The 144,179-nt window shown below is 45.5% G+C and overlaps 3 protein-coding genes and 1 non-coding gene across 5 annotated transcripts in view; 2 read left to right on the forward strand and 2 right to left on the reverse strand.

Moving 5' to 3' along the window:
• nek3 (NIMA related kinase 3) overlaps nucleotides 1-4,272 on the reverse strand; it is a 9,746-nt gene extending 5,474 nt beyond the window's left edge. The window contains exons 1-8 of the mRNA XM_056283916.1: nucleotides 3,990-4,272; nucleotides 3,617-3,710; nucleotides 3,415-3,512; nucleotides 3,212-3,295; nucleotides 2,413-2,480; nucleotides 2,192-2,278; nucleotides 289-343; nucleotides 1-34 (exon numbers count right to left, since the gene is read on the reverse strand). The exon at nucleotides 1-34 is cut by the window's left edge and continues 167 nt beyond it. Of these exons, the coding sequence (XP_056139891.1) occupies nucleotides 1-34; nucleotides 289-343; nucleotides 2,192-2,278; nucleotides 2,413-2,480; nucleotides 3,212-3,295; nucleotides 3,415-3,512; nucleotides 3,617-3,710; nucleotides 3,990-4,106 (637 nt within the window). The 5' untranslated portion in view covers nucleotides 4,107-4,272. The remainder of the gene's footprint in view (nucleotides 35-288; nucleotides 344-2,191; nucleotides 2,279-2,412; nucleotides 2,481-3,211; nucleotides 3,296-3,414; nucleotides 3,513-3,616; nucleotides 3,711-3,989) is intronic.
• Nucleotides 4,273-4,970: 698 nt separating this feature from the next.
• trnak-uuu (transfer RNA lysine (anticodon UUU)) lies at nucleotides 4,971-5,043 on the forward strand. The gene has a single exon. It is a non-coding gene; the product is annotated as a tRNA-Lys (tRNA).
• Nucleotides 5,044-22,469: 17,426 nt separating this feature from the next.
• On the reverse strand, nucleotides 22,470-75,520 carry LOC130115884 (LHFPL tetraspan subfamily member 6 protein). Of its 2 annotated transcripts, none has more exons than XM_056283739.1 (4): nucleotides 75,396-75,520; nucleotides 73,449-73,985; nucleotides 26,626-26,724; nucleotides 22,470-23,296 (listed from the first exon to the last, which is right to left on the reverse strand). In XM_056283739.1, exons 2-4 carry the CDS (start codon nucleotides 73,831-73,833, stop codon nucleotides 23,178-23,180), a joined length of 603 nt encoding a protein of 200 aa, XP_056139714.1. In that variant the 5' UTR covers nucleotides 73,834-73,985; nucleotides 75,396-75,520; the 3' UTR covers nucleotides 22,470-23,177. The 2 variants fall into 2 exon arrangements, with proteins under 2 accessions (XP_056139714.1, XP_056139713.1); XM_056283738.1 differs by lacking the exon at nucleotides 75,396-75,520 and adding an exon at nucleotides 74,642-74,915.
• Nucleotides 75,521-75,569: 49 nt separating this feature from the next.
• cog6 (component of oligomeric golgi complex 6) lies at nucleotides 75,570-109,259 on the forward strand. Its single transcript, XM_056283441.1, has 19 exons — nucleotides 75,570-76,012; nucleotides 76,258-76,401; nucleotides 78,473-78,544; nucleotides 78,809-78,867; nucleotides 86,059-86,170; nucleotides 86,357-86,439; nucleotides 86,751-86,821; nucleotides 91,097-91,190; nucleotides 92,169-92,297; nucleotides 93,226-93,317; nucleotides 97,012-97,076; nucleotides 97,710-97,801; nucleotides 97,913-98,030; nucleotides 99,687-99,818; nucleotides 100,252-100,419; nucleotides 100,974-101,081; nucleotides 105,077-105,130; nucleotides 105,958-106,037; nucleotides 108,186-109,259. The coding sequence occupies exons 1-19, from the start codon at nucleotides 75,695-75,697 to the stop codon at nucleotides 108,331-108,333; spliced, it is 2,139 nt and encodes a 712-aa protein (XP_056139416.1). The 5' UTR covers nucleotides 75,570-75,694; the 3' UTR covers nucleotides 108,334-109,259.
• The last annotated feature ends 34,920 nt before the right edge of the window (nucleotides 109,260-144,179 follow it).

Below are 144,179 nucleotides of genomic sequence, written 5' to 3' on the forward strand. Positions count from 1 at the left end.
TGAGAATCAGACTCTTCCAGCTCAATGCCTGGAACTGGAGAAAGGAGTGAATGGACTTGGGTAAGGACCTCTGAAAACATGAACCCCACTGCAACATCCAAGCCACTAATCTACACAGCAGTTAATTCAACTCAGCTGAAGATACTGGCCCTCTGTCTTTTCACAACAACGGCCTTGCAGTATCTCTTGCTGTGCAGTAGGATGTCAGCACAAGTGTAGTGTACAACGGCACATTGACAATATCTGAAAAGAGGCCCACAGTCAGTATGGAGAGTGGAGGGGCTGTACCGGGTGGTGCAGGGTGCAGAGCTCGTAGAGGACACAGCCGAGAGACCACACATCACTGTAGCACAAAGCAAATAGATGAGCGTTATTCATTCACACCAGACATTCGTCATATTTTGGCCCAATCAAAAAGCCTCTTACAGGTCCCATGAAATTAAACATGTATTTTCTTGTTACTTGTTACCTCTTTTATCTGCACTTTACTTACATTTATTTAACACTGTTCAAAAAAGCCACCAAAAACCTTTTGTGTTATTTTTGTGTTTATAAGAACAATGTTTTTCTCTTCTTGACATGCACAACATTTTTTTTTAGTTGCGTCACTCTGAACTTTGTGGGCAGCACACACTCACACAAATGACCAGCGAATGGGAGCGAGACTGAGACAAGACAAGTGATCTTCTGCAAAACAGAAACAAGCCAACAGCATATCGATGTCCACATTCTTCTAAATCTGCCTGGTTATTATTGGCTGCTAGTCAAACCCCCCCCCCCCCCGCCCTCACAAAATCCCATCCCATCCCTGTTGAATTTGGATATACATCAAATCGCTGAAATCCGTTTCTGGGACCTTTAAAGGGACTATGCGTGATTTCTGTCAAAGTGCTGACCTCTATTGTGGAGCAATGTGAATAACAACTGCAAATCCAGATCGACAAGACAGGCAGATAGAACAGCAGCAGAAACTCAACACAGCTGATGATATCTGCCCTTTTTAAATGCCTTCACTGAATATGAAAGCCGCTGTATTCAACATTGTGTTCTTACAATGAATTTGTTCTCTGCATTTAACCCATCCTATTGTATAGAAGCAGTGGGCAGCAGCAGCGCCCTGGGACCAACTCCAGTTCTCCTTTCCATTGCCTTGCTCAGGGGCACAGACAGGAGTATTAACCCTAACATGCATGTCTTTTTGATGGTGGAAGGAAACCGGAGCATCCACAGGAAACCATTGCAGACAAAGGGAGAACATGACCTGGGACGGCCTGGGATTCAAACCCGGGACCTTCTTGCTGTGAGGCAACAGGGCTAACCACTAGGCCACTGTGCCCCTTGAATATTGTCAGTATGCTGCCATCGTTGGATAGTAAACACACTAGACACTGAGGATGTGTGAGCCAAGTGTTTGGGGAGCTGTCGGGGCCTACAAACAGCAACACACCCAGCCTGCCCGGCTCCTGCGTTTTTAAACGCACAAATCAGGGAACAGGGGTGTCCGGGTAGCGTAGCGGTCTATTCCGTTGCCTACCAACATGAGGATCCCGGTTCAAATCCCACTGTTGCCTCTGGCTTGGTTCGGGCATCCCTACAGATACATTTGGCTTTGTCTGTGGGTGGGAAGCTGGATATGTGTCCTGGTTGCTGCACTAACGCCTCCTCTGGTTGGTCGGGGTGCCTGTTCAGGGGGGAGGGGGAACTGGGAGGAATAGCGTAATCCTCCCATGCACTACGTCCCCCTGGCGAAACTCCTCACTGTCAGGTGAAAAGAAGCGGCTGGCGACTCCACATGTATCAGAGGAGGCATGTGGTAGTCTGCAGCCCTCCCCGGATCGGCAGAGGGGGTGGAGCAGCGACCGGGACGGCTTGGAAGAGTGGGATGATTGGCCGCATACAATTGGGGAGAAAAAAAATGGGGGGGGGGGGAATCCACAAAAAAAAGAAGAAAGAAATCAGGGAATATGGTGGTGCCATGAGTCATTTACTTTATTTCAATCACAACAGCTCAGCAGACCCTGATGAAATCTGGAAATTATATCATGCCATAGGAATGCCTAAATATTACACATTACCACTGAAGACAGGACTGAGTCCATCATCTTTATTCATGCAGATGTTGTAATATGTTCATAATAAATACCAACAAAATGCAGCAACTAATAAATGAGCCAAGGTGACAGGATCATACCTTTTGTTATTGTATGGTTTGTTGTCCCAGATCTCTGGAGAAACATAATACGGTGTCCCAACATATGCACAAGCATAAGCCTTTGGGCTACAAAAGAGAAGGTCACAGCTGAAAACATGACAAGATATGACTGAAATGTACCAAAACTATAGCAACTCCATATTTTTAAATTGTTTCTAAGAGAACAAGTATGTATAAATTGCTCCTTTGCTGTTGTTTACCTATTGAGAATACACGCTGAGCCAAAATCACCGAGCTTGATTGTCCCATTATCTGTCAGGAAAATGTTCTAGGCAAGGAAATGAGAGAGAAATGATTGCCAAACTTGGGAGATAAAAAAGCAGTCAACCACAGGACACTGATGATGTAGTGTTCATCAGTCCGATGTCACAATTTTATCTCGATCAGCAATTTCCTCATTGTTTATTTTGTTGCACAGAGCTCATGCTGATGAGATTTCACTGGCATGCAGTCAAGCAAATTTATCAAGTCATTACCGTTCCAATTGAGGGGAGGATATGATGTACAAAAAACCTTTTCACAAGAAAATCTTTTCACGAGTTAAAAATGTGTTTGTTTCTATTAATGATCGATCATAAATGTAATCCATTATTATTATTATTATTATCTATCCATTATCCAAACCACTTATCCTGCTCTCAGGGTCAAGGGGATGCTGGAGCCTATCCCAGCAGTCATTGGGCGGCAGGCGGGGAGACACCCTGGACAGGCCACCAGTCCATCACACGGGCCCCCCCCAACACACACACACACACACACACACACACACACACACACACACACACACATTCATACCTAGGGGCAATTTAGTATGGTCGATTCACCTGACCTACATGTCTTTGGACTGTGGGAGGAGTCATGGTGTTATTATTATTAAGAAATCATTACAATGCCAGCTGGAAACACAAATCTAGGAATTCCCCCCCCCCATCGAACAGTTTTTACAATGTAAACCAAAAAACACGTAGTATGTGGTTAAAAAATGACGTCTTAGACTACCTTGGACTTGAGATCTCTGTGCAAAACTCGTTGGTCGTGGATGTGCTTTGTTCCTGCACACATTTCAGCGAACCATTTCAAGATCTAGAGATTCAAGAGACCAGTCTTAAAAGAAACAAAGTCTATCGATTACAAAAGGAAGTAACAAGTGATGTAGACGCTTATTTGAACTGCCAGAATAGTTTAAAAACATCAAGGCCTACGTCATCGACCGAGAACAGGCTGGTTTTCTGCTGCTGAATCCTTTGGAGCAGGTCACCCCCACTGCAGTATTCCATGACAATACAAAGAAGGCTGTCGGCTGGACAAACACAAACACACGGTAATGATTACATCATATCATATCATGGCCAATCCAAATGTCAAATCCTAAATTTTCCAAGGGTTTACATAAGTTGTGAATACCTTCAAACGCCTCCTTAAAGGCAACAATATTAGGATGCTTCATCCTGGACAGCAGGACGGCTTCGTTCCTTGATTTCTCCAATTCGGAATGATTCTGTAAAATGAACTCTTGATTTATGAAATCCTAAACAATGCCAGGGACCCTGATAGTTGCTATGAAGACAGACAGCTGCAAGGGGGAACCAGTGGCTTTAACATTCTGTTGGGTTGCGGTCCTACCAAGTGTTACTACGCATGCGTGGGGTTAGAGTCAGGGCACTGACCTATGGCACTAAAAACAGACATTTCGACAGGGTCGGACAAATGGTCCGGTTCAAACCATGTCACTACTGTTGATGAACATGTGGTACTTCGTCCTTGTTTGCACACCTACCTTGGGGAGCTGTATTTCTTTGAGGACATAATGCTGCCGAGCGTCTTTACACCGGACTAACAACGCCCGACCAAAAGACCCCTCACCAATGATTTTCTGAACTGAATAGCCCTCCATCGTTCTCTGTCCGAGCTTTAAGAAGAGACGCTAAATGCAATCCACCCTTGATGGCGTCAGTGGGCGGACGTTACTGGCCTACGGAACGTATATAGTTTAGAGATAGTTCAGTTCATATTTGGACCTTATTGTTATCTGCACGTCGACTGGTCGCAGAGATGCAACACTGAGCCGCAACGCGGGTCCGCACGGCTGATCGTTACTTCCTTATTATTGTATGACGTAGCATAACGTAACGTTACGCGTAAACCTACCAGTAGGTGGCAGTAGAGTATAACCCTATATTACACAGGCGCGTACGTTACTGCAGCGTTCGTTTATAAAAAGTCATGACGAAATTAAGCGGAGGTCCACCAGCGGAGGCAACTGGGTTGCAATTTGCACTTTTCATACAAGACACAGGATTTCAGAACAGGACATCTGTTTGAACACTTCGGTAAAATAATAAACATACTCTCCAGTCACGAAGTCCCGTATGTGTGGGGTGGCGGCAATGCTGCACCTATGGGATTAACTCGTTCGTCCTGGTTAACTGTAAACTTCGTTTGAAGTTGCTTATTTTTACCACACGAGAAACTGCCGTTTATTGATCTATGCACGACAGTCTTGTCTTTCATCACAACATCAACCAAGTCTGGTTTGGGTGTCGTATTTTGTTTGTAAACCATGGGACATCAACCAAGTCTGGTTTGGGTGTCGTATTTTGTTTGTAAACCATGGGACATCAACCAAGTCTGGTGTGTCGTATCCTGCTTGTAAACCTCGAAGTTGCAAGTACATCTAATAATTTCACAGACAACCCGATTGGACGGTAAACCGGCAAAATAGTTGTCAATATGCTATTTTTGGACAAAGCTAGGCAGAGCCCGGATAGCTCAGTCGGTAGAGCATCAGACTTTTAATCTGAGGGTCCAGGGTTCAAGTCCCTGTTCGGGCGACATAGCTTTAGTTAAGTTGTAGCTTAGCCTTGCTAGGAATGTAGGTACATTCACACTGAAGTGTTCTGCTGTTATTGCTCCTGTAAACTACTAATAAGACCCGTTAGCCCCTACCTAACGGGTCTCACCCTTTAGCCGAGCGGTGAGTGATGTCGCCTTGTGGTGCAGTACACCTCGTATCGAATTCCGCACCGGGCAAGAAAATAACCGGTTACACTACGAACACATAACCGCCGTTTCAGGGCGTGTCTTGTAAATCTTCTTTCGATCAACGGGTGTCCGCGTCCAGTGTCTTGGATTCATTAAAACCTGTGGAGTTTTACAATTTTTTCTGCCGTGGTCGTTTGAGTAGTTCCAAACAAAATGGCGATTGTTGTCGGCTGTTACGGTGACAACACACGTCAGTGGGGATGTAAACGTTCTACTCCACTGCTCGTTTGGTCGTCACTGTAAAACCTCACCTCGGCGAGTAGGTGACTTCAAAAAAAATAAGAGTCGACTTGTTGCAATCTGCGACTTAACAATAAAAAAAGGAGTCAGCGACTTGCTGCAAGTGGTTTTATACAGGAGTTTATACGGACGCTACAACGGTCACAGCTGCAATGGCAGCAGTTCTAATAAAAATGGCCGCCGCTCGGACTCGCCTGCCATGCTGCTTAGAATGGGAATGTCCGTTCTGCTCATTCAGTTTCTATGGGAATAACAGAAGTTTAATATTTTCATTAGCGTGGCGGTCTATTCTGTTGCCTACCAACATGGGGATCGCCAGTTCGAATCCCCATGTTACCTCCGGTTTGGTTGGGCGTCCTTACAGACACAATTGGCTGTGTCTGCGGGTGGGAAGCCAGATGTTGGTGTGTGTCCTGGTTGCCGCACTAGCACCTCCTCTGATCGGTCGGGGCGCCTGTTTTTTTTTTGGGGGGGTATTGTATTTAGAAATCACGTCAGGACACAGCGCTGTCGCTCGACACAACCGCTACGTTGCATTCTTTATTTAGACTGACACAGCATCACAGGCAGACCCGATCAAACAACCCAGAGCTCGCAGGCATCACCAATCGATCCCAGCACAATAGAACAGCACCAAATCAAATGCAGCACTGTCGATGTGTGCAGACATAACATTCCCCCCCCCCCCGGCAGGATTTCAAACATGAAAGGTTGACACAAAGTCCTCTAGGTGGCCAGGGCGTAAACGTGTGCGAACAGGTCGCAGGGCGGCCTGAGGCTGGGCAGGCCGAGGTCGGGAGGTAGAAGGCAGGGGAAGCTGAGGCCCAGGAATGTCTGGGGCCCGTGTAGGAGCTGCATGAAGCCCCGGGGCGTCTCGCCATGCTGAGGGAATGGCTAAGGTTGTGTCACCAGCTGTGTGTGGCGGAGCTGACACCTTCCGTAGATGACTGGAGTGCCACCGAGTGCCATCGCTGAGGAGGTAAGTGGCTGGGCCCAGCTGACGGGTGACTTGGAGAGGAGAGGACCAGTATGAAGCCATTTTATTGTCCCTGTGGGGCCTGCGGACCCTGACCCAGTCTGACACATTGATGTCTGGCACCCTGGTTCGTTTTGACTGGTCAAACCGTTGCTTCATCCGCGTCAGCTGACGAGTGACTGAGGCTCTGACCCCAGAGGGAGGTGCCTGGGGTGTGGAGGGGCGGAGCCTGTCAAGGGGCAGCACAGTTCCCGGCCTAGCATGAGAGAGGCTGGGGAGACGCCTGTGGTCGAGTGCTGTGTGGCCCGATAGTGCAGCAGAGTGTGACGGATGGCCTGCGTGAAAGAGCACCCTTGGGCCATGTGTGCTCTGAGGCCGTTCTTCAGTGACTGGTGAAAACGTTCAACGCCGCCATTGGCCTGGGGGTGGTGGTACGCAGTGCGTATATGACGGATGCCCTTGCTTTCGAGATAAGCAGTGAACTCAGCAGAGACCAGCTGAGGGCCGTTGTCAGTGGTGAAGGTCTTTGGGAGGCCCCAGCGAGAGAAAAGAGAGTCCAAGAAGTCGATGATGATCTGTGAGGTCACAGTGCCGGAAGTGGTGAGTTCCGGCCATTTTGAGTGTAGATCGTAGGCGACCACCATGAAGCGTTGGTGGTGGGGAACTCCATGGATCTCACCACAAATGTCCAACTGCAGGTGTTCCCAGGGCTGAGAGGGCCAGGCGAGAGGTTGCAGGGGTGGGGGAGCCTGGTGGCCAGTCTTGCCACTCACAAGGCAGGCAGAACAGTCCTTCACCAGAGCCTCAATATCTCTGTCTATCCACGGCCACCACACCAGGTCTCGGCAGTGCTGTTTCAGTTTCACAATGCCCAGGTGGCCTTCATGCGCCATATTCAAACACGTGCACGGAGAGCAGCTGGGACCACTGTGCAAAACCCACATGCCACGCAGGTGTCGTTCCAGCAGGAGAGCTCCTGTCTGACTCGGGCGAACGCAGCCAGCTCCTCTGGGACCTTGTGAGGCCAGCCGTTCTGGATGTAGGTGCGGAGCTGGGAGAGGACAGGGTCCTGTTCGGAGGCTGCCCTCAGCTCCTGCAGAGAGACAGTGGCCTGGAGGGGTGTGTCCACAAAGGTGGAGCTGGAGATGTCGAAGTGAGCCAACACTGGTGGTGAAGTCAGTTGAGTCTTGAGATCACGCACAGCGTCACTGCATGCCTTTGACCACACCCATGGCTCGTCCTTACGCAGCAGCTGGTGCAGGGGGGCTGTGGTCGCAGAGTACTGGGGAAGAAACCTCAGGTAGTAACTTGTCATACCCAGGAAGGAGGCGACCTGGGCAGCCGAGCTGGGCTCAGGGATGGCCTGAATGGTGTCCACGTTGGATTGTAGTGGAGTTACACCGCTCGCTGACAGCCGGAACCCCACGAACTCGATGGCTGGCACAGAGAGGACACAATTCTCAGCATTGAGAGTTAGCTTGTGCTTGGACAGGGCTGCGAAGACCATGTTGAGGCGCTTGTCGTGGATTTCACTGGTGGGCCCGTGTACCACTATATCGTCCAGATAAATGGCCACGCCCAGTATGCCAGCCACGGAGACCATGATTTTCTGGAAGCAGCTAGGGGCGGAGCTGAGACCGAAAGGCATCCTGGTGTAGCGAAACACTCCTGCATGTGTCACAAAGGCTGTGAGGTTTTGGCTGCTGGGGCACCTGTAAGTACCCCTGTCTGAGGTCGAGTTTGGAGAACACCTCAGAGCCATAGAACTGAGCAGTGAGTTCTTCTGAGGTGGGCAGTGGATACTTATCAGGGACCACTGCCTTATTTACTGCACGTAGATCGACGCAGACACGCAGGCCCCCGACTTCTTCTTAGCCACCACGAGGTTTGAGACCCAAGGTGACGCGTCCACCGGTTCAATGATGCCAGCTTCCAGCAGTTGTTGCAGCTCGGCGGAGACCCCATCACGGAGAGCCAGCGGGATGCGGCGCAGTGGTTGGATGACAGATTTCACAGCAGGGTTGAGGAGAGGTTGATGGGCGAAGGCGGAGAGGCAGCCCAGCCCCATAAACAGCGATGGCCACTTCTGCTGCCAAGATGTGGCAACAGTCAGGGTTGCTGCCGCCCTTGTGTCTAAGAGGGAGAACCCCAGAGCGGAGAACAGGTCCAGGCCCATCAGGTTGGCCCCACGGCGTGTCACATGAAAAACTGTATTGGGCACCAGCTTGGTTCCATAGCGGACAGTCACTTGGAGAGAGCCAACCAGATCGATTTTGGAGTCACCATACCCACAGAGGACAGCTGAGGGTGCGGACAGTGGCAGTGAACCGAAAAATTGACTGTAGGTATCAACATTCAGGAGAGACACACCTGCATCGGTGTCCAACAGCAGGGGGATGCACACATCATTAATGTTGACTGTGCATGATTTGAATGACACTGGCCCAGAGCTCACCTTGTGAATGACGGCGGTTGAAGACTGGGGGGTGTGGCCCTCTGACCCAGCCGGGGAAGATCGACAGACGTTGGCAAAGTGTTTGTGCTTACCGCAGCTACGGCATGTCTGGCCACGGGCAGGGCAGTTCTGAGCCCTTGAAACATGAGACCGAGACCCACAGTTACCACAGGACTGTTGAGGGCGGGGCCGAGAACGCCGTCGTTGCAGTTGCAAGACGTCCCCAGTGGAGTCGGCGCCCGCCTCGCTCTGGTTGGGTTGCGTCCCGAGGGGCAGCCGTGAGTAGAGGGAGGAGTCGTTGGCAGCTTGACTGGAGGTGGCCACTTGCTGTGTATTTAGCATAGCAGCACACTCAGCTGCTCTCTCAACCCGTAGTGCGATGGTAATTGCTCTGGACAGCAGCAGATCGTCTTTTTCCAGCAGGAGAGTCTCACGCACCTTTGCGTTGTTGGTGTGTTCGATCAGCTGGTCGCGAACCATCTCGTCCTGAAGCGCGCCAAACTTGCATGAGCTAGCTAGCCCTCGCAAATTAGCTACGTACTGCCGCACAGACTCGCCAGGCAGTTGGTGTCGCTGACGGAATATAAATCGCCGAAGGAGGGCACTCTGTGGAGCAGCGAAATGGGTGCTCATAAGTCCCACAGCTTCGTCAAAGTTTGTGACGTTCCCCAGAGTCCCGAGCACACGATGACCCTCTGCTCCCAAGCAGTGTAGCAACAGAGCCGTCTTCCTAGCCTGGCTCACGTCGTCGAGCCCTGAGGCGATGATGTAATTTTCAAAACTATGTAGCCAGCGAGTCCATGGTACCGGAGGCTCGCCAGGTAATGCCAGGAAGGGGGCAGGTGGTGGGAGAGAGATATCAGCCATCCTCATCGCCAATATTGTATTTAGAAATCATGTCAGGACACAGCGCTGTCGCTCGACACAACCTCTCCGTGGCATTCTTTATTTAGACTGACACAGCATCACAGGCAGACCCGATCATACAACCCAGAGCCCGCAGGCATCACCAATCGATCCCAGCACAATAGAACAGCACCAAATCAAATGCAGCACTGTCGATGTGTGCAGACATAACAGGGGGACTGGGGGGAATAGCGTGATCCTCCCACGCGCTACGCCCCCTGTAATGTTCTGTGCCCTCTGGCTATGTTAACTTATAACATTAATAAAGCAAGGACGACTTCTCTCGTGCTGGGTGTTTATTCACCGACCGGATTCCGACTGACGTTGTTACGTACATCACGTGACTTTGTTGTGGCGCTACGGAAAGCCGTAAGGGACATTAGCAAATCAAATATTACTAGCAAACATTACATCTCCCTTTTTCTGAAAAGTGCTGCTTTCTCTGCAGAGATACAGACCACGTTGAGCACGTTTACAAGCGAGTACAATCTTAATAAGAAAGAATCTGAAAGTGGAACTCATATAACTGGACTGCAACAAAGTAGTGTAAAACATTTCCTTCACTGTCTAAATGTGACACCGTAATAACATTTCATCTTTTTTTTTCATTTCATTACTGGTAACTGCAAACAGCAGGTAGGTACACAAGGTAAGTGAACGCTGTAAATATTTCTTTTCAAAACATAGCAGGTATAGTACAGGTTGGTGTAAAATTCTCTCTTTTTTTAACATTCATAAGTCAAGGATTTGTCTTGGTTTGATCGTGCGACCTGACCTCGTGGTGTAACCAGGCTGTGTGTCTGGTTGTCGCTGATTGTTCGTGTCTGGAGGTTCAGCATGCTCTTGCTGATGGGCTTGTGTGTTGTTGTTAGCGCTGGTAACAGTCTGCTGTGAAGTGTGTGTGTGTGTAGTGTGAGTGTTCACTCTGCTTTGTCGCAGGTGTTGACGGTTGCGTTGGTAGATCTGACCTTCTTTGGTTTGGATGTGGTAGCTCCTGTCTGTGTTCGCTGGTCTTTCCACAGTTGCAGGTCTCCAGGATCCATCCTCCTGCCGGAAGCGGATTGGTGTGCCTGCGGGCAGGTGGGGCAGAGGTTTGGCTGTTCGGTTGTAGTATGCCTGCTGGCGCTGTTGACATACCTCTCTCCTTTTGTGAACATCCTCCTGACTGGCGATCTGTGGCTGCAGGCGTTTTGCTGTTGATGGGAGAATGGACCGCAGCCTCCGACTCATCAGTAGCTGTGCTGGTGATTTCAGGTTGTCCACCGGTGTGTTGCGATACTCCAGCAAGCTCATGTAGGGGTCTTTGTTCTCAGCTTTGGCTTTGTCCTGGATGCGTTTGGCCGTCTGGACAGTCTTCTCGGAGAGGCCGTTGCTCTGTGGGTAGTGGGGGCTTGTGGTGGTGTGTGAGAAACCCCATGTCTGTGAGAAGTAGCACGGACCGTTGTCGCTGATGATAGTCTCGGGGATTCCGTGTCGAGCCATTGCTGCTTTCAGCTTCATGATGACGGCAGATGAGGTGCAGCTGTAAAGTCTCTCTAGCTCGAAGAATCTGTAGTAGTAGTCCACAGTGACTATGAAGTCCTGTGAGTTCCATGTGAATAGGTCTGTGCCTATCACTTGCCACGGCCGCTCGGGTATGGCGTGTGACATCATTGGTTCCTTTGCATTTGCGCTGCGCCGTTCTTGGCATATGCTGCAGTCTGCTACCGCATCCTCGATCTGTTTCCCCATGCCAGGCCAGAACAGTAAGTCTCTTGCTCGGCATTTGCTTTTTTCCACGCCGAGGTGGCCGGCATGGATGCGCTGTATCATGTCCTTGCGAAGCTTTTGGGGGACAATGATTCTCTCACCTTTGAACAGGATACCGTCCATTTCTGAGATTTCTGCTCTGTGGTTCCAGTATTCCTGGATGCTGGGCGGGCACTTTTTCTTTGTGTCTGGCCAGCCAGTGAGTGTGGCTCGTCTGAGTGCGGTGAGCTGTGGATCTTGCGCTGTTTCCTGCTTGATTTCTGTGAGTCTTGTGTCGCTCACAGGGATGTTGCTGAGGACTGTGTGCACTTGGGCCTCCATCCCTTCCTGTAGGTCACTGTCGTGGTGTTCTATTGACTTGCGTGACAGTGTGTCGGCCACCGGTATGTCCTTACCGGGGCGGTGGATGATTTGGATGTCGTATTTTTGGAGCGTCAGGATCATCTATTGCAGCCGGGGTGGTGCTGCTGCCAGTGGCTTTTTTAGTATTGCCTCCAGAGGCTTGTGGTCTGACTCCACAATCACTTTTCGTCCGTACATGTACTCGTGGAACCTCTTGCAGCCGAAGACCACAGCGTAGAGCTCCTTCTCTATCTGTGCATAGTTTTCTTCAGTGCTGTTGAGTGACTTGGACGCATAGGCAATTGGTTTGCCATCTTGGAGCATGACAGCCCCAAGGCCACTTTTGGATGCATCCACTTGGAGTCGCAGCTCTTTCTGCGGGTTGAAATATGAGAGTACTGGACCTGGGTGCTGTGTAATGAGATTCTTCATCTCCTGGAACGCCTTGTCATGGACTGCATCCCACACAAACTCACTGTCCTGTTTCAGAAGCTGTCTGAGGGGTGAGTTTATCTGTGAGAGGTGTGGAGCGAATCTGGCGAGGTAGTTGATCATGCCGAGGACTGTCTCCAGCTCTGCTTTGTTCTGTGGGGGTTGCATGTCCTTGACCGCCTTCACCTTGTGTGGGTCTGGTTTGATGCCTTCGTGTGAGAGCGTGTGGCCGAAGTAGCGTACCTCGGACACGCATATGTGACACTTGTCGGGGTTGAGCCTCACCCCTCGCTCCCTTGTGCGCTTCAGCATCGCTCTGAGACGCTGGTCATGTTCCTCTTTAGTCTTGCCGAACACTAGTATGTCGTCCACTATGGCCGTCACACCGTCCAATCCTTCATATGTTTCATCCACGCATCTCTGGAACTCGTCTTGAGCGGACACGATTCCGAATGGCAGTCTGAGGAAACGATACCTGCCAAACACTGTGTTAAATGTCATCAACATTGAGGATTCAGTGCTCAGTTTGATGGCCCAATAGCCTGACCGCACGTCTAACACGCTAAAGTACTCAGCTCCAGCGAGCTTTGTGGTGGCGTCCTCCAGCGTGGGGAGGGGGTAGTGAGGTCGTTGTATCACTTTGTTAAGAGCTCTGGGGTCTAAACACACTCTAAGTTTGCCTGTCTTTGGCTTCTCAACAATGACGAGTGCGTTCACCCGTTCTGTGGGTTCTGTTACCTTACAGATTATGCCGCCTTTCTCCATGCTGTCAAGCTCGTCCCTCAGTTTGCTGCGTAGGGCGATGGGGATTCTGCGTGGCGGGCAGACGACCGGCGTTGCATCTGGTGTGACGCGGAAGGTGCACTCGCCTGGGAACTCTCCTATTCCCTGGAAAACATCTGCATACTCATCCATTATGCTCTGTGATGTGACATTGTTTTCCTCGCTCACAGCCATCACTATTTTTACCAAGTTTAGGTCACGGCACGTTTTCATTGCCATGACTGGTGGGGCGTTTGTGTCAATGACGTAAAAGTCCAGCATCATTGCATTGTCTCTGTACTTACATTTGAGTTTGCATGTGCCTTTCACGCTCAGCGCGCCTCCTCCATATTCAGTGAGTCTGTGTATTGCTGGTTTCAGTGTCACATTTTTGAACAGCGCCTGGAACAGGTTGGTGGGAATAGTATTGGCCTGTGCCCCAGTGTCTAGTTTAAACTTTACCTTCTGTGGAGGTGTGCCAATTCCAACCTCTACGTAAGCCTGCTCGTTGCTTTTTCCGTTGTTCTCTATTGAGATGCAGTCTATGTACAGCTCTGTCTGTTCTCCCACAGCGGTGCTCTCCACTGTAATGTTGTCGAAGTACAGTTCTTCCTGCTCTCTGTCAGTGGTGTACTCTTCTGGGTTCTCTCCGACGGCATGTACTGTGCCGCGGTAGTACTTTGTCTGTCCCTGGGAGCTAGACTTGCATACTCTAGCAAAATGATTGAGCTTCTTGCCTTTAATGCATTGTTTACCCTTAGCTGGGCAAGTGGCTTTAGCGCCGTGTAGCCCTCCACAATAGCTACACGCCCTGGCGGCGGTGCTAACGTTACCCTCCCTTTGTCTGAAGTTAGCGTTAGCTGCTTTGGGTGCGTTCGGTTTGTAAGTCTTTCTGCCTATTGCGTGCACCGTTTCATGCGTGCTGCCCTGGCCCATAGACTTTAGCTGTTGCTTTGCTAGCTCGTGTGAGCGGGCTACATCTATGGCTTTTTCTAGCGTTAGCTCAGCTCCCTGGCTAAGTAGCTTTCCTCTCACTCTGGGTGAGTTGGTGGCAAACACGATGCGGTCCCTGACCATCTCGTCGGTATTTGGGTAGCCACAGTCTTCGGCTAGGAGCTTTAGCTCAGTTACAAATTGTTGGAAGGATTCACTCTCTCCCTGCATCTTTTCATGAAATTTATATCTGGCATAAATCGGGTTTGCTTTGGGGGTGATGTACTCAGTGTACTTATCGTAGTACGTTTCTAGCTTCTTGGCCTGTTCTCCGCTGAGTGTCCAAGTGTTGTGCACATCGCGCCCTTTTTCCCCTATCCAGAGCAGGAGGTAGCTGCATTTCTCCTCTTCGTTCTTCCCGCGCAGGGGGCCCTTGAACATTAGCTCCGTTGTTTGTCGAAATCGTCTCCATGCTTCAGGTAAATTCGCCGATTCCCAGTCCATCCGTGGAGCTGGAACGCCGTACGAATCCATATTGGGTATTTAAACTCCGCTACTCTGACACCATGTAATGATCTGTGCCCTCTGGCTATGTTAACTTATAACATTAATAAAGCAAGGACGACTTCTCTCGTGCTGGGTGTTTATTCACCGACCGGATTCCCACTGACGTTGTTACGTACATCACGTGACTTTGTTGTGGCGCTACGGAAAGCCGTAAGGGACATTAGCCAATCAAATATTACTAGCAAATATTACACCCCCCTGGCGAAGCTCCTCACTGTCAGGTGAAAAGAAGCGGCTGGTGACTCCACATGTATGGGAGGAGGCATGTGGTAGTCTGCAGCCTTCCCCGGATCGGCAGAGGGGGTGGAGTAATTGGCCGGATACAATTGGGGAGAAAAAGGGGGAAACAATAATAATAATAATAATAATAATAATAATAATACATTATTTTCATTGTATCCCCTTCTGGTTCTATCTGGAGTAGCCATTTCCCTGCCTTTTTTTATCACTTACCAAGAAGTAGGACTTGACACAACCGTAGGCTACTTAGGTGATTTGTCATGTATTGTAAAGGGATCACACATAGGAGTGTTTACCTGTATACCCGTCGAGCTGCTAAGGTCTGATTTCTACAGGTGGTTTGTTGAATGGAGGGCATGACTGCTTCAGAGGCCTCAACAGTCAATTCTTGAATCCCACAGTCACCCATTAAGAAAATATCTACTACTACTACCACTACTTTCGGCTGTTCCCGTTAAGGGTCGCCACAGTGGATCGTCCGTTTCCATCCCTTCCTGTCCTCTGCGTCTTCCTCTGTCACACCAGCCACCTGCATGTCCTCCCTCGCCACATCCATAAACCTCCTCTTTGGCCTTCCTCTTTTCCTCTTCCCTGGCAGCTCCATATTCAGCATCCTTCTCCCAATATACCCAGCATCTCTCCACCACACGTCCAAACCATCTCCATCTTGCCTCTCGCTTTGTCTCCAGACCGTCCAACCTGAGCTGTCCCTCTAATATACTCGTTCCTAATCCTGTCCTTCTTCTTCACTCCCAATGAAAATCTTAGCATCTTCAACTCCGCCACCTTCAGCTCCACCTCCTGTCTTTTCGTCAGTACCACTGTCTCCAGACCACATAACATAGCTGGTCTCACAACCATCTTGTAAACCTTCCCTTTAAGTCTTGCTGGTACCCTTCTGTCCCAAATCACTCCTGATACGCTTCTCCACCCACTCCACCCTGCCTGCACTCTCTTCTTCACCTCTTTCCTGCACTCCCCGTTACTTTGTACAGTTGACCCCAAGAATTTAAACTCATATGCCTTCGTCACCTCTACTCCTTGCATCCTGACCATTCCACTGCCCTCCCTCTCATTCATGCATATATATATTCCGTCTTGCTCCTACTGACTTTCATTCCTCTTCTCTTTAGTGCATATCTCCACCTCTTCAGGCTGTCCTCCACCTGCAACCTATCTCACTACAGATCACAATGTCATCCGCAAACATCATCGTCCACAGAGACTCCTGCCTGATCTTGTCCCTCAACCTGTCCATCACCATTGCAAACAAGAAAGGGCTCAGAGCCGATCCTTGATGTATTCCCACCTCCACCTTTAACCCATCTGTCTTTCCAGCCACACGCCTCACCACTGTCACACTTCCCTCATACATATCCTGCACCACTCCTATATACAGTGGTGCTTGAAAGTTGGTTAATCCTTTAGAATTTTCTATATTTCTGCGTACACCAGATACTGAAAGCAAAGGTCCACATACCTTTGCCACTCATAGATATGTAATATTGGATCATTTTCCTTAATAGATAAACGACCGATTATATTTTTGTCTCATTTGTTTAATTGGGTTCTCTTTATCTATTGTTAGGACTTGTGTGAAAATCTGATGATGTTTTAGGTCATATTTATGCAGAAATATAGAAAATTCTAAAGGGTTCACCAACTTTCAAGCACTACTGTACTTCTCCACAAGGATCATGAAAATATATTTACTTAAAATGTACAAAAATAACAGTTCACAAAATCATCCCATATCAAGGCATTTTAAATTACAGGCATTATATTGAACAGAGGGGGAAAAAAACAGAAAAATTATAAACTTTTTTTTCTGAATATCCCATTTCCTTACCACAGTTGGAACACTAGTCACTGACAGCACCATATCAAATGTCTGCTTAAAGTCAGACAGTAGTCTGAGAGAAAAATACAGACTGCTTTGTGCATCCTGTAATGTACTTTTTGCTGGTTTTCCGGAAAGGGGGGGAAAAAAACAACAACAAAAAAACACCAAGAGACTTCAGCTCATTCAAAACTGCAGCTCAGCTATTAACCAGAACCAAGAGGAGAAAACACATTTGTCCAGTTTTAGCTGCTCTGCACCGGCTTCCTGTAACATTTTCAGATTCAGACAACTTCATTTATCCCAGAAGGGCAATTCAGTTCCACAATCTACCCAGACCATACACAAACTCACAGACAAGTGGCAATCAGAGACAACAGACAGATCAACAGTATGTCAGAGACAACAGGACAGATCAGTACATGGGCAAGAGATGCACACTGTCATCCTCATGTGGCCTTGCATGCAGACTCACTCGAGGACCAGGCGAAGAATAAAAATTCACATATGATAAAACAATAGAATAAATAAATAAATGAAGCATTCTAAGATGCATTGCACGTTACATTCCACCACTTCATTTAGTGAACGTACAGGCCCACAAGCCATGTGAAAAACAAACAAGGTATAAACCAACCATTGTGGTTTAAAACAATATAAAGCATTTATTTAAAATGACTACTCTCGGCATTTAACAGCCTGACAATGAAGGACCTAGAATAGCGGTTTGTCTTCCTAGGGGGCGCTTTATAGCGCCGGCCTGACGGCGTTACAATGAATTCACTGGACAGGACGTGGTCAGATTGGCTAACAATTCCACATTTAGAGTTGATTTTAAGGTCCTCCTCCTCATATACAAAGCCCTTGTTAACCATTTGCCTTCGAGAACACTGCGATCATCTGCTGCTGGTTTAGTGGAGGTTTCCAGCAACAGCCGAAAGAAAATCAGGGATTGCTGCCTTTGTTCATTGTGCCCCAAAATTAAGGAACACACTACCTATAGATATCAGGGAAGCCAGCTTGCTGAATACTTTAAAAAGAAAGCTAAAAACTTATCTCTTCACTTTAGCCTTTAACTAGCTATGCCTTTCCCCATACAGGCCTGCACTGTGCTTCACACTTATGCACTGCTGCACTTCTTTTAAAATGTTGTATTTTGGTTGATTTTATGCATTCTATGTGTTCTTTATAACTTTGTTTATTTTTTATTATCATTATTATCCAGTGGGTTTTATTTTTCATCTTATGTGATCCGTGTTATGCTACGTCTTTTTTTCATGTGAAGCACTCGGTGCATGAAATTTCTTACCGTAAAGCACTTTGAGCTACAGATGACCTTCGTCATCAAAAGCTGACAATCTACAATAGAGGATGCCTCAACGGTCAGCCTGAAATCCTTGTGATTGGCGATTCTATCTCCAGGTTCGTCAGTCTCCCTTGAGGGATAGCATACTGTTGTTACTCCAGATGTAAAGTTTCCACTATCTCTATACACATCCCAGCAATACGTGATCACCATCCAACTGTCCATACTGTTATCGTGCATGTTGGAACCAATGATGTCATATTAAGGCAATCATTAAAGCTACAGTCTTGACTTTGAGTTCCTCACCTTGACTTTAGAGAGCCTGGGCAAAAACTGTATCCTGTTGGGCCCCGTTCCATCCCTATGTAAGGGCTGAGAGTGCTTTAGCTGCCTCTTCAGTCTGGACTGCTGGTTAATGAATTTCTGTGCTGCTACAGGCCATGGTTTCCTTAACAACTCTGACTCATGCAGGGCATAGGAGGGATTTTTACAAAAAAAAGACGGTATTCACTCAAACAGTGGGGGAGTTAAGCAACTGACATCTAACCTCATTTGTTGTATGGCTTTTTCCGCCTGACGTTTAGCTGCATGCAGAGATCGTGTGTCAAACTCTATCTATCATGTGTCCCTCTAGCTCTCTCTTTTCCACAATACAGCCCTTTATTTCTCTGGCTCAGCCTGGTCCTCTTCCAGTCCATCCAATCTCTCTTATAGTTAACAATAGACCACTAAAACGTGTCAAACACTGTCAGTCTGCTCTTAATACAAACAACCTTTCTCAGGTCTCCATCAAGAGTTCCCTCTCAGTCAAGCCCTTCACTCCAATAGTGTTTGTATTGTGTAACATAAGATCTCTGTTAAACAAGACTTTTATTCTTAACAATCTCATTCTATCTCGCAATCTGGATTTATTACTTTTAACTGAGACCTGGCTTAAACCTGGGCACTACTGCCCTCTTAATAGAGCTCTGTCCTCCCCAGACCATCAGTCTCCCTAGGCTCACTGGTCATGGTGGGAGTATTGCAGTTAGTTGTCTTTAAGAATAATTTTATCTGTAACCATATTACAAGGGGTACACTGAACTGCTTTGAATTAGTTTTTTTTAATTGATTATGAAATCCCAGTATGTTGCTTGGTTGTCTACTGACCACCCAAACCCTGAACTGTTAACTTCAGTGGCTCTCAAATATGATACTTATTATGGCTGGAGATTTTAATGTGCACATTGAAAACCTCTCAGAGTCTCTTGCAACTAACTTTATAAATATTACTAACTCTTTTAACCTTGTTGAACATGTTTCCGGCTCCACACACGAACATGGTCACACTCTTGAGCTTGTTTTTACCCTTGCTCTGACTTTGAACTCTCCGTCTATGTTTGATTTTGTCTCTGACCACAAATGCATTGTTATTGACATCATGCTTCAGTCTTCTGCTCAACCGCAGAAGTGCGCAGTACACCCTTGCTTCTTCAATGCCCACTCTGCAGCTACTTTTTCATCCTGATTCTTTGATTCTTACACCCCCCCCTCCACCTGACTCCTCCAATGTTAATGATCTTGTAACCAGTTCAATGATCAGTGTGCTTCTCTGCTGGATACGACATCTCCCTATACCACCAAGTCGTTTTTCCCCATCTAATTCTTACTGCTGGATTAATGACAAGATTCATCATCTGAAAAGAGAAGTCAGAAGAGTGGAGCATAATTGGAAGAAATCCAAACTCAGGGCCATCTCCACCTGAAAGAATTGCTATCCATGCTCAATCAAAACATCGAAGAGGTGAGGGTTGTCTACTTTGCATGCCTAATTAGTGACAGTAGACACAATCTGAGGTTACTGTTTAAAACCACTGACCAGCTTATAAACCCTGCCCATCCTGCAGTATCTGCCTCCTTCCCCAGTAGACTGTGAATTTTTTTTATCTTTCTTTGTTGACAAAATCAACAGTTGATCAAATTTTAACAATGATACTATTTCCTCTGATTAATCGGTCTACTATCCTACTCTTGTCTGATTTCTTCCCGATCTCTCTGCACGATCTCATTGGCACTGTATCCCATATGCACCTGCCCTCTTATCCTTTAGATGTAATCCCCCCCAAATACCTTATAGTGGTCCTGCTGACCCTGGGCCCTAGCCTGCTCTCTATTATTAAGCTTTCCTTCACCTCTGACTGTGTTCTTGATGGTTTTAAGATGGTGAATGTCCAACCTATTAAAAAAAAAAACTGCCCTTGATCCAAACCAACCAAATAACCTCAGACCTATTTCGGAACTATCATTCATCTCCAAAATTCTTGCAGAAAATGTTGCACAGCAGCTCCTTGAGGTCATTGAAGGACAGTATTTTCAATAAATTCCAATCTGGCTTTCGCCATTAACATAGTGCAGAAACAGCACTACTAAGATGGACAAATGACATCCTCATGTGAGCTGACAATGGTGAACATTCTAGCCTGGTCCTGCTTGACTTAACTGCTGCTTTTGATACTATTGATTGATCACTCTATCTTGGTTGGGCGTTTAAATATGTGTGTTGGTATCTGGGGCTCTGCCCTCAATTGGCTCTCATCCTATCTGTCTAACAGGATGTTTCAGGTTGTCATACATAGACAATTTTGTGTCCTCAACTGCCCCTATACTCTGTGGAGATCAGCAGGATTCAATCCTTGGTCCCATCCTTTTCTCACTTTACGTGTTATCTCTAGGTAATCTGGTTAGCCAGTTCAGTTGCATCTCTCACCACTACGCTGATGACATGCAGTTGTATTTTTCAGGTAAGCCAAACAATATCAGCAATATTGGTGCCTTCATGACTGCCTGGCTGCTATTAAGGAATGGATGTCACTAAATTTTCTTCAGCTCAATTCAGACAAAACCAAGGTTCTCCTTATTGGTCCTAATAAGTTTGTCTTGGAGGTGAAACCCTGTATCGGCCCTCTGGCCACCATTGTTAAACCCTCCTGAAGAAATCTGGGTGTAATCTTTGACTAAAATTTGAACTGTGACCCACACAAACAAGTGGGTGCAAACCTGTTTTTTCCAACTCCGGAAGATGGCAAAAATCAAAACAATGCCATCAACCAGAGAACTATTAATCCATACCCTAATTTTTTTCCCGCCTTGACAACTGTAATGCTTTTTTTTTCCCTGTCTCAGCCTGGCAGCCCTGTCCCGCCTTCAATTCATGCAAAATGCTGCAGCTCGGCTACTAATCAATGCCAATCGTAGATCCCATATCACATCAATCCACACAACCCTTCACTGCCTCCCCATAATGTAGAGTAGATTTCAACATACTGCTTATCACATAAAAGGCCTTACATGATCTTGCCCCTTTACGCATTTCTGAACTTTTGTATCCTTACTCCACCTCTAAGCCACTCAGATCTTCTGACCAGGGTCTCTTATTTATAACCCGGTCACTCTGCAAATCCAGTGGCTACTGTGCTTTTGCCGTCAGGGCCCCATCCCTCTGGAACAGTCTACCCCCCTCTGTTAGATCAGCCGAGTCTTTAAATTGTTTAAAAAAACTTCTCAAAACCCATCTTTACTGATTTGCCTTCCCTGTAAAGAGGCTGTAATTTATACTTCATATAACTATATGTATGTTGTTTATTTTCCTGTATCTGTATATTGTGCAGCATGTATTATTATCCTGTCAGTCTGGCGTAAAGCTCTTGAGGTTAGGGGAAGATCCCTCCAACTTAACCCCAATGTGTCAGCCTGGGCTGATGAGGCATCTGGTTGACACTGTGTAGCAGTAGTTGGCGATATCAATCAGCACAGCAGATCAGAGAGAGTGAGCGAGCAGAATACAGAGAAACCATACTGACTTATTAAACAGCGCAAGTACTGAGAGAGTGATTTCTCAAGCGTGGTGTGGTGTGGCGGGGGCGTGAAGCATTGTGAGAAAGTGGGTCTCGTGCTAATGAGTGCTACATGCACCCCAGAACAGTGGCATTTACATTTTTTGAACACTTGGGCTTGAACACATCAATATAACATGGTTAATCAAAGGAGGTGGGGGGGGGGGGGGGGGACACAACTTGCTAAAAATAGCAAAACGCCCGGTTGGCTCAATGGCCGGATATAGCTCATGTCTTTGATGGAGCACGTATTATTCATAGAATGCAGGTTGAGGAGACGCGAGATACTCGCGACGTTAAGCTGACGGATGCATGCGTACTCTGCATTTCAGCTTGCGACCGCCTTGCAGGGATCAGCTGGAAGACTCTTCTTTGAAGCTGCGCAACCTGATCAAAGGCAAATAATGTGGCTCAAGGTCAAGGGATTTTCCTCATCAATACAGGGAAAAGTTAAATTGGCAGCACTGCCCCTCCCCATTCTCTGCCCTGATGGAAACAGCATTCCCACATGTACTCACCACCAACCGGATCAAGAGGTCATGGGAAAAGCTTTTTTTAGGAATGCGAGCGGAAAGAAGTATGCAATGCAGAATTTTGATAAACATTTATTTACAAAACAAAAATAATGTCAAAGAATTTTTTTTTTTTAGTGTGAATACAAAACATGGGCTAATATGATAAAATACATTATCAGACACAACGTATATCTCAAGAATATGTTAAATTAGCTATGATTAAACATTTGGAGTCTGAACAGGCTGTGTTTAAAGAAGCAGGCATCCAGAGTTGGATTGCTTTATATATTAGAGGTTATTGCATTTCAGTCTGTGTTTTTTAAGGCAAGGATGAGCCAAGAAAAAGATTCAGAAACACTTCACATAACAACGGAGCAACAATACTTTTGTCTTTGTCACAGGGTGCACTATCACAAAAAAATATCAACAAAGAAGCGAAGACAGAAAAGAGCACTCTTTTTTTGTACAAAAAAAAAGAAGAAAGAGATACATAACAATTATACAAACAGAATTGGTCCGTACATTTATTTATTTATTTACTTAAGAATATCTTTTAACAGAGAAGTACCAGTTTTCAAAGCCATGTATCTGTGCTACTTGATGAAAGAGTCCCTGCAGTTGTCAACTGAGCAAGTTTTCCATGATATGCAAAGCACCCTGTGTGTCTTTGGTGCCTGATGTTCCATACTAGGAGTCCATAGAGGCAGGGTTCCCTCTTCTGTTGTCGTACCGCTGGGGGGTATCGGACAATTTTTCCCTGCACCTTTTTCTCTCTGAGGCCCCTCCTCCTAATACGGGTACTGCTTCTGCTTCTTCCCAGCAAAACAGGCTAGCCATGTACACAGTAGCATGGCGGCTGCGGCCCCGGTGCCCGTACAGTAGTAAGCCCAGCCAATCTGACAGGAGCCTGAGCGGGACAAACAACAGAAGGTTTGGCGGCGTTATATAAACACATCTTCAAGGGAATATGCACATGGAGTTATACAAACTGAAGGATAGAGTATACTAGAGATTAGCAAGAGATTTCTTTTTTTTGGCATTGGTGGTGGCGTGTAAGTAGGTATGTGGATTTTAGGGTTTTGCATATTAACAACTCATCCGTATTGTCCTGTATATATCACACACTGCTGAGCCCATAAATCTGGTGCTCGACTATCTATTGCACGTCAAGAACGGTACGCCTCAAATTCCAAGAGAACATTGACGTCACAGTGTTGAGAATTTGCCCCGAGGAGAAAATGTCGCACACTGCTTGACATTTTGGTTCGGTCCTCTAAATTTCCCTTTCTCGTGTGAAAAAGGGTTAACTCTGTTGAAGCAAATGCGCCTAAACGTTGTTTAACCTCATCTGCAAACAGACTGCCCGGCCAGTATACATAACTCAGCAGTACGTGGCAAATGTCAAATCACAAGACAGAATTTTGGAACATAGTATTGGCTGCAGGGGATGTTACACACTGGCAAAAATTCAACACAAATTAGAATAAAATGTTTCACTTAGAAGCAATTTCATTAATTTTCAATGGGAATTACTTGCAAAATTTAACACGGCAACCTACATGACAACCTCCTAAATTATGAAATGACTGTACACGTAGTATATCAGCAAGACATCTAATTGGAATGCACATTTCATTTGTAGATATGCCTGTGAATACAGTTATGCAATGGGTTAGATCAAACAGTCGTGAATACACATTATTTATCTTAAAATTATGTTTTCTGATTTCCTGGTAAGATGTTGTGATTTCTTGGTGAAATGGGAGCTCATAATAGTATCGTGTTAATCCTGATATTTTAGTGAAAGTGAATGAGCTCCATCTTTAACGTTAAATCTTTTCCCATGCCAGCAGCACAGTATGCTGTTGCAAAAAGGTGGTTCACAACGAATTAGGGTGGATGTGCTTCTGTTTACCGTGCATTAACAACAAAACGACAACGACAAGTGGTGATTTCCTAATTCAAGTCGACAGGGCGATGAAGGTGGGGCTGTTTCGAAGATGTCAAGAGCTTTATGGACGTGTTTCGAAATTGCATTTCGATACTCTTAGATCGGTAACCTAGGCCAACCTCATCCATTCGACATCACAGTGGCAGCTACATATTATGCGTTCATGTTAGCATTATCATGACCGTGTATGACCACTAGCCCTGTTCTGCTGGATTCACAGGCAGTTTTGAACATGTGCTTCAAACAGAGGGTCCTGGTATACAGCCACACACAAGTTCATTTCTGTAATATCTTTATACTTCTGCCTTCAGAATTTACATTTATGCATTTAGCTGACGCTTTTTGTCCAAAGCACCTTTTGTCCAAAGCATACATCGCCCATTGCTGCCTCAAACTCAAGTGCCTGAGCAGTTTCTAAAGTTGACCAGATATGAGTGCCAGATAGCTGTAAGGAATCAGAATAGAAATTAAAGAAATAAAAGTAAAAGTTGTGTTAGTACGGTTGTTTTTTTCATCAGTTGGTTGTTTCATCGGTTTTTAATCAGGTGGGAGCGACACACTGGCGGTGGTTGAGGTGAGTTTGCCCCCATCAATGTGAAGTGCTTTGGGTGTTTAGAAAAGCGCTATATAAATGTAATCCATATCATTATTATTAGGTGATCTGTCAGTACAATATGACACGTACTCATGTTGTTCGTGCAATATGTTACTACAACAACTCAGAACTACCCGGGTCGGCATCAACAAGAAAATCACAGAAAGTTGAATCGGTTCATCCGGACACAAGGTTCATTGAGAGAAACGTATCATCACTCATCTACGTGACCTCTTCGGTCTCCATCACTTGAAATCACCTCAGTCAGCTAGACAAGTGATGGAACGTTTCTCTCTCAGTAAACGGTGTGTCGAGATGAACTGGTTCAACTTCCTGCAATTTCCTTACCTGGATTATTGAGCGTCCATTGAGACATCAACAAGAATAGCAGTCACAGCTGAGGTAGAATCAGGTACGAAGATTTTCCCCAAGAGAGCATGGTGTACTACAAGCTATAATACACAGCTGTGATACACCCTGCATTACAAGCTTCCTTATGATTGCTCAGATGTAACTTCCTTAGTTTTAGGGTCATTTTAAACAGGCTCTACCTGTATTGATTGGTGGCAGTCGTTTTTTCTCTCTCGATCCATTGTGGCACATTCACAGTGCTTTGGTAAGTAAAAAAAATCTTGAAGTAGCCGTAATAAAATAAAAATCTCAGCTGACTTCAATGGTGTAAAAGATCAATTTTAATAGCAAGATTATGTGCTGCATATTTCCAGATTTGTTGAAGTTATCACCTGTCAAATTTCATTACCGTTTTTTTTTTGTTTTTTTTTAGCGCTGCCCGCAAATTGAATGATTACCCACTTTGCAGAGGTTAATTATATAAATTCTGAGGCATCGGTTAATATAATCATGACCTGGTGGCCTGTCCAGGGTGTCTCCCCGCCTGCCGCCCAGTGACTGCTGGGATAGGCTCCAGCATCCCCGCGACCCTGAGAGCAGGATAAGCGGTTTGGATAATGGATGGATGGATGAAATACCTATAATTATGTAACGCAATTCTAATTAGACATAACACACATTGTGGCGTCACTGCATCGTATGGTTAAGACCATGGAGGAGGCCGATTGCTTCGACACGAGGTTCAGATAAAAGAAGGCCTGATTGTTTTAATGGGATAATTAAAACAAAAAGGTACCAAATCAAGAGGAAGCCTCTTAAAATTGCATAGCTGCTAAGCTTACACGACCTCTGATATGTCACAGCAGGAGCATGAGACTCCCTCTGAGACAAGCCGTTTGATGCAAGCGGCACACAGAATATAAAGCAGGATTGTACTTGTTCTCAATACTCGTTTCTTTTGTTCAAAATACATGAAAGCTCGACAGCAAATGAAGGTTCTGTTGACTCTTCAATAAACACCGAATATGCCCGGGAAGGGTGTCACCCCCACAGCACGGCAGTATCAGGAAATGATATCCTCGGGCTTTTTGAAACAGAACAATGTCAAGGGTCAGATATAGAAGTAGGTCCCTCTGAGTTGCCCGTGTTTTTCCGCAGTTTTATGGGTTATTCTGGTGAACACGGGCGATTTGAGAGCATTTGGGAAAAAAACCAAAACCCTACAAACAAGATGTGTAAGTGCGAATGTCAGTGCTCACGTGTGTCCCTAGTTGTGGTTGGTGGAGGAGTGTGTGTATGTATGTGTGTGTGCGAGGCATGTTCTCGGTGTGAACCTCACCCAATTCAAACTGGTCTGAGCTGTTGTTGCAGGTCTGTCGCACTTCCTCACTGTCCCATCCTAAAGGATAGAGAGCACAGCCTGAACCTATGAGGAGACCTGCAAACAACAGAGAGAGGGAGAGATGTCAGCGCGATGCTACAGGGTCTTGACTCATCAACAGGGTCAGAAAGAGCAAGAAACAACAGTGAAAGCCCACAAAGCACAAGTAAACAGCGATGAGGATTCCCCCCCCCCTTTCTAGATCAGTCATTTGCAGTGATTCTGAGTAGAGGGGTGATATGAACCGATTCCAGCAGCTTTGCCCCTAAACAGCACACGTCCATCCATCCGTCCATTATCCAAGCCGCTTATCCCAATCGGAGTTGCAGGGATGCTGGACCCTATCCCAGCAGTCATTGGGCGGCAGGTAGAGAGACACCCTGTACAGGATGCCAGTCCATCACAGGGCTAACACACACACACACAAACACACACCTAGGGACAATCTAGTACGGCCGATTCACCTGACCTACATGATTTTGGACTGTGGGAGGAAACCGGAGCACCCGGAGGAAACCCACGCAGACACGGGAAGAACATACAAACCCCACACAGAGGACGACCCCGGGACGACTCCCAAGGTTGGACTAACCCCGGGCCTCGAACCCAGGACCTTCTTGTTGTGAGACGACCGTGCTAACCACTGCGCCACCATGCCAAACAACACACAGATCCTTTTAAATAAGAATAGGGCATGGACTGCGATTATTACATTTTCATTGCCAAAAAAAAAAGAAAAAGACAAAGCACTGCTCTGCCAGCAGCACATCAAGCTCCTGCAAATTAGCAGTGGAAATATGCTAATAACCCGGCAATTTCTCAGTAAAGCTAGCGCAAAAATCATGCCCTTTTTTTTTTTTGGTCACAATAATTACAGTAAAACTGCAAAATCCTTAGGGGGGCTGCTTCATGTCAGTGATTAAATAGACTTATGTCTGTGCTCAAAGCTGCGCCGAGAGACAAGAGTAAAATCTAGTCCAGGTCATTACAGTAAGGATTAATATCCTCAACATTTGCCAGCAGCCAGGTCTTGACAAGTTATTCCCTGGGTGCCAGCGCCTGTCTCTGGAAATTACCTTGTGGGAGCCCTCAGTAGGTGGCTTTGCCATCACATTAGCTTAATCCCTTCCAATGTGTCTGCCACGCTATCAGTTTGAGGGTATTGGGACGGGGATGGCAACAACAGAAGGCAAGCAAAGAGTTCTGCCTTCCAACCTGATTAGCCTACCCCCCCCCCACCCCGAATCCATCCAGGACTGCCTTACTCCATCTACGCCAGATAGCAAGCAGGAATTAATCCGCATGGTACCCAGATGGGCTAGACAAAGTGTCTAACATCTGAGGTGGAGTTAGAAGGCGGGAGCGAGAGAGAGAGAGAGAGAGAGAGAGAGAGAGAGAGAGAGAGAGAGAGAGAGAGAGAGAGAGAGAGAGAGAGAGAGAGAGGGAGAAAACAAAAGATCTATGCCTCCCGAGTTACAGCCGCTCAAAAGCGACAACGTCTCTCACTATATTCTGAGGACGAACAAAAAAATAGATGCTGTGGTGGAAATCTATTCAGTGAAACGCCGGTGATGTGCTCTCTCACTGCATCTGTCTCCCCCCCCCCCCCCCGCCCACCCACTCATTACAGCTTAGGATCGGGGAAAAAAGGATTCGTAAGTCATCACTTGCAACAGCTCAGCCATTTTGTCCTCATACATTAAAAAGAGCTTCAGATGAGTTTCCTCCGCAGACCCTCAAATCCCCACCTTTAGCTGAGCGGTGGGGCAAATGCGATGCTGTAGCATTTGATACAAATCCCTGCAGGAGGAGACACAGCGGCATTTTGAGCTACATCATAACAATCTACAGGGTCCAAAAAACCCCCCCCCCAAAACGCTGTTAGTATAGCAAGTCATTAAAATGGTCTGACTCACATAAAGTTATCAAATGTGTCCTAATGTAAATTTTGGAAGTGTAAAGACAGTTAAGCGTGCCAGGACGGTAATATATTCATGATTAAAATTTAACAACAATAAAAAATTCCCTTTCAAGTGTTGTGTAATGCAGAGAGATACAGCAGCTTAATCAACTTGAACTTTCCTTGGAGCGCCGAAGACGACAAAAAAAAAAATAAAAAAAAATGCAGCTTTGTTTGCCCGAGACGTAGTAAACCTACCCAGTGAAAACTTGACGTTTTAGATTTCGGATGTGCCGGGTAAATGTTGGGCGGGTAATCAATCATGTTTTTGATTCACCCGCTCCGATTTTGACGGCCAAATCCATAATGTGCAACTGCTCTCCAGCAGACGCTGCCGTGCCGGGGAGCAGCTCAGCGTTAAGTTCGGCGCATAGTTTCCACATCAGGTCAGATGATGACAACACTGGAAAAAGCTTCGAGTCTGAAGCGAGAAAAAAAAAACATTGTAATAACAGAATGGAATGCTGTAACTGATGGAAATCTTAAGGTCTACGGATGAAATGTCCCCATCCTTTGTTATGCTTTGGGGCTTGGATTCGCTGGTATGCTGCACGAGGCTGAAACTACTGCGAGGACTCCTACGCCCCCCCTCCCTCAATTCTACAGAGGCAGATGACGCACAACACAAATATCACTGAATACAAATGACCAAAAAATATGAACTTAATGCAAAGGTGTAAATCAATTACGCATCCTATACGGCCCTGCGTCGTTTGTTTGGCTCCTCTGAGTTTATTTCGTTTTCTATTCATATTTTTCCTCCCCGGGAAGATAATTCCATCAAATCCCATCCTCCACACCCACTATGTAGGGTATTGAGAAATTGAGTAGGGTAACCGGGATGTGGGAGAAGATTACCAAGAATGTAAACTATTGTTGCACATGCTGTGTGTACGTGCCGAGCTGCCGGCAGCGAGGTCAGCTCTCGGGAGAGGCGGATCCATTTCAGGCACGGATTGCCTTGCATGTCCCTGGTCACAAAGGTTTGGGATTTGCGTCGTTTCGGTACCAGGCCGCCAGTGAGAAGACTAGCTCCAGTCATGTGCACCAAAGCCCTGCCATGCTAAACTCCCAATTTATTTATTTATTCTTTTTTTTTTGGATTCCCCCCCCCCCCTTTTTTTCCCTCCCCAGTTGTACCTGGCCACTCTTCCGAGCCGTCCTGTTTGCTGCTCCACCCCCTCTGCCGATCCGGGGAGGGCTGCAGACCACCACATGCCTCCTCCCACACATGTGGAGTCGCCAGCCGCTTCTTTTCACCTGACAATGAGGAGTTTCACCGGGGGGGGGGCATAGTGCGTAGGAGGATCACGCCACCCCCCCCTAGTTCCCCCTCCCCCTGAACGGGCGCCCCGACCGACCAGAGGAGGCGCTAGTGCAAAGACCAGGACACATACCCACATCCGGCTTCCCACCAGCAGACACGGCCAATTGTGTCTGTAGGGACGCCCGACCAAGTCGAAGGTAACACTGGGATTCGAACCCGCGATCCCCGTGTTGGTAGGCAACAGAATAGACCGCTACCTTACCCAGATTACACTCCCAATTTATGTGAGAAGGTCAGAGGGCTACGCCGTAAGGGCGTTAAAGCGAGAAGTAGTGCCATCAGAGTGATTAGTACCGTCATGGTCTTTGTGCCAGGAGGACGTTAATGCATCACAGTGGATTTCTCAGTGACCATCCTAAAGCTGAAGTTCGAGACTTTTTTCCATGAATTAATATTCATTCTTTCCATCTGGACATAACGCTAACTGGCATCTTTACTGTGGTCGGAGACACTCTCCGTATACGACTGTTGAACTTTTTGCCTGGGTATGATGAACAGCGGCAGACCTTTTTCCTTCTCAAGCAGGAAAAAAGGACTGAAACATGACTATGGTTTGGAGACGCTTTTGTTGGACAGTTAATCTACCAACTCCACCATCACTATGACAGTACAGAAGTGTCTCCATATAGCGTGACACAGTTCATAACACATTGCAGTTGTTAGTTTTGATTAGGAGGATGACATTTTTACAAGGTTGGGAGCTGTTTACTGCTCAGACGACGGCACACGAGGAACCTCGGTTGGAGCTGTTGTAGCCAGAGGGAGGGACAGAGAGGGGAAATCACAGATTTCAGCTTTAAGTGGCGGGGCCGCATGTGATTTTAAATACTGCATTTCTCCTTGAGGTATAATGTGGTGCCCATACCTGAGGAAATCTTTATTTCACGACAGAATGACAAAACTCCACAAGCAGCTTACCGAGCTGTAAGCAGATGGCCGTCACATGACGAAAATATTCTCGGATTCGACTGAAGCTGCTGCATCGACGGCTTTGGGGAGCTGCCAGCTATTTGGGGAGCTATTCTGGGCCGACCGATGACAAAACTTGAGGGAATAATAAGAAAGAAAAAATGTCCCTAACACCACCACCAACAAGAAGTACGGTCCGTGTGTTTCCCGTGAATAAGGAAGCATCAAGGATGACCTGCATCCCTTGGAAGTGACAACCTCAACCTCAGGGGTGACCTTAGATTTCCAGCAGGATCAGGAATTGTCGGCACCGGCCTGGAGAGTTTGTTTGTTCATCTTGCCGTTTGTTGTCAACAGTCCCAATTTGTTGGACCTTGGACGACGCTGGAGTTTGGTTTCAGATGCGGTTGCTATGGCAGCCAGCTAAGGCCTACCTGATAGCCTTTCTGCGGCGGGGCGAGTGACGAATGTCAAGTGCTCACGACGCAATTTGAAGCCATGTGCATCAAACTCATTTGAGTCCAAACTGATTTGCATGCGCTCATTGTCAGAATGATTTGAACCATAAGCCGCTCTATAATGGCTTCTCAGAAAGCATTCAGCCAACAGGGGAGGTTTCAGTAAAATTATCTCAGGTGAACACAATGGGCACCATATCCATGTTCACTCTGGAGGAGCCACCTTAATGGATCTGTTACCGCCTGTCCTTACCCAAGATTTCATCATCAAAAGTTCGGCTTGCTTTTGAAACCCCCATTTTTCAGTGATTTTAGAGGCGCACGGAGGAGAGCTGGCAGCTTTATTCCATCAGACTTGCTCTATTGTCCATGCTTTCACTGTGAGTGCCTTTTACCTGAATGAAAAACTACCCCCTTTCATATGCCCCTGCATTCTCCGATTCTGCGAGCGCTGACGCCTTTTGTCAGCCCTTCCTGCTCTCTGTCAAGAAATAAGAAATGTCTTAGCCCTCCTCCATTCCCCAAGACAATACCATTCAAGGTTATCATTCAAAAGGCCGAAAAGGACGGGGAGAAAAGACAGCCGCTAAGCTGGAGAGAATTGTGGTGGCCAGGGAATTGCTGTGTGTGTGTGTGTGTGTGTGTGTGTGTGTGTGTGTGTGTGTGTGTGTGTGTGTGTGTGTGTGTGTGTGTGTGTGTGTGTGTGTGTGTGTGTGTGAGAGACTGAGAATGAGTTGGTTATATGGAAGGCATCCCCATTTGCAGTGAAGAGGATCCGGCTGTAGGAGGAGGAGTATGAGAACTACATTGGAGGGAGGCGTGTTGGTTGTCATAGAAAAACTATCTGCTTAAGAAATCGTACTCTTCATTAAACAATACAACAACAACAACTTTGTTTTGTATAGTGCTTCTGAAGGAACCGTAGGACGCTTTACACTAGATAAGAACATCCATCCATTTTCCAAACCGCTTATCCTGCTCTCAGGGTCGCGGAAACGCTGAAGCCTATCCCAGCAGTCACTGAGCGGCAGGTGGGGAGACACCCTGGACAGGCCGCCACAGGTATGTATATATCTATATATCTATAGATAGATAGATAGATAGATAGATAGATAGATAGATAGATAGATAGATAGATAGATAGATAGATAGATATGGGAATTAATGGGATCCAAATGATAAAGCTCAATCAAATTTATAATCCAGGGGAGTCCGGGTGTCATAGCGGACTATTCCGTTGCCTACCAACACGGGGATCGCCGGTTCGAATCCCCGTGTTACCTTCGGCTCGGTCAGGCGTCCCTACAGACACAATTGGCCGTGTCTGTGGGTAGGAAGCCAGATGTGGGTATGTGTCCTGGCTGCTGCAGTAGCGCCTCCTCTGGTCAGTTGGGGCGCCTTTTCGGGGGGGAGGGAGAACTGGGGGGAATAGCGTGATCCTCCCACGCACCACGTCCCCCTGGCGAAACCCCTCACTGTCAGAAGTGGCTGGCGACTCCACATGTATCGGAGGAGGCATGTGGTAGCCTGCAGCTCCTCCCCGGATCGGCAGAGGGCGTGGAGCAGCGACCCGGACGGCTCAGAAGAATGGGGTAATTGGCCGGATACAATTGGGGAGAAAAGGGGGGGGATTTATAATCCAACAAACTGTTAGGCTATGCTTCATATGCTTCTGTGTGGGGCGAAGATGCCATATAGTTGAGTGATCCTTAGTTGCTGAGGGACAGGTTCACGTAATTCTGACAACAATGCAAATACGTTCATGTGTGGCTCCTGGAATTCAGTTATCATCTGCCTGCACAGTGTGAACACTCACCCAGAATAATCCTATTTAAACTCCCCCTCTCAAACTCATTTGTTCAGGTTTTTTTCAGTGCAGGCTGCAAGTTTTGAGTGCCAAATGCCATTTAAACCCAAAGAACGCCGATGATATATCTGTCAATGGATACCAATCCCTGTAAATAGTCTTTTTTTTCATTTCATTTTGGCTTTTTTGCCCCTTGATCATGACTGAACACATCAGCAACATATCACATGTGGTCCCACAGCTCATACAACGTCTTTCCTCCTTTTAGCCAGAATGGTAATGGTGTCATCCCCTAACAGAGGTCTCGAAATCCAACAGAGGTGACAGATGCCAGGGGCGTCTGGGTAGCATAGCGGTCTACTCCGTTAACTACCAACATGGGGAGCACCGGTTCGAATCCCCGTGTTACCTCTGACTTGGTCGGGCGTCCCTACAGATACAATTGGCCATGTCTGCGGGTGGGAAGCGGGATGTGGGTATGCGTCCTGGTTGCTGCACTAGTGCCTCCTCTGGTTGGTCGGGGGTGCCTATTCGGGGGGGAGGGGGAACTAGGGGGAATGGCGTGATCCTCCCACACGCTACGTCCCCCTGGCGAAACCCCTCACTGTCAGGTGAAAAGAAGCGGCTGGTGGCTCCACATGTATCGGAGGAGACATGTGGCAGCCCTCCCCGGATCGGCAGAGGGGGTGGAGCAGTGATCGGGACGGCTCTGAAGAGTGGGATAATTGGCCAGATACAATTGAGAAAAAAAAAGGTGAGCCCCCCCCCCCCAAAAAAAGAAGTGACAGATGCCAGAGCTACCCAGGCGAAAAAATATCATACTTAAATTACACTTTTTAAAGAATGTACTAAGTACACTTTCACGTTCTTTGTATTTTTTTTTGTCGCCTTCAAGTATACTAAAGTGTACTCAACTACTCCTTGAGTACACCTTCAGTTGTGAATGACATCTATTTCGAAGTACACTTTTTAAAAGTACATTTTAAGAATACTTTAAGCACAAAAAGTAAAAGCGTACTTGTACTAACTCTAGTATACATAGATTATATTTCTAAGACACTAGGGTGGGTTTCTGGTGTGTACCTGAAGCTCCTACACAGAAAACACAACTACAAATGGTTATCATGACGTCATTCGGCTTCTCTGCTTACCACTAACGCTTACGTCAACCCCGCTGTGACTTCGCAGGAAAGCGTTTAACGACGGGCCGCCGAGGTCGTTTTCACGATGACGACATCATTTAATCGTTTCACATTCTCAGCTGTGATTACGTAGTATCTGAACGAGCACCCGGCCGGACGCAAAGCCAGACTGATTTGGTGTGCTCGCGGTCTCCTGCTATGTGGAACATTTCTCCTCCACATGGGACCGGGTCCGTCTCCCCCGTGCCTCCGTGTCAGGCCCCGCCGGCATCCCAGCTCCTGACCTTTGGTTCCACCGACACAGGCCATCAATGGCAGCTTTTCTTCCTATTGATCTGCTTCAGTTCTCTTGCTGCCGGCATCTCGTCAAGAGCAGATTTGTATCTCATTACCACCCCCCATTTAACACACAGGTTACTCTGTCACAATGGGCAACTAATAAACAGCAATTACAGGAGCTAAATTTAACTTTTGGTTCGTTGAGCACTGGGCATGTTTGGCCACGTATTAAGAGGGGGGGTAGGGGTAACGGAGGGGATCAACGTTGAGCTCGACAGCGTGGCGGCGTAGCGTGGTGCAGAAAACCTCATCACACGCTAAAAGCGGGGTATGCTAAATGCGTCACACATAATTTCAACAGATGACGCCCTCTATGGTGGGAGAAGACGGGCTTTTCGCACAAAGGCTCGCTTGTCCGAGTAACGACGGGAATCAGATAAGAAGAGGGGCGAGAAAAAAAAAAAAAAAAACAACAATGGGAAGAAGAATCCAGCAGCATCTGGGAGATTCCTCATCCCTTCTTTCCCCAGAATATGGGGCTTTTCTAGCTACCCCTACAAAATGTAGAGCATCCCCTACATGGCTACAGGGCTGTTAAAACCTCTAGCACGAAGAAGGGAAGGTGCCGAATGAGCTGGCGGCGCGGTGGTGTTAAGTGAAGGAGAAAGGGCCCCCGTGCCAAGACGATCAGTCCAACTGCTGCTGTACTCTAATTGGTGTTAATTTGGCTAAACTGCTGGGCTCATTTTCTCGCTGAACTTAATAGGAGGACTGGCCGTGCAGTACCTTAACAATCCATTATCGTGGTGCAAGATGGGCTACTTTAATCGCTGGATACTTTACTTGTGTGTGACCTAGTTACAGAGTCAGTCATTAAGGCGCAATTACATCCTGCACAACCGAGGCGGCTCCTGGAAAAGCTCCAGTTAGGGTTTTATTTGCTTCTGGCGGGGAGGACAGTTTGGACATTTTCTTAATCACTTCGACAAAGTGAGTAAGTGATGTGATTTTTTGTCATTTGATACGGGATCTTTTTTTTTTAAATAAGAGCAAAACAAAACAAACAGTAATCGGCACACATTCTTTCACTCAGCAATGTTTGCAAAAGAAGAAAAAAAAGATGTTGTAATAACAGTATCGGCTTTACACAGCTGAGGGTTTGCATATAGACCTAGAATTTCAGTGTGAATTCCAGCTACAGCGTGAGACGGGGACGGGGGAAACAAGGGAGCACCAAAGCTAAATCAGTGGTATGGAAATCCTCCTCGGGGTACGAGCCGTCTAACTGGGCCTACGACTGAAGCTTGTCTAAGTGGGTCAAGTCTGACGTTTTGAGGCCCTCCCGTACCGATAAAGCATGACGGCGCTATACCGTGACAGCGGGCCATGCCTCCGGGGGTCAGCACACCTCCAGCAATGCACCAAATCCCAACTACCTTCTCTTACATAGGAGTGAACATGCTAAGGGGTTTGGCCCATGTGGTCTTCCGGGTACAGCAAAAACAAACACAACGTAATCCATACTCTAATATTCAGATTAACGCTGCAAAGATACGCCATGACTCTCAGGGTCCTCCATGCAGAGACAGACATCTAAATGCCTCTCTTTCAGCACTGGGGCTCATCATACGGGCAACTCCTTATGGCAGACACAAAGAGCCCTCTCTCAAAAGACAATGCAACGCTTCAGGGATCGCGGAAAAACCGACTCCCACTGTCGAGTGTAGGAAGTAGGACTCTGAAGCTCGTGTTCAGAGGCGCCTGCTCCACCGCAATCATGCTGTCTTCTGGAAAACACGAGAGGCCGGCTCCAACAGCACACAGGTCAATTTTAGTGCACAGCGTTTCATCACTTTGATATGATGCAAAGTATGGAAGGGCCACAAAAATCACGTCATCGTTTCTGCAGGACATGATGCATGTTATAAAGTCCTGCAAGCATGTTAAAGGATCTGGTGATAGGAATCCCCGGCTCTTTACGGTGCGCCACATCATTTGGCTCAGCTCAGCGACAAGAGCCGGCTCCCAAACGGCTCTCAAACGGCTCTTCATTTATGACCACTTCTTTCCTTCATCATTCAGCCAAGTTTAGTAATGTTTTGACCTATGATTGACACACACACACACACACACACGTATATATATATATATATATATATATATATATATATATATATATATATATCCAAACCGCTTTTCCTGCTCTCTCTCTCACACACACACACAGCCACACATATATAATAATCAATGTGACTTATAATTTCTGCTATACTATAATTTTACATTATGTTTGGTAACTTGAATGTCACCAATGCAACACATACAGAAAGAAGTGTCTTGGCTCTTAATGTCAGACCCAGACGGGCTGTCGGGAGAATGGCAAGCGGACTGGCCTGGAGTGTCAGGCCAGTGTTAGAAACGCTGAATGAAATGGGTAAATCAAAGAGAAAACAACACAGGGCAGTTACAGGCCCTCAGAGCTGTAGACCGCCGGCCCACCCGCCTGCCTTTAAACCTGATGGATCTGTCTGTCGTCACACGTGATTGGCCGCACGCACATACACATCAGCACAGCACTCCGTCAGTGCATGGAGTGCGCATGGCCGAGCGGCGTGGCGAAAAGGTCATCCGATTATTCTGTCTTGTACTAATTTACAAATAAATTTAAAAAAAAAAGAATCGGCTCTCAGACGGGCGCCGTTCACTCTCACAGAGCTGACTCGTTCGCTGGTGATCTTGGTCTTTCACAACCTGGGTTTCATTTGTAGTTTTTGCCAACATGCAGTAATTTTACTCCCTGGCCCCATGCAGACTGTTGACACGGGACCACAGCAGCGCCTTGTGGTGCCGCAGAATGCCAGCGTCTCCCCCGCCATAGCTGTAACGCCCCCGTGGGTGCCACAAACATTCACTTTTGTACCATAGAATTACAGTTTGTCAAACGAATAATCAGTATCTCTGGTTGTTTGTCATTTTGTACAGAAAATGCGACTTGGTCTCGTATTAAATCAGTGCAGGGCAGTTGCAGCACTGTTGACACCGTGTATTGGTGTTAACCGCACTGCGGTGGAGGTGTTTATGACGCGGTGACTGCAACACGTCATGTTTCAACGTCACTATTCATTTTCCCTAAAAGCTGATTTACATTCAAGATGATTCCTTTAAATGTGTCATCTTTCAAAAAGGTTGAAAGGTGGCTCATCGCCACGAGATTACTCCTATCTTAATTCCGCGTGCTTTAAAAAAAAAACGATGTCGGGTGACAACCAAGTCTCTCCCACCTGCCGCCCAGTGACTGCTGGGATAGGCTCCAGCATCCCCGCGACCCAGAGAGCAGGATAAGCGGGCTGGATAACAGACGGACGGATGGATTTGTATAAACCGGATGTATGCATTCATGTTCCTTTTTAAGGCTTGCGGACGTGAAAACGTAATGTCATGGTTATGGTGAATTTTTTTCCACTTCCGATAAAGTTAGCTTCTGTGCAGAGAGCATCGAATCACAAATTACAAACAAACCACATGAAAATAGGTGTAGGGTTTAAGATGGTGGCGAAAGTTAGATAGTGGCTATGTTTAGGTTTAGATAGTGGTTATTGTTATGTCTTCGGTACGGCTGTACCCTCAGACAGGTAAGTCTGCTTTCCTGGCCTTTATCTAACATCGTCTTATCTTGCAGACCTCCGTGTACACGGCTACAACTCCCTATCAACGCAATAGCACTCTTCCTCGAGGCAAGTATATATATATATATATATATATATATATATATATATAGATAGTAGCGAATTCGGGAACTGTCACTCACAGCCGAGGACGCAAACCCGTGTCTCCTGCACCATGGGCGACTACGTGAACCAATCGACTAAAGACACTAAACTGCAACTGCAGGCTGTAGAGGGTTAGCACCTTACCTCAGCAAGGGCCCTTTGGCTAAGGACGACGTCCCTACTGATAGATCTGGTCCCCCTGCATGCCTGTATGGTACTTCCCATGGTGCCTAGTCCAGCCAACACATTGGGAAGGGAACTCTGATTTCAAATCCACCTGCTGCCTTGTGGGTTGTTGCCTGTTTAGGCAAAGGCTAGGAGAAGGTAACTCTGAATTCAAATCCCCGGGCACAGTCTACCCAGCTGTCAGTACCCGGAAAGGGTAAACCAAGAGTAAACCATTCCCCGGGCGCTGCACGGTGGCTGCCCACTGCTCCCAGCTACACAGCCAGGAAGGGTTAAACGCAGAGAGTGAATTTCGTTGTATGTATGTACAAATGACAAAGTGTATTCTATTCTAAAGGGTCCGACCCCTTAGCCAAGGGCTAGCAAGTCTATTCTCTCCTTCGGGAAGCGCGGCGTGGCGCTTCAGCATATCAGCTCCCTCATGGCTCTGGGCGCACGTGCTTCCCACGGTCTTCGTGGTCTCACTTCTGACACCAATGTAGCGAATTCGAGGGGCAGCCGGGAACTGTCACAGTCGGGACGCGAACCGGGGTCTCCCGCACCAGGGCGACTATGTTAACCAGTCGATTTAAGGGTCCGCTGGTAAAGGGCTGGCGAGTCTAGTTATCCGTGGTCGTTACAATATGCACAATGGCAAAAACTAGGAAAAAGGGGCCCAGGGTCTAAAAAAGAAAAAGAAAAAAAAAAGCCAAATTATACTTTACAAGCGCATCTGAATTCGCCAACAATGTTCGCAAACTTGAAGAGTCTTAAAAATAATAATAATGGAAATCGGTGTGCGTTGTGTGGAAAAAAACAGCCCCCCCGTGCGCGCGACGTGACAAGACTTCATCATATGTTTGTTCTGCAACAACAAATGAGGTTTTACTACAACATTTCCGTGAGCTTGGAGGAGTTATCAAGTAATGTCAGCTGCACCTAGTCATGTTTCACGCCACCCAAAGAGGCAATGGGTATTGACTTTAAAACCCTGCTGTATCATGTCATTTCTATCCCCTTTATCCACGCTCCGAACCTTTCCCACCTCAAGTAAACAACATCTTCCCTGAGAATAATGAGGATCTCGTAATTGGAAACTTTTGCCATTTACATCCAGCGCTTCTTATTTGCAACTGAACATTTGCATAAACCACGAAGAAAACAATTAAATGCGAAAGTTGAAATTCTTTTTATATCCAAGCAAAGAATTAAGACGGCTCGGGTATCTTGTAAAATGACTGATGTATTTGAATAAAATATGCCTTTGAGCACACAAAAGGTAAAAATAATGAGAGAGAGAGAAAGAGAGAGAGTGAGAGAGAATGAGGGATAGAGGGATAAAATGGATAGATGGTTTGTACATAGACCCAGACAGAAAGATATAAAAAAGCTATGCAAGTGTTTTTTTTACTACTGAAATGTTTTTGATTGTTATTTCAGCTTATGCAAACACATGAAATACAAGCTACATTATGCACCAAATCACGTATTGTTCATTGTGAGGCGTTGTCATCATTGTTGATATTTGAGAACACTTGAGCAGCAGAACAGCCAACATGAGAGCACATTATGGAACATGTCAAATAACCTGCGCGTGATAGAAAAGGACGCAACCGGAGAGAGGCAGATCAAGTTCTGTGGGACTTGGTGAGCACTTGATATTCTGTATGATATTGAATTTGGCTCGTGGGACGTAATCATATCGTATCTGATTTACCCGATACTCTCAGGAAGGGAAAGCTATTTCTGCAGATTGAAACCAAACAGTTATAAAGAAAAGTCCACCTGTTCTATTTCGGTTGAAAATTACGTTGTTTTTTTTTGTTGTTTTTTTTTTTTGGGCTTTGAGCCAATGGAATCTCTGACAGACAGAAACTACATAATCACAGTGAGGTAAATTCAGCTGGTTGCGTTTATTAAAATGAAACATTTTGGTGATATGGCACGGTGGCGCAGCGGTTAACGCAGTCGCCTCAAAGCAAGAAGGTCCTGTGTTCGAACCCTGGGGTAGTTCAACCTTGGGGGTCGTCCCAGGTCGTCCTCTGTGTGGAGTTTGCATGTTCTCCTCGTGTCTGCATGGGTTTCCTCTGGGTGCTCCGGTTTCCTCCCACAGACATGTAGGTCAGGTGAATGGGCCATACTAAATTGTCTCTAGGTGTTAATATATGTGTGTGTGTGTGTGTGTGTGTGTGTGTGTGTTTGTGTATCGGCCCTGTGATGGCCTGGCGGCCTGTCCAGGGTGTCGCCCCGCCTGCCGCCCAATGACTGTTGGGATAGGCTCCAGCATCCCCGCGACCCTGAGAGCAGGATAAGCAGTTTGGATAATGGATAGATGGTATTTTGGTGATGCAACTGAAGTCTCCAAGCAAACACACACACACACTCGCACTCACAGGTTGTCATAATCATCGAGAAAACAGTTGTTGAAAACCTCTCAGACAGTCCATCCTACCCTGAAAGAACCACATAGTTGTTGCGATACCTCCTGTTAGGGGGCCTTTCAACTACCTGTTGACAGTCCACTGGTAATAGAGACGAGCTCAGGAATAGGCAGTGGCGTTTCATTATGCTGCATGTGTGGAAAACAGAATGACAGCAACAGCAGTTTATTTTCGCTCGGCTTAAAAAATGTCCGCCGTGGTGGAGGATGATGAAAACTGCGGGATGCTTGAGGGCTTTTCCAAAACGACGTTTATTTTTGCTTCTTGGTCAGACTGTGTGTGGGTTAAGATTTGGTGACTGTAATTCTTGTTTTGACAGGCATATTCATTAAATCTCCCTCTTGACGGACAGTTCACATTTAGGCAGTTATGCCCTTTGGGGAAGAGAGAGAGAGAAAGAGAGAGAGACAGTGTATATATATGTGTATAGCTCCTTATTTGCTGAGAAGTTTTCCTACCGTTCAGTTTTTCTTTTAACGAAGGTTTATACACTGCTCAAAAAAATAAAGGGAACACATAAGCAATGCAATGTAGCTCCAAGTCAATCACACTTTTGAGATATCAACCTGTCCAGTTAGGAAGCAACACTGATTTGTGAATCAATTTCACCTGTTGGCAAATTGTCTAATTTCCACCTGGTGGAAATTAGACAATTTGCAAGACAACCCATTTGCAGGTGGTGGCCACAGACCATTTGCCTGTCCTCATCTTTTCTGGCCGATTTTGGTTAGTTTTTCATTTTGCTAGTGCCCTCACCACTAGAGGTGGCATGAGGCGGTATCTGCAACCTACAGAAGTTGCTCAGGTAGTGCAGCTCATCCAGGATGGCACATCAATGCGTGCTGTGGCAAGAAGATTTGATGTGTCTCCCAGCACAGTGTCCAGAGCATGGAGGAGGTACCAGGAGACAGGCCAGTACACCAGGAGACGTGGAGGGGGCCGCAGGAGGACAACAACCCCGCAGCAGGACCGCTATCTGGTCCTTTGTGCAAGGAGGAACAGGAGGAGCACTGCCGAAGCCCTACAAAACGACCTTCAACAGGCCACTAATGTGCAGGTTTCTGCTCAAACAGTGAGAAACAGAATGCATGAGGATGGTATGAGGGCCCGACGTCCACAATTGGGGCCTGTGCTCACAGCCCAACACCGTGCAGCCCGATTGACCTTTGCCAGAGAACATCTTGGTTGGCAGATTCGCCATTGGCGCCCTGTGCTCTTCACAGATGAGAGCAGGTTCACACTGAACACATGTGACAGACGTGAGAGAGTCTGGAGACGCTGTGGAGAACGTTCTGCTGCCTGCAACATCCTCCAGCATGACCGGTTTGGCGGTGGGTCAGTGATGGTCTGGGGAGGCATATCCTTGGAGGGCCGCACAGACCTCTACGTGCTAGCCAGAGGTACCATGACTGCCATTAGGTACCGGGATGAGATCCTCAGACCCATTGTCAGACCATATGCTGGTGCAGTGGGCCCTGGGTTCCTGCTCATGCATGACAATGCTCGTCCTCATGTGGCCAGAGTGTGTCAGCAGTTCCTGTATGTCGAGGGCATTGATGCTATGGACTGGCCTGCACGTTCCCCAGACCTGAATCCAATCGAGCACCTCTGGGACATCATGTCTCGTACCATCCGCCAACGCGATGTCGCACCACAGACTGTCCAGGAGTTGACCGATGCCCTGATCCAGGTCTGGGAGGAGATCCCTCAGGAGACCATCCGTCGTCTCATCAGGAGCATGCCCAGACGTTGTAGGGAGTGCATACAGGCACGTGGAGGCCACACACACTACTGAGCCTCATTTTGAATCGTCTTGAAGAATTTCCACAGAAGTTGGATCAGCCGATGTTCTCATTTCATCATCTCCAAACAAGGGCGCATGTCAGGGCCTGGGTAGGTTATTGATGGTATGCAAACAACCAGTTCTCGTAGTCAACGTGTTGGATGCAGGGGAAGTTGGTAGCAGTAAAGACCTGAGGGACTTTGACAAGGGCCAAACTGTTACGGCCAGATGACTGGGTCAGAGCATCTCTGAAACGGCAAGGCTTGTGGGGGGCTCCCAGTCAGCAGTGGCAAGTAACTACCGACAGCGATACGAGCTGGGACAAACCACAAACCGGGGATAGGGTGTTGGGTGCCCAAGGTTCCTCGATGCGAGGGCAACGAAGGCTATCCCGTCTGGTCTGACCCAACAGAAGGTCTAATTTTAATGATGGTTATGGGAGGAATATGTCGCAACTCACAGTGCGTCACACCCTGCTGTGTAAGTGGCTGCATGACCGCAGACTGATCAGAGTGCCCATGATGACCCCTGTTCACCGTCGAAAGCGCCTACATTGGGCACGCGAGTGCTGGAACTGGACCTTGGAGCAGTGGAAGAAGGTCTTCTGGTCCGATGAGTCCTGTTTTCTTTTAGATTATGTGGACGTCCATGTATGTGTGCACTGTTTACCTGGGGAAGTGATGGCACCAGGATGCACCGTGGGAAGACGACAGGCTGGTGGAGGCAGTTTAATGCTCTGGGCAATGACCTGCTGGGAAACCCCAAGTCTGGCCATTCATGTGGACATCAATTTGACACGTGCCACCTATCTAAACATAACGGCACGGCATGGTATTGCCTGATGGCGGTGGCCTCTTTCAGCAGGATAGTGCTCCCTGCCACACAGCACACATTGTTCGGGAAGGGTTTGAAGAACATGCTGAAGTGTTCAAGGTGTTGCCCCGGCCTCCAAATTCTCCAGATCTCAATCCGACTGAGCGTCTGCGGGATGTGCTGGACCGACAAGTCTGATCCACAGCGGCTCGCCCTCGTAGCTCACAGGACCTGAAGGATCTGCTGCTAATCTTTTGGTGCCAGATACCACAGGACACCTTCAGGGGTCTTGTAGAGTCCATGCCTTGGTGGGGGTGGCACTGTTTTGGCGGCACACGGAGGACCAACAGCATATTAGACAGATGGTCATGATGTTTTGGCTCATCAGTGTATATTTTATATATTTATTATTTCAAGGTAAGAAAAACAAACAAGGTGTGTACCGCAACAGTTTCAAACCCATGAAGTAAGCATCACATGCGTTCATTGTTTTCCTAAATTAAATGTGAACAGTATGGATGGCTTCATAATGACGATATAGATGGTTAAACGACTGAAATTACCTTTAATAGTCATAGATTTATGGGTAAGACTTCTCTTAAATTGTATACCGTGTCTAAGATGGAAATGTGAGATAATTGATGCACAACACAAAGACCAAACAATTGCACAGTCATAAAATGTGTTTGTTCAATAATTCAGCATGCGGGCAGATGAGAAGTTTTCGAACAGGATGCTGGCCCAGCCAAGACTCTTTTTACTACACCATGACCAACACAGACCCACCACCGCCATTACACCAACCCTTCACCGAAACATATGGTCTTAATCACGCAGCAGCGGGGACTCGTGTTTTTTAAGAGTCAGTCGATGCATGAATCCACAGATTTTATCGCGAGGGAGTAAGGGCCAAAAAACTCAACAATAATCTGGGTCCTCACCAAAAATGCTCCACTGAAACGCTTCACTGGTGCCAAGTGGGGGAAAAATGCACGAAAACAGACGCAATACAATTGTCCAAACTATATTCCTTAACACCAGGAGGGGTTTTATGGGTGGGGGTGCTAGTGACTGTAAAACAAATCTATGTCTCTATAGATCAAATATCTCCTCTGACCTCATACATTCAATCCCCATGCAAAAAGACATATGAGTATGAAAAATCATCTTAACAATTATATACATATATATATATATATATATGTGTGTGTGTGTGTGTCCAGGGTGTCTCCCCGCCTGCTGCCTAAGGACTGCTGGAATAGGCTCCAGCATCCTCGCGACCCTGAGAGCAGGCTAAGCGATTAAGACAAAAGATGGATGGATATATATATATATATATATATATATATATATATATATAGAGAGAGAGAGAGAGAGAGAGAGAGAGAGAGAGAGAGAGAGAGAGAGAGAGCTAGTGAGAGTATAATGTGTATATATGTATGTCTCTCTCACTCTCTCTATACGTATATACTATGTATGTCTCTCTCTGAGACATACAATATACACATTATACTCTCTCTAGCTCTCTCTCTATTTTATATATATATATATATAGAGAGAGAGAGAGAGAGAGAGAGAGAGAGAGAGAGAGAGAGAGTATAATGTGTATATACATAAGTATGTATGAGGGTGAAGGTGACAAACTTGTGTTTAAATGCTTGAAAGTGACTTAAAGAATCCGTCCATCCATCTTCTCATCCATCCATCCATCTAATACTAACAACTCCAGCCGATAACACTGCTTTGTCTGAAGGCGGGAACTTGAGGTATTCGGTGAGGGTGGGTGGGGGAAGGGTAGTTGGTGACTATAATGTCTGGTGGTTGTATTATATACCAACAACCCGTGTGAGGAAAACTAAAATTCTGCAATCTGTCAGCCTGATTTTCTGGCATTGTCTAATACAAATATTAGCAAAAAAAAAAAAAATGCTTTAATCTAGTTCTACCAATAATAAACTCAAAAAAGGGGCTCTACTTCCCTATAAAATTGTTCACAACCCCCCCCCCCGCCCATTAAAAAGGGCATCACCACAATAAGTCTCCTCTTTGTAAATCTTGGCGCCCTTTTTTGCATCACTGAAAAATCATATTCACAAGGAAAGCCCAAACTGTCTGGGATCACAGGAACGACATGTGAATTCTGTTTCTCGGGTGTTTTTCCACTTAGGTATTGATAGTTTCAGTGCGACCACAGCCTGTCTTTGAAAATCGATGGCGTGGGAGGCATTGTCATGACAGACCCATCATCCCACCCCCACCCAACTGATTGAGTCATAAAGAGTTTGTCCATAGGGATAACAGTATTTGAATAACGGATTGAGAGGATTCTGAACCTCGATTAATGATAAATGATAGAAACTCTCGTCAGCGGTGCTGAAGGATCCATACAAACGAGGTTTCTGAATTAAAGAGATTTCACATCAGTGGCAACAAAACAGTCACCGGGCACCCCCCCCCAGGAAAAAAGCTTGATTAAAACAGAATTGCTATAACTCAGTCAATCAAAAAAGCATATGGAACAAACATAAAAGCAAAGGGACTGACAAAATTGACTACGGAAAGGTATCTAAAAAGGCAAACCCCCCTCCTGGTTTCATTTTTCTTTTTCTATATCAGAGAATGTCACATGCAGAGTGGAAAAAAAAAAGCCATGCATAATTACACTAGGGTCCTGTCCATCAGGACTTTCTCCATCCCCCGGACCCAGGCCGCCTGTTTAATATTCAGTGAATTCATTAGGGCACAATTGTGGCTGTCTAGGAACATGGGAACTTGTGATGGAGGAGTGGCTGGGCTCAACCCACTAGATAGTAGGTCCCTGAAGAGAAAATCCCCATCCCCCAAACCCAAAAGGTCACCGTGTCCTTCCTTACCCCGCCAGTGATGTGATGATCAGAGAGGAAGAGTGGCTGGGGATTCACTGCTAAATTCTCTATTTGAACACGCTGCATAGTCACTGTGCAAAGATTAATACTGAGCATGACTGAGAAGAATTTGTGCCTGGCTTTTGGCTCTTATGTCCCCAAGGGCAATTGCATCACAATCCATCACACATGAAGGAGTGTTGTTGTGTGTTATAATATAGTGTTTCTCCTTTTAAGTCATAACAAACATACAAAATGGAATCACAGTTTGTTGCCTGCAGACTATCCATCGCTCAGTGGGTGCAGCAAAAAAAAAAAAAAAAACCCGTGTCCCCCCCAAACATTAAAAATCAATGTTGAGATGAATGTACAGCAGAATCCAGGGGGACACCTTGTAGCGCACTCGTCCGGCTGATCTAATGGTTCATAAGTTAGGAGGTGAGCTTCCACGTGTCCGGGCATGCCCGCCATGAATCATTCCTCGGAGAAGCACTTACGTACACAGTTCAGCCAGTTTAAAAACACTGAAAAAAACCAGTCCTGCCTCAGAGCTTCAGCACTATAAATCACAGGGAAGGAGAAAATATTACATACACCTACAACACAACAACCCCAACAGGGTTTGGCTCAACGCTGTTCTGACAGGTAAACTTGCCAGTCTTGTTTATTTCTCCCATGCATACCATCGTTATTACTTCGGCCCGTGATGGAAAACGACCCACATCTTCTCTGCTGCCTGACAAAATGATTTAAAATGGTGGAATACTTCTTTCACAATTAAACCAGCATTAAATATCCCCTCCCCGCGGCTAAGAAGTCTGCATAAAGCACTCCGTTTCGTTTCAAACAGCCTTGTGATGGCTGAAGAGCGAGCCCGTGTCAGATTTTTGAGTTTCCAGCAAGGCTAGGCCTAATTACCAATAAAAAAATGTAGAATAATATGAAGATCTGCTCTTGCAGTGCGTAGTACACATCCTCAAGAGAGACCGACGCCATATCCCGAAGCGTCTTTCTGTTATCCTCCATCACAATGAGGCAGAGAACGTCTTTGATCATCCACTGGAACTCAAGTACCACGAGGGGAAAAATGAGAGGGAGGCTGCAAGAGTTAGGCTTCTTCACGGAGTAGGGAGAGCAAAAAGGAACGAGATAAGCAGCCTCGAGAAGAAAGCAGGGAACACACGACGGCCCATATTTTGGTAGGAAAACTAATTTGGACAAACTAAAGGACAAAAGTGATGCTGCCATTAGACGGTCACGTTTCAGCTGAAATCTAATATAACTGAGTGATCAGCTCTTGGTTAGTTGTAGTTTTTACGCCGATCAAGACTTGGTATTCCTCCCTGAAACATGTTTTTGCTGAGGAGCCAAAGCTAAAATAAGGTTTCAGTACCGTTTTTCCTCAAAAGGTGCTCCACTTCTTCCTGACGAAGAAGCGGAGAAGTAACCATGACAAGTACATAAGACGATAGGGTGGACAGGTAAATAAAAACATCCAGGAAGCTTTTGGTGGATGTGCACTTTCTTTAATTTAGGGGGGGGGGGGGAGTACTTCAGAGTTGCTCTGGCTGACTCAAGGGAATATATATATAATACATTTTGAGATAAGGAGAAATTGATACAAAAGCAGCAAAAGCCATGCTGAATTTCTCTTGAGAACATTCAAACTGAGGTTTAACAGAACTTAAACCTTTTTTGTTTTTTTCATTTCAAAACATGGCTCCCTGCAGGAGCTTTGCACATGTAAATGGAAAGAATAAGTTAAGTGTATTATTAAAAACCCATGTTGCGTACCTCTAATAAGTACTATGTGGAGATTTGTGGCAAATATGAATATATGATAAATACATAGAGTATCTGAAATATATCTTATGGAACTGTTTGTTTGATGTTGAATATTAATAAAAAGTAAATTACAAAAAAAAAAAAAAAACCCATGTTGCAGAATAGCTTTTGTCCGCCATATGAAAAACTGCTCTGACAAAATGTCTATTCGGTAGCCACAGACAAAGGTAAAGCGTTAGTCTAACCATTAATATAACGGCATACACAAAGACTGAGAATGAATAATTTATATATATATATATATATATATATATATATATATATATATATGTGTGTGTGTGTGTGTGTGTGGGGAGAGAGAGGATCATAAAACGTACCATGCTGGAAATGACGTGTGTACGTGTGTGTGTGTCTGCGTGTGCGTACGTGTGGGTGGGTGACCAGGATCACGGACGTGTTGCAAAGGTTTAGGCACCAATTACTGCTGAGTGCAGCAGCAGTGGGATTAGTGATGCCCGGAGGGCACAGATGGCACCGCAATCCTCTGAGTCATTCAGCAAAGGTCACACAAAACACAGAACGGCCACCCCACTCTCTCACAAACCCATTCAAGACTGATAATGGATTCCTCAGCTCACTTTCCATTCAGGCTTTTACTCCCTCATCAGTCCTCTGAATGTCTCACAATCACCCTTTTCAAGCGGGCAATAGAAAACAGGACAGAGACGCCTTGAAATGTCAAACCACGGTGGACCTGGCTGCTATACCATTTTAGAAACGCTGGCAACAGCAGAATTCATTAAAAACCTTGTGATGCTATGGAGGGAAACAGATACTGTCAGTCAGTCTTTTATTAAGTCGTTTGATCAGACACGGGGGGCAAAAGAAGAAAAGCCAGATCAAAAGAGATGTGTTGAAAGATACTAATCTTTAGGGCGGGTGGAGAGATCGTATGACTGCCCCGAAATATAGTTTTGAAGGTCGTTCTGGTGCTTTCCTCTTGTTCATTTGTCCGTTTTAATATGAAAGAAACATTTCCTCCTCCTTTTCATCATACAGCAACTTGTTTTGCCTGTTTTGTGATAATGCTGCGTCTGCATTTTTCCTGCGACCATAAGGCCGTATCCTCCCCTGGCACTGGCTCGTCCTCTAACGCCATATGTTGAGGCCAACCACGCAGGCAGCAGTCCACAAAGCACTCGCAGCATCTCCCATTCTTCATACTTTCTTCAGGGGCTCCACCTCGAGTAGAGCCGACAGCTTCCGGACGGCCATGTTCTTAACCTCATACCAACACACACAACGCAACAACCTAAACACAACTCAATCTCAATAGTCGTGCGGACTGGTGGAACTCTAAAGAGGTTTAGTGAGAAAGCAACCGGGTAATGGACGACGGATCGACCTCTCCGCGGAGAGAAAATATACAGGAGATTACCCAGTCTTTCCCGACCAAGCGTAGACTCTGGTTCAACTGCAAAAGTTACGCAACGCTATAGCTGCCATAATTCCTAACTGAGCTGGCAGCAAGTTAGACCTTCTGTGTGGCACTTGCCCACTGGGCCGCCTCTACACCTCGCGTAGACACATCTGCGCATGGACTTGGACTTTCTTGACCGAATCCTTCGGTGAACCGCACCTCAAATCTGTTTGCACAAAGTTTTGGAATAAATTACGTGAGTACTTATCTCTTGCACAACAAACTCCAAACTCTCATGTTCGATAGCTGGCAAGTTTCTTGGAAACGACTACGAGAGCAACAGCGATCGAACTCACAGCATGTGAGCTTGCTGTGAATCCCTCAGCTGGGCGTCAGGCTGTTTCAGTGTGACTGGCTGCAACGGAGACAAACATCTCAGCACTTCAAGGGCTGGTCTTTACCTCCTCTGGTTTTAAACGGACAGCTGGCCGCCGGCAGAGCCGTCTCCCAGGCACCGATACTGTTGAAATAAAACCAATGTGTGGAAAGAGGTGTGAAAACAACTCCGGAGACCAGGCCACAATCAGGGTTATCTCCACTTTGACCGTCAGAGGTTTGTGAGGAATGTGTGCAGGAGTCGTGATGCAGGAGAAGCCCGGTCCACGTTGTAACCACGATACAAGCCTCACCAGGAGTGGTTTCATTGTTTTAAATGAGTGATCGCTATCGCAACTCATTCCACTGCAATGTATTGTGAGTAAGGCATTACATTAAAGGGAAAATTCAGATTTCAACCTTACCTCTCTATCTGCCAAAGAGTTAGCGTATGAAAAACACCCGCAGTGATTCCTGATTATTTCTGTATCCCTGTGGCGGCAGTGAAACCGAGTTTTTTTCTGGCCGCCAGGTGATGTATCGTGATGTCAGCTGGCGGCCGGAAAAAAAAATACAGTTTAGCAGGTTTTGGATACTCTAATCTACTCTAAACACGGTTAAAAAAACACATCCTCGTTCTCTCGGCTAAGCTATGTTTCCATCCATCCATCCATCCATCCATCCATTATCCGAACCGCTTATCCTGCTCTCAGGGTCACGGGGATGCTGGAGCCTATCCCAGCAGTCACTGGGTGGCAGGGGGGGGAGACACCCCGGACAAGCTGCCAGTCCATCACAGGGCCAACACACACACACACACACACACACACACACACACACACACACACACACACACACACACACACACTCATACCTAGGGACAATTTAGTACAGCCGATTCACCTGACCTACATATCTTTGGACTGTGGGAGGAAACCGGAGCCCCCGGAGGAAACCCACACAGACACGGGGAGAACATGCAAACGTCACACAGAGAACGACCCGGGACGACCCCCAAGGTTGGACTACCCCGGGGCTCGAACCGTGGACCTTCTTGCTGTGAGGCAACTGTGCTAACCACTGCTAAGCTATGTTTCCGATGGTGGAAATGCCATCCCATAACAGTAGTGCAGAGGCTTACATGCAATGCATTCTGGTATGTGTAGGTGCTGTGGGGGGGGGGGGGGGTGAGCAGGGGAAAACGATTTCTCCATCAATAAAGTACACAGTGAGGACTTTATTGCCTCAGTCGACATTACTCATCAGTATTGATCGTACATACACAAAACCATCGGTGAAATGTCCCTTTAATGGAAATCATTCTGATGCAGAAATTATTCAACTGTAAATATTTTCTTTTTTATCCAGGTTTTTATATAATCCTGTCTACCAGCCAGCCGGGCTGATAAAGCAGACGAGTCAAATCAATGCTGAATCAAAAATGTATTTTAAGAGAAATTCACGTTATCACATGACAGTTGCCAAACATGCCTAATTAGTTCAGCCTGAATACATTTGTGCCACTGAAATGTTGTGTGGTCCTGTGTAGATAATGCATCAGACACAGATGTATTACTGATTAGACCTTGGTCCTGATGTTAGCCTCAACGTGTGGCGGCAACATCACGCCTGGCATCTGTGACTGATTACAAGTCTTGAAAGTACAAGTGATAAATGTGTGAACGCGGGGCTGTGATGAATTTAACAGTGTTCTCCTGGGAACAACGACCTCATATTACACGTCTTATTACTGCCCCGCTCTCTCTCCTGATGGCTTAATTGATCCTTATGACCCAGCCATCTGGGAGGCTTAAAATTTTTAAAGACGACAGATGCGAGCGTGATGAAAAAAGGGGCAGATCTTGCAGCCCGGCTCGCCACTTGTTCATCGATTAATTATCAAGCCGTTGGGGCACAATTCTCTCGAGATACTCAACAGTTAGGTAACAGTTATTGAACCATAAAAAAGGATGTCAAATTTAACAACATAAAAGAATTTACCAATTTGCACGAGGCAGCCCCCCCCCCGCCCCACAGTAAACATGGAAACGGGGTCAATAGTCTGATTGGCATACGGTGCTGCAAGGGAGTCCATTGCTGTGGTGCATGCTAAAGTGAGCGCCTTCATGGATGAATTCATAGGAGAAATGCTAAGCATGGGGCGGAATAGCACTCTGTTCCACCACAGAGGTTGACCACAGCATATGCCAGATCCTTTTTAAGACTCAAGTCTGCCTGTTTTTCCGTTGTATTTATAGCGGGTGGGGTGGGGAGTGGGGGGGACCTGATTTTAGATCTGCTCCATCTGGTGATTCTCGGCAGGGATGGGTGCCGCATCCCTTGCTCCTCCGTGTGATTTCTTCCTCTCTTCTTACTGGCCTTTATTTAAAGAAGATGGAGAGTCACATAGCAGGGGTGTCGTTCCCTCTCTCTGTCACGCTATCTCTCCCCAAGACCAGCTGCTCCTGCGGAGTTTATGATGCTGGCTGAGGGGTGTGTGTGTGTGTGTGGAGGGGTTTGGAGCCTTTGGAGGTGTAAAAATCCCCCCCCCCCCCGCTTTCTCTGCTGGTATGCAAAAAATTCCTCTGGTGGCCTCAAGAGTCCCTTTCCCCTCCCCCTCGCCTCGCCTCGGCTCTCCTCAAACCTCAGCCGCCCCCTGTCACACAGGCGAGGAAGACATGGGATTTTGGAAGTAACAGGACAGAAGGTTGATTGTGCAAAAGGAAGCAGGGATTTATGAAAACACGGATTCGCCCTCAGACTACATCCTTCTCGCATATATTGGGATCCCCGCTCGCCAGCGTGCGCGTCACGATATAAAGGGACGCAGAAGCCTTAGACATATATGTACAAATAAAATTGAGCATTTGGTGATTTGGAAACAAATGACTCAAGACAAACAGTGTGGCACGATATGCACAGCAGCATAATGACCAAGAAGGAGATGAAAAAGAAAAAAAACAAACCATGCACGTCCCTGAATATTTCACTAACAAAGCGGCGAGCCCATTCCCTCCTGCGAATATATTTGAAAGTAGATCATACCACTTAACGTGGAGGGGTAGTCATCGCGTTGGACGTGAGAAAATGAGGTCATCTGCTTATGACTGACATTTAATTCAATTCCCTGTGTAAAAGCCCTGATTTCATTACCCGTTTAATTTATTCTCCTCTCAGTGCGCTCGCGATGAGATAAGCGAGGAGGAGATGAAAAGTGGGCTAGTTGAATGCAGGCTGTTATGTCAGTCATCCTATTTCCTGGGTTGGTTTCGTGGTGAAGTAAAACAACAACAACAACGTAAGACTGGGGGTGGAAAAAAAAATCACCCTTTCAAACACAATAATAAATCATTGTTTTGGCTCGGCTGAAAGCGGCCAATCACGTCTTTAATTGCATTGTTAGGGTGTGAGTTTGTTGAAGCTGTGTTTGACTTCCTCTCGAGAGGAACAAACAAGCACCCGGGCAGGAGCTGGCTCCGGCAGGAGCAACGTGTCGCTCAATTTGTCACAAACACAAGACTTTCTTAGTGTGCGCGTCAGACCAGACCAAACAGCTCCCCGCGGGTTATCCGATGAAGTGTGGTGGTGCTTTACAGTTACAAGTATAGTATATTCAAGGTTTAATAGTGTAGTGAAACACACGAGTTACTGGCTCTGGGCAGACAGAAGAGAGGAGGCACTGCAAATGAGGTGCAAATACTTATACCCATTATATCCCATCTTCTTCTTCTTTGGGCTTGTAATAGAGTCAGTGATTTCAGTAACTAAGCGTCCTTCAAAATTCAAAGATAAAGATATTTTGTGGTGAATAAAATGACTGCCAAAACAGTTTTTTTTTAAAAATTATATGCATGAGGCTGTTTAAATTGATCAGTTTATTCCAGTGGAACTGACTGAATTAAAAGTGGGTAGATCCCACCCATGCAAACGAGGTGATTTATTGTCATTTGCCGGCGCCGGTGGTACGTCTTATCACACCGTCATGGGGCCTTTTTCAAATCAATCTTGATCTGCTACGCAAAAGGACTGTAACGCCTCTAAACGGTGTTGCCAGCCCAATGATAAATGATGATTAAAAAAAAATAAAAAAATCAGGAAACAATATGAATGGATTTGCATGCATGCAGCCCCTTGTCCTCCCAAAATCCAATGATAATGAAGGACAAACACCCTGATGGAGAACATCTTCAGTTGCTACTACAGCATGTGCATTTGTGGACATTATGGGGGGGGGCTGTTTGTACTGTTTTCACAAACTAAAGCCCATGTGGACCTATGAAAAACAACAGCAGAGGACTATGACTGAATCATGTAATGGTGGAAAAAGACTGGGAAAAAAATTCTGCACTTCATATTCTTATTATTGTTTAATTTAGCTAACAAAACTACACGGGGGGGGGGGGGGATGCCTGCTGCATAAACCCAATGTAAACGAAGGCTTTCACTGAACTGAAAACAGAGGAGGTGATACAAGCGGAGGGGATGAGACTAACCTCTCATGCCACCTGCTCACTGTCACCTCTCTGTGAGCCCAGACCCATATGCCTTTTACCTCTTTGAGGACTGGGAAGACCCCTGAAGGGAAAAGGGTTATCTTCAGGGTTATATTCCTACACTTGTCGGGACACCATGGTGACAAGTTGGGTCGCTGCGCCAGTACATACCCGGCGGTGACCATATAAAGGCTGGAGAGTTCAACATGGCTCTGAAGCCCTGAGCATGCAAGCGGGACAGGATACGCATGGGGCAGGTCCTTTGCCTTTAGCCTGTCTTGAAGACAGATGAGGTAATGGGGTTAGGCCTGGGGCCCCCAGGGCTCCCTGCAGGGACCTCACTATTGGGCTGGTGGATTAGGTCTGGATCAGAGTTGACATCTCACCACAGAAGGGGAGAGGCTGGGATGCTGGTGGTTGAGAGTGGAATGTTTCTTTAACCCCAAAAGTGGAACAACCAACCAACAGCTAAAGTAATATAGCAGGTTACATCCATTTAAACTTTATTATCAATACATCGAACCAGTGGCGCCGTAAGTGGGTATAATGTTATGAAGATTCTAACGGCGCCAGACTAGAGGGGGCACCACAACGGTGCTAAAAATTTTTTTATAAATGTATTTCCAGTTTTTCCCCTTATCCCACCCGATTACCCAATCGCATATGGCCAGATCTTGTCGAAGACCTCTCTGATTCGTGATCCACAGGAAGGTGAGATCCACAGGAAAGAACCCACAGGTTCAATCTGGGCTACGGTGGTATCACATTCCTTTTTGTTAAGAGCATTTTAATGTAAATTGGTCAAACTAAGAAGATGGGTCCCTTATTGGAGAAGCTGTTGATGAGGGGATTGTTGGGCAAGCCGGTAGCATGGGATGAAGGTAGAGGAAGGGGTTTAATGTTTAGAGAAGTCAGGAAAATAATAAAATAATTATTTGATTAATTAAATAAATAAAAGGTGCTCAGTCATATTCTTCATAGGGGCGCAAAATCCCTGGCAGCACCCCTGCATCGAACCCTACTTGTAGTTCTTTGTGGCTCTTAATTCGTGTTGTTTCAATTCTTAAAATAAGACGATGGACCAACTACCAAGGGCACCAACCTTCGGGTGCCGCGGACACCGTTTTATTTTACCAATAAAAAGACGCCATTAGTAGCCACTCAAGCGATAGCAGCTCATTTTCCCCCACTTCCACCCCGCCCCTCTATTGCCACTGTTGCTGATAGCTTGCAGATATATGGCTAGCCATATACATGCCAATGAATCACAAGGCTGCTTTGCACATGACACGTTGCCCTTGGTTAGGCGTTATATCTCAAGCTCAAGGTCTCACAATAGGGTAATTATCACAAGGCGCTGTGATAGAGGAGGGTTTTCGAGAACATGCGTGTCTATTCAAGGCACGGGGGGGGGGGCTTTAATGCCAGACAACCTGCGTGGGCTCGACCACTTTGAAGACAGAGAAGGTTTGATGATAGAAGACACGGCAAAAAAAACAAAAAAAAGCCAACTGGATGGATGTCAGAGACAGCACATGAAGGTTCGGTGTGTAAAGATTACAGGATATACAACAGAAAACATGACATCACGCAGCATAAAGGGGCACATGCGGTCAATAGCTTCAATAGGACATAGAAACGAAGCACTGGTGAATCGCTAAACATCGCCGGTGAGGAATGGTGACCCAAGGGAGGATCTGGATCTCTTTCCACAGATCAATAAGTCCTGCAGATGCCTCTGTCACGACCCCTGGGGCCTGTTGCCTGGTTGCGTCGGAGTAGCCACCTTTACTGAGAAGCCCACTGACTCTCCTCCTGAGTAACAGCCTGCCGGGCTTGTTGAGGGAAAAAAAAGAAGAAGGGTGCTCTACAACAACAAAGCTTTGAGCGGTGACACTACAGGGCTCACGGCTGATGGATCTGGGCTTTGATCATGATTACAGATGCTTGTGGCTTGACGCAGGTGTCTTTCCTGACTCAGCGCCACCCCACCGCGAGCCCACCAATCGGCTGCTCGAAGGAAGACGGCTTGAACACTTCACCGGGTGGCAACGCGGCTCCACGGCCCTGTGACACCTCAACACAAGCTGCGTATTTGTTTTGAACGGGGAGGGGAAAAAAATGAGGGTGTGCTTTTCGAAAAAGTTTAGCAAATTTACAAGAGCCCCACAGGAAATGCCTGACTATCCATCCATCCATTATTCAAACCGCTTATCCTGCTCTCAGGGTGGTGGGGATGCTGGAGCCTATCCCAGCAGTCATTCACAAAATATTTTTTTCTTTGTAAAAATGAAACCAGAAGTTCTTCCTGACAGACCATTCTACCCAGACGCCCTTGGTCCAAGGGCGTCTGGGTAGCATGGCGGTCTGTTCCGTTGCTTACCAACACGGGGACCACCGAATCGAGTCCCCGTGTTACCTCCGACTTGATCGGGGGTCCCCTACAGACACAATTGGCCGTGTCTGCGGGTGGGAAGCCGGATGTGGGTACGTTCCCTGATCCCTGCACTAGCGGCTCTTCCGGTCAGTCAGGGCGCCTGTTGAGGGGGGAGGGGGAACTGGGGGGAATAGCGTGAGCCTCCCACACGCTACGTCCCCCTGGCGAAACTCCTCACTGTCAGGTGAAAAAAAGCAACTGGCGACTCCACAGGTATTGGAGGAGGCATGTGGTAGTCTGCAGCCCTCCTTGGATCGGCAGATCCAAAGGGCGGCGGCGGGGGGGGGGGGGGCGTGTTCCAGTCACCTCTGTCACTACAGTATTTCATCAAAATTTGCTCATCAAAAATGCACAGGTTTTTAATTTTGGATTCTCTGACTGACTGCCAACAGTCTGTCATACATACTTGCATTGCATTACAATGCATGTGTAGTGTATACTGTCTTTTCAGGCTGAATGCACACCAACAGGGGAAATCTCCATGTGCCTGTCAATAGCTACCGCTTAGGAAGTACTGTGCAGTTTCTCTAAAGTCTTTCACGGTAACTGTCCTCACAGGACGGTGGGTAAACAAAGCCGTGGAATGACTGCTAATGATTTTTTTTGTCATATCTATTTGGTGTGGGCCTTCCTTTGAAGGAGTAAGACTGAGAGTCAGAGAATATGAGTTTCACACCAAATAAATATGGGAGTTTTGCAACCGTTGAGTGCCAGCGCTTTGAAATAATAAGCTGTCAGATTCTCTTTGAAACCTTTGACATTTCATTTTGGACTGTTTTTCTCTGCCCTTTTTCCCTTCATTAAAAAGTATATTTCCTGTGAATTTTTATTCCGTGTGAATGCGGTCATATTAATACTTAATTTGGTCATATGAGTTCTTGTAGCCTTCAGTGAAGAGGAGGATGGTGGCCCAATGATACAGGGGACCTCAGTTAAGCTACTTTAAATTTGTTGATAAAACTTGGACGAGTCCACATCAGAGTAAGCAAAAAAAAAAAAAAAAAATAAAAAAAAAATCACACTGCCAAGCGGTGCGGGTCCACATGCTCTTCAACTGTTCCTCTGCTCTTCTGACGCATTGAATAATGGACAACTCAGTTTTAATTGCTTGGCCTGGGGAATTCGAAGTCGGGCAAACTTGGATTTTGAGATGCTGAATGGACATTTACCGCCCACGTCCCAGTAGAGTATTACAAGGTCCCTATACAAAGTGTTCTTCACAGCTGTCTCCACTTTTATTGGCATTTTCCTGTGTGCAGACGGAGCTCAGTTTACAGTTTGGCTTTCACACGTCATCGTTGCTCGCAGGCAATGTACATTGCAACTACTAAATTTACGACATCCACCTCTCCTACCTCAATGATAGCCGCCACTTTTGCCATCTCACACTGGAAAAGCCGATGCAGTTATAAAAACAGAAAGGAATATTAGATATCTCATTTCTGTATCAGGCAACTGTGACAGAAATCCACCGGAGTAACGGGCACCCCTGTCTGCCCACCATATCAAACACAACCACCAACAGTAACATTAAATTCATAAAGAATCGCCTTTTGTGATATTCCTCAAAATGTTATCGGCAGATTTCGGTCGTCGGCTTCTTTTATCTCTCGCTGTGAAATTGGGTATCCATCAGGAGTGCAATTGTGTGCTCTCCATTCAACCCCTCATGAACAAAACCACCAAAGAAAAACAATCTGGTCAGCCGCCCACCCTGCACTTATCTTCAAAAGTCAGGCGGCGAGGTACATTATGGCCAGGTTGAAACACGCTGAGGAGAACAGCTTGAGAGGCCATTACGTCCCTGATCTGGACGGCTCTTGGGGAGAGATACAGCTAGGTTTGGAAAAGTAATAACGTTGAGAAAAAGGCCATTATCGCTTCATCAGACTGTTTCAGTCAGATTCTGAAAACAAATTTGGTTTTGACATTACTGAGACTTTGCCAGTTCTGCAAGCAATCCAGCAAATCTCTTTGTTTGGACGGTTTTATAATGAAGAAACAACATCAGTCGCGTGGCTCGTCAACTAAGGCACTAGCAAATGTAATTCTTAATCATATCCCGAATAGTTCTCCACGAGGATCATCGGTATTTATGCAGGAGCGTGCAGAGCCCATATGACAGAGGACAGAAGGGAGCACGATGGGGAGTTGCCCTGTGGGGAATACCGACAAAAGACTAGCAGCCGTCATGTTATCAGGATATTCATGATAGCAATGCAATTACTAATGATCAAGTCTATGCTGTCGGTGGAGGGGATAAGCAGATGAGAGAGCTATCCCAGGCAGTCTGGCAACACGGTTCAACTCCCAAGGCGCTTGGCTCCACATTTAATCACTCTATAATTGTAAATCTCCCATCCCACTTCATCTTAACAGGTGACATCCTCGTCTTTAGCTCAGCTCCAATAAAAGCTTTGTGGTTCCTTCTAATTAAGCCATGTAATTTTAATCAGGAAGTGCATATGGATACAATTAGTCTGCAATATGGAGTGGAAAGAAGAATGACTTGGGAGCCAGAGCAAAAAGAAAAGATTTTTTTTCTTTTATTTTCTAGAACACCTCTGTTCTCAGCTGTAGAAATACACACATGATCCATATGCCGTGCCGAAAAGGGTTAGATCACGTCATCTACATTAAGGTCACATCGATATCTCTCAGGCTCACCAGGCTGTTTTTTCTTTCAGCCTTCTCTACATGGAAATATAGGACTGAAAATTTGAACGCTGGCGAAATGCATTTCGCTATAGTGCAGGGACAGACAAATGGTGGTGGTGAGGGTTTTCTTAATCTTTGGCCCATTAATAGTGGATTGATGTTTTCATTATGCCGGAGAGTCAATAGAAACCAGGACTAACTCATTCTTAATCATCGCAATTTATCCATGCCATCTCCCACCGGAGACGTCTCAACTTCGGAGCCAGCTTGAGCAGTACATTTGCCAGCTACACGGTGTGATTAAAAAGCTCTGGGTTCAGTCACAGCGTGACTCTAAATCACATCCAGGAAAACTTTCCATAAAATTCTGGTGTAAATGGAGCCAGGCCCCTGTTGCCATGGCAACCCGCGGCGAGCCCATCGCCCAGGCGTACGGTGTCGTCCGCATGTCGAACTTGGGGGAACAATGCGAGGGGGACTCGGGCAGGGCCAGGCCAAAAAGGAGCGCTGAGGGCCAAGGCACTCTGCTGGATCAAAGACCACCTTTGTTCCTCCGGTTCCCCTTTGAAAGGAGAAGAATCCGGAGGTCTTTTGTTTTGCTTTACATGCCGGTTTTGTATTCAAGCGAGACAATATAATTGCACTGCAAAATACAAAACATGAAAACGTTGAATCCGGAATGGAGGAAAGGGAATAATGAATACGAGAAAATAATAAATGTTGAATCAGAATTAGCACAAGGTTGTGGCAATAACAAATCATTAGCAGCCATAATACTGAGCAGTCGTCTGTGTCTCTGAAACACCACCGAAACTGTGTCCAGCGTTGAAGTCACTGGTGGAAAATTTATGGACGTGTGACGTTACTTCCTGGTTTGCTGGTAGGCTGCATTATATAAGAAAATGCAAATAACAATGCTTTATACAGCTGTATAATGTAGTGTTCTTTGCGTTTCCTTATACAGCTATATACGTAGTGTTGATATTCACATTTTCTTATATAATACAGCCTATCATTCATGGACTGACACCAGTGGCTATGTTTATATGCAGTCAATAATCTGATTAAGGTGAACCCCCCCCTTTTCGCCCCAATTGTATCCGGCCAATTACCCCACTCTTCTGAGCTGTCCCGGTCGCTGCCACACCCCCTCTGCTGATCCAGGGAGGGCTGCAGACTACCACATGCCTCCTCCAATACATGTGGAGTCGCCAGCCGCTTCTTTTCACCTGACAGTGAGGAGTTTCGCCAGGGGGACGTAGCACGTGGGAGGATCACACTATTCCCCCCAGTCCCCCCCCCCCCAAACAGGCGCCCAGACCGACCAGAGGAGGCGCTAGTGCAGCGACCAGGACACATACCCACATCCGGCTTCCCACCCGCAGACACGGCCAATTGTGTCCGTAGGGACGCCCGACCAAGCTGGAGGCAACCCGGGGATTCGATCCGGCGAGCCCAGTGTTGGTAGGCAATGGAATAGACCACCACGCCAGCCAGACAAGTGAACAAATTTTTACCTAGCATGTAAAGACTGCTCAGTGTAGTGGCTACTAATGGAACGTCATCCCCACAATGCACACATGTTGAAAAATCATTATTATTTCCCTTTAAGGAAGCAAAGGGAGTCAATGGTTCTTTAAACTGAACAACAGGATAAGAGGGGCGAGAGGTGCTAATGCTCTTCAGATCTCCACAAAGGAACACGGGTAAGAAGAGATAAGGTATCGCTACGCGTTGATATGGCTGCCTTGCCCAACATCACCTATTGATAAATTACACTTGATCTGTACCGTCGGCAACTTTGACTTGAATACGGGTTTGTTTTCGACGCACCTTGTGTTTTCACTGCCAAATCAACACACACTCCTCCGCATGTAGAATAGTCACGTTGTTCCTGTACCGCCTTCACATCACAGCTCCTTACAGCTTGTGCAGCAGTGGTTTTACAACAACCCTATATATGGCCATCCACTGTTGCTGGGCTAAACATACACAAATATGGACAGGGATGGCGCTCTGTCCTGTATATATAGTCTACCATCGGTGCTTTCCAAAATGAAGTTCACAGTGTGCATTCCTAAGACCTTGTGTTGTGCTTTTACAGGGCCGCCTGCTTGACTGAGTGGCTCAAAATATGTCTCACGACTCAAATTGGTCTCTCATCGCAAGGCCTTCCAAATCCAGAGCTTTCTGAACTCTTGTCCAGGCAGTAAAAGCCCGGATTTGAAGGTTCTTCCTGGCAGCAGTGCTTATGAATTGCCCTGGAATCCGTAAATGGTGCTCTTATAGCTGCTTCTTCTCTTTTAGGGAGGACAGTTGAGTCGGTGCAGTTTCTGCTGGAAATATCTGCTATGAGAAGGCACAAAAAGACCGTGAGAACCCGGTATCAATATAGTGAAGACTTCCAATCAAAACAATGATAGTATCATAGATGTGAAGCATAACTGTTGTGCAATTTTACCGCAAATAAAATGATACAGGATTATTGTGTTAAGTTTGCAATTGGAAGCGGGCCTCGTGTTGACAGCACATTTTTGGCCAATGTCACACATTATTTACATCACATCCTGCTTGGATGCTTACAGCCAACTTTGTCAAATAGAGATGCTTTTGCAGAAATTCAGCAGAGCTAAATTTCGCTCATTTGAATCACATTTTTAGCTGACCAACAACCCCAGAAGGAAAGTTACCGATCAGAAACACTTTATCAAAAGACTGATTTATTTGAGCATGTTAGAACTGACGGAGCACATCCTATTTGCACCTCAGTCGACGGGGTTTCTTTGAAATGTGACCTCAAATCGAAACTGCATGGGCAATGCCAAGTGATAGAATATGAAGGGGCTAACACAGGATAATGGTGGGGGTACCAAAAAAAATTGTTATCGACAATTTTCTTTTCAATGAGGCTTAAAATGTCAATAAAAAAAAAAAAAAAAAAAAGACTGCTGGGCTAGGCTCCAGCATGCCCGCGACCCTGTGTAGGATAAGTGGTTTGGATAACGGATGGATGGGTAAATAATAATGTCAACATCTTACAACAGGCCTTGTGATGGCCTGGCGGCCTGTCCAGGGTGTCTTCCCGCCTGCCACCCAATGACTGTTGGGATAGGCTCCAGCATCCCCCGTGACCCCGAGAGCAGGATAAGCGGTTGGATAATGGATGGACAACAGCGTATATTTTTAGATGCATTCACTCACAAATATCTTTGGAGGGGTTGCAACTCCCCCACCCCGCCCGACTGTGCAGCCAAGTTTGCGAGTGAGAAACAAGGTTCACGAGGTGTTTTGTGTCTAAAAACATGCTTGAATGAGCTCTGTGTACACCTTGGATTAAGAGGTAGCTTGTAACTTGGCTTACTCATTTTAAAAGGCCGCCGACTGTTAACAGGGGCTCCTTCTGAGCTCTCCAAATGTTGCCCCTCCCCCCGTTCCCGCCCCCTCTCCGCATCCCCTGCTGCTGTAGAAACTAGATCTTATAATAGGAAGAGCCCACCCAACTGCTGACCAGCTGGAACGACAAGTCTGGGAAGTAAAGCCGAATTGGAATCACGCTGCCCTGCCTTCTACCCAAACACTTCAGCCTCCTCAGTCTGCTGTGGTGGGAAACAAAATGGCGGTTATTGTTCCACTTCTGTCAGCCAAAACACCTTATAGAAACCGGAGCAGGCGCACTGTTTTCTTAAGCACACATTTTTGCATGCTGCGTAACTGCAAGGGCGATGACCTACGTATGATAACAGCAGGGATGGCATTGTGCCTGTTTACCACAACACAGTGCCTTTGTTGGTCTACGCCTGAGGAGCTTCGAGGAGTCCACAAAGAAAGCAATTTCTGTGTTTGTCACCACAAACACACTCACACACACACACACACATACATACAAACACAATCTCTCCTGGGTCTTGCAGCATTTTGTCTATAGGTCTAACTCTAAACTAAAAGCTCTCACGTGTTGCGTGTTTGCGCGAGCATTTGCAGGCGGCCTAAATATAGATTCGAGCCCGCTGCTGGTAGATTTTAACAGCCGAAAGGACGGCTGTAAGACCTGTTTGAGGCAAACATTTTAACTTGCTCATCAGCTCATAAAAAAAAGGGGGGGGGGGAAACTCTCCAATTAAAAGTGCTGTGGTGAGTATGGGGTAACTGGGGGGGAAGGGGGCAACAGAGTGTGTTTATCCTTAATTCCTAGCATTCCTCGGGGCAGACGGCAAAGATGGACCTTGGCCGCCGCTGCCGCTCTCAGAACTTTCATGCACTTACTTGCAGTTCATATTATACACTTCCTCCTAAAGAAAACACGTGCCACGTGGATACAAAGGAACAGGAAAACACAACACACACGCAAGCCTGCATGCACACACATATCCCAGCAACCACAGAAACATGCTGTAGTGAGAGCAATGCTCCTGCATGCAAAGGTATGTTTTCAATAAAGCTGTGCAGTAACACATTTCACAGCACTCCCGCTTCCCAATAACAACACGCCACTCGTGACCGACAACTGCACGCATGTGCGGCGCCCATCCTCCTCTAATCTGATCTGCAGCTGCCTAATATGTCACCTTCACCTGTCTCTCCCGTCGACCACCTGAGCCCCGAAAGCTTGGGGGTCGCCGGCTGAAGAAAGGCTTGTTCTCCAGAGCTGACCCGAGCTGATGCAGATGGAGACCCAAACGGTCTGTACCGCACGTTATCTACCATCAGTTAATGTGCCTCTTAATCCGCCTCTCATTCCAGCTTCTCCCCACTGGTTCTCTGTGATAAGGAGGTAGACGGGGGAGACAATCTCCGTCAAAAGGGGTTAAATTGGCTGAGAGTTATAACAGACTTCTACAAAGTAAAGAATTAGAAAATCAAGAAGAAGAAAAAAATCAACCACGCTCTTTTGAATAAGGGACCAAGGGCCTTGTGTTATCCATCGTTACTATGCGCAAATTTGTGCATACACACCCATGGGATTTTTTAGCCCTGAGGTTTGTCTCAATGTCACCTTTCTGGCAGGGGAGGAGCCTGAGCTGGTGTGAGAGGTGGAACGGTACCAACTAGATATAGTTGGGCTCACCTCCACACATAGCATGGGCTCTGGTACCAAACACCTGCCGCTACTCCTTCGCATCGAAAGGAGCCAGTTGAGGTGGTTCGGGCATCTGATTAGGATGCCTCCTGGGCGCCTTCCTTTGGAGGTTTACCGGCACGGTCAACTGGGAGGAGAGCCCGGGGTAGACCCAGAACTCGCTGGAGGGACTACATGTCCAATCTGGCCTGGGAACACCTTGGGATCCCCCAGGAGGAGCTGGAGGGTGTTGCCGGGGAGAGGGATGCCTGGAGCGCCCTACTTAGCTTGCTGCCACCGTGACCCGACCCCGGAGAAGCGGCTGAAGATGAGATGAGACGTTTGTCTTAGAGACCAGCGTAGAACCTTGGTAACCCCTGAATTTAGACACCGATTGGCTAACACTGATGTCTTTGCAGGCCTGGGTGATTGCTCGTTGCAAGAGGTAGACAATGGATGTTAGGAGGAAGGCATTACAAATAACCATCATGCTTTGCTGATGACTGTCAGACAAACTTGAGGGCTAAAAAATTCCATGGGAGTGTATGCACAAATTTCCCCATAGTAATGATTAATACATGAGGCCCCAGGTCTTTAAGGTATCTATATAGTATAACATGCAAAGATTAAACTGGGCAATACTTTTTTTATTTTTTATTAATTGCATGCCAAATATAACCCCAGGCCATTTTCTCAGCAATCTTAAGCTATTTTATTTGCAGAGCGGTCTCCTATTTCCTCACTGGCCTGCTGTTTGACCCATGAGAAAGCACCAGAAAAAGAATATTGACCCTATGCCCCCCCCTCCTCCTCCAAGAACAGGGTATAATTAACTGTATGGTTAAAGCCACGGTACCTTTGAGACTGACTGTAAAACCGGGCATGAATACTGAGCACACTACTTTACTCTCACAGGGCTCAGACCCGACCCATCCGATCCATACTTATTCATTTAATCAGCCAACTGATGCCTGCCGCCCCCCCCCCCCCCCGGTCTCCCTGTGAGATATTTAACCGTGTCAAACACAGCCTTTCCATCTTCCTCCCAACTAATTACACAGAACGTGTAGTGACACAGAAAAACAACGGTAGGTGATGCGATACAGTCCCTCGCTCTCGCTATACGTTGACGCTCCACACAGTAAACTGGCCATGGAAACGAACAGTTACTGAGAAAGCTGAATCCTTTCCATCAAAAGTTTCAGTTTCTGCAACCTGGTACCCTCCTCAGACCTCCACTAGCTAAAACCAACAGATATAAACATTCCTTTATACCCTCTTCCACCTCCCTCCTAAATTCTAGTGGGAAAAGGTAGTTATTTGTATAACGTATTAACTTAACTTACTGGGTTGTTGTTTTTTTTTAATTGACTGAGTATTTTACAAAGTTTTTTTGTCTTAGTATTGTATTTATGTGTTTTATGTGTGCTAAATGTACGCGTCCCAACTGCTGCATAACCAAATGCCCCGCTGGGGACAAATAAAGTTATAAATTTTGAAAGTACCGAGGGCTAAAAACCACATGAAAGAGCTCAACCTTCATATCCTGAGTCAGTCCCCCCCCCCCCCATTGCAGGGATCACTGGCCGGACTGTGAGCGAGACATTACTCATTATGAGACATGGGCATCAAACATGCCCCGAAACAATGTCTGTCAGTGTTAAATCACCAGACATCGGGTGAATGGTTGCTCTGGTATCTGCGGAGGATCTGCACAAATGTTGATTCAGACATTCCCCTGCATGTAATTACTCATTTTGCAAATTGCAAACAAAAAAAATCTAGTTTTCCAAACTACTGTGACCCTTCTTCTAATCCAGAAAGAATGTTACGCCCGCAGACAGTTTGTTATAGTGATCTAAAATGAAGTCGTCAAGTAACATTTAATCAGATCCCGAAAAAAAAAAACCCCCTTCACAAGGCTTCACTTGCATTTCTGCTTTGATGGACACACTCATACCAGACCTGACTGCAGACACCAGACACACTTTCTGAAACCGTCCTCCTGTGATAATACCGACCTGATAGGCAGCACGCCTGGTACCGCTGCAGTGAAAACAATGACTTAACAGAGGAACTGGCTGAAATAACTCTTCCTGTCTGTCCTCTGGTTTCCCAGACTTCCTGTTGGACAAAACTAAATCCCTGCTGAAGCTGGGCTTTTCTCTCTCTCTCTCTCTCTCTCTCTCTCTCTCTCTCTCTCTCTCTCTCTCTCTCTCTCTCTCTCTCTCTCTCTCTCTCTCTCTCTCTCTCTCTCTCTCTCTCTCTCTCTCTCTCTCTCTCTCTCTCTCTCTCTCTCTCTCTCTCTCTCTCTCTCTCTCTCTCTCTCTCTCTCTCTCTCTCTCTCTCTCTCTCTCTCTCTCTCTCTCTCCTCCCTCCTTCTCTCTCTCCCACCCCCTCTCTACTCTCTCTTCCTTCCCCTCCCTTTCTCTCCCCCTCCCTCTCTCTATCTCTCTCTCTCCCCCCTCTCTCTATCTCTATTTCTATCTCTCACTCTCGCTCTTTCCAAGTCCACTCCTCGGGTCACTGAGCACTGGCCCAATCTGTTTTTTTTCCCTTCCCAAACCAGACAGCAATGTGCAAAGCTGGAGGGAGGAGGAGGAGGAGGAGGAGGAGGAGAAGAAGAAATGGAAGGAGATGGAGAGTAGGGAGAAGGAGAAGGAATGAGACAGGGCTGGACATGAAGCAGAATTAGGGGAAAGGTGAAACAAGTCTGAAATATGGCGTTACAGATGGAGAGCAATAGAAATATTGCAGTACCGCCATATAATGGGAGGGGCAGAGAAGGAGGTGGGAGTTCACTGTGAAACAGTGCTACAGTGAAGGAGACGGACCATGATACTTAAGAAGAAAGACTTTATGCAGTCCACAAACTACACTATGCAATTCCCCGACTGCAAAAATGCAGTAGTGGTGGTGTGTGTGTTGTGTGTGTGTGTGTGCGTGTGTACATTAGCTGTGTGTGTGTGTGTGGGGGGGGGGGGGCTGCTAGCTGAGCAAAAAATAGCTGCCTGCCTGAATGGGCACATTACAGTGTGGTAATAGCATACTGCACTTTAGACGATCAATCACTTCTGAGGAACAGACGTCCACTTTATAACCATCAATGGCCGGAAACAAAAGCAATTATAAGCCTTTCAACCACGCCACCCAGGAGTGTCTTTATACACATCCTGTGCAGAAGAGGATTCGCACTGAGCCTCAGACACGGGAATGTCCTATGAGCGGTCACCTGGTAATCGTGTCAGAAGGCAGGCATGACCCACATTCTGAGTTCAACATTGCATGAGACACAACACTAAAGGCACTGAATAGCTCTGTCTTGATTTCAGCCGGGGCTGTTTTGCATTGACCCTGATATGCTGCAGTTGACTAACCCCGGGGGAGAGCAGTATTGCGTGCAAGGCAGGATTCAAAACACACTACGTGAGGCTTCAAGTCCACTGTGATGTGGCCAGCTTTCCGCCGCTCAAACATATGGACCATATGCTCATTAGTTTTCCACAATGTATACCGGGGCAGAATGAATGGCGTAGTTGATCTTCATCACATCAAACCTTGCAGGCATATGGAGAGGAAGGAATACAAATGGGCCCCTGAAGTACATTTTCCCAGCTTGACTTCCAGCAATGCAGTAGGTAAAAATTCAGCTCCCTGCTAAAGGACACGTGGTCGCTGCTGGGATTGAACTTGTTACCTATCGGCTATACAGGACAGGTCCCTGTTGCCAAAGTTGATCTAAAAAACAAAGAGTTTCACACAAAAGGGATCAACTTAACTTAGAAGTAGGTCCTACGTCTGTGCCAAGGAATACAAAACAGTGAATATCAGGCCATTAAACCAAAACGTTCTTCTTCTTTTCAAAACCAAATCTTCCCTCGGAAAGCAGACGATTTAAAACCTTACTCGTGTGGATCGTTACAGCACTTGAAAACAAAATGCCGCTGGTTCGAGTGGAGCGGAAGCACACACACACTGTGGGACTGGGTGGGATCCAGCTGGCAAGAGACCACAGAGCCGACGGAAGGACAAAGCCCCTAGCTGTGGCGGTATGGCTCCGAAACAGGACAACACGTCCCTCTGCCAGATAGCCCTTGGCAACATTACGGGAGCCGTGATGCGATGACAGCCCATCTTCAATTTATCTACATGTCCTTAATTCATCGCTGAAGCTTACGCTGTTGACACACATTTTCAGCCACGGGAAAAGCATGCACGAAAGCAGCGAATCGGACTTGATGTCACCAAACACCACATGTGTTGTGTATTTTATACTGCGGGGATCACCTCTGGGGGGGTGAAATAGCGGTACCTATAACAACTCTACTTTTACAGTATAACTCTTAAAGACCCATATGACAGCATCTATAAATATATATTTGTTCTGTAGCATCTCGGAAAAATGCTATCAGTCATACATATTCGGTTAATTCTGGTTATTTCGTTTTCCTTGAAGCCAAAGCCTCATGTTGCATTCTCTCTTTAAGGCTCTCATTGACCGGGTCAATGAGAGCCTTAAAGAGAGAATGCAACATGAGTGTAAAAGAGTAAAAGGTGAATGAAGGGCCAAAAATTACAAGTCTATCCTGACTTTCTGATTAAAAAAAACAAAAAAACAACCTCATATCGAAGCGTCAGATTGCGCTTATGAAATGCAAAAACCACCATTTTCAGATCAGATCAGATCTCATCCAAAAAAAAAAAAAAAGTAGATCAAAACCTCGGGGTTATATTTAATGTAAGAGACATTCAACGCCTTTAATAAATAATAAAATGTAGCTGGCCCATCCCCCGTGCGTGGTATTACAGCTTTCCCAGAACACTGTAGAGGTCTTTGTACTTCTCATAGGCCAGGCTGAGGCCCGTGGGCTCCACGGTATCCCTGCTGACCAGATTCATCCGCTATGAAGTCTGCCGTGTTTAGCTCTTCCATATTTATCCCAGCATCCCAAGAGGAAACTGTCCCCCACATGTCCGAACTCTCCTAAGCTGGAGATATTGTAAAGAACACGAATATCTATCTAAAATAAAGCCTGCCATTCAAACCCTACATGCCATCCCAATAAAGGTCCCGATAGAGGTCATAGGCAGCCGGTCCAAGGTCTATAGTACATCTTCCATCCAGCCATTATCTGAACCGCTTATCCTGCTCTCAGGGTCACGGGGATGCTGGAGCCTATCCCAGCAGTCATTGGGCGGCAGGCGGGGAGACACCCTGGACAGGGCACCAGGCCATCACAGGGCCCACACAAACACACACACACACACACACACACACACACACAACACCTAGGGACAATTCAGTACAGCCGATTCACCTGACCTACATGTCTTTGGACTGTGGGAGGAAACCGCAGCACCCGGAGGAAACCCACACAGACATGGGGAGTACATGCAAACTCCACACAGAGGACGGCCCGGGATGACCCCCAAGGTTGGACTACCCCGGGGCTCGAACCCAGGACCTTCTCGCTGTGAGGCGACCACGCTAACCACTAGTACATCTTGTTGGTGGTAATTTCCTTTCTATTTCTCAAGATTCAACTTCCTATATGATTCAGAAACAGGCAAAAGTCATCTGGTCCCAACTTGTTATATGGCTGTTATTTAGCTGTCTGTTTCATCAATAGCTAAAATGCTTTCAATTCCGATATTTTTTCACAAAATATTTGTAAGAGACGGAGATGGTCCTTATTTCAGGTTTAGAAAAGTTAACACTGGATCAATATACATGGTATTCAGAATCTTCTTCTTCTTCTTTTGGCTCTTCCCTGTTTCTCAGGGGTCGCCACAGTGGATTTTATAGTTACCATCGGTACCCTGTGAGGGCACAGCACCAACGGCGGCTGTTGTTAACCCCGGCCTTGACCGATCCGGTATGGTCTTGTCAAGCCGCATACTGATTTGGCAAAATTTTACGTCAGATGCCCTTCCTGACACAACCACTAATCCTATGGATGGGGGCCACAGGTGAAGCGCTGGACGCCATCCCAGTATTCATGGACTTGCGCCCATGCCTGTCACCATACATTGTAGTCAGAATAAATTCTACAATTTCTTCTGTAGACTGCAAAATTTAGATGCAATAAATCACCTAAAAAAAACTGGGCAGACATCAATACTTGGATAGATGGATGAACCCTACCTTCCAGTAAATGAACAGATGCGCATTCAACATTTGTATGCACGGTAAAATATGTAAATTAGAAAATGGCACCCCTTCAACATTACAGCTCCATATATATTTTATTCACAGATATCCACACGCTGTCTTCGAGCATTTCTTTTCCATCTGAGAAAAACTTCAAAATGCAAACTTGCTGTTTGAGCTTCAACTGCGAGATACTGCAGGGAGGTTTTAAGCAGGTGCAAAATAAAATGGAGAAAACACCGCCCCCTCTTTGGCATATTTGCATTAGTGGCCTGCCAGGAAAGAGGCCGATGTTAAGATCTGACTTTAAAGCGACGGCTGGGTATGGTGCCTGGCCAGGCCTGCTATAGCACAGACCCATTAACTCCATAAGAGCTCAATAAGAGCACGAGCACAGCCTTGGATCAGTCAGTCGGCCACTCTGAAGTCTGGTTTGAAAGACAAAAAAAAACGCGCTTTTGCCATGAGGTATAAACCAACCCTGAAAAAACGTTCTCTTGGGAACTTAGTCTGGCACAGGAGAAAAATCACTCAACTTCAAATTCAAACCAGAGAATCTCTACTGCTCCTACTGTGTGCTGCTGTTGATGATGTTATTACAATGACTCTGGCTGTTACCTACTACATGACAGCGCTTAGCTGAATGACAAAGAGCGACCAGGTTGCTCTTTTACCGGCGGCGACGCAGAGGCTTGGGCCTCACCAGGTTAAGATATTCTTCATTAGAGGAAAACAATAGGAGTGGAAGAAACACAACTGCGAACGATGCTGGCACCCAGACTATTAACAACAGGGCTCTCTCGTCTCTTGGTACACTCACATGCATTGTGAACCAACTGCATGCCTCATTTACTCTCTGTTGAATATTAATCGCTGAGATTTGATCATTTCTTTCTCCATATGCTCTGCACCCACCCGGTGGATTTTATTTCTCAGTGAGGTTTTTGTTTAATGAGAAGGAACTACATCCGTGACATTATTGTTGTTTCGTGTTTCCAGCAGCAGTACTTTACTATCTCACACGCTCTCTCTCTCCTGCATTGAGATAGGGAGTGCGCACGTGCACGCACATACACACATTTCCAGCAATGCCTTGCTTCACATAAACATTCAGGATCTGTTAGTGGTATTTGGCATCTGCCACTGAAGAGATCAAGTGGATTGTTCAATAGCCAAGTGCCCCATAAGTCAAGACTACCTTACATGGTAGCTACTGAGATGGGGCCGGGGGGTGGGGGTGGGCGGAGGTGGTACTCAATCCCCTTCCACAACCACATTTCCGCTGCTGGTGTTGAGACTTGAACCAGCAACTGGTTTTTGGTTCCAAGTCCACTTCCCTAGCCTACAGGCAACCACGGTCCCTGATTTCCACGGCCTAGACATTGCCACTTACTTCTTACTTAGAAAGTGATAGCAGACAATACAGCGGGCAGCACAATGATCTTCTGAACTCTGTCACTGCCAATTACCCCTTCCACATTTGACTGGAACAGCTCTGCCCTTTGGATCAATGACATTCAAGTTTCAGAGATCTTAGCAGTGCCCCTTGCAGTGCCTCCACCACGCCCCCCCTCCCCCCCAGGCCTATGCTCTTTTCATCCAAATTTATGTGTCTGGACTTGTGTGTGTGTGTGTGTGTGTGTGGGGGGGGGGGTTGGCGGGGAACAGGGAGCATGAAAAGAAGCCCCCCATTTTAATCCTGTGACCAAATATAGCCACTTTATGTAATACTGAGAGTACGGATTGCAAAGAGCTGGAAAGAAGGTCTCTACATTAAAGAGCATATTTCTATAAACACCAGAGGAAATCCGCCTTTACCTAAATCATCACGTCACACCCAATTAATTCACATGTAGCCAGCTACCTAAGCCTCTCAGAACAAACACATGTCAGGTTCTGGTGGTCCTCTGTAGTTTTATTTTTCTGAGAAGCCTTGCAGCGCTGTCAAATCTGTTTGCAACCTGCTTTTCTGTCACTTCACTTCCAGAAGCCAAGCTGAAGCAGCGGGGACCGTAAATAGCAGGGTGGTGTGCCACAGAGAATGTGAGCAAACGTTTTGGGATAATGAGTGGGCTGGGATACCGCGGCTCCTCAAATTGGGGTAGAAAAACTCGCTGAGCCCTCAGCAGCGCAACTTCCTCTGAAACCTTCCATAGCCCTCATGCCCCTGGAGAACACATGTGCAAAACCAACAGCACACATGAGTGAAACCAGTGCCATACGTGGGAGTTGTGTCCACATACCGAAACAGACAAAAGGACTCACAAATCTTTTTTTCAGGCCTGTGTTGTACACTGGACAAGAATCTTTCTCTGCAAAAAGTGGAACGGCCCCTGATGCCATGGCCATTAGACCAACTGACGTGCAAAGAAACATGAATGTGAACGTGAGGTGAAATTCAAGAAAGCACGCCCTATTTACTTGGAATGAAAGCGTTCTAAAATATTCTACAGTACATTATGAAAACACTGCACTTTGGTAGTGTCTTGATTTTCACAAATAACCTAAAAAGAAGTATTTCGCTTTCAACTCTTAACTGACACTGAACATTTCACAAAGTACATCAGACAAAGTGAGAAAGAGAATAGCCTCTGAAAACTTCAACCCAAAACTTTCATGAGGGAAAAAAAAAAAGGTAAACCGACAGTGGCAGACAGCTCGAAATGTGTGCAGAGTGCACTGACTCACCCCCAACAAACTGGATGCCTCCGGCCACACGCCCAATGGTACGGGAGATGAGATCGGAGATGCAGCAGCCCATCAGGGCGGTGAGGGCAACCAGGAGGAGGAGGCCGCAGCCTACGCCAGTTACCACTGTGCAGATCCTCCACTCCAGACTTGGGATGCCCTGGAAGGAGGCATAGCGCCCACACTGCTCCAGCATCACGGTGGCCTGCCGCTCCTCATCCCGAACCGGGTAGGAGCAGCGGCGGAATGTACCAAAGGATACGGGCTTGTCCATCTGTGTGCCAAGCAGCCAGTAGGGCATGAAGAAGCCAACACAAGAAGCAGCAGCACATAGCAGGGACAGCAGGGCCCAGATAACACCTGTGCATGTCAGACTAGACGCCATGGCAAACGCTCCACAAATGGTTAACACAGAACTATTGGTGGTTGTGAATAGTCACTTAAGCTGAAGCCTGGTCCGCGCTCTTGCCTGGGCTGAACTGTGTCACAGCATTTAACACCATGAGTCGTCTTCACCTTTCCAGCGAGGCCAGGATCCTGTCAGAAAGAGAGAACTCCAGTGTAAGTGCCTACCGTGGGAGGAAATGCAGGGCAGTGTAAAACATGAAACCCCATTATACAAGGATAATTATGTATCAACAACCAGGAACTCCCCCTAAGGTCAATATGGATAATGACCTAATGCAACTATTGAACGGGCTTGGGATGTAAGTAGCGACTAAGTTACACCACGCGAATAAGTAACACGACGACGGTAATCATTGAACAGAAGTCTGTATCGATAATCAGTTTCACGGTGTTGACGTGAGGCTGATTAGAAAGCTTCGTAGGCTTTGCTGCGTTTGTTTTTCCCCCCCTTTAGCCCGCTTACTGATTTCTCCAAGTTGCTCCTAAAAATGTCGAGCTGCTCAGAAATGGCGAACAGCTTTAAAAACACCTCCTCGATATCAAAAGCCGGAGGCCACCACTTGTACACACACGACAACGGCCTGCCTGTCACACACCGCACGTCACGCTCAGGCTGACTGACGTCCCGCACGGCGGCTCGCTCCGATTTCATATCCTCAGCCGGCGCTCCGGTTCACTCCGCCGTGCAGCGGCATATCATGCACATTCTTGCCCCGCAGAACCGTTTCGACATAGCTCATCCCGGCTGAAGGGGTATAATGAAATCACAGACGATCAAAGCTTACATGATGAAGACCTCATAAGACAAGGTGTGCTTGGTTTCCCCTCGGATGTTGTTTCCATTTGCGGAGCCAGCCTGGGCAAGTCGCGAGGAAAACTTTTTTTCCTCTCTCCCCTTGTCGGTGAAAACAAAACGACAAAACAAAAAAAACGTCCAAAAACGTCCAGTGCGGAATTCACCTCAAGCCGCCTGGTCTCTAATCGATGCAGTTAAGCGTAAAAGTGACAGATCGGACTTGCTTACTTATACGACCATAGCTCGTCTCGCTCCGCGCTCGTGCCCCCAGCTCGGAGCAAGTAGATTGCGGGAGGTTGGACTGTGAAACGCTCTCACAAGACGACCGTCAATCAATCCAATCCCCACCCAGGGGCTGGACTCACTACCAGCTCGCTCTCTCTCTCTCTCTCTCTCTCTCTCTCTCTCTCTCTCTCTCTCTCTCTCGCGCGCGCGCGCTCTCTCGCTCGCTCTCTCTCTCGCGCGCGCAGTTTTTAAGTTCAGTTTTAACGAGCTTTACTCAAATTGGCAAAACGGACACCGGGTTTGCCAATGTGTTTCGAAATACATTTGTTTGTAAACAACAAAAAACAAACGCGAAAAGCTAGGTTAGCTTAATAACGTCCATCTTCCTCTCTCGACGTACATAATGCGCTAGCATACACGTTCGTGAGTGTTTTGTCTGTATGAGAGATTAGCTGTAATTCTATCTATCCCCCCCCAACCTGGAAATGTTTAATTCTGAGCTCATATTCAAGTCCCACCTCTTTCCACCCGTGCGCCGCTGTCCTGCGATAATCCTGTAATGGCTGGCAACCAGTTATCCTGACAGAGAAACGGAAAACTATCAGATAAGGCTGGTAACAAACGAGCCCACTGTGTCTATCTGACCCGCTTGTCTAGTGAAAGGCTCCCGTATGAGCTACAACCCCATTCTCTTCCGGGACTGAGTAAAGAATGTGATTTGGCTCTGTGATTTGTCAAAGTGTTTGGCGTTTCTATTGCCCGATATCGCCCCGCCATCGGGTCTAAGGCGTGAGGAGACGTGTGGTACATTTGTGTGATGCTGATGCTGACTCTACCCATAGGGCCCAACACCGGATTCAAGCGCTCCAATGCAACTTCTCACACTCTCGCGAAAGGCACACTGCGGAACCAAAGTTTTGCCTCCGCGAGATCCCGACGGACACTATTTCCGACGGACCAAACATCTTCCCGAGAGTTGACGTGGAGGCGTATGTTTACAATGGCTGAGAATAAACTAGAAACACCACCGGAGAGTGCCGCCGCTTTGCATAGTGCCACTTTGCCTTCTCAGCCAAACAACCCGCTCTCGAGGAAGCTTCACAAAATTTTGGAGACGAGGCTCGACAATGACAAGGTGAGATGGAAATAGTGTCTTCCTGCTAACAAGCTAACGCACACTAAACCTGTTACCCCGGCAAATCACACCTTTCATCCATACGCTGTCATTTGTCAAAAAATGATGTTTTCCGTACCGACTGTAATTGAAATAATAATAATAAAATAAACGCTTACTTTAAGGCTCATTCGTCCGGTAGTCGCTGCGTGTGTTAGTAGCTGACCTGGTTGTGTTAAAAGTTTGACCCTTTCGTTTTTCCACAGGAGATGCTGGAGGCTCTGAAGGCGCTGTCTGTGTTCTTCTCAGAGAACAGCTTACGCACCAGGAGGAACCTGCGAGGGGACATCGAAAGACGGAGCTTGTCAATCAACGAGGAGTTCGCGCGGGTATTTAAAGATGTAAAAGAGGTGACGTTAACTCATTTACCAGGCACCCGTGGAAAACGGTTTCAGAAACAGTGTAGCCGGGATCGACACTGACGTGCAAAATAAGGCAGAGGGGAAAGCAGCCATCTGTTGCCTTGCACTTGGTAGACTTGTACTGTGGTGGAGATGTCTTCGACTGGTTAGGTATCTCGCAAACGAGCAACATGGGGCAGTTATGATGCTTTGTAAGGCCTTTAGAGTTAGATGAAATAAGTAAGCAGTTGTGTTTGTATTGTAGCGAATTCGGGGGACGACACAACCACAGGAACTGCCGCGGCCAGGACGCGAACCCGTATCGCCCGCAGCGGAGGAGGCATAGCTAACCGCTAGACGGTCTGACCCTTTAGTCTAGCGGTTAGCGATGCCCCCTGCGGTGCGGGCGATACGGGTTCGCGTCCCGGCCGCGGCAGTTCCTGTGGTTGCGTTGTCCCCCGAATTCGCCACAGTATTAATGTGTTATAGATGTATTACAGGCAACAGGCTAAACATTGCACTGTTGACAGCTGGAAAGCGTCCACAAAGCTTGTCGATCTGAAAGTTTTTTTGCTGTAGGGGTGAGGGATTGAAAGCAGCCAAACTCTCTCATAGATGGGAGGTCGGATGTATAGTCAACATTCCAGAGGTGTTTTTTTTGTACTTTATACAGTCATCTTTTCTATTCTTGCTTATCTGTTTTTTTCTGCTATTGTTTATATGCAGTTACAATGCTAACTCACACCCAACAAAGCCATAAAAAAACTGGTAACAAAGCAAAAAATATTTAGATGAAATAAACAAGTTCCTGAGGACAGATCTAACACTGGTCACAACAGTGCAAGAACATCTTTTATGCGAAGATCTTTTCAGAAAGTGTGCAAGAATTAACCTCTTTGAGAAATCTTACAACATTCAATGATTTTATCTTAATTTGGGTTCATTTATTGATATGATCAAAATTTAAGAGTGGTTTAGACTCGTTGTATGCAAATAAACACAACGGTCTTGTTGGTCAACCCCTTGTTTCAAAGATGGAGAAGGTTATAAACCATTAGTCTGCCTCAAAGAAAGGCTAATTTTAGTATTGAAGAACATCTTAGGAATACATTTAGACCTAAATGAATCTGAATATAATAGGCTTGCATGGGAGGGCTTCATAATAACATTTTGCTGTGCTGTTTTTTTTTAAATAAAACATATGCGGATACTTTGAGGCATAAATGCTGTTGGCTCTGAAACCAGTACTGAAACCCCACTGAATAATAACCCTTTTCTTTTTTTTCAGTTCTCAAAAAGTCCGTTGTATGCCTTTCAAATATTCCTGCAGAGGGAAAAGGGCAAAATAAACCTCTATCTAATAGAAACCAAACTCCCACACGCTGTGCTCTTGCATTCTTGAAACTGCTGAGGTTTGAATAATGTTCTGGTTATTTGATTATATACCTCTTCGTCATTCCTGATTCTTTGATTTCTCAACTTGTACAGTTCTTTTTCTTCTTTTTTTTTTTACCGCAACCTGTCTTGATATAAAGGCAACACCTGATGAGCTGTTGATTGGTTTAAAAATTTTCCATACCACTCAAAACTCGTTATTCTTATTTGGTCTTTGTGAGGTGTTAATAATGTTAGTTGAAGGTTCACTGGCCTGAGCATTCAATTTATGAACCATAAGAATTAAACATTCAAGGCGCATGTATAAGAATAAACTTAAGAGAAAGTTTAGAGACTTAGTTTGACCCATCTGTGTGTGTGTGTGTGTGTGTGTGTGTGTGTGTGTGTGTGTGTGTGTGTGTGTGTGTGTGTGTGTGTGTGTGTTTGTGTGTGTGTGTGTGCGCGCGCGCAGATGTGGGGGTGAGTTTGCCAGTTCAACATTTTCTTTCTTTCTTTCAATTTACATAATTGCATCAAAGGTGTATTTGGTGTCTGGAGAATCCATTACCATCTAAAACCATCGGGCCAGTGCCCCAAGCAGAGAACACAGAAACTCGTGCTTGAAGTGGGTTGCTTCCCCAAGTTATGTTCACATCATTCCATCATTAACCCAGCATGCTCCATTGTGTTTTTATCTCTTCCCTAGGAGCTTGAGAGTGTTCATGAGGACGTCCAAGCCATGAGCACTTGCTGTGAAGAGATGACCAACCGGTTAAAAGTACTGTTAATCCTTTTTGAATAAAATTTCAAAATTTTGTCGCACCTAAAATGATTAACAAAGGATTTTACTGTGCATTTAGAGTAACAAGCCATAGACACGTACATTGAAACTAAGTGAAGTTAAAATGCATACAGTGGCGTGAGTCAGATTCATTTTATCTTCATTGTCTCCATGAATGAGTCCCATATTGGATAACATAAAATGAAAAAAAGCCAATTTATTAAAAGCACTCTTATACATTCAGGCCATGTGTTTCAACAGGCTGCCAAAGAGCAAACCCAAGACTTGATTGTGAAAACCAACAAGCTACAGGGAGAAAAGTGAGTTTTTTGGGAGGTTATGGAATTTGTGTGTTTGCGTGAAAGAGTGAGTTTGAATAACAGTGTGTGTGTGTGTGTGTGTGTGTGTGTGTGTGTGTGTGTGCGCGCACTTAAATAGTTGTTTTAGTCTGTGTTTTACATAAATGACAGTAAAGCATCAAGAGTTTTTGTTCTTGTTGTTTTGCAAACACCTGGAAGGAACTGTGATGTTAGACACTCAAAAATGCACAAGTTGTGTTTAGCTTGGAAAGTTAAACAGATTAATTTTTTTTTTCTCATGAGATGTTTAACTGACTGGAGCTAACCAGAGTTAGGTCTTTTTTGTGACAAATTAGGCTGAAACTCTTTTTTTATAGAAAGCTAGTACTCTACTTTTCCTTATTGTCCTGCTGTTATTGTCATCATGGTTGTTATTGTTACGGGTCAAAGTATGAAATGCAGCAACCTCTTCAGATTAGTAAGGTTATTCTTCTACTTTTTCTGTTCACTTCAGTAAAGTTTGACAGTTGACTTTATTTTTGTTTTCCTTGTATGTATTTTAAGGACTTAGAGAGAGAGGACATTTTAAGCTGTTATACTTTTACACTAGTTCCTGTTTATTTTGTAGTCACTATTTGTGTTTGTTGTGCAGTAAACCAAGGAGTCATGGGTAGCAAGTTAAGGTTTTTCTCCTCTTGCGTACACTGCAAGCTGCTCAGACTCAAACTGTCAGTAGGTTACCTAAGATGAAAATATGAGAAGCGAAATATCTCACAGTAATATTCCCAATCACCTAAATGGAATTCAGTGTCATTAAAGTAAGCAGTCAACTCAAGTACGCCGTTCTAAAAAGTTTGCTAAGGTCAAAGTGAAACTCGCGTGTCAAATGTTTTTCCTCATCCATCCTTTATTATGATTATTTTAGAATGGCAACCTTGTTCTCAATTATTTTTGGACATTTCTTAGAAAGCTCCCACCATGTTTTTCCTTTTTCACTCTTTCCTCCTTCCGCTGTTCTTTGGGTACGAAAACTCACCCCATATGCTACTGAAAAGCCACTGTGGCGACCCCTGAGAAACAGGGAATAAGCTAAAAGAAGAAGAAGAAGGTGTTACTGTAAAACACATCTTTATTAATCCAAGCGAGAATGGATCATTCCCCACAGAGGTGTCCTGTTTGTGAGAAGAAAATTGTCCATTCAATCAAATTAGCAGATAAATACTGTTTGACTCAAAGCACACTGAAATAATAACCAAGTCCACTTTGGAACCGATTGCTAAAAGATTTAATCGCGCAAATGTCGTTTGCAAAATCAAGCTTGCCCAAATTTTCCAAATTTTACTTTTGGGGTTTCTATTGCACCACATACTAGGATGTCATCAATTATCTCAACAGCTGGAAATATATTCCCCACATCATATCACAGTCATACAGCAAACATTACTACTGAGATTTTAAAATAGATGTAAAATCAAGGATCTGGTCGAAAAAGTTTTAATGGGACCTCAATTCTGTATCTCTTTGAAATCTTAACTTTTCCAGTTTTAGTAGATAAGGGATTTGATGCGGAGTGCTAGGACTGTACCAGAAAGTCTTAATTTTTTTATGAATAGTGTTGAATGATTCATGAGGTAAATCGAATATTTCTTCTAAAGGAGTCTATTTGCATAAGTAGGGCAGCTATCATCATTAATAGAGTCTTATTTGTTTGACTCTTCGTTTCTAAGGATTGTCATTTTTGGCCCCGAGATCCATATGAAAGTAGTTCATGTTTGCGTGGCACTAGTTCCTGATTTGAGGCCAAATAATACCAAGTGAGAAACAGCCAATGAGCGTGGTTTGTGTGGCTAATTATTTACACCAAATACTGTATAAACAACCCTTAGATATGCAAATCTCATATTTACTGCTCAAAATGTTGATTTTAGTGGTTAGCGTGGTCTCCTCACAGCAAGAAGGTCCTGGGTTCAAGCCCTGGGGTACTCCAACCTTGGGGGTCATCCCAGGTCATCCTGGGCTGACCTGGGAGTTTGCATGTTCTCCCCGTGTTTGCGTGGGTTTCATCCGGGTGCTCCAGTTTCCTCCCACAGTCCAAAGACATGTAGGTCAGGTGAATCGGCCGTACTAAATTGTCCCTAGGTGTGACTGTGTGTGTGGGCCCTGTGATGGCCTGGCAGCCTGTCCAGAGTGTTGCTCCGCCTGCCGCCCAATGACTGCTGGGATAGGCTCCAGCATCCCCACGAGCCTGAGAGCAGGATAATTGGTTTGGATAATGGATGGATGGATGGATGGATTTTGCTTTTAAGATGACCGTGTCTCCAGAGTAGTCTCTCGGGTTGTATGTGCCAGGTGCTCCACCGTCCAGGTCCCTAGTTAGATTACCAGTGTCAATAGTTGTGAAAGCCTGCAAGTAATATGAATAATTAATCCAGGAATATGTGAGTGTGCTGACAGTGATGTGACACAAAATACTCTACTCTGCAGGAGGCAGGGGTGTAGGTGGATGGGATGGCGTGGGATGGGACAGGTTGCATTTGCTGTAGCCAAGACCACTGATGCTCAGTGACCTTATGACTGAACGTGGAGCTAGAGGCCATGGGTGAAGTGATATCCGGCTTAGAAAAAAAAAAATCAGCGGGTGACAGTTGTCATGAACATTTGGCTGTTCCATGCTCCATTGGTACAGCTTGAGGACCTCAGGGACAAAAAGGTGACTAACAAAGAGAGCGGTAGAGAGAATAAAGAGGAGGTTCAACTAAGCAGCCAAAGTACACCGGTGGGGATATCGTCAGCAGCAAATGTACACAGCCAAGGAAGTGATACGAGTCATCCTGCTCTGTGCGCTGACCATGTTGAAATTAAGAGAACGACAGCTTTACAGGAGTGTCCTTCTGAGTGCCCCCCCTGCCTTATCTCGAGCTTTGCATAACTGTCCCGTTGGGGCCTTCTGTCTGGCCATGTGACATTTTCATTCGCAGAGCCACAACGACCCCGAGCCAGATGGGACAGTGTTTGCATGCAGGGCTGTGACCTTGTCTTAGCAATTTTGTGTCAGAAGAGCTGCCAGGGGAGGTATGCAGCCAAGCCTCCTCTCTGCAGCTGCCCAGTAATCATCCCATAGCACCACTCAGCTCAGCACTCTCTTTCAGCTCTGTTTCAGGTCGCATACCCCCCTCTCTGCTTTTCTGAACCTCTGCACATTTCTCCTATTGTTGTCACGGCATTGCTAGATTTGTGGCATATCTCTCGTTTGTGTGCTTGAGCTGTGAGAGAGAATAGATGTAGCTGCAATTTCCAGAGCTCTGCAGATGCTGCTGATGTCTATCTATCCAGTGGAACAGGCCTGTCCTGAGCCGTTTGTTATCTTATCTGCCAAGTGTCACCGTGTCATTTGTCAGCTCTGTAATGAAATGGAAAGGAACGGCGGAATTGCTTTCAGCATACGAAGGAAAGGTAGGAGTACTAAGCAAATAACGGTACACAAGCTGTTTGTCTGCAGGATGTCAGACGTTGCTGCTCTTTTGTTTCGATACATGTGAGGGCTGGCCCTGTTGAAAGGGGCTGTCGCAGTGAACACATTGTAACTGTAGTCTGTTGTTCCTTAATGAAATCTGACGCTGCACACCTGTCCGCAACCATACAACCTGTGAATTATAGTGTCACGTTTAATGCTGAACATGTGTAGACGGTTCAGAAACGGATTTTTGTTTTTTAAACTGACAATATGAACCTCTGAGCATCCTACTTTATACTGAAGCGTGTGTGTGTGTGTGTGGGGGGGGGGGTTGTTGTTTTTGTTGCTGAATGACTTTAAAGTGGCACAGGTCATCCAGATAGGCCCAACTGCTTAGCTGCCCACCTGGTCTGCTGATTTGATAAAAAATTACTTGCATTTTGGCAGTTTACTTGAACTGATAGTAAACCTTCATTTCAAAAGTGCTGCTTTGTCAGACTTGAGGAGTGAAGAGTTGTCAGACATGTAGCCTTACTGCATTGTATTGACCCCCCCCCCCTGTGAAAGCAAATGCTGTCATAATGAATTAGTTGTATCTAATTAATAGCTCAAGAGCTATGAAACCCCTGAGGGAATGATGGAGGAAATGAGATTATAAATGATGACCTGTGTAAAATGACACTTAAGTCTCATTAAGGCTCAGCTGACTGTTAATGGCGGTGTGGCTGTGAATATGCCTTTGTGCGTCTGAAGTGATCAGCTCTGACTGCTCTCTATGATCACTGGTGCATGGCTAACTAAGCCCTTTGTGAAAGCGAAAAAATTCCATGCAAGCCAATGGCCCCCTAATGGATTTCAATGAATAATCAACCAACATGAATTCCAGTTTTTCAAAGGGAAGGTCGTTTGGTTTGCTTCCTACAAAGAACAGTCTAGGAAAATGCTAGACAGAGCAGAGGGAGCTGAGGTTCAAAAACGTGCAACAAGTAGATGTTCAGAGAAATCCTTGGTATGGAAGTTGTCATGTACGTCTTGTAGGAAGTAGTCACCTTTTGGGTAGATACTTTAGATGAACTCATGTAGATTTTTTTTAATATATATTGTTTTTCCATTAAGTCAAGACTGAGCATTCGGTTTACCTAATTTAAGAACCGATTTAAGTTTTTTGTTTGTTAGTTTCCGATCCAGCACTCGTTTTATGATGCACTTTAGTGCACTTGGTTACCTGATTGAAAGTTATTTCAGGGGTTCAGTTTGACAAACCTGTACTTGAAAATATAGTGTTATATTGTTGAAAACATTTCTGTGCTTGATGATAAAAAAAAATAAATTGGCCTAGAAGATCTGAGCACATATTAAAGACAGACAAATGTCCACATTAGCAGCCCCTTGTTGAAGCATAGTGCAAAAAAATGCATCTTTTTATGGAACGTAGTGCAAAGCAGCCTATTCAACTGAGCAGCGACTCATGGCACCACCCTATTTGAGCATTCTGCCATTAACAAAACTCAAGAATGGAGGAAAAAACAAAACAAAACACAAAGCTTGCTTCATCTACTTATTTTTAGGTTACTCTCAACACTTAGCCCAGAGACGTGCCCCATTCCTCAAGTATGTCGCTTCATTCTGGTATTCTGTAATTGCACCCTCAACAAGAATGCATCATGTCCTGACAGCTCTATGGAAAGAGATTCCACTGCTTTTCCGCTCCTTTTGCTCTTGTCTAGTTCAAACCCCTCCACGCGCCTCCTCGTTCTCACCTCCTACAGACAGACGTGTGCAGCCTGTCTCCGCGAAGTGATTTACACCCAGGAGAAATGTGTCTGTCACTGCCGGCCTAGACAGAACAGCAGCATGTGAAATGGAGGCATTACATCTTATCTTCTGGAGGGGATTTTGTCACAAAGGGTGACACGGGAGATGTTATCTCTACCTGTGTCACCACTATCGGGAGACAAGTTTCAATGTCCATAGAACTGAATGGGAAGCCTGTTTGAAAGAGGGAATGGATTGCATAAAGAAAAAAATAAAATAAACACAAAAGACGGACGAGAGAAATGCCTGCGCTCACATCTGCAATGTAGTTACAAAGTTCAGTTAGCTATTCAGTTAAATAGCCTGAACGAGTGTGTTGTAGTCTGTAGTTTATATAGCCGCCTATGGCTCTTGGCTTGGCAGCTGCACTCGTATTAAACCACTCGTATTAACAAGCCGATCAGACAGTGGAGCTCTTAAAATGCTGCGTATGATTCAGGCAAATTGTCCTTTTTTATATGGTGAGATTGAAACTAAAAAAAAAAAAGGTGTGGGTCCTTTCTCCAAGGCTTAGCAAGTTGTGTGTATCCATCCTGGATTAGAGACTCTAGTCACGAATTTACAACCTTTTATTTACACTTGGGTGAATGCTGGGAAGAATAGCGTGAAAGACAACAGTCCGATACAGTTGGGCACTTCTCATCCCCCAACCCAACATGCTGATTTACTGATCTGGCCGGTCTTGCACAGACAGGGAGAGAATGTGGACCAGGGTTGGATCTGAGAGGCACGCACAGAGACGGCTTAGTGTTGTCCTCCTCCTTCTACACAGAGTTTTGTGCTTGGCAAAGGAAGTTACCATGGTCACTGTTGTGTAGAGGAACCAAAAGAGGGACGTATAGCCACCATGCTGCTCTTATTGATCGCGATGTGACGTAGCCAGTGGCCTTCTTTTTGTTTCGAACGGTACACACAGTATTTTACTCCATGTACCCTCCCCTCCCTCTCCTTCCTTTCCCAGGTAAATATAATCGAGTGTGTGTGAGGAGTATGACTGCCACCTACAGTACGACTTGAAACATTACATCTCGTTGAAGGTCCTGCGGCGCTTGCAAAACCCTCGACTTCACTGTTGCACGTTTTTAGACCAGAACATTACTTATTCTGTCCATTTTTTTAAGAGTTATAAAATGCAAAAGTTGAAGATAGAACAAAAGTAAACTTGGTTAAAACACAATTAGAGATAAAATGAATCAAAAATTCTACTACCACTACCTTCAGCTGCTCCCATTAGGGGTCGCCACAGCGGATCATCCCTTTCCATCTCTTCCTGTCTTCTACATCTTCCTCTGTCACACCAGCCACCTGCATGTCCTCCCTCACCACATCCATAAACCTCCTCTTTGGCCTTCCTCTTTTCCTCTTCCCTGCCAGCTCCATATTCAGCATCCTTCTCCCAATATACCCAGCATCTCTCCTCCACACATGTCCAAGCCATCTCAATATTGCCTCTCTTGCTTTGTCTCCAAACCGTCCAACCTGAGCTGTCCCTCTAATATACTCGTTCCTAATCCTGTCCTTCTTCGTCACTCCCAATGAAAATCTTAGCATCTTCAACTCTGCCACCTCCAGCTCCGCCTCCTATCTTTTCATCAGTGCCACTGTCTCCAAACCATATAACATAGCTGGTCTCATAACCATCTTGTAAACCTTCCCTTTAACTCTTGCTGGTACCCTTCTGTCGCAAATCACTCCTGACACTCTCCTCCGCCCATTCCACCCTGCCTGATTAAAAAAAATAAATCAAAAAATACTCTTCTAAAGATAACTTGGCCTCAAATGAAATAATATAATCAAAATGTCATCAAATAAGAAACAAACACAAAAATTAAGAGCAAAGACAAATATGAGCTGAGATAAACACATAAATGGCAACTAACAGAAATCAAATGAATAAAATAGATTAAGGATGATGAAATGAAATTTCTCTCCTTCACCTCAAGTCACCGGTTGGAAGTCAGAGCCCAGGTTGCCCAGGCCTTCCTTTCCAAGTTTCAGCTTTCCAGTGAGGAGACGGCCACGCTACGAGGGGCTCGGGATGCCCCTGTCACTGAGGTATTTTTTCCTGTATTAATTTGACACTTTTTTTTCTCTTTTTTTTTTTTTTATCCTCACAGTGTAGTCCTCTTTCTCTTGTCAGCAGGTTGTCAAAAAATCCCAATGTGATGTCACTTTTGGATGTATTCTTTAAGTGGAGCCGTAAGGTACAGTATAGCTCTTCTGTGCTATTCTCTTCCCCAGGATTTCTTCAAAGCTCTCAGTCGGGTGAAGCAAATCCATGAAGATGTGAAGATCCTGTTGCGGACCAACCAGCAAACTGCAGGGTGTGGGGAAACGGCTGGCATAACACATTGCCACACTCATTCAGTACTGCACATCCACTGTACATGCCAAGTGAAAGTTTTACTCTCGCTGCTGTGGTCACGTTGTGAATGGTTATGAAACTGTTGCATTATGCGGGGTAAAATAAGGCATGAATAGAAGCGGGAAAAACATAGATGTTGGTTGGAGCAGCAGTTAAAAACACAAACGTGGGGGGAAAAAAAGACTCCAAAACATTTACCCTGCTTTGGCATTTGTGTCACCATCAGATCATGTTACATGTCATGGGTATTGGTTTGTGCGCTCGTTTCAGGCTGGAGATCATGGAGCAGATGGCTGTGTTACAGGAGACTTCATATGAGCAGCTTTACCGCTGGGCTCAGAGTGAGTAAAATAGACATAAATTAATACCAGGAGCAAGCCACGGGATTAAGCACACTGCACTATCGCCCTGTTCATTCAAGGTTGTTGTACAGAACTCCTGTTGAACGGTCATCATACGAGATTAGCAACATAAGTTAGTGTGCCGTTTTGGTTCTTTCTCATTTAAAAAACACATAGAAGCGAGCCATCAGTCTGATCAATTTTTACTTATTGTTGTGAGGAGATATCACTACTGTTACAGTCATGGGTGGCGCTAAGGCATCAGGTATGAGGAAGCTAAATTTCTAGGATTTTCATAAAACAAAACCCAGCAGCAAGACTGGCACTTAAAATGAGAAAGTCCTCGTCTTGCTGAAATACGACTCAATGAACCTTACTCAGCTGTGAGTGTTTGATTCAACATGACAATCAGATTTCCTATTAGGCCTATAAGTTATTATCGCTGGTGTGGTCAAACGGAGATGGTGCAGCAGAACACAGATTGACCTTCATTTATCCTGAGGTCTACTTGTCTTTAACAGAGATGTTTGTTTTGTTGTTGTTTAAAAGGATCACAGTCATACATCTCAGAATGAAAAGGGTGTTTGCATGCGTCTATAAGCTGTGGCTGGTAGACACAGGATGTCAAACCTTCATTTATTATAACCTTTTGTCACAGTTTATTTGAAGGTGTGTGGATGAGACTGATATGACATTGTCATAACCATGAGATGACACCTGTCATGAACATAAAGGCTCTTTATGATTATGAGTGTCATTCAGTCAGTTGTGTCACCCCCCCTTTTTTTTTTTCCTCCCCAATTGTACCCCGCCAATTACCCCACTCTTCCGAGCCGCCCTGGTCTCTGCTCCGCCCCCTCTGTCGATCCGGGGAAGGCTGCAGACTACCACATGCCTCCACCGATACATGTGGAGTCGCCAGTCGCTTCTTTTCACCTGACAGTGAGGAGTTTCACCAGGGGGACGCAGCGCGTGGGAGGATCACGCTATTTCCCCCGGGTAACCCCTCCCCCCCCGAATAGGCGCCCCGACCGACCAGAGGAGGCGCTAGTGCAGCGACCAGGAGACATACCCACATCCGGTTTCCCACCTGCAGACCCGGCCAGTCGTGTCTGTAGGAATGCCCAACCAAGCCGGAGGTAACATGGGGATTCGAACCGGAGATCCCCGTGTTGGTAGGCAACAGAATAGACCGCCACGCCACCTGGCCACCCCCAGTTGTGCCATTTTTAATGCAAAGCTGATACTGTTTGAGATGTCTTTGTTGTAGCAATCCGAGTGGGACCAAGTCCCTTGATTTATTTCCCGCCTCTGTAGTTCGAAAACAGACATCTCAACAGCTCTTTGAATGTAAGCTCATATTATTTTATGCTAGGATAGTCTACGTTCATTGGAACTGAAATAGAGTTCATAATAAGAATGTCCAAAAACTGTGAATTTTGAAATATTATTATTATGAATAATACTATGAATAATAGTAATAATAATGGCCCTGCTTCTGGACCTCTATAAAAAAATTTCCGTGATAATTTTGGGGAAGCTAAGCCTCCCCCTAGCCTCGTAACAGTGCCGCCTATGCTTTTCATGCTTCCTTTACTGTTTTGATAATTTGGGTTCTAAAGTACAGTTTTGCACCTTATGGTGTGAAATACAATATAAACAATCATAATTATATGATTATTTCAAATATATATTTTTCATCCAATTTGGAAAGCCTGAGCGATGAAAGGCAGGTGATTGTCATTAGGCATTTTAGGATTTTCTTGCTGTTGGGAGCCATTTTCCAAAGATGATGATGGGCCACTACGTGAATATCAATGAATTCATATTTTTACTGGGGAGGATGTGCTGAAACATAACATTGTGTAGGAATCTTGACATGCATGTTTTTGATGGATTACATTTATTTTTTTGGTAGTTGCTTGCTGTGATGGAGACCTATTTTTTATTTACAAAGTTAGTGTTTACATGTTGAATGGGAGCAGTTATTTGAGGTAAACTTATAAGGGAACAAAAGTCTTGAGATGGTAATAAAAAAAAAAGATATGCAAAGCTTAATACCTTTTTAGGAGCAATGTAAAGTCCAGTGTAACAAAATGAAAATATATAGCACAGCCCAGACACTACCAAGACCAGGCAGTCCTACCACATTGAGCAACCAGCTCAAAAGGGTAATTGTTGGTGACATGAACAAGAGACAAGCTACGACATTGTGGGGTTGTAGAGTTCATTGGTTGAAATGGGAGAAACTGTCCAGAGATCAACAATCTCCTTAGCACTTTACATATTTGGCCTCTTTGCTCAAGTGACTAGAAGGAAGCCACTTTTGCAGGCTGGACTTTTTCAGAAATCAGGAACACTTTGTCATTTCATTTCATGTACTTCCGTGCATGAAATGAAATGAAATATTTCCCCCAGCCCACAGCAGTGCAACACAAAGACAAAAACACATCCAGAAACTACAAGAACTTCGAGAACACACATATCCAAACTAACACATATATCGACACTAAGCAGAAAAAAGTCACTGTCCAAGGGAACAAACGCCAGCCAGGATGACTGTTGGAACTGCTGGTCTGCATTGGCTAGCAGTTAGCTTAGCTTGCCCTACTTCCGCATCCTGTCAGACCGCTTTCAGTGCTTCCTCTTCGGGCGCAGCTCCAGACAGGGGCCGTGGACCTTGGGCCCACTGGGCACAGCAGACCAGGCTCCCCTAGCCGATCCAACGCCAGCTCTCCCAGTCAGACACCCTCGACACACCCCCGCACTCCACATGACGACACCAAAAACACCACAGTCAACGCCAGGGGACCATCCTCGGTGTTATCGGAACTGCTAGTCTGCATTGGCTAGCAGTTAGCATAGCCTGTCCCACTTCAGACCACCCTCGGTGTTACCCCCCCTTGGTCGCAGCTCCAGGCAGGGCCGTGGTCCCTGGGCCCACCGGACGCACCAGACCAAGCTCTCCCCAGCCGATCCAGCACCAGCTCTCCCAGCCATCAAACGAAGACAAAACTTCAATGCAGACGTGGACAAAGACACTGCATGGATGGTCCTGGGTGAGGCCACTGCAAACGTGAATTTGCGCCGCCATGTGAGAAAATCTGAGGCCTTCTAGAAAATATTTTATGGTTGTTGAGACTAAAGGCGAGCGCTTTGGCTTGAAAGCAAAGTGCTCTGTTTGTTGCAAACCAAACACAGCCCGATACGCAGGTAAGACCGTTCCTACCATCAAGTATGGAAGTGGCAGCATCATGCCAAAGCATCACACCTTTCAACAGGCGGGACTGGGAAGCATGGCGTCCTCAAGGGCAAGATGGAGCTGATATTGAAAAATCCTTTAGAATATCTGATTCATTCAGCAAGAGATCTGCGTTCAGGGTAAAGATTCATGTTCTAACAGGACAAGAACCCAAAGCACACAGCAAAAACTACTACTCGTTCACAAAAAGAAGAAGAATATTTTGTCATGCAGGGGGTCTCCCAAACTTTTTCATGCTATGATGCACCTGTGGAGATACTTGTTGGCCTGGGACCCACCAAATATGTTGTGCAGTAAAACTACGCTAGGAGAGAGAATGAAAACTTGCATATGAAGGGCAACACAGACACGAAATGCTGTAAGTGTGCCCTCTATGGGAAAAACTGTGATTTGCATGCATTTTATCTCCAAACAAAATGTGTTTATCGTGGACATCCTGCAACCCACCTGACCTCCTGCTGTGACCCACTTGTTGGTCGTGACCTGTAGTTTGAAAACCATAGCTGTAGTGGATGAGCCAAAGGCTAGACTAAAGCTTGTTGAGATCCGCTGTATGACCTGGAAATTGCTGTCTACAGATTCTCCCCATTTTACTTGGCCGAGTTGGAGCAAGTGTGCATGGCAGAATAGGCAAAAATGTCCCATACTGTACATACTACATCCAAGACGACTCAGCCCTTATTGCTGTCAAATATTATCTACGAAATATTGAGTGATGGTATAGGAGACTTTCAATTCCATTCAGTGAAACTTTATTTATATAGCACATTAAAATTCAATACAATTTACTTTATATTAAGTGAAAGTGCAGAGATTAAAAGACGGTAATGACAGAAGGAGACAGACAGACAAAACGGAACATCTTGCCAAGCACATGTTCTCAAACCAGATGTCCTTGAACCAGTTCTTCATCAAAAATACAGGTGTCGAGATGAGGACAGTTGAGTCAACACTATGAGAGGACGAGCTAATATTACAGGCATTTTTTTTCTTTTACTTCTTTCTCTGCAAAGATGAATGCCGAGGCCTGACCCAGGAGACCTGTGACATCAGCCCTGTGTTGGGTCAAGCAATGGAAGCCTTACAGGACCGGCCAGTCCTTTACAAGTACACACACACACACACACACACACACACACACACACACACACACACACACACACACACACACACACACACACACACACACACAATCCCTAATGTGTGAAGATATCACATGACATTAACTTGATGAAATAAATGTGCATATTCCGCCTCTCCATTTTTTACACATTCCATATTTAATACATAAAAATGTGTGGTATCATTGCAGTAGGGACCATTATCAGGGGCTATAATTTTGATTCTTCTCTACTGGTATTATTCTCGTACCGTGAAATGTCATTCACGTTGGATCTTCTCTGCACTTACACCAGTTGGTGCTGGAAATTTCTACGCACCTTGAAACCTTCGAAGTTAGTCGACGCCAAGTGCCCATTGTTCCCACATGTTGTTAGAATGTAAGCCTAGAACTTGCCAGAACAGGAAATACTTTAAAAAAACATTGAACTTAAGTCTCTTTGCAAATCATTTTTTGTTCGCCAGTACCAGTGGCTGATAAATAAGAACACGGGAAGGTCCCATGAAGCACTGTGTGAATTTAACCTTGTCCCTTTACAACCCAAGACCTTACTTTCACACAGTGGCACAATAGGCTCCTTAACCCACAGATAACAAGTTTTTCCACTGGAAACCCTCCCTCTGTCTAGCCCACATTCTTGGCCATGCCACCTGTCTGTAAACTCAGAAGTACCCAAGGCCACGAAGGGGTGGTAGTGTAGGGGACTCTCCAGGGATGTTGAGGTTAGAGACTGGAGACCAGTGTTCCTGCAGTATAACTTCAACACTGTCTACTGTTTAGTCTGACACAGACCTTTCCACCACCGAGAAATCAAAACAACTCCCAGGCTCCATCCGTTTCGATAGGCAGCCTGCATTGTTGGTGTATTTCTATCACTGACCTCTGGCATGATGAATGAAAAAAGGAAAAACACGGTGAACACAGTGTTTTATGTAATAATCTTCTTTTCCTTATGTTTTGGTCAGGTACACATTAGATGAGTTTGGGACTGCACGCAGGTGTGCTGTTGTGCGAGGTTTCATCGACGCCCTCACCCGAGGGGGGCCTGGTGGAACGCCACGTCCAATAGAGATGCACTCCCATGACCCAATGAGGTACTTAACCAAACACATTTATTTTGATTTGATCATTGTTTCAGTCCCCTTCCCAAAGAAAACTGTTAGCATTTGCAATCATCAAGCTGAAGGATGTAAATGTCCACCGCTGTTTTGTTTGCAATTCTGAAAAATAGCCATAGATTATGAAATAAGTTATTCTTCTAGCTTCCTGGTGTGCTGCAGACCTATTGTGTGAATTTAAGTAGATGTTTCCTGATTTTGCCTGCACTGAGAAAAAATGTACTACTGATGTGCATCAGACACCCACTGCTCCCTTGTAATTTTGTCAGTTCAGGAAATCATGCGTGTCCAAACTGAAGTAGTTTGAAGCCCCCTTCAGAACCAAACATCAATCAGAGGGTCCCCTGGAAAATTAGAAAGTTCCCAAGCTGCCCGGGGAATCAAAAGAATTACAGAATGGATTCAAGGAAAGCGATGCGATACTGCCATATATAGTCAACGGGTGTCCACATCTGCCTCCGTTTCCCCACCTACCCCCTATCCTCTTCCCCTCTTCTGTGATCTGCCCATGAAGCCCTAATTAGAGCTGTTCTAGGAATATCAGGCCTGTGTGGAACACAAAATCACCTCTGCAATTCTCAGAACACAAAGTTCTTTCTCACCTCCGTATGGCCTCACACACACACAAACACACCAATAAACAAACAGACTCACACATAAATACCCACCTACCCACATCTACACACATTATAATTCAAGTTAAATCATACTGTTTTTGTGCCATGCCACCGTTATATAACACTCAAGCCACGTTTTTATGTTTGTGGGTTTTTTGTGTCCGCGTGTACGCCCAGACTGAAACATGATGACCCTTGCATTGAAGCTGGCTGTTGTTCCAGCATTGTAAGGTTAGCCGCTATGTTGGCACCTGGGTGATGCTTTGTATATTATGTCATTCCTGCAGGTATGTTGGGGACATGCTGGCTTGGCTGCACCAAGCCACTGCCTCTGAGAAGGAGCATCTGGAGGCATTGCTGAAACAAGTCACTCTGCAAGGTATTTTAATTTCCTACACTCACAGGGGTTATTTTACACCTTCATCGTGTCCTTTCTTCAGTTTAGACTCCAAAACTCAAAAGTTGTTGAGGGTAATACATGAGGTTGGGCATCGAGAATGGGTCCCAGGTTAGAACCGGTTCCAAAATTATGATTCCAGTGGAATCTTTAAGAAATGTTGTTCTTGGTTTGTAGGAAGATCAGTAAGAGTAGCGAGCACATGAGTCTGGGTAGAGCTGTGCGCCATCATGAAACCCAGCAAGCACTCAAGAGCGTGGCTTCATTTCGTTCGAAAAAATGATGGGTCGGGACAGTGCAACACCTGTGCCGAACTGCAAGAGGGGACGCATTACTAACTTGACAAAACACCTTTGCCAGCATGGTATACAAATAAACAAGTGTACCATGTTTGACATGTTGTGCCGGTCTCCCTCTCCCTCACATGCCTCGTCCTCCCCAGTCAATCCTTAGCCAACAGCCAGCAGCTCATCGCAGTCGGGAAAGTGAATATTAAATAACGTTTGTCTCTTAACAAGACAGCCAACTAGCTATATACTTCATCGAATTGCTAAAACCTGTCCAATTTGTGCAAATACTGTAATGTATTTTTTCATAGATGAACATTCGCACAAATGTTCCTACTTGTCTTATCAACACCCATATGGGCTGCAGCTCCCCAAACTGTGAATTAATTGGTTTTTACACTGTTTCCGTGTTGTCATTTCGATGGGTTTCAGTGTTACAGTTACAGTACAGTGAATGAAAATAGAATGAATGGATTATTATTGAATCATATAATTTAATAACAGCAACCAAATTAAACTGGCTGAAATTCATTTAGAGGTTTCATAAACTGTATGAAGTCAATTGTGAATATGAATAAGACTGAATATGACTTGTGTAAAGGTTTTTAAAAATAATTTTTTTTTCTGTGAAATAAGCACGTGACCTGTTTTGAACCCCCACCCAAAAGAGTGGGAATTGAGAATCGTTAGGAACCGGAACCGATAAGCAAAATCGGAAGCAGAATCAGAATCAGAATCGTTAAAATCCAGACAATACCCAACCATACAGATTAAGTATATTGTCTCCTCATAAGGACTTGGGAGGACTGTCAATGGCCATGGTACATGCACTGTTAATTCTGTGTAAGTAGTGCAGAGTTGACGTATTGCTATTCCCACTGGGTAGATAATAAGTGCTTCAGAACAGTCGAGGGCCTTATTTCACAAAACCTGTAGCACGCACACCACCACCACAATTAGAGAAGAAGGACCCTGCTACTCATTAGCTGTGGGCAGTGAGTATTGCACAAGCAACAGTGAAGTGTGAGGTGACTACTCCAGTGCTATTCAGGCATATGTACAGTGCATCCGGAAAGTATTCACACCCCTTCACTTTCCCCACATTTTATTATGTTACAGCCTTATTCCAAAATGGATTAAATTCCTTTTCTTTCCTCATCAATCAACACACCATACCCCATAATGACAAAGTGAAAAAAGGTTTTGTAGAAATTTTTGCAAATTTATTAAAAATAAAAAAACTGAAATATTGCATGTACATAAGTATTCGCACCATTTGCTATGACACTCAAAATTGAGCTCAGGTTCATCCTGTTTCCACTGATCATCCTTGAGATGTTTCTACATCTTGATCGGGGTCCACCTCTAGTAAATTCAATTGATTGGACACGATTTGGAAAGGCACACACTTGTCTATGTAAGGTCCCACTGTTGACAGAGCATGTCAGAGCAGAAACCAAGCCATGAAGTCAAAGGAATTGTCTGTGGACCTCTGAGACAGGATTGTATTGAGGCACAGATCTGGGGAAGGGTACAAAAAAATTTCTACAGCTTTGAAGGTCCTGAAGAGCACAGTGGTCTCCATCATTCGTAAATGGAAGAAATTTGGATCCACCAGGACTTTTTCTAGAGCTGGCCGCCCAGCCAAACAGCAATCGGGGGAGAAGGGCCTTGGTCAGGGAGGTGACCAAGAACCCAATGGTCACTCTGACAGAGCTCCAGCGTTCCTCTGTGGAGATGGGAGAACCTTCCAGAAGGACAACCATCTCTGCAGCACTCCACCAATCAGGCCTTTATGGTAGAGTGGCCAGACGGAAGCCTCTGCTCAGTAAAAGGCACATGACAGCCCGCTTGGAGTTTGCCAGAAAGCACCTAAAGGACTCTCAGACCATGAGAAACAAGATTCTCTGGTCTGATGAAACCAAGATCGAAGTCTTTGGCCTGAATGCCAAACGTCACGTCTGCAGGAAACCAGGAACCTCTCATCACCTTGCTAATACCATCCCTACAGTGAAGCATGGTGGTGGCAGCATCATGCTGTGGGGATGTTCTTCAGCGGCAGGAACTGGGAGAATAGTCAGGATCGAGGGAAAGATGAATGGAGCAAAGTACAGAGAGATCCTTGATGAAAACCTACTCCAGAGCGCTCAGGATCTCAGACTGGGGTGAAGGTTTATCTTTCAACACGACAATGACCCTAAGCACACAGCCAAGACAAACGAAGGAGTGGCTTCGGGACAAGTCTGTGAATGTCCTTGAGTGGCACAGCCAGAGCCCAGACTTGAACCCCATTGAACATCTCTGAAAAGACCTGAAAATAACTGCAGCGACGCTCCCCATCTAACCTTACAGAGCTCGAGAGGATCTGCAGAGAAGAATGGGAGAAATACCCCAAATATAGGTGTGCCAAGCTTGTAGCTTCATACCCAAGAAGACTTGAGGCTGTAATCGCTGCCAAGGGTGCCTCAACCAAGTACTGAGTAAAGGGTGTGAATACTTATGTACATGCAATATTTCAGTTTTTTATTTTTAATAAATTTGCAAAAATTTCTGCAAAACCTTTTTCTCTTTGTCATTATGGGGTATTGTGTGTAGATTGATGAGAAAAAAAAAGGAATTTAATCCATTTTGGAATAAGGCTGTAACATAACAAAATGTGGGGAAAGTGAAGGGGTGTGAATACTTTCCGATGCACTGTAAATAGACATCCAGTCTTGCAAATTAGGATTTTTGACCAACGATCAAAATATTTCACAATGCAGTTGTTGCTCCCACAAACAATGCTGCGCAGTTTAAATCTATGAAAATGTGCCTTTAACTGGGCCAGAGTCAGATGCTTAAATTGGCATAGAACCTCAGACTAGTTTTAACAGTCGCTTGCTCTGCTGTTTACACATTAGAGCTCATGGTGTCCCATGTATTATTTCTTTCTGTACAAGATAAGTCCCCTGTGATGTAATTGTGCCATAATTCCAACTTTGAATTTCCACTTTTCAATATCTATATCAGAAAACTGGAGCTTACTTTTTCTCCTATCTGCCATCATGGATGTACATTAGCTTAATCAATGCTACATTTATAGATGTAGCACCACCCAATTTGCACAATTTTGCCTAATGAGCTAATTGGCTGCAGGCCATGTTGTATTAGTAAAAAGGCACAAAGAGCACTGACAATAACGCAATTTACCTGTGCAGTGCAATATTGGAGTTTTTTTTTTTTGCACAACCACTTCATTGTGATTAATACTCTAGTCAATACAATGCACTTTTCTGCTGTAGCTGAGGCACAGTTTGCTTGAATTTGACCTGCCACTTGTGCAGTCTAATCTTTGTGAATTAGGGACGAAGTGTTGCCTAATAATCAGGACTGTCTTGCTCCGACCTCAGGTGTTGAAGAGAACATGCAAGAGGTGGTGGGGCACATCACCGAAGGAGTCTGCAGGCCACTTAAAGTAAGTGTCTTAAAGAGTGTCATTTTGTTGCACATCTGTTTTGCCATGTGTCCAACCAACCAGAGACACCCTGCAATATCGGTGTGAGCGCTTGAGACGAGCACCTGAAGAGTGTTTTGTAATAAACAGGTGCTGAACACTGGGAGGTTGTTGTTTTGCAATGAGATATGTTACACAACAAAGGAAATATTCCTCCATGCTGTTCTCTGTTTGTTAGAATAATCTGCACATGTCATGTCGTATAAACCGGGAATTTCTGTTGTCAGTGTTTGTAGCTGTTCTTTTTTGGAATAGTTTGTTGACGTGTCTTCTCTCTGCTCTACATCAGCTTAGCTTACCTATCCTCTCTAGTCTTGCCCCTCCATCATCCTTATTGGTTCATTGAAATTGTCTCAATTTTGAAAAAAGGTGGAGTGCTCAAATGTGCCAAAACGGGGCCAGATCTCTACGTTGTATTGAGAGCACTCAAAGCAAGACCTTTCCGAAACGAAAACGACACAAAAATATAGGCAGCACTTTTTTCAGGTCTTGAACGCAGCCTTAAAGAGCCATTGAACTGCTGTGCATGTTGTACACACTCTGTTGTATCACATTTCAGTCATCTGCTCAAAATGTTGTGGTTGTCTCCCTCAGGTTAGGATAGAACAGGTCATTGTGGCTGAGCCAGGCGCCGTCCTGCTTTATAAGCTCTCCAACCTTCTGCAATTCTACCACCACACCATCAGGTATCACAAATTGTTTATTTACACACCATAGAAAGAATTCTGTAATGTTAGCCTCTTACATGACTTCTGTGAAACATTTCCAACATTGGATTTTATTTTTTAATTGTCTAGTGCCATCATTGGTACCAGTGTGGCCACCTTGCTTATCACCATTGAAGAAATGCACATCCTGAGTAAAAAGATGTTCTTCAACAGCTTGAGCCTCCATGCAAGCAGACTCATGGACAAGGTATAGAAATGCTAAGATAGTTGTTTGAATATACCATCCATCCATTATCCGAACTGCTTATCCTGCTCTCAGGGTCGTTGGGATGCTGGAGCCTATCCTAGCAGTCATTGGGCGGCAGGCGGGGAGACACCCTGGACAGGCCGCCAGGCCATCACAGGGCCCACACGTACACCCATTCATACCTAGGGACAATTTAGTATGGCCGATTCACCTGACCTACATGTCTTTGGACTGTGGGAGGAAACCGGAGACCCCGGAGGAAACCCACGCAGACACGGGGAGCACATGCAAACTCCACACAGAGGACGAACCGGGACGACCCCCCTAGGTTGGACAACCCGGGGCTCGAACCCAGGACCTTCTTGCTGTGAGGCGACCGCGCTAACCACTGCGCCACCGTGCCGCCTATTTGAATATACCCCAATATTATGTATATATATATTTTTTTTTTCCTTTGCCTTCTCCACTTGATGTGCATCATGACTACGTTTGCTTTCTTGAGATTTTTCTTTGTGTCTGGTGTGTCATTTCAGATATGGATGATACACTGTGCTTTGTTTTTTTTTTGCCCCCCCCCCAAACACTATTAAATGATGGTGCAGGCGTCTAGGTAGTGTAGCAGTCTATTCCGTTGCCTACTAACACGGGGATCCTGGTTCGAATCCCCGTGATGCCTCTGGCTTGGTCGGACATCCCTACAGACACAATTGGCCATGTCTGTGGGTGGGAAGCCGGATGTGGGTATATGTCCTGGTCACTGCACTGGCGCCTCCTCTGGTCGGTTGGGGCGCCTGTTCAGGGGGAGGGGGAACTGGGGGAAATAGCGTGATCCTCCCATGTGCTACGTACCCCTGGCGAAGCCCCTTACTGTCAGGTGAAAAGAAGCAGCTGGTGACTCCACATGTATCGGAAGAGGCATGTGGTAGTCTGCACCTCTCCCCAGATCGATAGAGGGGGTGGAGCAGTGACTGGGAAGGCTTGGAAGAGTGGGGCAATTGGCTAGATACAATTGGGGAGAAAGGGGGGGGCATCCCCCCCCCAAAAAAAACTGATGGTGCAGAATTTCACTACCACTCACTGTGGCGACACATTGCCCAATTCTTCTGCAACCAATCCTGAAATTGTGTTCTAAATATACCTCAGCCCAAGGAGGCGCTCACTAACATAACACACAGGCTGTGCCCTGATCAATAGCAGTAACAAGAATTATCCCTTTAGTGTGGTGGTAATCAAATCACAGGCCCTCGAGGTTTTTGCTCCAGGTCCATCTAATACCGGGAACACAGCTTTCTCTTAATCGGCTCTATTAGGTGGCCAAAATGGATGTGCCCAATTCTGTGATGTGTGTTCTAGAGGGCAGTGAGATGAAAGCAGTTTTCATTAAAAAGCTGTATACGCTGACTGAACAATCTCGGGCTCAGAGTGGCTACAGGCAGAGAAAGGCAGTTGGAGGTTGAATGTTAGGTCTAACATGCTTCAAGTAAAGGCTAATGATTTGATTCTCCTATAAGGACTGTTTGTCCAGGTATAGACGATGGATTACATGAGTGAAGTGACTAACCCCTGCAAAAATCATTTCCCCTCCCCCCCATTGCTCTGTCTACTTCACCTTTCCCTCACAACCTGCCCCCTTGTCCTGTTACCCCCACTGGGCAGGTGGAGCTACCCCCTCCAGATCTGGGTCCTACAGCCTCCCTCACCCAGACCCTGTCCCTGCTTCGAGAGGTGTTGGCCTCGCATGACTCCTCTGTTGTTCCTCTGGATGCCCGCCAAGCTGACTTTGCCCAGGTTAACACACTTGTTAAGAGTAAGACCCACGGTGTTAAATAAGCACCAGCCATTGGTCAAATGCTGAAAGAATCTTTGGCTATGGTCGATAAGTTATTAAAAAAAATAGTTGATTCAAAAGTCTAATTTGCTGGTTAAATAGTTGCTGCTCAAGTTTGGTTTCTGTTGGCCTTTGTAAAAGGTAGACAAAATATTGATTATATTTTTATATTTTCCTGCCCTGGTTAATGTTCTCATAGGACCATGCGATGATTTTACATATACTGAGACATTACTAGTCACAGAAACTTACATTTGGAGACTAAAACTCAGTGTGCAATTTCTTTCCATTTCAGTTTGTGCTCCTCATTGTAAGGATCAATATTTCACTCTGCCTCATACCACAGTATATGTAAATATTAAACACTTAACTGTGCCCTACTGCATCTCACAGGTATTGTCTTGTATCCTGGATCCACTCCTGCAGCTGTGCACGGTGTCGGCCAGTAACCTCGGCACAGCTGACATGGCGACCTACATGGTTAACTCACTGTATGTGATGAAGACTACACTGGCTCTCTTTGAGTTCACTGACAAGAGGCTGGAAATGCTTGAGTTCCAGGTACTCTTCACCTACAACACATAGTTTTTCTTTTTTTTTTTGGCGGTCATTGTAAATGAGTATTCACTTAAACAGAATCTTAGTCTCAAAGAATGGTTTGCATGATTTTTGTTGGCATCTGTTATGTTAAAATCAATTGCAGTTTTGTGTTGGTTGAATCTACTCATTGTTATTTACCTTTTGCAAGTAGGACATGACAAATCGAATTATAAAGGCTTGGATTGTGTAATTACATTGTCTGGCATCAGGGTATTGTGAAGATGATTAGATTATTCCGATTCTTTTCACTGAAACCCATGGAGATGTGTGTTCGAACCAAAGGTTACGCTGCTTAGCCACAGAAAGGAGCGTGGTCAGTGTCGGATACTGTTATTTGTGTTCAAATGCGCAGCCCACCTATATTCAGCACACCCATTGTGATCGAGCACCACAAGAACACCTGTTGAAATGTTCTTATCACTACTGCAGTGCCTCTCCTTTCTCATAAGCATTCTTCATCGACAACACGGGCTTGTTTTGGTCTCTAAAATCCTCTGATCCCATGTGTCTTCCAGATTGAGGCTCACCTTGACACGCTGATCAACGAGCAGGCGTCTTATGTGCTGACCAGAGCTGGACTGAGTTACATCTACAGCTGCGTCCAGCAGCACACTGCTGAACAGGTCACACATTGTACTGCTTTGACTACTAAGAAAATATATCCGGGTCTGGGTTGCCCCTCAGGAAGGGTCCTCACCTGGCAATGTTAATTTGTTTATCATCCAGTTAAGTAAAACCCACAATAAAGTGTGTGTGTGTGTGTGTGTGTGTGTGTGTGTGTGTGTGTGTGTGTGTGTGTGTGTGTGTGTGTGTGTGTGAAAATAGATAATTGGCTCCAATACATCCAATACATTTACTCATTTAGCAGACACTTTCATCCAAAGTGACATACAAGAGAGTCAGCATACAGCAGATAAATCAGAATCATATTTATTGCCAAGTACAAGAACATAAAGGAATTTGTTTTGGTATGTTGGTGCAAGAGGGAAAAATCAACAGTAAATGGTAAAGATAAAAGTTAAAAAGCATAATAAATTATATATATATAACAGTAAATCCATCCATTATCCAAACCAGTTATCCTGCTATCAGGGTCACGGGGATGCTGGAGCCACACACACACACACACACAGGAGTTTTTCCCCCCTTTTTCTCCCCAATTATACTTGGCCAATTAACCCTATTTTCCGAGCCATCCTGGTCGCTGCTCCACCCCCTCTGCTGATCCGGGGAGGGCTGCAGACTACCACATGCCTCCTCCGATCCATACGGAGTCGCCAGCCACCTGATAGTGAGGAGTTTCGCCAGGGGGACGTAGCGCGTAAGACAGTGGTACTCACTAATTTTCTTAGGAGAGCCACTTATGAGTAAGACCATTCCTCAAAGAGCCACAGAGCTTGCAAAACATTTCGCAAATACAAAGCTACACACATAGGCTATATGTCTACCCATGATCCCACGCTGTTACGTAGCCTACGTTCTTTGACGTATCTTCAGTCTGCTGCCATCTGCTGGATAATTCATTTCAATGTGCTAAAACAGGAACCTATAGAAGTAAGTTATAGCTATGTTCTTATTGTTATCAGTTGATCTATATGAGGTGCAAAACAAAGTCTCACGAGCCGCATGCGGAGAAACACTGGCGTAGGAGGATCACGCCATTTCCCCCATTTCCCCCCTCCCCCCTGAACAGGTGCCCCGACCAACCAGAGGAGGCGCTAGTGCAGCAACCAGGACACATACCCACACCCGGCCTCCCACCCACAGACACAGCCAATTGTGTCTTGTTAGGGATGCCTGACCAAGCTGGAAGTAACACAGGGATTCGAACCAGCGATCCCCGTGTTGGTAGGCAACGGAATAGACCGCCACGCTACCCAGATGCCCCAAAGCAGCAATTCTTATCATTGGTTACACTCGGACACTAAATGCAAATTATGCTGGCAGATGGAATGATCTCCGACAAGAAGAAGAAGATTTTATCGGAGGAGGAAGGAAGAGGCGAAGGGAATGGGGATACATTTTGTCCCAAAGTGGAAGCTGTTGAACTTTTGAGCATCGCTGTGCAATGTGGCAGCAGAGGAGGGAAAAAAACCCCACCCTGCCTATCACAAGAAAAATCATTTTTAATGTCAAGGTGTCATCAGAGCGACGGTTTCCTCTGTGAGGCCAGAGAAAGTGCTGTGGTTCACCTTCCCCCACCCACACTCTCGCGCATTTGCTGATTGTCATACTAAAGAAATGTGAATCCGGGACATGTTGGCACTTTGCTCTGTAGACAAAAAAGTGCTTACTTTATATGGGCAGAGCCTCTGGGAATTAGGTTAACAAATGCCACCCACTTGAACCAGCGAGCACACAATCAAGCTCCGACCTGACTCTCATTACTATTATAAACCGTCAGCGACCTACATGGCGCTCAACCCCACGTCGTCCTTCACTGTGATTAGTCGGGCTGCACAAAACGCGGTTCGAAAACCAAAAGAAGCAGACATTTTTCTAAACTTTAGAAGGTCAGGCACAGCGTTCGGCTAACCCACTTTCCCCGGCTTCATAGCGTTCTTGAAAAAAAAAAAACGGACAGTTTGAAAAAAGCAGGATAGTGTAAACATGTTCCTCAGCTTTACTCTCTGACATGTCTTTTCCTAAGCTTCTCCTGAGGGCCTCCTTAAGATTTTTTTACGGAACCGGCACCATTGTTTACAGTACCTCCTTGGTCTTTAGACTAACTATCGCCATGGTTGTTACAGAGCCAAGCCGTCTTCAGCATAATAGCATTTCTTCGCCGATTTTCAAATTAGGGATAAGTGGAGCGGGGGCAGATCATATTATGCTTTATTGAAATATATCAACTTTCACAGTCTGCTGCTCGGGAGGTTTCTTCCTACCCCTGCCTCTCCGTTTTCTAACACACTCGACTGTAAGGCTGACTAAGACCCATAGTTGTGGTTTTAGCAAGCGAGCCTTGGAGCTCCGGGTTGTGTCAGGACACACCACACCCTGTTACTGCCACAGCTCTACTCGCTCAGCTCATTTAGCTCTCTCTCTCTCTCTCTCTCTGTGCTCTCACTTCCTTCCCTCCTCAGGCCCCGTCTTATTTACCTGTCTTAGTTGTTCTCATCCCCTCACTCTGTTTGTCATGTGGGTTTTGCTTAAATAAGAAGTGTGTTAACAATTTGAGTGGAAAACTGGGACTAATTGATCAGTTGAGGGAGTCTCAACTCAACAGTTGTCGTCCAGTTGATGATAAACAATCAAACAAATATAACCAATTTAGTACAGGACAGGGTGGCACGGTGGTTAGTGTGGTCGCCTCACAGCAAGAAGGTCCTGTGTTCGAGCCTCCAGGGTAGTCCAACCTTGGGGGGGGGGGGGGGGCCGTCCCGAGTCATCCTCTGTGTGGTTTGCATGTTCTCCCCGTGTCTGTGTGGGTTTCCTCCGGGGGATCCGGTTTCCTCCCACAGCCCAAAGACATGTAGGTCAGGTGAATCGGCCATACTAAATTGTCCCTAGGTGTGTGTGTGTGTGTGTGTGTGGGCTCTGTGATGGCTTGGCGGCCTGTCCAGGGTGTCTCCCTGCCTGCCGTCCAATGACTGTTGGGATAGGCTCCAGCATCCCTGAGAGCAGGATAAGCAGTTCAGATAATGGATGGATGGATGGATGGATGGATGGATGGATGGATGGATAGTACAGGACAGGTATTGTTACAATGATTGTAAGACAGCCAATGTATGTAGATTTAATGTTTTTACATGATCCCTTTGACCATTTAAAATCACAGGGTTTTAAATTGAGTGTTTCTTCTATAAAAGTTGCCTTTTTTCCCATATCATGAAAATTGCTTGTCATAATTTGGGCCATTTAAAAAAAAAATGTTGGTACCACTTTACAATGAGACTGCCCTCATAAAGGTTTTATGAATGGTTTATAATTAGTTTGTTAATTAGGTCTTGAACACTTGATAAATCATTAATAAGCTGTTATAACACATTAGATACAAAGGCAGCAGTGACCCACGTTTATCTGTGCTGTTATGCTTCAGAGCTCGTTGGTTACATAGCTGGCAAAGAGCAAGATCTGAGCTTTAACAGGACAGATGAAAAGAGCAGCAGCAACTTGATCCTGCCAAATAGTGAGCCCGCATTGATGTATGAAAACTGTTTATTAATGATTTATAAAGTGTTTGCTATCTAGTTAATAAACTTATTATAAACCATTTCCAAATACTTTATAAGGGTAAAGTTATTGTAAGGTAGTACCGAATTGTTTTGTAACAACAACAACAACAAAAAAAGTCCCTACACCTGTCAAGTTCTGACCAGAGCAACAATACATTTGCTGACCATTTAGGTTACAGCAGTCACTTCAGTCCCAGAGGTGGAGGATTACCCTCAAGGCCCCAAAGGGCTGTCACCTATTCAATTTCAGCAGCCACTGAGGAAAAAATGGAGATGGGCAGCTTCAAAAGAAGCCCTCGGCACTGCAGGCCTAAATGAATGAGACCTCAGCTACTTAATGCTCTGGTTCCCCATCATTGCTCTTCCATCATCATTGCTTTTCCATCACTGTGACCTTGAAACACACTCTAAACCACTGCCCCCCCCCCCTCATGTCCCAGGGCCCGCTCTCCAGCCTCCCCAGTATGGATAGCTCTTCTCTGAAAGCTGCACTGGTAAGCAAAATTGCATGTATTTCTAAGTAGATTTTGCCTCGATATAGAACATACCACTGGGGAACAGTATGATCTGTGGTAGGGCATGGGGCCATATTGGTCTGAGAGGACCTAGTTGCAATCCCTGTGTTGGCAGTCATCCACTCAGATGAAGTGTTGTTGGGCAAGTCACTCAATCCCTGCCACCTCCAGGGGTTCCGCAACAACCAGAATCATAATCCTTTTTTTTTTAAGACCAGTTTTCACATATCAGGAGCTTGACCCGGTGGGTCTCTCTCATGGGACACTTGCGGTCATGTAGTTAGTTTACAGTAGCAGAAGACAACTGAATAACGTCGTACTCTACAGTATTCATACAGTGATCAGCGTATTGTCACGTGACAGTGATATTTAATTGCTTCTTCTCCCATTATGTCAAGTCAATTTTATTTGTATAGCCCAGTATCAGAAATTACAAAATTTCCTCAGGGGGCTTTACAGCAATGCAGCATTCTGTCCTTAGACCCTGGCATCGGATAAGGAACAACTCCCTGAACAAAAAAACCTTTAACTGGGAGAGAAAATAGGACGAACCCTCAGGGAGAGCAACAGAGGAGGAATCTCTCCCGATGAAAGAGGATAATAGAATTATAATGGATTTATAAGCTGTATAAAGAATATGATGAGGAGGATGCCAACCAGCGTCCTGACGCCCCCGGAGCAGCCTAGGACCTGAGCCACACGACCACCAATAACATTGGTGGTAACATTGGCATTATCCATGTTGGTAATATTCGTGTTATTACTACCATTTTTTTCACTACCGTCTCTCTCATTCAACATAACAGGTCCAGTTTGATAGGTACTTGTCATCACCTGACACCCTTGTGATGCCGCAGCTCAACTTTCTACTCAGCGCAGCTATCAAGTGAGTAACTGTCTGTCATATCGGGGATGTCTTTCGGAAGTAACCGCATAGATGCAGGTTCTCAAGTGAAATGTTCGCCACATTGCATAGTATTGGAAAAGGCCTACAAGTGATAAAAATAGACACTGACCTAATAACCAATATCCATTAGGTTCTTTGGATGCAATGCAGCCATTACTACATACCAAACAAAACACTTCACTAAACCCATTGTGAGGTTTGATTCTAAATTTATAAACCTGCCGACACATTCAGAGGGCGCCTGCTAAGGCTGGGCATATTTGTTCTCCTGTTCAGAAAATGCACATGCTTTTAGCTCAATCTGCGACACGGGGGTGGGCGCTTCGTGAGTCACGTTTACTGGGAAGTGCAGCAGGCTTGAGGAGCACTCTCTGTACCTCAGGTTAATGTTCTCTATTAATGGACACGGGGGGACTGATGGGCAGGACGCCATTAATTAGCTTCTGGTCCACTTCTCACTCACATCCCCTGAACCCTTCTCTCTCTCTCTAGCTATCTTTCTATCTCTGTCTCTCTGTTTCTACATCTCTCTCCATCTGCTCTTTCACTCACATAAATGGGAAATACAAAATACAAAAAAAAAAAAAAAACATATAGAAAAAAACCCCACCCACAGGCACTCCAGAATCACACAATATTAGGTCACAGTCACAGAGCACATGTTTAATTGACTTTTTTCAGGCTCCCTTCGTTTTTCATTTCATGTTCGAGGCAGCATTACGGCTCTTTGTTCCCGTGTGTCCTCTGTGGGCCAATTAAGGGGAAAAAAAAGATAGATCTCAAGAGCCTGAACAGGCTGGAACTGAGGTGCTCCCGTTGTGTCTTTGTGTCCTCTCCCAGGGCTCTTCAGGTGTGCTACTCAATGCTTCGCTGTACGCTTAGCAGAGGGATAAATCTAGTTCCAGTTCTTTGGCATAAGCATAGTCCTACACACAGTCAGGTAACAGAATAAGTAGGCCCGCAGGCCTGTATTTGCCTAATGCAACATTATACTCTAGTGTGATTAGGGTAGTTCAGTTTGCATTGTGATCAAGCCTACGTGCTTCACATACATGCAACCAATAATTTGTGCAGGTGTTGTAAAAAAAAATGTGCAGCTGAGGAAAAAGAAAAATAATAGAAACATCTTTTCTCTGAACAGAAGGGACAAATCCGCACCAAAAATTATAATGGTAAAGTGAAGACCAGAGTAGATAACAGAATTTATGTTTGCACCTCTCTTGGTGCACCTCTGTTCTGCCCCTCTGCCTTTACAAAGGACAATCCAGTCGTAGTGCAGTCCCTTAAGATGTGGTCCAGAATCAAGAGGCACTTTGGATCGCATTGCTCCGTTATGTTCAAATAATCCGTTTCAGTTGTGGGGGTCGTGTTGGTATCTAAATTCTGCAGGATCTTTACGTGAAAGGAATCTTTCCCTCTGAGAAATCACGCAACAAATTTAGTCTCCCTCAATCCCATCCCTTTCAATGGCAATGGATCAGGGTCAACATTTTGTCTCACTATCATAAATAACATTGAAAGTTAGAGTTCTGGAAATAATCTAGTTCAGTTTAATGCCCAAACATACGCTCAAATAAAGCAGGAAGCATTCTGCATCGGCCACAGTCAGGATCAATATTAGGATGCATTTTATATCATCCAACTTTACAACAATGAAGGTGATGCAGCACCCTCAATTGAAGGAGACCATCCCTGATATAGATGTGGAGTGTACAGTTTCCTGTGCATCTGTCCGTGAATATAATCCAACATGGGACGTTTCAGTGGTCAAACAGTTTTTCTCAGGATGAAACTAAGTTGAGGCTGACCCCTGATGCTCGAGTAGCACTCGGTCTCAGATGTGCCCATAGGGGGCAGTGTGCACCACAGTAGTCTACATTGTTTTGCAACAGCTTGGACACACAAATGTCAGTGACAACAACAAAAAGCCACAGTTGAAATGATATTTTACACAGGACTCTCCTAAACGGGTTGTTTCAACCATCGGTCGGTGTTCAGTTGTGCCACGGCGCCACGTTTGTGCTTTCCTCTCGACAGGTTGTAGACCTACTTGAGCAGTGGTCTGCTGCGTTTTGTTTTCTTATGAAACTAATCTGTAAGTGTGTTGTTTTATTCATTTTTCTGAAGGGAACAGATTTTCCGTCAGTCAACAGAACTGGTGTGTCGGGCCTATGGAGAGGTGTACACGGCAGCAACCAGCCCAGCCAATGGCTACAAGGACACAGACAACTTGGTCCCCAGATCCCCCCAGCAAGTTCGGGCCCTCTTGACCTGAGGGATGCTTAACAGGCTTATCCCATAACCCTGCCCAGATACTGGTCTTGTGCAGTCTGTGGGTTACAAGTGTCATGGAGTTTATATTTGTACGATCACACAAATGTATATAACTGTAATTATACAATTATTGATACAAGATGTTTGGGTTTTTTTGTTTTGTTTTATTTTGGGGTTTTTTTTTGAGGACACAGGGGCGGGTAGTTTTCGCTTGGTAAGGAGGCAGCAGAATACCAAGATGACCTCAAAAAGAGAGAGTTATCACCGCTTGTTTTCTGTCTCCTCCGTGCTGACTCCTTGTTTCTTTCCCGTATCTCTAGGGGAAAACCAGAACAGCAAAAGAACAGAACGTATAGAAAATACGTAACTGTTCTTTTTTTTCCCCCCTCCATGTTCTTTTGTCTCTCATTTCCCTTTTTGTCTTTGTTTTTTTCATACTAAGGATCCCCTCTGCCTTTACCGGTGTCTGTATTCATTTACACATACTGTCCAAGATCACTTCGAGATCCAACAGATAAAGCTGTAACTTGTGTTTTAATGTGTGCTTTGCTTTTTCATTTGACATCTGCCAAGTTTGAGATGCAAGGACAAAAACCATAATGATACTAACCATTTACTTCGAAATCTATCTGCCCGTCTGTCTGTCTGCCAATCTGTCTGCCTGCCTGTCTGTCTAAATAAAGATGGTTTGTTCTCCTAGATAACACAGTGGTCAGAGAGCTTTAGCTATTACCCTACTCATTTGCCCATCGCTATAAGGTGTGTTGAGTGCCTGGATCCAAAAGGACCATTTTGGTTGAATTTATCTTAGATTTACCTTGTAAAAGACCTGCTGGAATAACTGACGAAACAAGTTAGACACCAAAGTTACGTTTTTGGTCCCCGTACTGGGTCAAAAGGTACCGAAGTAAAAAATAAAAAATAAAAACCCAGTAAATTTTAAAATGGTGTGAATCTTCTCATATTTCTTCTCCTACGTAGTTATATTTGCCCAACTCGGCTCTCCCGACTCAAAAGTAAACGCCGTTCGGTTATACAGTTCGTCATAGTACTGAGCCTTTGACAGCATCCATCCTCAATAAATCGGCTGTAAAACGATTCAGATAAGTTGGTCTTGATCTTAGATACCGCTGTGGTTTCTGTTCATAAGAGCAGTAATCCATCTCTGCCATGACATCATGCTTCTGGATAGCTAGGCCTGATTTGGGACGGCTCTGCCAGACTTGGTAGTACTCCCAGGATTTCCCCGGCCTGCCGGATGTCGCAGCGATATCCCTGGCCAGGACATTGAGTCCAGAGAGCAAACCGAATACCACAAAGTTCAGCATCTGGAAGACACTCAAGTCCCTTGAATAGACCAGCCCTCTCTCTATTTCCTTCCACACTCGTTTGGCTTAAAAGCCACAATATCAAGAAGTCAGAGTCCTCGTAGTAACTTTCTTTTTATTTCACCTCAACATTCTTGTTGAGGTGAAGTCTTGAAATTGTTGAGTTCTTGAAGAAGATGGATATGTCTTACTCCAAAAAAAGCTGTGGCGTCTGTGTAGCTAATGGCCTGTTGGCCTCTCCTCACTATTACAGCATCTCACTTTGTCTTCCTATGTGCGCCTCGATAGCAGCAAAAGTATACATACTGCGGCCGGTGTTGTAGACTTTTCCGACTCCCCCGCAGAATCTGACTCTCCTTGGCGTGAACTGGTTAGGATTGGGGAGGTTAGGGGGTTAAGGGGTTAGGGTTGGAGGGGTTGGGGTTAGGGGTTACGGTTAGTCTAACCTATCCTAGCCTCACACCAAGGGGGGTCAGATTGTGCTGGGGAGTTCAGAAATTCTGTAACACCGCCACCTGAACATATACAGCCACATGTGGGGATGCAACCCCCCCAGCACAGGAGAGGTTTCTCCAGTCAGTGACACAGGTGGCCATAGTATCAATGAGGCAGCAAATGCGAAAGCTGATAAAGTCACTTAAAGGCAGGCGGTGGTGACCGAGGTGGCAAACATTCACCCAATCATCCACTCCATATGACAGCAGTCGCCGGGTGTTTGCCTGTTCAAGCAAGAGACCGGTAGGAATTTAGGTTAAAGGATAATTGCAGCATTAATGAGTTCTTTGCCTTGCTTAGAGTTGCCGGTGCGCTAAATGTCCCCGGGTGGCGACCTGCTGTGTTACGTCCTCTGCCGCAGTGGAAAGCTTGCATTGTAAATGACTTGCACTGAGGAAATTGCATTTTTCTATGGCATACATCTTGAGCTGGTTGCTCACTTTTGCCCCGTCACCGGTTGTTAAGGGGGGGAAAAAATTATACAATTTTCTGTCTGTAGTTGATGTGTGGTCTGTTTGCAGGGACAACACCAGAATTTTTTGATTGCGGAAAACTTCAGTTTATATATACTAATGTTGTTGCTCTGAGTGGGGAGTGTACTGTCCTGTGGCTCACGCTACTCCTCAAAATATGTGCAATTACCTGTGTGCCTGCAGAAATGGATCACTGACAACGACAATGTCAAACTTGTGCTGAAAATCGCTTTGTTTCGGATTTCCTAAAAGCGCAGAGATGGCTCAGCGGGCTCGCTGTGGAAAAGCGCCCCCCGGATTCAGATTGATTTTCAGTGACATGATCTCAGCAAGGCAGGATCTGGCAGACAAAGGGCCTTGTACCCAAGTCCTCCAACATCTATTCATGTGAGGCCGCATGCGAGGATGATAAGACAACCCATCACTACTTGTGTGTTCCTCTGGTTATCCCCCCCCCCCCGACAACAACAAGCAACGAAGGCTCTCTTTGCCCACCGTTTTTTATCTTTCTACACTGTGCAGTGCCGCGATAATGCACTGTAAGATAGAAAGTTGTTAGAAAATCAATAATGTCTTAATGGACTTTGTGCAGGTCTGTCACAGAGTGGACACTTGAGAGGGGCACAGTTTTAACCTGTAATCCGTTCAGATTAGATAGTATTATTTCACAAGGTGTTTTATTGTGCCGTACTGTCAAGACACAGAATGATGCATTCTGTACGCCGGTTGGTTAAAACAGACAGCAAAACAATCTTTTATTGGGAAGTTAAAAGAAGCTGTAATTATCTACCCCCCCAGCCCAGCCCAGCCCACCCCACCCACTACAATCACTCATAGTCTCACCCGTGTTCACCTTTTGTTAGTCAGTGCTCCTAGATGGCTTTTTTTTACCCCCGGAATTCATCACCTCAGCCATTTTTTTGGGGGGGGGGGCTATTGTTTTGCCAGCCAGTCATTGGCTGTCTCTCAGCATCCAGCCATCCCTTACGAAGCCCACTGGAATAAAGGCAGTGCTTATGTAATGTGCACGCTGTGCATTGTACACTTGTTGTAGGGTACACTTGAGTTGCTTCTCCTATCTAACCGTCTATTAACCATCTTCGTAATTATCTGTACGCCGCCTTATTATCTGGAAAGGTTATCTCTTGTCAAACCAATTTGGCTCAGTTTTATTGCACCGTGTATGCATCAGTGCAGAAAGAAGGACACAGATGTGCACTGACCTGAAACAGGAATTCAGGGTAATTCATTCTCTTGATGTGCCCGCCGACATGGTCCGCAACGCTGTCGATGCTCTTGGGCGCGGTTCAGGGAACCCGCTTTACATTTGTCTCAAGACTCGGACTTTGGTGGCCCGTGAATTGCTTCCACACATACACATCAACACATAAGACGAGGTTGTCAACGCGCATCCATCTGGCACCGCCACAGAGGAGACATACCGACCGGACGCATGGCCTGGTGGTCCGAGTAACACAACACGCCAGGGACGTTGACGCCGCAATGTTTGGTTAGTTTGCAGGACCGAGAGAAACGTGGAGAAGAGGACTGGCCTCTTGCCGCCAAGCGATTAGCCAATGATGGAGCTGCCTTGCCCCCTAAATCTGTAGAAAGAGGTCGGGCCCTATGACGTGGCCCCGGGACGCTCGCACACTTTAGTGTTTGGCTGTCATACCTTCGTTGTGCAAGCTTTTCCTCCTGCATAAATGTGTTTGCTTTGTTCAGATTAACACTTGGTTCAGATTTCTGGAGCAAACAAAAACAAGATCAGTAAATTCCAAATTGTGTCACTTAATAGAATAGAATAGAATAGAATACTGTTTATTAATCATGTTGTCATTGTGCGGTTGAAATTTACTCTGCATTTAACCCATCCTAGCTGTGCAGCTAGGAGCAGTGGGCAGCCGTTATGCGGCACCCGGGGACCGACTCCAGTTCTTCTTTCCATTGCCTTGCTCAAGGGCACAGACAGGAGTATTAACCCTAACACGCATGTCTGTTTTGATGGTGGGAGGAAACCGGAGTGCCCAGAGGAAACCCACGCAGACAACGGGGACAACATACAAACTCCACACACAGGAAGGACCTGGGACGGCCCGGGGTTCGAACCCAGGACCTTCTTGCTGTGAGGCAACAGCGCTAACCACTGGGCCGCCATGCTGTCCAATGATGAGATCAGTCACATTTTCCCAACCAATCGTATTCATTCCTGCTGCTACTTGTGTGCTTGTTTGCACTGCGTTAGCCGTGAAGGTTTACGTTACGAGTGGGCGGGGGGGGGGTCTGCTGCATACCTGCAGCCACTGAAACAAGACAAGATTTTTTGATTAATGTCGTTGAACTGCGCGGCATTCAGTTTTCTGTAAAGGATCTGAAAGGTTATCAGATTTGCCACAAGAAAACAGACGACACAAGCCCGCGAGACAGTCGGACCTGTTCACACCGAGAGAGAAGGGAGAACATGTCAGAGAGCCAACGTGACTAATGTTACTATGAGTAATCCAACATGCTGTCAATTATTACAACAAGAAGCACTGTCTTCCCCCTCATTGATCCAGATCGGGCCCTCCCCAGCGTTCACTCGAAGCAAAGTCTTGTGACTTCCATCCTGACACAAAAAGGGCAGGACCGTGATGTGTGCATGTGTGTGTACATGTGTGTGCATGGGTGGGGGAGGAGACAAACAGGGCCAGAGGTTGTGCTATTCCCAGTGGTCATGGCCATAGAGCCGGTCTCACTACTCTCATGTGTCCGCGCTCCTCTCCGTTCAGGGACGGTAAACACCAAGACCGTAGGCGCAAACCACGGCTGCCTCACCTACCCCGCCGTTTCGACGCTAGCGTACAAGGGAAGGCGACGCGATGACGCTGTACTGTTGAGATGTCCCAGACGTAAGAGCTGCACGGTCAAAGGCGGCGACATCCTCACCGGCTGTAGCCCGAGACAACGTGAAGGTGATAACATAAAGGGCAGGAAGCTAGAGTTAGCGCCGGGCTCGACCCCCCGCTTAAATGTGAGATTACCGAAGTACTCGAGTCAGTTTTGTTCAGCCGGCCCCGATTCCCAGTCCGCCTCGCAGGGCTGTAACGTTCAAGTGCCGCTTCAACGACGTTGTCATTTGTTTACCGTCAAGGAGACGAAAACTACAGACGAGGAAATACAGTCCTGTGGATGTGATGGAGGCGGGTGCTGTGTTAGCTGAAACGGCGGCAGAGGCCCTAAAGGGACAGGAGAGAGCCCCGGGTTACTCAGTAACCGACAGCAGCGGTCCCGTACTCACCTTTCCCCTAATAGCCCTTCACCTTCAGAACCACGTGAAGTGGGCCTGCATGCTGACTCCCCATAGTGTGCGCTCTAACGCACACACACACACACACACACACACACAAAGACAGCTCAGTTCAGCTCGGCCGGTGACACGCAGACTTTCCCTGCAGCAGGGGTTGCCTTCTGACAGCAAGCCACGGGGCTGCAGGACAGCAGCATTTCAGATCTTGCTTTTTTTAGAAGGACTTGAACTTTCGGAGACCTAAATAGCTACAAAAACAACAACAACAACCAAAAACAAAAATTAAAAATAGGCATCACTTGGACACGGCTGGCTGTTAGCTGAAATATGTGTACTGTCAGCAGAAGGACACGCCTTACTATTCTAGAAACTCAATGAATGAGTATTCAACGGGAAGCATGAGTCACTTACCCTAAAACGCAAAACAATAATGTTTACACCGGCTAGAGACGCTTCTGTCGTCTCGAGAGTGTATATTAGCCATCGTTTGCCTCGCCATGGTGCATAAAGGCGAGGCGTGGCCGTGACAAAACTCTGGGTACGGCATCATTAATCCTCGCCGGCCCACACGTTCCCCAGGACGGACTGGTAAGGGAGGTGCCGAAAGAAAGAAAGGTTGTTGGCTCGGTCTTTGGCACAGAAGAGAACCAGCGTGAACCAGATTTCACCCGCCAGGAACCTTTGGCCTCTCCATCGCCACACAGGTGTGACGGGAGTCTTCAGTGTGTCTGGTCTCAGATTACTCATGAAAATAGAAGTGTGCCTCTCACAACACAGAGAGCAGGTTTGAGATGAGTCATGTCTCAGTTGATGTTTAATGAACGCAAGTTTAAAGGTTTTTTTTTTTTTTTGCATTATCCACTTTGACAGTAGAGAGACGGGGAAGGCAGGGGGAGGGAGAGGATGGCGTGCAGCAGGCCGGATTCAAACCCAGGCTACTGTGATACAGACTCAGCCTTGGTAAGGACTTGGCCTTGATCTTTCGAAGCTCACATCAGCAATGTTACTCAGTCTGCACACTTCCACCTACGCAATATTAATCGTCTTCGCCCGTCACTTACACCTAACGGCGCCACCATACTCACTCACACCCTGGTTACATCCCGTATTGACTACTGTGATTCTGTCCTCGTTAGTCTTCCCCTCAAGTGTCTTCATAAACTTCAGTTGGTCCAGAATTCAGCTGCCCGTGTCATTACCAGAACTCCTTCCATAGATCACATCACCCCTGTTCTTCAGCAACTCCACTGGCTCCCTGTTAGATACCGTATCGACTTCAAGATCCTGCTCCTCACCTTTAAGCCCCTTAATAACCTAGCTCCTTCACATCTTTCCGAACTCCTTCATATCCACACGCCCTCCCGCACTCTTAGATCCTCTTCTGCTCTCCAACTCACTACACCATCAGCCCGCTGGACTACCATGGGGTCTAGAGCCTCCAGTCATTCTGCCCCCCACCTATGGTTCTTCTCCCACAAGACATTAACACCGACTCTCTTTCAACCTTCACATCCCATCTCAAAACGCACCTTATCAAACTGGCGTGGTCAGTCTGATCCACGCTTCACTGAGTTTTGTGCACATGATGATTTTATACTGATCTCTTGTGTTAACTTTGTATTGTCTACCCTGCTTTGTTTTGATTTTATGCTGTCTGATACAGTGCTGCTTGTTTTTTACTGTGTTCTGTAAGGTGTGCTTGAGTGCTCTGAAAGGCACAAATAAAATGTATTATTATTATCATATATATATATACACTACCGTTCAAAAGTTTGGGATCACCCAAACAATTTTGTGTTTTCCATGAAAAGTCACACTTATTCACCACCATATGTTGTGAAATGAATAGAAAATAGAGTCAAGACATTGACAAGGTTAGAAATAATGATTTGTATTTGAAATAAGATTTTTTTTACATCAAACTTTGCTTTCGTCAAAGAATCCTCCATTTGCAGCAATTACAGCATTGCAGACCTTTGGCATTCTAGCTGTTAATTTGTTGAGGTAATCTGGAGAAATTGCACCCCACGCTTCCAGAAGCAGCTCCCACAAGTTGGATTGGTTGGATGGGCACTTCTTTGAGCAGATTGAGTTTCTGGAGCATCACATTTGTGGGTGTACTACTCCGGTGTGTACTACTCCCTTCAGAGGACAGCACAAACAGGCTCTAACCAGAGTAGAAAAAGAAGTGGGAGGCCGCGTTGCACAACTGAGCAAGAATATAAGTACATTAGAGTCTCTAGTTTGAGAAACAGACGCCTCACAGGTCCCCAACTGGCATCTTCATTAAATAGTACCTGTTAGAGCCTGTTTGTGCTGTCCTCTGAAGGGAGTAGTACACACCGGTGTAGGAAATCTTCAATTTCTTAGCAATTTCTCGCATGGAATAGCCTTCATTTCTAAGAACAAGAATAGACTGTCGAGTTTCAGATGAAAGTTCTCTTTTTCTGGCCATTTTGAGCGTTTAATTGACCCCACAAATGTGATGCTCCAGAAACTCAATCTGCTCAAAGAAGTGCCCATCCAACCAATCCAACTTGTGGGAGCTGCTTCTGGAAGCGTGGGGTGCAATTTCTCCAGATTACCTCAACAAATTAACAGCTAGAATGCCAAAGGTCTGCAATGCTGTAATTGCTGCAAATGGAGGATTCTTTGACGAAAGCAAAGTTTGATGTAAAAAAAATCTTATTTCAAATACAAATCATTATTTCTAACCTTGTCAATGTCTTGACTCTATTTTCTATTCATTTCACAACATATGGTGGTGAATAAGTGTGACTTTTCATGGAAAACACGAAATTGTTTGGGTGATCCCAAACTTTTGAACGGTAGTGTATATATATATATATATATATATATATATATATATAAGTCAAGTTATTTATGAGACAGTACAAGCCTGTTTCATGCCATAAGCAATCATCAGCTGTCAATAAAGCCACTCAGGAAAGGACATACCATTTACCACCTCGTCATGCACATCATGTGCACAACGTCCAATGGGTAAGGGAGCGGTTCCTCTTAAGGAATATCTTGTTCCTCTTGAGGAATATACCTTTTCATTTGTGTACTAAATTTATTTTCGTATGTGTAATACGGGCAACACGGTGGCCCAGTGGTCAGCACTGTTGCCTCACAGCAAGAAGGTCCTGGGTTCAAACCCCAGGCCATCCCAGGTCCTTTCTGTGTAGAGTTTGTATGTTCTCCCCATGGGTTTCCTTCGGGTGCTCCGGTTTCCTCCCACCATCAAAAAGACATGCATGTTAGGATTAATGCTGCTGTCTGTGCCCCTGAGCAAGACATTGGAAAGAAGAACTGGAGTTGGTCCCCAGGCGCTGCAGCTGCCCACTGCTCCTATACAATAGGATGGGTTAAATGCAGAGAACACATTCATTGTAACCGCACAATGACAAAATACAGTGGCTTTCTAAAGTGAAGGTAAAACAGCTGATAGATAAATAAAGAGGATGTGTTGGTCAGTGTGGTCACAATGTGGATGTGAAAAGGAAAATAGAGAACCAATATGTACCTTCATTAGATCACAGAGATAGGACAGTACCACAATAAATAATAAATGATCACAGGATCACAATTCAGTGTAAGAAGAGAATGTCAAATAAAGTGGCTTTCTCCTCTTCTTCTTAGCAACCCCAATGGGCACGATATGCTAAATGCTGTGTATGTTATGTTGCCGTGCATTGTGAGGAGCAAGGTGAACTACATCGACATGCATACAGACGGGCTGGTCACAAAAGTCAAGTCATTTAGACTTTGTTGATTTGAGCTTCATATATATATATATATATATATATATATATAACTTTGTTAAAAGAAACACTCAACAGTAGGGAGAAAAAAATAAACCAGTGAGTCAAGTAAATTCTTTATGAGACAGTACAAACCTGTTTCATGCCATAAGCAATCATCAATTGTCAATAAAGCTACTCAGGAAAGAACAAACCATTTACTACCTTGTCATAAGGAATTTACTTACCAGTGATGGTTTCCGGGGAAAAAAACGCTGTGTATTTATGTATGTATGTATGTATATATATATATATATATATATATATATATATATATATATATATATATATATATATATATATATATATATATATGGACGGCACGGTGGCGCAGTGGTTAGCGCGGTTGCCTCACAGCAAGAAGGTCCTGGGTTCAAGCCTTGGGGTAGTCCAACTTTGTGGGTCGTCCCGGGTTGTTCTCTTTGTGGAGTTTGCATGGGTGTCTAGGTGGGTTTCCTCCAGGTGCTCTGGTTTCCTCCCACAGTCCAAAGACATGTACGTCAGGTGAATTGGCCATACTAAATTGTCCCGAGGAATGAATGTGTGTGTGTGGGCCCTGTGATGGCCTGGCGGCCTGTCCAGGGTGTCTCCCCGCATGCCGCCCAATGACTGCTGGAATAGGCTCCAGCATCCCCACGACCCTGAGAGCAGGATAAGCGGTTAAGGTAATGGATGGATGTGTATATATACATATATATATATATATATATATATATATATGGCATGAAACAGGCTTGTACTGTCTCATGAAGAATTTACTTGAGTCACTGGATTATTTTGCTCATTTGTTGAGCACTTTCCCTACCGTTGAGTGATTCTTTTAAAAACAGTTTTATATATATATAAAATCAAAACCTAAAAAAGCAAACATACACTGCATATTTACTTTTTCTGCATGTTTGAAATACATAAAGAAGGTAGGGAGGTTGGAGCGGGAGCCTGCATGCTTTCTGCACATTCAAGAGGCATGACAAGACAGACAAACAGGGCAGAGGCTTGACTTTTTTAGAGGTCATTAAAGAGAGATGGAAGGTCAAATCTGAAAATGTCTCTGGCTAAATTCAAATTCAGGGTACCCGGCTGCGATCATGCATCCATAATGTGGACAGAAGTGGCAGTGGAGATAAAGACACGTTCGGGAATTCATCTGTTCGCTCTATATGCCGTTATAATCCTATAGGGGAGTGTTGAGTATGGGAGGAAAACGGAGCACAAAAGTTAATCCATGTGAGCACCAAGGGAAGAATGCAGCACCGGGGATGCAACCCAAGAACCCCTTCCTGTGAATCAACAAATCTAACCACCATTCTATCTATCTATCTATCTATCTATCTATCTATCTATCTATCTATCTATCTATCTATCTATCTATCTATCTATCTATCTATCTATCTATCTATCTATCTGTATCTATCTATCTGTCTGTCTGTCTGTCTGTCTGTCTTATCTATCTATATATCTGTATCTATCTATCTGTCTGTCTGTCTCTATCTATCTATCTGTCTTACCTAATCTATCTGTCTGTCTGTCTGTCTTATCTATCTATCTATCTATCTATCTATCTATCTATCTATCTATCTATCTATCTATCTATCTATCTATCTATCTATCTATCTATCTATCTATCTATCTATCTATCTATCTACGTATCTATCTGTCTGCCTTATCTAGCTAGCAATGTCTATCTATCTGTCTGTTTGTCTCTATCTATCTATCTATCTATCTATCTATCTATCTATCTATCTATCTATCTATCTATCTATCTATCTATCTATCTATCTATCTATCTATCTATCTATCTATCTGTGTCTATTATCTATCTGTCTGTTTGTCTCTATCTATCTATCTATCTATCTATCTATCTATCTATCTATCTATCTATCTATCTATCTATCTATTATCTATCTGTCTGTTTGTCTCTATCTATCTATCTATCTATCTATCTATCTATCTATCTATCTATCTATCTATCTATCTATCTATCTATCTATCTATCTGTGTCTATTATCTATCTGTCTGTCTGTCTGTCTGTCTCTATCCATCTATCTGTCTTATCTAATCTATCTATCTGTCTGTCTGTTTCTGTCTGTGTGTCTGCCCATGTCTCTATTAACTGATGCCTCAGCTGCCGGCACTCTTCTTCACTGTAGGTTGCGGCGGTTGTTGAGGTTTCGTTGGAGCTCTCCCGACAACGTGACTAGCCTGATGTTTATTTCTCTATCGAGCACGGGAGAAAATTCCTTACAGCCACATATTTCTCCGACAGCGCAGAAAGGTAATTTAGAAACCCAATCTGATAACAAAGAACTATCAAAATCTGCCTCACAGCCATAGAGATGGAACCAAACATCACAAAACAATCAATACCACTTCACGGTTCGTTTCTGCCAGAGTGCAAGAGAGTATTCACTGAACACACACACACAAAACAAACCCCCCCCAAAAAAAAAAACAGAGGGGTGTTTTTTTTTTAAGGAACTATTTCCCATGCTGAGCCAGGTTGTGCTTTTGTTTATTTCTAAACATCTCCCGACACTGCAGCGTTTCCACACAAACGCAGTTCCTCACATTTTCATTGGATCGCACACTCGGCATCCTTTCCGTTGTCCTCGCGCCGCACGCTGACCGGTGGCCCTCGTGTGAGGCCTCCTCGCCAACTGTTTGTTTTGTATAAGTAAAACGGAGACACTCAAATTCACAAATCTGCCCGCGGATCCCGTCTCCAGTGTGGTCGAAGCTCGAGTTCTCCATGTTGACTCAGAGAATGAATCATGGAACCTGCAGCGAGCCCAGATCATCTGAGCAGCTGTCCCAACAAGTCAGGGGCCGGGGGCCAGATCAGCCTTTGTTTTCAGCAGGGGAAGGAGGCGGGAGCGACTTGAATACCTTCCACAGAATGCTTTTAAATGCTTACTTTTACATAACCAAGGTAAATCCATTGCCACTCAAGACGGTAGAAAAAAAAAAGCAAAACAAAACAACCACTAGTGTTTAACCTAGGGGCAAAAAGAAGGAAAGAAGTGGAGCTGTTATTGAATAAACGACACGGTGAGTAAACCGGCCGGTCATTTCCTCCAATTCATTCTCAGAAATGTCTTGACTTTCTCTTAAGTGATATCTTGGCTGGAACATGTGAAATGTTTCAGACCGATCGCGAAGTAGGAAATTATGTTTGACCCGCGAGAGGAAATCACGGCAGGAAGTCAGATAAAAATTCAAGAATGGAGGATCAGGGAGTCACAAAATTTTTACACTTGTCCTGCAACATAATTCATGCAAGGATCTATTGTTTTTGAAATAGCCTGATTTAAAGGTATACTCTGTGACCCCTGCCGCCCCTCCCCCCAAATACCCCCCCCCACACACACACACACACAGAGTCTCCATCCACTCTGTCTGTCCATTAAGTCCAAACGGGGACACGTGCGCTGTCACTGAACTTACGGGGGATTATTTTGCTTAACCTATTAAAATATCAATGTAACGTCACTGTAACACAACTTCGAGTTATAGTCAAAGATGAACAAAAGGTCCTCATGCCCTGCACACAAAGATTTACATGCAAACAACTGTTACTTTGATACTTCCCATCAATGGCACAATTGTGGTGGCGCAGTGGTTAGCGCTGTTGCCTCACAGCAAGAAGGCCCTGGGTTCGACTCCTGCGGTTGTCCAATCTTGGGGGTCATCTCAGGTCATCCTGTGTGGAGTTTGCATGTTCTCTCCGTGTCTGTGGTGGGTTTTCTCCAGGTCCTCCGGTTTCCCCCACCATCAAAAAGACGTGTGTTAGGGTTAATACTCCTGTCTGTGCCCCTGACCGAGGCATGGCGAGACGAGCTGGAGTTGGTCCCCGGGCGCTGCACGGCGGCTGCCCACTGCTCCTAGCTACACAGCTAGGATGGGTTAAAAGCAGAGCTGAATTTCCCTACAGGGAACAATACAGTATATCAAATCAAATCAATTTGCAAAAAATTCAAAATCCACTTTTTTCATAGGTGTCGGCTAGAACTTTCTCAGGAGACCGTATACAACGCGTCCTCAGCGTGAAATCCAAAAAAGCAGATGAGGACGGCAAGAAGTGGCAAGTTTAAATAAGAAACTAAGCTTTGGATGGTGGGCAGATATGGCGAAACAAACTCATAAGGGGCGTCCGGGTAGCATAGCGGTCTGTTCCATTAACTACCAACACGGAGATCGGCGGTTCAAATCCCCGTGTTACCTCCGGCTTGGTCGGGCGTTCCTACAGCCCCAATGTCCGTGTCTGCGGGTGGGAAGTCGGATGTGGGTATGTGTCCTGGTCGCTGCACTAGTGCCTCCTCTGGTCGGTCGCGGGTGCCTGTTTGCGGGGGGAGGGGGAACTGGGGGGGGGGGGACAGCGTGATCGTCCCACGCGCTACGTCCCCCTGGCAAAACGTCTCACTGTCAGGTGAAAGGAAGCAGCTGGCGACTCCACATGTATCGGAGGAGGCATGTGGTAGTCTGCAGCCCTCCCCGGCTCAGCAGAGGGGGCGGAACAGTGACCGGGATGGCTCAGAAGAGTGGGGTAGTTGGCCAAATTGAGTTGGGGAGAAAAAGGTGTGGGGGGGGGGGAACAACTCACAAAGGGCCTCAACAAATGACCAGGTTTCGCCACACGTGTCAGTAAATTCAACAAAACCAATGATCTTATAAACTTTAACTTTTAAGTCCAAATGAGCGTCTGACAACCCATCAGCTGGACTGGCATGGGGATGAAGCATATGGGGGCAGCACGGTGACGCAGTGGTTAGCGCGGTCGCCTCACAGCAAGAAGGTCCTGGGTTCAAGCCCCGTGGTAGTCCAACCTTGGTGGGTCATCCCGGGTCGTCCTCTGTGTGGAGTTTGCATGTTCTTCGTGTCTGTGTGGGTTTCCTCTGGGGGCTCCGGTTTCCTCCCACAGTCCAAAGACCTGTAGGTCAGGTGAATCGGCTGTACTAAATTGTCCCTTGGTATGAATGCGTGTGTGTGTTTGTGTGGGCCCTGTGATGGCCTGGCGGCCTGTCCAGGGTGTCTCCCCTCCTGCCGCCCAATTACTGCTGGGATAGGCTCCAGCATCCCTATGACCCTGACAGCAGGATAAGCGGTTCAAACAATGGATGGATGGATGAAGCACATGGGAAGCTCATGTCCATGCGAGCCTGCTGTTGTGCCACAAACCTATATATGAGCAGAAATGCACATAATTCAAATGCCCTCTCTCTTTCCAACACAACTGTAAAGGCATATTTATTTGTGAGTATCCAGATGATCTTAGTGTAACACCATGCACAAGGACCTACAAGTGAATGTGCAATGATAGTGTGAAAGCAATTTACATAGTAAGCTTAGCCGACTTGAATCTGTGGTTCCCCTGAAGATCTGCTCTGCTGATTGCAGTGCACTTTATCAAGCGTAGAAGCTTTCTGCTCCTCCAACACATTTTGAAATATGCGCTCATCTTTAGGAGAGGTGTGCATGAGTCCGAATGTATATCAGAAATGGTACCATCCCTCACTATTGAAAAGAAGTGAGTTTGGGAACATAGAGAACTTGAATGCTGACAACAACAACAAACCAAATGGGAACTAAGACTGGGGTTGAATCACTTTAACATAGCTTTGAAACCCTACATCGAGAGAACTGTAGGCCAGATTAAGTAAAGAATTTTACACTACAAAAACGCAGCATGCCTCACCATCAAACAGGTCTGTTTTAAGCAGATCTCGTCTCATTTCACCACCCCATCCTCGTTTATCGCACCACACAGAGAAGGAACATGCAAAGTTCAACACTGAAATCATCAAATCTCCCACATTTTCATATAAAGTGCAAATATTCAGTGTTTTCATAAGGTTCTGGTCGTAATACCTAATATACAAATACAAAAATGTCATTTTTAAAAAAAAAAAACTTTTTTGGTAAGACCATAGAGATATTTGAAGGTTGCTTTGAAGGTCTAACTTATCGTTGTCTTGGAAACAGCGTGTGAAATTAGCTTGGTGCATTCATACGTAGGCGGGCCCAACATGTGAGCCAGCAAAACATGTCACTCCGATTGCATCTGTTGTCATGATGTGAAAGAGAGCACAAATGGTTTCTAGTCTTATTTCCTAAAGAGCAGCCAGATGCTTTGTGTCCCCCTATTTTTGTAGGAAATTATTAAAATCACTTCCCTTGTTGTTGCTCCTCAGCTAAAAGCTCGGAGATGTGGAATAAGCACGCCGCCCAAAAGCAGAAAAACAACAACAAATTAGCAGGAATATACAGATGGGTGACAAATTAAAGGAAAAAGCTGAACACTTGACCCCTACAGTGAGGGGGTGCAGGGGCTCTGTTATGCTGGGGGGGGGGCAATTTCCTGGCATGGTTTGGGTCTACCTGTCCCCTTAGAGGAAGGGTCACTGCAAATCAGTACAACGTCACTCTGAGTGATCGCCTTTATCCTGTGATGAGACATTTCTATCCTGATGGGAGTGGTCTCTTCCAGGATGACAATGCCCCCATCCACAGGTCACGAGGGGGTCACCGAATGGTTTGATGAGGATGAAAATTATGTAAATCATATGCTCTGGCCTTCACGGTCACTGGATCTCAACCCAACTGAACACCTATGGGAGATGTTGGACCGACGTGTGAGACAGCGCTCTCCACCATCATCATCAAAACACCAGATGAGGGAATATCTTTTGGAGGAATGGTGTCTGTCCCTCCAGTAGAGTTCAGAGACTTGTAGAATCCAAGGAATAACCTGTGGAATAACCTGCCTGCTGCCGTCAGACAATCACAGTCAGTCGAGTCCTTTAAATCCAAACTTCAAACTCATCTTTTTGCCTTAGCTTACAATTAGTTGCCTTTAAGTCGAGTGCTTCACCACCTGTACAGCATGGTGGGTCGGTTTTCTGTCTCAATGAATTTACCGACCACTGTTCTGCCGATGAGATTATAGTGTATAGATTATGACTAATTGATGACTTAACTGATTATGACTAATGACTATTGCAAACTGTTCTCTCACATGTCTTTTCTCTCTCTCTGAATGATGTCTTCTCCCTTCTCTTTTTCTGTCTGTGGATGGTGTGATGCGAGTCCCCCTTGTGCGCACATGCAGTCGGTCCTCCTCCCAGGTTTCCGTGGTGACGGTGGTTTCCACCTGGACGCTGCTTGGCATTCCCCTCATCATATTTTCTTTTTATATATCTTATAAATCCATATAATTTTTGTCATCCTGTTTTTTTTGGGTTTTTTTTAGGGGGGGGGGTTATGATGATGCTGGTTGCGGGGCTCGGGTCCTGGGCTGTTCTGGTGGCGTCTGGACCCTGCTTGGCATCCCGCGCATCATATTCTTCATACATTTTATAATTCCATTGTAATTCTGTTATCCTCTTTCAATGCTGTACTGTGTAAATGGTGTAAACACAACATCCATTGCACGTTGTCCGTCTCGGGAGAGACATCCCTCCTCTGTTGCTCTCCCTGAGGTTTCTTCCTATTTTTTCTCCCTGTTAAAGGCTTTTTTTAGGGAGTTGTTCCTTATCTGATGTGAGGATCTAAGGACGGGATGTTGTGTTGCTGTAAAGCCCACTGAAGCAAATTTGTAATTTGTGTTATTGGGCTATACAAATAAAACTGACTTGACTTGACTAGAATCTAAGACAAGGAGCATTGAAGCTGTTCTGGAGGCTCCTGGTGGCCCGACACCTTACTGAGACACTTTATGTTGGCTCTTCCTTTGACACATCAGCTGTCTGTACCTGGGTTATTGGTTTTGGAAAACACTGTGTAAATTCTACACATCAGAAACATGTGCACGTTAGGGTTAATACTGCTGTCTGTGCCCCTGACCAAGGCAATGGAAAGAAGAACCGGCGTTGGTCCCCGGGCGCTGCACGGCGGCTGCCCACTGCTCCTAGCTACACAGCTAGGATGGGTTTAATGCAGAGTGTAATTTCCCCACGGGGATTAATAAAGTATATCAACAACAACAAAAAACAAAAAAAATAAAATTCTTAGGTAGAGTCAGAAACACAAAAATAGAAACCCCCAAGGTTTGCAGTATGCTGTTGTGTGACATGCCATCATGCCTCATTGTGATCTATGACCTCATTCTGTACGCAAAAGGTGAGAAACACATGTAACCCACGCTTCCTCAGGATGTGTTCATTTTCTTACAATGAGTCAAATGCCACCGATTAAGCGATGGGTATCGTTGCATGAAATACTCGTGAGATACTTCAGTTATCTCGCAATACCCTCCTCAGAAGAAGCTAGATGGGATGTTTTAGAACAAGTGTCACATCCACACACAAAAAAAACAAAACAAAAAACAAATTGTTTTCCTATGTGTTTCCTACTTCGGCTTTTAACAAAGAATGTGAAAGAGATTAGACCCTGTGACTTCCACTACAGAGGTGAGTTGTCTTATCTTCTTGCTCTCTGAGGAGGAGAACCTGGTGGCTGCAGCCATCCACCTGCTGCCTGCCTGCCTGGCTGGCTGGCTGGCTGCCTGCCTGGCTGGCTGGCTGGCTGCCTGGCTGCCTGGCTGCCTGACTGGCTGGCTGGCTGGGGCACCCAGGGGGGGGAAGGTTACGATCACGACTTGCATGCAGCAAGCTCTGGCCTCAGGAGATGCCCGGCTGGAGCGAGCTTTGTCCCGACTTGCCCGGGCTGCAGTCAAACTGACTCCCACAGTACAAGCCCGGCCTGTTTTCCTCTCTCGCCCGGAGCCTTGCAAGGGATCATTAGCAAACTTTCATGGGTGATTTTAACATTATGCTAACTATTAACTGTAACACCTGCGGCACTGCCGTGTGTGATCCAGTGTAAACGCTTTGCTGCCTGTTTGTGGAGGTGGTCTTTCTCTTTTTACACTTGCATCCACTCCCTGATCTGCTATAGTTTATGGTGCCAATATTATGGAAAGCTATAGGTGACCGTTTATCTTTGTGCTGAAGGGCTGCAGATAATAAATGACTGATGTAGCCATTACAATGACGCCTGTTTAGATTTAATACTAGAGAAAATGACAAATCATCATCATATCAGGGCTGCTACAAAAAGTGGTGGGTCTTTTCTCCCCAAAACACTTTTTATTCTGAGCACAGGATGCATAACACAGGCCAGCCTTTGACCTACTATGGCTGACCTACTAGCTATAGTATAATAAAACCTGTAATTTAGTGGAAGGATTGCCACATAATGACTGTTGAAAACATAGCATGCTAGTGACTATGAGCATATTTTTCTTCCCAAGTTAACTGCTGCTTGGTTTCGTTGAATACACTTTAGTTGAGCTTTCTGGACCTTTCTTTTTTGGGGGGGTTAGGTCAAAAAAGACCCCCCTGACCCTTTTGTCTCATGTTGGCAACACACATGACCATCACAAGGAGATTTTGGTGAACTTGTCAATAAGGTCATGTTGTAGTATGTGTATCTACAATACAGTCCACGCCTCTAACGGGCATTGAAACATCATTCATGTTAAAAAGCCATATCGGAGGCACAGACTACAGCACGTTAGGCCTTTAAAACTAACCTGACTGGTGAATTACTGTGCTGACGTTCCCTGGAAAGCACAGGCCTTGCAGATTAATAACGTCTGCTTTGCACTCTGCGTTAGGCCCGTTGACCTGAGGGTGAAAACATTGGCAAGCGGACCTAATGGAGCCTCAGAACCCTCCTGCAAGACTGTGTGTGCATTACAGCAGGCCTGTGGGCATCAGCTGTGAAAACAAGCCGAGATTGATAACAGATAGGCCTACGCTCCAAAATGCGCTGTGCTGGAAGACACAATGGACCACCAATTCTCACAGCTCTGGGTTGGGGAGGGGGAGGTGGATTCGAGGGGAAGGGAAGGTGTTGTTGAGAGCAGGGAGGTTGGGCTTGGCTGTATTTCACTGAAATCTGCTGCTTTGTTAAGTGAGTATCGCATGTCACGGACCGGTCACACATTGCCATATGAACACCTTTGATACAAAGGGAAACAAAAACAAGGACTTCAGTCGTTTTTACACGGCACCGCTTCTAGGTTTGTAATGATGTGAGAAATGGCTCTGCAGTGCAAGACCCAGGTGCTGACAGACACCCCACCGAGCTGAGCAGGCTTTCTCAGTCCATGCTGTGCAGGCCTGGCTGGGACTGGCTGGACGGCTGAGTGCCTGTTGCCCAGCAGGCTGTGTTGTCTTATCCTTCAGCCAGAGATGATAGATGGAGCTGGAAAGGCTCCCAGAGAGGGGGCGAGCACATGTGTGGCAAGACGTGGCAGGTGGTGAGCGCTGACTTGACAGCAATTAAATGTACAAATCTTTGATTAAGCTCGTGGGAAGGCAGTCATTAGCAACACTGAATGGACTCCCCCGAAGCATTCGCGTGCTTACGGGCACACACGCTCACAGTTGTGCTCCCTCTCTCGTGCATGCGTGCACACACACACACACACACACACACACACACACACACACACACACACACACACACATATCTGTTTAGGTCACTTGTGGGGACATTACATTGACTTACATTCATTCCCTAGCTCGTAACCCTAAGCTTAAAGGACCACTTCGCTGATTTTCAACCTTATCTCTATCTATCTGAAAAGCGCCAGCAGTTGCTGCCAATGGTCTGTGTCTCTGGAATGTAGTTGCAAAATCTGTTCTCCTTCCAGCCCCAGCGCTGGAAGGAGAACAGATTTGATGTGTCAGTGACGTAGTTGGTGACAAAGAAGAACTACGGTAAGTTCAGCTTGGATTTCTACTCTCCGCCTGTGCCTCAGCCAGAGAACATGCTCTAGACGCCACCGAAAAACAAAACCTCCTTGTTCTCTTCGCCTTGTATTGCAAACTAGCTACATTTCCAACAGTGAAAATCCATTCATCCAGCCCTTATCCGAACCACTTACCCTGCTCTCAGGGTTGCGAGGATGCTGGAGCCTATCCCACAAGTCATTGGGCGGCAGGCAGAGGAGACACCCTGGACAGGTCGCCAGGCCATCACACAGGGGCCCCCTACCCCACCCCACACCACACACACACACACACACACACAAACACACACACACACACACACACACACACACACACACACACACACACACACCTAGGGACAATTTAGTACGGCCGGGTCACCTGACCTACATGTCTTTGGACTGTGGGAGGAAACCGGAGCCCCCGGAGGGAACCCACGCAGACACGGGGAGAATATGCAAACTCCACACAGAGGACGACCCGGGAGGGGGTCAAACCCAGGACCTTCTTGCTGTGAGGCGACCGCGCTAACCACTGGATGTATAGACGTGTTCCCTTATTTACATGCGCCAGATGTGCGTGCGAAGACTGTGAGGTTGTGTGTTTGTAAACGTTACCATGTTAATTTCGAAGAGATCATCACGGAGAAACTGATTTAAAAGGAAACGCCTCTCAGTTTTATACGCTTTCATCTGCGAGCTTCACAGGCACGCACGTTGTTCCTCGGCCATGTTTTGCCGCACGTCTGCGCGCGCATCTCGTTTATAACGCAGCTTTTACGCCACGCGCGCCATGAGGGGTCTATTTTACCAACTTTCTCGGCAAGGGGGGGCGTCCGGGTAGCGTAGCGGTCTATTCCGTTGCCTACCAACACGGGATCGCCGGGTCGAATCCCCGTGTTACCTCCGGCTTGGTCGGGCGTCCCTACAGACACAGTTGGCCGTGTGTATGGGTGGGGAGTCGGGTGTGGGTATGTGTCCTTGGTTGCTGCACTAGCGCCTCCTCTGGTCGGTCGGTGCGCCCCCCGGGATCGACAGAGGGGGTGGAGCAGCGACCAGGACGGATCAAAAGGAGCAGGGTAATTGACCAGATACCATTGGGGAAGGGGAAGGGGGAAGGGGGGAGGGGGGGGTTGAAGAAAAAAAAAAACTTGGCGAGTACCAACCCAGAGGTCGGCGGATCGAATCCCCGTGTTGCCTCCGTCTTGGTCGGGCTTCTCTACAGACACACTTGGCCGTGTCTGCGGGTGGGAAGCCGGATGTGAAGAGTAAGGTAACTGGCCAAGTACAATTGGGAAGGAAAGGGGGGGGGGACTTTCTTGGCAAGCAGGATAGATTATGTGCGTCACGGCCAGGCGCAGGGGAGAAGACTACTGACATGACATGACATGTTCCAAAGGATAATGGATGAATGACAACAGATACATGACACTACGCTACAGCAGTTTTAGACATTTTTAAAAAAGGCTAATGGAAAAAATACTAACGTTGCATTAGCAACACCGTGTTTCACAATGCCTGCTAACGTCACAGCACATGACCAGGGCATGTTCTAGAGCATGTATGTGATCAAGACATCGTAGCGAATTCGGGGGACAACGCAACCACAGGAGCTGCCGCGGCCGGGAAGCGAACCCGTATCGCCCGCACCGCAGGAGGCATCGCTAACCGCTAGACTAAAGGGTCAGACCCGCCAGCCGGCGGCCAGCGTGTCTTCTTATCCATACACGTTACAATATGTTTGTTGTCAACTAAACTAATCCAATTCCATTTCTATCTGTCATTTTTTCGGCTTTCTGACCAACGAGTGAAGATTTCTATACGCCGGTCTTTGCACACAAGAAACGCCCGTCTCCACGAGCTGGGCGGGCTTCGGAAGGATTTGGGGTTTGTGCGTCGGAAGCTGGCGCGCAATGCATCCTGGTACATGTAGGCACTGCCGACACGCTTCTGCGTCCTGGGGAACTCAGTATTTCCCCGTCACGCGCCGAGGAGCTTATTGCTTCAGGTGACTACATTTGCCATCAACACTGACTGGATGTCCGCATAAAAACCGGCGAAATGTCCCTTTAACCATCAGAACTACACGCTTAACCTTGACCCTTGCCCTAAACGCAACCTAACCCTAACCTTAATCACTGACCCCCGAATCAGCTTTTTCCGAATTGGGGACATGGCTTTTGTCCCCAATTCGTAGTTGGTTTCTGGTTTTTCTATCAAAATGGAGACCAAATGTCCCCATTTTGATTGAAAAACCCGGTACACACACACACACACACACACACACACACACATACTGTATATACAAACATACACATACACACACAAGTACTGTACATACAAACATATACATACACACACACACACACACTAGTATTGTACATACAAACATACACTTACACACACACACACAAACACACTGTATATACAAACATACACTTACACACACTTACACACACACACACACACACACACACACACACACACACACACACACACTGTATATACAAACATACACTTACACACACACACACACACAAGTACTGTACATACAAACATACACACACACATTAATACTGTATATACAAACATACACTTACACAGACATGCAACCACACACATTTTTATGCTGTTTACACTTACACAACTGTGTGCTGCTAATGTATGGTCATGTTTGTGTGTGTTTGGCGAGTGGTTGTGAGTTGCCCCATTAGTAAGATACAGTATATATGTGGTAAACATAAAGTTATGTTTGGTTTTGTTTGTTTGTTTGTTTTTTTGTTTCAGCAGACCGTCTCGTTCACCGAAGTCACAACCAAATAAGCTGTATTTTACCCTCAATCCTTTTCATTACCGTCTCCCTTCGCTGGGCCCCTGAGATGGGAAAAAAGACTGTGTGTGTGAGTGTGTGTGTGTGTGTGTGGGGGGGGGGTTACAGTAGTTTGGTGCTTTAATTAAGGTTTTCTCATTCTAATGCAAAGTGTCAGCTTCCCTCTGTACTGCTGTTGCTTGACATTGTTCTCACTACACGCGTCAGCATTGGGGAGGCTTTTCCACACCTTTAAGAAAAAGCCCCCATGCCATGAGCGCTTCTGGGAAAAGGCTGGAAAACCAACAAGTTACACTTTATAGCCTAATTTAACGTTCGCGTTTCCCTTGTCAGCTTGCGAGAAACGAAGATGCTAAGGAACATATTCCTGCCAGAAACGGTGTGTGGGTCACACGTTAATCCAGTCTTTTATTTAGTCTCTTATCAATGGCTCTTCAGTGAGCCTCGGTTATAGCTAAGGTATCACAAATGATGACTAGGCGGCTTCACCTTTCCCCAAATACGCTCACATTTTGGTGAAATGCTCAATCAGGTCAGCTGAATTGCAAGACAGTACACCTCTTGGTCATCCTCTCTATCTGCTGTATTAGATAAAATACCGCTTCCCACTATAATACTACAGACAGACCGCAGGCTGACCAGCACCCGCTGTAGCCATATGGCTAGCTGTTATATTGCACAAACTTCCTTATTCAGAAGCCCCTTAAGAGAAGAAGAAGAAGAAGAAGAAGAAGAAGAAGAAGAAGAAGAAGAAGAAGAAGAAGAAGAAGAAGAAAGCCACTTTATTTTGTCATTGTATTTTTATAATGGATTTGTTCTCTGCATGTAACCCATCCTATTGTATAGGAGCAGTGAGCAGCTGCAGTGCCCAGGGACCCACTCCAGTTCGTCCCTCCATTGCCTTGGTCACGGACACAACATTCATTTCTTTTTGATGAATAGAAGATAAAAATCTGTTCTTGATAATCTTGATCTAATCTTCTAGGATGACTAATCTTAAAAAGATTAGTCATCCTCGAGTTTCAACTTGTCTTTTTGTCCTTGTCAACTTGTCCTCGAGTTTTAACTTGTCTTCTTCAAGTGTGAACCCCAAGGGCAAAATTATTGGTCACTGAGCTAACATCTCAGTCAACAGCAACATTTCAACGTACGACACATCGTCATCATCATCATCAGGTCGAGTGTCCTCAGATGGATCCCGATGTCCTCGTGTCATATGTCTGAAAAATATTACATGAATCACTGTGCTAATGTCTGAATAATTTGTAAGCTAACGTAGTGAGTTATTGAATATACTCTGACTGAAGCATGAGTTGTTGCATGACTGGAATTTTACTCAAAAAGTTGAGGGTTTTTTTTGTGTTGTTTGTTTGGTAGCCTAGTGGTCTATTACGTTGCCTACCAACAGGGGGATTCCAGTTCGAATCCCCGTGTTGCCTTGGTCGGGCGTCCCTATAGACAGGTGCGGGTGGGCCGGCGGGCGGGTGTCTGCGGGTGAAAAGACGGATGTGGGTATGTGCCCTGGTCACTGCACTAGCGCCTCCTCTGGTTGGTCAGGGTGCCTGTTTGGGGGGGGACTGGGGGGGAATAGCGTGATCCTCCCACGCGCTACGTCCCCCTGGTGAAACTCCTCACTGTCAGGTGAAAAGAAGCGGCTGGCGACTCCACGCGTATCGGAGGAGGCATGTGGTAGTCTGCAGCCCTCCCTGGATCAGCAGAGGGGGGTAATTGGCCAGGTACAATTGGGGAGAAAAAGCAGGAAAAATAGTGGACGTGACACTGATAGTAAGCACAGCTGGTTTAGCATACCAGTCCTTATAAGATTTGTGGATGGTACTGAATATGTTTTTTAAATAACAAAATTTACCTCTGATAAAATAAATCCAGAATCCAAAAAAATAATTCCAAGCAGGTAAATCCCGTCCTGTAGAGTGACATCATGTGCGATCGGTTGTTTTGACCTTTTTTGAATTACTAACGTCTTCCTGATGGATTCAAAGTAGTAACAGCCGTCATCTTCCCGGCTCACTAATGAGAATAAGGTTGTTGAGTGATGTAGTTTAGGGTGACAACATTTGCTGTCATGAAATAGTCTCTTTAATAAGAAAAAAAAAGGATCTCCTCTATGTGCCACAAACCTAACAAGTCCCTTTTGAGGTCTTACTGTCTTCCTGTGGGATTCAATGGTGGTAATTGCCATCCTCTCCCTGGCTCACTAATGAGAACAAGGTCATTCCCTATACCCAGGCTTCCCCAGGCGTGGACATACCAGGAGCATCTTGAAGTATATAGCCCATAATCCAATCCTCTTTTAAAATGAGGGATACTCAGAGGCCATTTTGATGCTTCACACTTGAGCTGAGAAGTGGATGCCAGTCCGAGGAGGAACTGAAGTTACAGCCGGGGTTGTAGTTCTTCTTGTTTCTGAATCACAATTAACTACCTCTATAATGAGGTAGTTAATCATCTGAAGTTCATCATCCCATTTCAAGGGTGATGTTGGTCAACAGGTTTTTCAGACAACACGAATTACTCACTGTTTTCTTTACCTTTTTTTTTCTGTGACCCATTTTGACACTTCTTTTTTTGAACAGCGGCAATCTCATTTCAGAGCAGAAAGTCGTGCTCAGCGGCTGCTGAATGTGTCGCTCGTCTCCTTTCATGGGAATCTGTCACCGTGGAGACATGACAGCGCTGCCTGACCGCCAGAGTCAAGAGAGATGGCGTGCGTCCCATTGGACCAAATCCAACCTCATCATTACTGGTTAAGTCCTCATGATAAGCTCATCAGAAACGTGTCGGTACAGGACAATTACAAAACTGATGCACTGTAGCCGAAGGGAAAATGACTAAAATCTTCAAACTTTAAATGCTAAAACAGACCTTTGTCATTCCTATTAGTTTGGCCAGCTCGACCAGTATTTCTGCACACTGAGCAACTGTTCCCCAACGAATACCTAATCTGGGATGTTACTGAAATGACAACACCTTAAAGAAAACCCTTTGGAGAATGTCTCTATGCATGCTCAATAATCCAGGTAAGGAAAGCACAGAAAGTTGAGTCGGTTCATCTGGACACAACATTTAGAACATCTCTCTAGGGACTCGCTGTGATTTCCTTACCTGGATTCTTGAGCATGCATAAAAACGCTCTAACATTCATCTTTCTGTGAGTGTCACTGTACGACTTCTCATGCATGAAGGCTCCAGCATCAATCACAGGAAGTTGAATCAGTTCATCTGGACACAACGTTTACTGGGAGAGATGTTTCATCACTCATCTAAGTGACGTCGCCAGGCTCCACTGGAGAGGTCACTTAGATGAGTTAGATGAATCACTTAGAGGTCAAGAGCCAAAAGAAACGCCACCAAGTAATAGGCAACAAAATATTTCTGCTTTTATCTTAAATTATATCTCACATCACTGTGCTCTCATACAGTAAAATGGCCTTCACTCTACTCTAATGCCACTTTTGCTACTGGCATAGGGGTAAATTTGATGCATTTCAGTACTTGGTTTTATTAGTATCTGAATGTTGCAGTAGCTGCATCACACCATTGTACAATGACAGTTTAAACAAAAATCAATGCTATCCTGAGGCCTTGTTTTATTTCCCCATTTTCCTACTCTGCTCTTCTACTAAGAATTCACCAGCCATCCTAATCACAGGAACCGACCCGGGCTAGAGGTGCATGCCTTTGCACATGGCAGCACAAATTAAAATGTCTCCAGCAGCCCGCCTCTCTAATTCCCTGGCATTATGCCCCGGCCTGTCCCACGAATTACAACCAGACCTCTCCATATGGTGCAGCCAGCATGGGGCAGGCCAGCTTATTGACATGAGCTCCTCTCTGAACTCTCCAAGTCAATAACTGTGTAGTTCAGAGCACACATTTGCCCAGCCATAGAGAGCTCGCCTCATAACGGTATCTATAGTAATTGTCGAGCCACTTACAGGACATTGAGCATGTTTATATGCAGACTGATAATAATGTTGAAAACTGTTAAAGACTATGGTGTTATTATTTTCAGCAGAGTAAGGTTGAGGTGCACACAACACGCTAAAGTAAGCCAAGATTTTTGTTCATCTCAAAATGTCTTAGTACTTTTCAAAGATGAGAAAAGGGTGGAGCATATCAAATTATGTAAAGAAATGATGATGGCAAACAAAATTTTTGCATATTGTATCTCAAAACGTTGGACAGCACAAAGTTAGATAAATATGAATAGATCTACTTTCCTCAGATGAACACATGCAATCAATCACACGATTATGTTAATCTCTCATGTTTCAAAAATATTAACCATGCAATTATACCTCAGGGTTTTGGTTTTTTTCAGTGTTTTGGGGTTTTGTTTTGCTTTTTTGACAGTGATGATGAAGTACCACTGTATTTGTGAGATTTACATCTGCCTTTGTGGGTTTGGGCTTGCATTTCTGGGACTGAGTTTGAGTTACCAAAATTTTGCAATACCTTTCCTGAACAAAATTTAGATGGGCGGGATTAAGGCAGGACTTTTCTCTATTTTGACTCTGTTTTGCCTGATTTGGTCAGTTCATGGATTGATATACAGGGGTTGAGGTCGAGGCTGGCTGTTCCTTGCTGGTAGTACTGAAGGTGGCTGATGTTAGATCACGCCTGTTCGGTAAACACAAAATGACAAAACCACAAGCCGAATTTCTATGACAAGTAGTTGGCCATGTTGATATACCATTCATGTAAACTAGATGAGCAAGCCATTTATTTTTGACCTTAATAACCTGCAGAGGGTGCGGCACGGTGATTTCAGTACATGTCACTAACATTGAAGGACCCCAACGCTCAGTTGCACCTGTACAGTACTTTAATCCACCTGTGATCTGAAAATTAGAAGCACAGCAGAGCCACAATAGTGACGAATCTTTCACCAAAGGGACAAATTTGAGATTCCAGTGGTTATCCAATGAAGCCATCATGACACATAGCCTTGAGCTGCCTCATTCACTATTCTGGACCCTATTATCTCCAGTGAATGAAAGCACAGCTTAAGATGCTTGAGGAGCCAAGCATGGAAAATGGATCATCATCCTCCATCACAAGCATTTTGGTTTCGAACAACCTGACCAAGAAAAAATGATTAATCCAAACTTTATCTTTTTTCAAGGCACATCTTGTTGATGTTTTTTCCAAGTGGCCTTTTCCCAGTTTTTGTTTATTTTTCTATGTCTATGTTCCATTTTCCCCCCCTGTTCATTCTGATCTCCTCTGATTTTCTAAATTTAACTCTGTGATGAAAAGTCTCATCCATTATTACGGCAACGATACAGAGAGTGTAGAAATACTGACATAGTAATGCTAATGACAGGAAAACACAATTAATTATTATCTCGATAAAGACGAGAAAAATGCAGTTTCTCAGAATCAGAATAAGAAACAAGTCGTTTCATTTCATGCACTTGTGCACATGAAATGAAACGAAACAGCGTTTCCCCCAGCCCACAGCTGGGCAACACAAAGACAAAAACACGCCCAAGAACTACAAGAACACATATATCCAAACTAACACGTATACCTAAACTTAAAAAAAGAAAGAAAGAAAGAAAGAAATCACTCCCCAGGAGAACGAACGACAGCCAGGATGACTGTCGGGAATTGCCGCCTTGCATGGACTAGCAGTTAGCTTAGATCAGTGGTTCTCAACCTTTTTGGGGTCCTGGACCCCCTGCGTATTTTTGATCTACCCTGAGGACCCCTCCACCTGATCTTGGGGGAGGGGGGTTGCAATTTGATAGAAACAGTAGAAACTGCATTTTAAATTGCATTATAGCATTTATTCACTGTTTGGGGCAAAAATAAGAGCTTTCAGTTGTAACTTAGATATAGTTAACAAAACAGAATTCTTATGCGGTAACTTTCAGATATATGTAACAAAACAGAATATGTATTCAGTAACTTTCAGATATATGTAACAACAGAATTTTTATGCAGTAACTTTTAACAATGCAAACGGGAGCGAGATCTCTTATTAAAATACAATAAATTACACTTGTGAAACAGATGTAATTAGAGAAAAAAGTCCTGTTACCCTTTATAGTTTAGGTGGATAAAGGTCTCAGTCACATTTGAGTAAAATAATCCTAGTTCTATAAATGTCATAGGATCTTTTTTTTAAAGATATTTTATTTTCACGGACCCCTTGCAATTACACCACGGACCACTAGGGGTCCGCGGACCCCCGGTTGAGAAACACTGGGCCTACCTCGCTTCCGCGTCCTGTCAGACCGCCGTTGGTGTTTCCTCTTCGGATGCAGCGCCGGGCAGGGCCGTGGTCCTTGGGCCCACGGGACGCGGCAGACCAGGCTCCCTCAGTCGATCCAACGCCAGCTCTCCCAGCCGGACACCTTCGACACGCCTCTCCGCACTCCACACAACGACACTAAAAACACAGTCAAGGCTACGCGAGGCTGCTGCCAGACCGCCCTCGGTAACTGCATGGGCTAGCAGTTAGCTTAGCCCGCCCCGTTTCGGCGTCCTGTCAGACCGCCCTCGGTGTTGCCGCTTTGGGCACAGCTCCAGGCAGGACCGTGGTCCCTGGGCCCGAGGACGCAGCAGACCAAGCTCTCCCGGCCATCAAACGAAGACAAACTTAGACGCAGACATGGACAAAGACACCGCACGGACGGTACCGGGTGAGGCCACTGCAGCTGTGAATTTGCGCCGCCATCTTCCCACACCGGAAGCGGAAGTGATTAGAATTTGTTTCCGGTGAAGAAGTAGATTTCGTTCACAGTTTCCTCTAAGTGCTTTACTGGCTGTCCTTTGATGACATCAATAATGGAATTACTTGAAAAACAATTAAAAAAAATAAATAAAGTGGCTACCATACACAGCATCATATGGATGTGAAAATGCTTTTCTGTTTTCTGCTTTCCTCTACTGCTCAAAACATCATAAATCCATGTAAACACCATTAAACACAGCACAGCTTCATAACACTCGACATGCTAACTCCCCAGGTGCCGGAGCTGCTGCCCACGGCTGCTATACAATAGGATGGGTTAAATGCAGAAGATAATTTTCATTGTAATGTACAATGACAAAATAAACTGACTTTCAATATCATATCATATCATATCATATCATTTCATATCGTGTCATGTCATGTCATATCAAGTCATGTCATATATCATATCATACCATATCATATATCATATCATGTCATATATGATGATATGTCATATAACTTCATATATCATATCATATCATGTCATATCATATATCATGTCATATATATCATATCATGTCATATATCATATCATATAATATATATGTCATACCATATATCTCAAAATACAGGTATCTGCTTTCCTCTACTGCTCAAAACATTATAAATCCATGCAAACACCATTATAACACTACACAGTTTCATAGAACTCTACATGTGCATAAAGCCGTTGTTAGCGGTCAATTACTGATGCAATACATTTGAAATAAAAGGAAGAAAAAAAAGAACATGTATACTAAGGCAGTAAAGATGGTTCTGACAGAAGAAAGCCCTACTGTAGTTTGCCTTGCTCCTTGAAGCTCCAGCAATTGATAACCTGGGATAGAATAGATACATGATTTTAGGAACCAAAGTTTTTACAAATCATAAAATGTATTCCTGCTTCAATGTGGAAATATAGTTGCTTTAAATGTTATATTCAGGGTGCATTACTATTTCATTCTTTATTCCCTTTTCAGCTCTTTATCTTCTCTTTTTAGATTCTTTCGTGGTGAAGATATTGACACACACAAAAAAAAGAAGTACTGATATAATGGATGAATTTATGTTGTCTCTGCGTTGTAACTTTGATTGTGACCCCACATACTGCTGCTTGTAATATTGCCAGTCCAGGAAATTGAACTAATTCCTCTTTTGGGTTCATTCTAAGTTGCTTTGGATGAAAACACCAGGTGGATTTGTTAAATGTAAATCGACAAGAGGGAGCTAAAGCTACTTTTACCATGATTTACTGTTTTGTCATATTATATATAACATCAAGACGGTGTAGAGAAGGGCACCGAGGGGCCAGTTACCCTGTCCTCACAGCCCAGCCTCTCCAACAAAAACGTCGTACATGATGTGTTTGTAGGTCTCGAAATGTATGCTGATTGCCATTATTTCGATGATTATGGATGTAATTGAGGACATCTGCCAATAGCCACTTTTAATGCCAATTTACACTCAGCACAGATTATTACACTTAATGATTGGCCTCCCAGATCCTTACCCTGACCTTAAACACACCAAACCCGGGCCTAAATTGAATCATCTCCAATCTAAAACCCAAACATAACCATTTATAACCTACATTTAACCGTCTCTAATCTAAAAAAAAATATATATATATATATATATATACACTACCGTTCAAAAGTTTGGGATCACCCAAACAATTTCGTGTTTTCCATGAAAAGTCACACTTATTCACCACCATATGTTGTGAAATGAATAGAAAATAGAGTCAAGACATTGACAAGGTTAGAAATAATGATTTGTATTTGAAATAAGATTTTTTTTACATCAAACTTTGCTTTCGTCAAAGAATCCTCCATTTGCAGCAATTACAGCATTGCAGACCTTTGGCATTCTAGCTGTTAATTTGTTGAGGTAATCTGGAGAAATTGCACCCCACGCTTCCAGAAGCAGCTCCCACAAGTTGGATTGGTTGGATGGGCACTTCTTTGAGCAGATTGAGTTTCTGGAGCATCACATTTGTGGGGTCAATTAAACGCTCAAAATGGCCAGAAAAAGAGAACTTTCATCTGAAACTCGACAGTCTATTCTTGTTCTTAGAAATGAAGTCTATTCCATGCGAGAAATTGCTAAGAAATTGAAGATTTCCTACACCGGTGTGTACTACTCCCTTCAGAGGACAGCACAAACAGGCTCTAACAGGTACTATTTAATGAAGATGCCAGTTGGGGACCTGTGAGGCGTCTGTTTCTCAAACTAGAGACTCTAATGTACTTATCTTCTTGCTCAGTTGTGCAACGCGGCCTCCCACTTCTTTTTCTACTCTGGTTAGAGCCTGTTTGTGCTGTCCTCTGAAGGGAGTAGTACACACCGGGGTAGGAAATCTTCAATTTCTTAGCAATTTCTCGCATGGAATAGCCTTCATTTCTAAGAACAAGAATAGACTGTCGAGTTTCAGATGAAAGTTCTCTTTTTCTGGCCATTTTGAGCATTTAATTGACCCCACAAATGTGATGCTCCAGAAACTCAATCTGCTCAAAGAAGTGCCCATCCAACCAATCCAACTTGTGGGAGCTGCTTCTGGAAGCGTGGGGTGCAATTTCTCCAGATTACCTCAACAAATTAACAGCTAGAATGCCAAAGATCTGCAATGCTGTAATTGCTGCAAATGGAGGATTCTTTGACGAAAGCAAAGTTTGATGTAAAAAAATCTTATTTCAAATACAAATCATTATTTCTAACCTTGTCAATGTCTTGACTCTATTTTCTATTCATTTCACAACATATGGTGGTGAATAAGTGTGACTTTTCATGGAAAACACAAAATTGTTTGGGTGATCCCAAACTTTTGAACGGTAGTGTATATATACACACACAAAAGTGTCTTGATACATGCTCAATTATTCAGGTAAGAAAATCAAAGAAAGTTGAATTAGTTCATCTGGATACAACATTTATTGACAGATATGTTTAATCACTCAACTAAGTGACATCTTCAGTCTGAACTGACTGCAGGTATCCTCATCCCTTATAAACAATACAGTTGCATAACCATGAAACCAATAGTAAAGTGGATGATCAGAGTTGAAGTCCTGACTGACATCCTCATTCTTGAACTTCATCGTATGCATGTGATTTGATAAGACAGACATACGGTCTCATAAGGCCAGATGCACCATGTGTAGTCTTTGCCCAAAGTGGCGCAGTCAAGCCTGGCCCGTGTCTGCCAGGGATATTGGGCCCCATCAAAATATCTCAAATCGGGTGTCTGGGTAGCATAGCAGTCTATTCCGTTGCCTACCAACACGGGGATCGCCAGTTCGAATCCCTGTGTTACCTCCGACTTGCTCAGGCGTCCCTACAGACACAATTGGCTGTGTCTGTAGGTGGGAAGCCGGATGTGGGTATGTGTTCTGGTTGCTGCACTAGCGCCTCCTCTGGCCAGTTGGGGTGCCTGTTCGGAGGAGGGGGACTGGGGGAAATAGCATGATCCTCCCACGTGCTACGGCCCCCTGGCAAAACTCCTCACTGTCAGGTGAAAAGAGGCGGCCGGCGACTCCACATGTATGGGAAGAGGCATGTGGTAGTCTGCAGCCCTCCCCGGATTGGCAGAGGGGGTGGAGCCGGCTCGGAAGGAAGGGCGGGGGGGAAGGTTTCAAATGAACAAATAAAAGTTATAACCTCATGTTCTAATAGTTTTGAATTGAGTGAAGTCACTCCCCGTAAGACTCATTGACACTTATCATACACATGTGACAGAAAGCTGGAAATCGTCATATTTTGGGAACTGCAAATACAATGTATATGAAAAAATGTTCCCCTGTGAAACCGGGTTGATCCTCAACCCAGAAACAATTCACTACAGCTGTTTTGTTTATCCGGATATCAATACGTTGACAGCAACGGATATGAGACAACATTACGTAGGAAAACTGTTTACGCCTTCAACATTTCCGAACACACGTGCTGCTTTGTTTGGATGTGTTTTGCCAGTGACACGGTGTTTTGTTGATGGTGTTGTTTTCAAATGTTCTGTGATACTTGGTTCTCACCCACCCGCCCACACACACACACACACACACACACATGCTGGATGCAGATTATTAGGCCAGGGTTCAGGTAACCGGTACGTTCCTGGATAAAGGGTAAACAAGCGTAAAACACCTTATGACAAGCATGAGTAGAAGGGACACAGAATCTAATATGCTTATGAATAATTTCCTCACCTGTTTGAATGACCCACCGGTCCAATAGGCTACCCTTTACCACCCGCTGCCATTGATGAGTAACACTTTAAAGCTCATGACTTATAACAAGGTGAAGCCAACCGATGATGAATACCAAAATGCTGTCCCTCCCTGGTGTGTCCATTTGTGCACCGCCTGAACAGGTAAAGCTGAAATAGGCAACTCTTGATTAAAAAGAAACCAACCGAAAACCTAAATTGGCCGACCTTTGGCTGTGCAGATTGTACATTTTCACACGTTATCCTTGCGCTGTAACGCAGCTAAATCTATACCGTACTTGTTAGTTTTAATGTCTCACACTGAAAACTACAGAAAACGAAACTTGTGCAACTTCCGACATGGCGCAAACAGACCAGCTCCTCTGACAATAAATGGTGGAGTTTGTGGGCTTATTAAGAGCTCCTTGGGACTTTCACATCTGTTCGCCCTATATTGTACACCTACCGCAGAGATCCAGAAAATGTGCCATGATCCCCCCCCCCCCCAAAAAACACTTATCTTACGCAAATGTACATCTGCGATCAGTTAAGAAAGACCGTAGAGGCGTGCAGCGGACTCGTCTGTCTTGTTTGTAGCTACGGGAGGCTAAAGCGAAGGCTTGCTAAGACCGTCTAAAGCTCTTTTGGGCAACGGATGACATATTTACTAGATGGACCTATTCACAGCTTAACAGATGTCCATCTCTCCGCGCGATGTGAAGCAAATCAGTGGAATGAATTGAAATGTCAGGCCGCTACCACAAAAGATTTTAATTACGTGTATCTCCTGGTTCCTTACTGGAACAGAGAGGTGAGAATGAGCACTACACACTGGTCCAGTCTGCATAAGTCTAGGATGGTTTTGCCTGTTAATATCTTGCTGCGTGATGCTCAATGCTAAATATGACGTTGCAAGTGACACGCTGTGAACAAAGGCATGACCCATCCGAGCCTTTTGGCCTATAAGGTGGTGACTAATTTGCCGCCCCCCCCCTCCCATTTTCCCTTCTTTGGTTTCACTTCAGTTTGTCTTGTAGTTGTCATCCCTTTTCTCCTTCATTCTCCCTCCCAGTCTACTTCAAATCGTGGCTGTAGACCTTAAATGTGTACACCCCATACGGCTTTCGAGATGTTTTCACGGTGTCGAAAGTGCCAGTCTATGCCTCTCTCGCCATCCTTTTTGACGGGTAGGAGGAAATACCATGAGTCGCGTGCCAGCCTCAGCAAACCGCAAACCCAAATTGGGCGGAGAAGGGCATTTTTCATATAAATGGAATGGAATATGGAATATGGCTGTAGGCAAGCCGTTGCCAGGCTGAGTGGAAAGCCATAAATAGATTCCCATTGCATGTAGTGAAAGCTTTGAACAACACAAAGACTGACTGTAGTAACCATAGCCTGTAGTGGCAGAATTAAAAGACTCTTATTGATTCTGCACATCGCCTCGTTGGTCATAAGATATTAACAAGCTGTCAAGTTCAAGTTCTAAACTTTCAGAGGTAAGCTTTTTGGAATCTTCTCTGAATGCGTGAGTCACTCCGAATTCTGCTCCTAATACCAGATAGCTCATCAGCACAATGGAAAACTCACAGAACAAAACCCAGGGCTCCAACACAAGTCCTCAATACGGCACTTATACACAGCCCCAACTCCGTTTTACTCCACTTGTAGAAAGGCTTTACATCAAACGGCAGAACTGTAACTCGGGGGATTGAACAGTAAATCTCGCTCTGGGATGATAGATGCTAAAATAATGTCGGAGGTGGTTAAAGAGGGCTCTGCGAGCAAGATCATATGACAGTACAAAGGCTGTCTGTAGTATTGACTGATGTGGAATGCAACAAACCTGGAAGTGAAAGCCACTGGCCTAATGGGTTGCAGTGATACATAAATTACAAGGAGAGCAGTAGGGATGATCAAAACTGTCAGATGCAGTTAAAAAATG

Source organism: Lampris incognitus, chromosome 7 (assembly GCF_029633865.1).
Source record: "Lampris incognitus isolate fLamInc1 chromosome 7, fLamInc1.hap2, whole genome shotgun sequence".
Lineage (NCBI taxonomy): Eukaryota > Metazoa > Chordata > Actinopteri > Lampriformes > Lampridae > Lampris > Lampris incognitus.

Coding starts and splice junctions, on each gene's coding strand:
- LOC130115884 (XM_056283739.1), bottom strand. CDS start 73,833: ATGGCGTCTAGTCTGACATGCACAGGTGTTATCTGGGCCCTGCTGTCC. Junction 26,725..73,448: donor AGGCATCCAGTTTGTTGGGG/GTGAGTCAGTGC, acceptor TGTTGTTTGCAG/GTCTCCTCATAGGTTCAGGC. Junction 23,297..26,625: donor CTCAGACCAGTTTGAATTGG/GTGAGGTTCACA, acceptor TGTCCCGCTCAG/GCTCCTGTCAGATTGGCTGG.
- cog6 (XM_056283441.1), top strand. CDS start 75,695: ATGCTGATGCTGACTCTACCCATAGGGCCCAACACCGGATTCAAGCGC. Junction 76,402..78,472: donor TATTTAAAGATGTAAAAGAG/GTGACGTTAACT, acceptor TCTCTTCCCTAG/GAGCTTGAGAGTGTTCATGA. Junction 106,038..108,185: donor CTACTCAGCGCAGCTATCAA/GTGAGTAACTGT, acceptor ATTTTTCTGAAG/GGAACAGATTTTCCGTCAGT.